The sequence below is a fragment of the Microtus pennsylvanicus genome, chromosome 7 (genome assembly GCF_037038515.1).
Source record: "Microtus pennsylvanicus isolate mMicPen1 chromosome 7, mMicPen1.hap1, whole genome shotgun sequence".
NCBI classification, from domain to species: Eukaryota; Metazoa; Chordata; class Mammalia; order Rodentia; family Cricetidae; genus Microtus; species Microtus pennsylvanicus.
The window spans coordinates 124829216-124973394 of record NC_134585.1 but is presented as its reverse complement, the minus strand read 5'-3'; the positions used below and the strand labels follow the sequence as shown (position 1 = coordinate 124973394).

The 144179-nt window shown below is 41.2% G+C and overlaps 3 protein-coding genes and 1 long non-coding RNA gene across 9 annotated transcripts; all 4 read left to right on the top strand.

The window, feature by feature from the left end:
• The first annotated feature begins 6136 nt into the window (after positions 1-6136).
• Positions 6137-42022, top strand: LOC142853505 (uncharacterized). 2 transcript variants are annotated; one of them, XM_075978687.1, is made up of 5 exons: positions 6213-6278; positions 12122-12230; positions 33452-33578; positions 33769-33829; positions 34936-42022. In XM_075978687.1, exons 3-5 carry the CDS (start codon positions 33545-33547, stop codon positions 36395-36397), a joined length of 1557 nt encoding a protein of 518 aa, XP_075834802.1. In that variant the 5' UTR covers positions 6213-6278; positions 12122-12230; positions 33452-33544; the 3' UTR covers positions 36398-42022. The 2 variants fall into 2 exon arrangements, with proteins under 2 accessions (XP_075834801.1, XP_075834802.1); XM_075978686.1 differs by lacking the exon at positions 12122-12230 and having other exon boundaries at positions 6137-6278.
• Positions 42023-56863: 14841 nt separating this feature from the next.
• Cd5l (CD5 molecule like) lies at positions 56864-68576 on the top strand. Its single transcript, XM_075978694.1, has 6 exons — positions 56864-57020; positions 59693-59728; positions 63970-64293; positions 65337-65654; positions 66216-66536; positions 67727-68576. The coding sequence occupies exons 1-6, from the start codon at positions 56993-56995 to the stop codon at positions 67750-67752; spliced, it is 1053 nt and encodes a 350-aa protein (XP_075834809.1). The 5' UTR covers positions 56864-56992; the 3' UTR covers positions 67753-68576.
• A 4445-nt stretch (positions 68577-73021) lies between these two features.
• Positions 73022-87983, top strand: LOC142853507 (Fc receptor-like protein 1). Of its 5 annotated transcripts, XM_075978691.1 has the most exons (11): positions 73022-73121; positions 76379-76399; positions 78658-78945; positions 79749-80036; positions 80193-80471; positions 80951-81064; positions 81988-82012; positions 84697-84779; positions 84966-85037; positions 85746-85777; positions 86901-87983. In XM_075978691.1, the coding sequence occupies exons 1-11, from the start codon at positions 73091-73093 to the stop codon at positions 86970-86972; spliced, it is 1305 nt and encodes a 434-aa protein (XP_075834806.1). In that variant the 5' UTR covers positions 73022-73090; the 3' UTR covers positions 86973-87983. The 5 variants fall into 5 exon arrangements, 4 of the variants coding, with proteins under 4 accessions (XP_075834806.1, XP_075834805.1, XP_075834808.1 ...); XR_012911215.1 differs by lacking the exons at positions 73022-73121; positions 76379-76399 and adding an exon at positions 76449-76586 and having other exon boundaries at positions 85502-85777; positions 86901-86967; XM_075978690.1 differs by lacking the exons at positions 73022-73121; positions 76379-76399 and adding an exon at positions 76449-76586.
• A 16967-nt stretch (positions 87984-104950) lies between these two features.
• LOC142853499 (uncharacterized) lies at positions 104951-120075 on the top strand. The gene is made up of 3 exons (XR_012911214.1): positions 104951-105040; positions 111454-113675; positions 114368-120075. It is a non-coding gene; the product is annotated as an uncharacterized LOC142853499 (long non-coding RNA).
• Positions 120076-144179: the final 24104 nt, after the last annotated feature.

Sequence of the window (144179 nt, the reverse complement as noted above, 5' to 3'; positions counted from 1 at the left end):
GGCCAAGGCAGTTCCTTTATTAGCCAATGACCTTCCTCCATCAGATTGGGATTAAAGGTGTAAGCCCCCACCACACAGTCACAATTTAATTTTTCAAATACCAAAGAAGTGATCTAGAAAATAAACATGTTAGGAATTAGAAAGGGAGAACACTGTACAAAAAGGTTAGAAATGGGGGTGGAGTGGGAAGACAGACTCCAGAAAGAAGAAGAAAGAAGAAAAGGCAGGGTCCAGTGCACTGTAACAGCAACCCTAGTCATAAGCTGGTTGAGCATGAGCTGGGAGCAGATATGACAGATGGCAGTCTGCACTTGCAGAGAACAAGCCAGGAAGCTTGTTAAAGTTCTGGTTCATAGTTCATCCATACTGTCTACTTCCGCTCCTTCCCTCGATTCCCTCAGTGACAGACTTTGACCTGGAAGTGAGAGTCAAATAAACCTCTTCCTCCTCTAAGCTGTTTCTGGTGTGGTTTATCACAGACATACTTTCTTGAAGATCATCTTACATCAGAAGCTCCACAAGTCTCCACATACTCCTGCATCGTTGACTGCTTGAATTTTATCATTGGGTCTGTCTGACAGGTATGAGAGGGCCCAGCAGGCATCGGCCAGCACGTCAGTGTCACTGACAAACAGCAGCCACGGAAGGACATTCAGACAGGGAGAAACCTAGAAAAGAAAAGATGATTAGAAACTAAACAGAAACAAACTGAAATAAGATTAAGACTCTAAAGAAGCCTATCAGGCAGACACTTGATGAGTTACAGAGTGGTTTACACTTCAAGCGTTTGAAGGTCATTTTGATCTCTGGCAATGTGGCCAGAACTTAATCAGTTTTCTGAGCTGAGGTAGTCAGAACCCAATGAAAATGATTTCAGGAAGAAAAATGCTATGTATTAATCCTTAAATTAGAATTCTTTGTTACAGTACACACTTATAGAAAATAAAGAAAGTAAAGGAACTTTCAAAGATACTACAGCAGAGAAATTCTGTTACAGAACTCTGTTATCAACAAAAACCGCTATAGTTCTAAGAGTGATATAGAGCTTCATACTGGGTGTTAGAAATTACCCTATATTAAAACAAAAACTACCAAAAGCATTGTCTCTACAGACAAATACAATTTATTTTTTAAAAAAGATTTTATTTATTTATTTGTTATGTATACAGTGTTCTGCCTGCATGTATGCTTGCAGAGCAGAAGAGGGCACCACATCTCATTACAGATGGTTGTAAACTACCCTGTGGTTGCTGGTAATTGAACTCAGGACCTCTGCAAGAGCAGGCAGTGCTCTTAAACACTAAGCCATCTCTTCAGTCCCCAAACACATTTTCTAACACTCTAAAAATTTTAACCAAAAATCGTCTTTCTATAAACATTAATATTGGTTACTATATTACTTTAAGAGCATTTTGTTTCCTAATAATTTCCAACAAGCAAACAATTGTTTACCTTAGCAAATTTTGGAGGGAGACTCTTCCCTTTACAGAGATTAGATAAAGCTCATACTGCATTCTGAGTCATGTTCAAGCAGTTTGCTTTTAAAATGATCTTCCTGCCTCTGGTGTCCAGATTGCTGGCAGTAAAAGAATACACTACCACAGATAGCTTGAAAATAATTTTTATGGTCTACATCTCCTGTCCCTATCATGGCCAAGGAGGCCAGAAGATGGTGTCAGAGCCCCTGGTACTAGAGTTACAGATAGTAGTGAACTTCTATATGTACTAGGAATAGAATCTGGACGCTCTGACAGAATCTTCAGTGCTCTTAACAGGCAAGGTATTTTCTATCCTAAGTTTTTTATTTTTGATTTTACTGTCCAAGGCAGCCTAGTCAGGCTCAGATACCTGATACTAATTAAAAAGTAAAAATTTTCTATTTGGGAAAATAAGTCTCAGGCAGGGATGAGCTCCCTAACTGTTTATCCAATACAACATGATCAGCCAATTATTCATATATGCACAATCAACAAAAATGGATTCTTCAGTTTGTATTCATGTGTTTCAGCATTCTTATTCACCCAAACTTAACAAGGAAGAAATTGGAAGGGATTGGGAAAGAAGGGAATGAAGAGATAAAAGGGGAAAGTGATGCAATATCTTTTAATTATCATTTTATGGTATTGTATGGAGTCTGCTACTTGGTTCCTGGCCACCCGGCTAGCTTAGACCAAAAATAATTATACAAAACTGTATTAATTAAATCACTGCTTGACTCATTAGCTCTAGCTTTTTATTGGCTAGCTCTTACATGTTAATTTAACCCATTTCTATTAATCTGTGTATTGCTACGTGACTGTGGCTTAGCAGCTAGATTCCAACCAGTGTCTCTGTATCTGGCAGCTCCATGTATTCTCCTAACTCTGCCTTCCTCCTCCCATGCTATAGATCAAGCCAGTTTTCTTCATTCATTAACAAATAAAATCAACACATAGAAAGAACCTCCCTCACCATTATGGAAATGTTTTAAATAAAAAGAGGGACTAGAGAGATGACTCAGCAATTAAGAGCACTGGGTGTTGTTACAGATTCCAAGGTTCCATTCCCAGAACCTACATGGTAGCTAGCCATTTGCTGTAACTCCAGTCTCAGGCATCTCCTGCCTTCTTCTGGCCTCTGTAGGTACTGTGCACAGATATATGCTGGCCAAACACCCATACAACTATTTATTTTTTAAAGTTAGAAAAGGAAAGAATAGAATTCTCTACAGTGATGTCACAGTCCTGAGACAGCAGCCAGGGCTAGATAAAATGAACTCCTGATTTGCATGGAAACAGTTGTGGTCTTCTGCTGAGGCAGCCTGTTCAGAGGTGGAAGCAGCTTTATTCTGAGGTTAATAGAGTTCATCATAACCGTCCATTTAAGGGCAGAGCACACAGTGCTGTTAAGTGGCCTTTCCTTGAAGTATTTTGTATTTATGTTCTCTATCTTTTGTATCTCTGAGAATTGTGGCATTGGTACAGTTATCTTTTAGATCAAACATCAAGATTGACAGGTCACATAGGCTCCAAAGCAATCTTCTTTCACTGTGTGGTTTACCTGATTTTCAGTTAAGACCTCGTTGTTGTAAATTTAAAAAGTGTCACAAAAAGAGCTCACAAAGAGGGATTTTTTTTAGTAGGGTAAAGGGAATGTGAAAAGGTGGGGAGACCAGTCTTTAGGTAAAGGAACAGCAGAAGAGAAGAGAGAGACAGAGATATGGGGGGAAGAGACAGAGACAGGCAAAGAAGTAGAAAGAGAAAGAGAAAAGGGGAGAAAGGTAGAAATGGAGGGAGAGGGAGAGGGAAAGAGAGGAAGTGGGCAAGGCCCACCTTTGATGTGCACAGGAGGTGATCTTAGTGACTGAAGCTGAGGACATATCTTGTCACCACCCCAAGGGCAGACCAGTACAGATGCCTGAATACTAACACTTGTGGTACAAGATAAACATGTCAGAGGCATTTCTTTCCATCATTATTATAATTTATATGTTTCTACATGACTTTGAAGTGAGAATGTCCCTAAACATCTCCACTTTTATATTGTCATCATATTCAGAAATGCATTTGTTAACTGAACCTGCTTAGGAATAGACAGAATTCCACACAAATGTGTAGACTCCCTTAGTAAAATCTACATGCTTCCTTCATTGTTTTGGAAATAACTCCCATGCTTTCCCTACCTCCTGCAGGTAACAATTTTTCTTATTTCTTCTGTCTTGACTGTTGTGATGCTAATATTTGAAGTCAAATTGACTACATCTGGAATTAAATAAAACCCAATGGGTATACCAATGAGGGATTTTTCTAGAGGTTTTAAAATTAAAGACCTGTATTTAATCTGGGTCATTTGAAGTGATATCCATGTTCAGATACTTGGTTGCTGTGCACACCTCTAACCCCAGCACTCAGGAGGCTAAAGCAGTCAGATTTTCTGAGTTTGAGACCAGCCTTATCTACAGATGAATTCCAGGGCTACACAGAAAAACCCTGTCTCAAAAACACGAAAAAAGAAAAAAAAACAATCAAACAAAGAATAAGATCTGCCTTAAATCTGGATCACACTTTCTGGTGTCACCTACATGTATAAGGAATATTTGTTGTGTTCGGCGGTCACACAATAATGGTGGGATAGACCCTCAAAATCTATTAAACCAGAAGCAAGCTTTATTCCAGAAAAAGAAAAAAAAACCACCACAGGCACACAAAGCTTGTCACCTATACCTGTGATCACAGCCAGAGGCCGGCTTCTGAAACTGTGGCCCTCGGGGCTGGTTTGGAGCCTCTTCCTACAGTAAAATCTAGCACCAGGTGTGTGTCAAAGGGCTTTTACAACCTTGAGGTCAGGCTTAAAGTCACTTTACACTGTTAGTTTTACAACTGTTATTTATAGAGCATTAGAATGCTAACTTAGAGTGTTTGTGAAAGTTAGTGGCTGGCACAGCCACTTTTCACTGCACCTGAGAGAATGTAAGCAGAGAGTAGATTTATATAAGGGGACAGTTAAAAATTAGAATACAAGCAGAGTGTCCCATAGAGGCAAAAGCTAGAAGCTAACCTTTTTTTTTTTTTTCCGGTACCTGCCTAGCTGAAAAGCTGGGAGGCAGGAAATGACTGTTAAAAGTTTACCTCTGCACAGAGTAGCTGCCAGGAAGCCTGCTCTTAAGGCAGAAAGTGTTTGTTAGAGGTTAACAGTGGCTGGCAGCTCTCTCTCTCTCTCTCTCTCTCTGTCCTCTCTCTGTTCTCTCTCTCTCTCTCTCTCTCTCTCTCTCTCTCTCTCTCTCTCTCTCTCTCTCTCTCAAAATGTGTTTTAGCTTACAACTTTATATTTTTGCACTTCTGGACTGGACCCTTAATTTCTATAACTTATTCCTCTACTTTTTATTACTGAAGAAGGAAGCTCTCTCTTTGTCTACTTGCCCTGGCTCTGGCTACCAAGCTCATTTCTTTACCAGCATCAGAGCCTACTTCCTTGAAATTTTGGTATATACTGAAGACCAGCTGAGATATCCAGCCTTATGAACTTAACAACTACTAGACTCTTCAAATTTCTATGTTTGGCAGATATTTTTTGGATTACCGAGACCACAGCTTGTAAGACCTTCTAATAAATCTAATTTCTATATACATGGAGAGATTCATTCTACCAGTGCTATTCATGGAGACAACTTTGAATAATGCTGCTGTGGGTTTTTTCACCTGCCCATTGAGGAAGATGTGATGGCATTAGTGCTCATGAACACTTTTTTCCTGTCTCATATTCTCTAAGTAGTCAACTTTCCCTGGAGACTACTCTTTATTTTTATCCATTTGACAACAGTTTGTTCTGAATTTCATGAATGAAACTCCAAAGGAATGGAACCATCATGCTGCTTTCTGGTGGGAGAAAGACTTATCTGTTTTTAATCTGTGATCTAGTTCTTACTTTTCTTTCCTGGTTATCTCAAGTCCCTGTGACATCCAGGTAAAATTTATTTTCACTTCACCTGACCTCAGTGTCACATAACAAATATCTCCTTTTGTATCTTTAAATCTCCCTTTGGCTGATAATATTCTTGGCATCCTTCCACTGTGAGACAGGAACATAGTATATTACAGTGGCCTGCACAAGCTAGCTAGCCACATTGTGTCAAGGAGAAGAACGGGCAGTGCCTGTGGAGAGCTGGAAGACAGCAGGGTCTGCTATTGGAGCCAGGGGCTAGTGCTATGGAAACACATCTCCGCTGATCTAGAAAAAGTCTTTGGGATGAAAGGCAGGGCCAGGAACCACTGAGCTGTGTCTTTAATTTTCATTTTTTTAATTTTTATTTCATTAGTTAAGTAATTATTGTTTTTCAAGACAGGATTTCTCTGTAGCTTTGGAGCCTTTCCTGGAACTAGCTTTTGCAGATTTATTTATTTATTTTTTAATTTAGTTTTAGTTTTACGAGGCAGGGTTTCTCTGCACCTTTGGAGCCTGTCCTGAAAAAGGGCAGGCTGGTTTAGAACTCAAGGGGATTCGCTTACCTCCTCTTCCCAAGGGCTGGGACTAAAGGCCTGCGCCGCCACCATCACCACCCGGCTGAGCTGTGCCTTTAAGCACAGAATAACTCTATGGGAGGTGCTCTTGTCACTCAGGACTCACTAGCCAATCAGGCCCTCCAGATGACCTGCCAGTCAGAAGTTGTGCGGGATCCTTCCGGCAGTGGCCACTTTCAAGCGTGACTTTGAAGAGAATTCGGCGTCAGTGGTTTTGTGTGTTCTACCGTGAGTGCAGGGAACAGAGCAGGGAGCATGGACAAGCTGGAAAATCATGACATGGTGAGCTTGGGGTTATCCTCAGACCGGGAGAAGCGGCTAGTTGAGCCCTGGGAGACAGCGTGGTGCATCCTCCTCTAAGCTGGGTGGGAGCCGGTGACCAGATGCAGAGTTAATCATGTTTCTGCCTGGTCCTGCTGGTCCTCCATGCCCCAGCAGGGTCTGTGTGATCCTGTGTGATTCTGCATGATCTTTGAAATTCCTGAGCTGGCTGGCAGCCTCTGAGTAACTTATTATCCTTATCTGCTCAGAGATTTGGGAGTGGGACTGTGCTTTGAAATACCCTTGTTGTTGACGTCACTGTAAAATGTGGGCTCCTTTAGTGCTTATATTGTCGCAATGGAACATAGATTTGCCAAAGTCAGATAGCTCTGTTCCCTCTAGTATCTTCCAGAAGTTCTTCACTTGGAACATTTAATATTTAGGTTTAGGATCCATCTGGAGTTAATTGTGTGGAGCTTGTAAACAGTATTTTCTGTATAGAGTAGCACTCCACTGCTGAACTGTAGAAGAGTAGAATTGATGGTAATAGAATTTCCAGTTCTTAGGAGACATTAAGTCACAAAATAGAATTTCGGTAAGGGAGAGCTGCATCCCAAATACCCCAAAGGCAATGGTATTCTAACCTGTTAGAGATTAGTATGATAAAATATAAAAGTTTGTTTCCCAGGATTAACCAGCTACATTCCCATCACAAAGGAGACAAGCCTGATTTACAACCAGCACAAATGCCCATCTGTCCATTAAAAACTGAGTTCTAAATGCTGCTTAAGGGGCCATTACAGGATCACAACTAACATTAAGTCCTGTTGTGCCATAAACGTATATTTATTCTATAATTAATTTCCAGTCTTTTTGAAAAGTGTTTTTGAGTCAAGGTCTCCTAATTTGATTGAGATATGCTTGAACCCTGTCTGTAGCCCCACAAGGCATTGTCCTTGACTAAACACTCTAAACCTTGGATTACATGTCTGCTGCACCACACAGTTCTAAAATTGTGTTTGAGTCACATAGTGGACTGTCCATTGCAGAATAGGGAAAGGATTTGTGTGTGGAGCATGGCTTCTCCCTTCAGACCAGAAGAGGAGGAACATTGTTCTGTGTTCACTGTAGGGGGAAACAGACTAGATAATGGCTAGGTCACAGACTGCTCTGCAGGGGTCTCCATTATAAAGAAGGACTGATGGGGCTTGGTGAGTGACTTTCTTTGTAATTTCCCTGCAGGTATTAATTCCTTCCATGTGAATGAAGACAGACAGAATTGGTGGATGTACAATTTAGGGAGGATAGCTTGAACTACTAAGTATTCCATTTCCAATTAGAGAACTCTCCTATGCAGATATGTACAATCTTAGTTGACATTGTTAAGTTAGCTGAAAGGTTTGAGAAACAGGCAATTGACTGTAACACCATCACATCACAACACTCAGTAGCTAACATTTTACATGGAACAAAGTCATACAGTCTCTTATTAATGGCATTCTCTCTATCATGGAAGTGACTACTCCATTTCAAATTTAGTATAGATAAGTGTTCTATTTTTTTTTATCATTTTAAAGCATCAATTATTGGTATCATTTTTAACATTCATTTTCTTTAGATGAATTACTGCTATATTTTCAATGTTTCCTAGTTTAAGAATTTCATTCCATTCTTTCTTAAGTGCTGTTTATTTATTTATATCTGTTTAGAGCAGGGTTTCTTTTTTTTAAAATTTATTTATTAAAGATTTCTGTCTCTTCCCCACCACCGCCTTCCATTTTCCTCCCCCTCCCCCAATTAAGCCCCCCCCCCCCAAGCCCGAAAAGCAATCAGGGTTCCCTGTCCTGTGGGAAGTCCAAGGAACCCCCACATCCATCCAGGTCTAGTAAGTTGAGCATCCAAACTGCCTAGGCTCCCACAAAGCCAGTGCGTGCAGTAGGATCAGAAACCCACTGCCATTGTTCTTGAGTTCTCAGTAGTCCTCATTGTCCGCTATGTTCAGAGAGTCTGGTTTTATCCCAGGCTTTTCCAGACCCAGGCCAGCTGGCCTTGGTGAGTTCCCAGTAGAACATCCCCATTGTCTCAGTGTGTGGGTGCACCCCTTGCGGTCCTGAGTTCCTTGCTTGTGCTCTCTCTCCTTCTAGAGCAGGGTTTCTTAACCTTGTTGGTCACAGCTTCCTTTGGGGGATCAAATGATCCTATCACAGGACTGGACCAAGACCATCAGAAAGCACGGATATTTTGTATTATAATTGATAACAGTAACAAAAATATAGTTATGAAGTAGTAGTGAAAATAATTTTATATTTGGGGGTTCAACACATCAGGAGGAACTGTTTTAAATGGTCACAACATTAGGAAGATTGAGAGCAACTGGTTTATATCTGTGTCTCCTGTAGCTCAGGCTTGCCTCACACTATGTAATTGAGAATTGCTTTGAACACCTAATCCTGCCTCTGCTACCCAGTGCTAGAAAGATAGTCCTGCAACTCCAACCAGGCTGGACCTTGACTGGTCTGTGGGAAGGAGAAATAGATCAGTGAATGAGTACCCTCCAACTTCTCTAGATTTTATTGTGAATTTACAAGTGAATTAGGACCGGTGTAAGAATTTAGTTCACTGACCAACCGTAAAGCAAGCATAGTTACAAGGGAAAAAGGGATGGGCAAGAAAGAGTGTGAAAGATTTCCTGCTGGGGCAGTAGTTGTCATTAGCAATGACTAGTGACACACCATAAACCCTGCATTCAAGAATCTATATAAAAACATAATTAAACCAAATTACTGTAGTTGCAGTAGTTCAAGCAAAGTAGAAGAACTGGGTAAAAGGGTGTGGTCCTGCCTAACATGACTGTATACCCTGAGAGAAATGATGTGAGTTGTACTTGGTGTGCTCTAATACAGATCCCTAGTCTCTGGAGCACATGACCATGAAGCTTGTTTGAACGTTTTAACCGTATTCTTTTGATATTGTAATTACATTATTTTCACTCTGTCTCTAGCTTCCAACTGTTCTCATGGACCCTTTATTGTGTTCTAATCCATGGCCTCTTTTTGTTTAACAATCACTGCTTGAATGTGACCTGGGTTTGGTTACAAGACCTCCCAGCTGTGAAGTAAAGGGTTGACTACACTGGACATTGAGTGTGTAATAGAATATGTACACATAGGACCATGTGCCTTGGAGGAAGAACAGGAATTGCTCTGGGAAAATGGAAGATTTTAGTAAACTATAAATTAGGGTCTTGTCTCACCATAATGTGGAAGGAAACCTGGAGGGGTTTTGCTCTCTGAGACATTTGATCTTTGTTCACCCAGTAGGTTAACTGCTAATGTCTTGAAGCCCAACTGGGCAGTCCTAGCTAATGAAGGACTCTACTTGGCAGTCAGTATCACCATAGGAGGTAGCTTACAGGTTCTTTCCAGGATTCTCTTGTTCTGCTGAATGGAGATGTGAGGAGGACCACAAAGCCATGCAATGGTAAATGTAGGGGCCACTGTCCGCAGACCAGAAAGAGCAGGTTGGCTGAGCTATTAGCTGCTTGGAAAGGAACGGACCATGATCCAGACAGGTTCTGTTAGTTTGTGTGGTGATCTGGGTAGTGGCCCTTGGCCTCTGAGCTTTGTTGAGTGTGGATTCCCTGGGGGAGGGGGAGACTGCCATACTGGTGTGGGAGATTATGAGCTTATAATATTGTTGCCTCATGCTATGTAATTAAAAATTTCTTTAAACACTCAATCCTGCCTCTGCTGCCCAGTGCTGGGTAGATAGTTCTGAAACTCCTTCAGGACAGGGCCTTGACTGGTTTGTGAGAAGGAAAAATAGACCAGCTAGTGAGTGACCTCCAGTATCTCAGTCTTTTAAGTGCTTGCTTATAAATGAAGAGGGATCTGTGCAAGAACTGAGTACATAGGTCAAGCTTGAAGCTGGTATATTCACTGTGCAGAAAGTGAGAGACAGAACAGTGGTTGAGAACTCTCCTACTTCAACAGTAGTTGAGATTAGCAATGCTTAGCTATTTACTAATTACCTAATTAGGAATTCAGTAATCAATTTTAGATGCTCCATAAATGTCCTGGTGGCCATTTCTTGTTGTCCACAGGCCAGGGCAATCAAGAATCTAAATAAAGAACTGACCTCATAAAACCAAATTGCTATAGTTACAGTAGTTCAACCAAAATAGATCTGAGTGAAATGTAGACTGTCTAACAGGACTGTTATTTTACTGGTTTTAAATATATATATATATATCCGGAGATGAAAGGTTTGAGAAGTCTTTGATGTGCTCTAATATTAATCTCTAGTTTCTGAAGCACATGGCCATGAATCCTGTTTCAACTTTTCAAAATATTATTTTGAGATTGTAACTATATCATATCCGCATTCTCTTTCCTGTCCCCACGCTTTACCATGACCCCTTATTATCTTCTAATTCATGGCCTATTTTTCTTTAACAACGGTTGTAAATGTGACCCATGTTTGGCTGCAGGATTTCCCAGGTATGACATGATAGGTTGGCTGCACTGCACATTGAGTGTGTAATAGAAGGTGTATTCAAAGGACCCTGTGCTTTGGATGAGGAATGGGATATGTGCTAGGAAAGTGGATGACTGTCTACTAAAATACAAACTTTCTGGTCTAGAACCCTGTCTACTGGGCTGGAAGGGCAGAATAGGAATTACTGCGCTGTCTGGTGATCTCTGATCACCCATTAGGGGAGCTGAAAATATTCTGAGGCCCAGCAGAATTGGCCTTAGCCAATGAGGGACTCTGGACATCTTAGCAAGCAGGTAGGTTGCAGGTTCTTTCAAGGATTCTTTTCTACTTTTGTTGTAATGAATTGTAAGGAAGACCACAAGCTATGCCATGGTGCATGTAGGGTGTTCAGAGCTGTAATTTCTGCTGGGATTTGGATGGACCATGAGCCATACTGTGGTTCTGTTGCTCTATGTAATGACCTGTGCAGTGCCCCTTGTCTTCTGAGCCTCCCCGTGTATGGATTTCCCGGGGAGAGGGAGACTCTGCAGCCCTGGCATGGTAGGATATTGTGCTTGTAATCTCACTGTCCAGTGTACATACAGAGCCATGCTCTTGGTGTACAGTGGAAAGAAAAATTTGAAAACTGATAATCTGGTTTCTAGAAGTTCTGAATATTGCAGTCTACTTTCAAGTTTGTCTGATAAATGTCTCAAATGGTTTAAAAGCTGGTAGAACTATGGTGATGTTGATTGTCTTTTAGCAATACATGATTAAAATGCTTCTAACTTTCTGCTACCACCAGCTGCAATGGTGTAATTCAGTGATGTTTAGTTCCATGGGACAAAGGGAGTTTCTGTGCTACAGAGGTTTCTTAGGTTTTTATGGTGTTGGGCAGGTAGATAGAGCAGAATCTATTCTTGCACTACAATCCATTTGACAGGAAGCAGAAGTTATTCTATATTGTTTTGGGATTGGGCTTCAGTGTGTCTGGGTTTACCTGAAAACACAAGGAGGACTAAGGGCTGCATAACCTTAGCAGTAGATCATCTCTTTTTGCAGAGAGGGCTCTAGAGCATGAGGCCTCTCTGGAAGAAATAACAGTAGCTGGAAGGTCAGAAACAACAGTTTAAGGGTCACATTGAAGTAATTTTGTGAAAATTGTGAAGACTTTATTTAATTTCCATACATATAGAATCATAGGTAGCTGGGTAACATTGGTCAGGATCACACGTTTCCTGACTGTTTCGTTTGGTCTTTTGATTAATAGCTGACTATATTTTCCTGCCTTTGCTCTTGGCTTTTTCTCTCCATCCTCTTTATTCTTTCCCAAATATCATACACATTCTTGATTGATCAGCTTTGTGGTAATGTTTTCCCTGAGACAGGGTTTCTCTGTAGCTTTGGAGCCTGTCCTGGAACTCACGGTGTCGACAAGACTAGCTTCAAACTCACAGAGATCCTGCTGTCTCTGCCTCCTGAGTGCTGGGATTAAAGGTATGTACCCCCTCCACCCAGAAAGAAGTCATATTATGTCAATCTGTGTCCTATTTTTTGATAATCCCAGTGATTACTCTGTGTGCTTCCAATATGAATGTAGCTTTGTAATAGCTTTCCTGTTATAAATTGTTGGGAATTGTCATTGCACTGTATTCATTTATGGTGCAAACTTACCATACACGTCATCTTAATTTTGATGCATCATGTTTCCAAAGATCATTTATTTACTTCTTTATTTATTTAGGTTTTGTTGCTCTTGTTCTTAATCTGTGAGAGACTTTTGGTTTATTGGAAAAAAGGTATTATGGATGTTGACAGGTGGCTCAGCACATATTTATCTTGGAGCTGACCTGAGTTCATACCTACACTCAAGTTGTGAGGCTCATAACTCTAGCATTTTAGATCCAGGGCATCTGAACCCCTTTTTTGTATGTTACTTGTATATATATGGAAGATATTCTCACTCATTGCCAAGCATATGCAAAAAATAGCAATAAACTTGTTTTCAAAAGTGCTTGTGACTTATAAAGCAATTAGAGTAAAACAAGTTGCTTTAGGTGTTCACTGATTCTTTAAAAATCTGTTATCTTGCATTTTGTTTTAAAATGTTTTCATTTCCTCCCTCTGATTGCGGACTTACAGGCAATCAGCAATCAGGGGAAGCAAAATGGTGTCTAAGTGATCCTAACAGACATCCTTTTCTTTACTCTAAGAAAATGAGGTTTTTTTAGTAGTCAAAACTATTTTCTATGAAGGTAAGACATGAGAAGGTGTCAAGTGAATCTCTTCAGTTTTGGTGGAACAGCCCTCCTCACCCAAGCCATTTTTTATTTTTGGTAAAAGATAAAGAACAGAAGTGTACAGGATGAGGGCTGGTCACTGATTTCTTAGAGTTTGATTTTGATTAGAATCTTGTAGTTTTTATTTAAAGGAGCATAATATGTGTTTGTGTCTTTGTTTGTCAGTGTTATCAATCTATGTTGTTAATTTTCTTCATTGTTATCTTAAGTATATTGTTTATTTTCTAGAAAATAATGGTCTCACCAATTTCTTATTCAAATTTCTCATGTTATGAGTTCCTTGAGTTTTTGTTTGTTTGGAAAGTTTCTGTGGAGAGACAGTTTTAGTTTTATCTTCTTTATCTTAAACATTTTCTTCTTTCCATTTCCTGGCATATCTATCTTTGTGTTTTTGCTGCTTAAGTTATTGATATAATAGTACATTGCCTTTGGATCTTGAAATCTTCTTGCATATTAGCCTCAGCTATCAGCATGATATTGCTTAGAGTGATCTCAGAAAATACCAATTGAGAGTATGCCTAGATAAGAATATCTGATTAAGGTATCTGAGATTGTGTTGATTTTGATTGATATAGGAAGGCTCTTCCACTGAGTTGGCAATATCTCTGAGCACAAAGCTCTGAGCACAAGACAGTGCCAAAACAAGAGGGAAAGTCAGAAAACAATGATTCCACATGTTTTGCCTTTAGTTATCAGCTTGGGTATCTATCCTAAGCTCTCATAAGGAGGAACTGTGAAATAGGGTTAACAACCAAATAAACATGTTCATTACCTGAGTTGCTTTTGATTGCATAATTTAATAACAGCAACAGAAGAAAGTTGAAACAAAAATGGGATTCAAAGGGAATTTTCTTGCTGCAAAGGACCTGGAAATGTTGACTCTTATAAAAATGCTGAAGAGATCAGAAAACTGGACAAAGAGCTTAATCAGCTGTTTTTGTAGGACATAAACGAAGGGAATGTTGAGAGTAATGGCAGACAGTGGAGGTCAAGGTCATAGGATTTTAGTGGGCATTAGACTTTTCAGGGAACCATGGAGTTGGCCTGACCTAACTGCCTTGAAAGACATGTGTCATAGGATTTTCAGGTTAAAGCCCATGGTTCCTGGGTCACAATATACCTCCCAGTTCCTGACAGACTGTTGCATTCCCTCAGGCAGTGAAGCATTCAGGCTAATTTGTGCTTCTTTGTACAATTCCTTAGAAGTTAAGGACCAGGACATTTGAACTTAGACATTAATTGTGTGTATGCTGTATAGCTTGCAAACTTTATTATATCCTGGTATAGACAGAGGTTGTTTAGTCATTTCCCCACTATCCAGACCCATAATAATTATACAGAACTTATATTAATTATAAGGCTGCATATCCAATGGCTTAGGCTTCTTATTTAATAACTTTTACATCTTAAATTAACCCAATTCATCTGTGTATTGCCACATAGCTGTGGCCTACCAGTAAGGTTCCATCCAGCATCTGTCTCCTTCAGTGGCTACATGGCATCTCCCTGACTTTGCCTTCTTTTCACCTCTATCTCTGCTTGGAATTCTCACCTTTTTTTTTATTCTGTGCTACCATAGGCCCAAAGTGGTTTCTTTATTAACCAATGGGAATAAAACATATTCACAGCATACAGAGGGGAATTTTGTCTACATAAAAAGAAAGGTTTTAACTTTGATATAGCAAGATTACATATAACAAAACCATATCAAGAAGAATTATAGTTACAATATTTAGTCCATTTACATTTGGCAAATTAAGAAAAATACTCTACCATGTATTCTATTTTTGTGAGTCTAAGGTTTTATATCTAATCTATCTTTTATAATAATAAAATGGTCCTTCTTTAATTCCACCAAAGACTCTAGAAGAATATATATTACTTAACTAATTATAAGCACTTCCAAAACTCTAGAATTGACAAAGACATCTTGCTGCCTGGACAGTCACCCAAAGTTCTTCTGTAACATTAGGGCATCCATCTTCAGTCTAGAGGCCCATAGTGTCTGGTAGACTTTTCAATGAAGCAGAAAATTTCAAAGACAGTTCCACTTATATTGGCAGTTTCTCAGTCATTTTTTTTCTGTGTCTTGCAGATTGTCTAGGAGACTCTTTCATGAAGCAGGAACTGTCTCACCTTTTTTAGGCAACTTTATCAGTCATTTTCTGTAGGTCCTGCATGTTCAGTTTATACAACATACCATCAAGCAATCCAGTCAAGAGCAGTTTCTTGCCCAAATGGCTAGCCTAGTCACATTGAAGGCAAATTCCATAATAAGTTCCTTCAATGCCCATCAACCCCTCTGAAATAATTGGTGCTACCAGAAGGAGACATGTCTCACTGTCATGAAGAGGCATAAATTTTAAAAACATTTAAAATGCCATATTCTATATGTCTTTGAAAGATTTGAAGAATACCTATCCATATGAAATATATCTCTGTACATCTAGAAAACCTAACTAACATGGCTACAAGTTTAACTATTATAAATGGCTATCTATTAATTTGTATTTTTTAACTATACATGAACTGAACAAGTATAATACCTTAAACAAGAGCAGAGATTCATTTAACAAAATTGACCTTAAATTTATATCAATAGACTTCCACTGTTTCTCTGATCGTTCAGGTTTTTATCCCTGATAACTGACTCCCAATTTTTATTGATAAAGATTAATTAGTTAATGTTTCATCTGACCCCCTAAAAATATGCTTAATAAACAGAAAGGGGTAATTAAGACACCTAGATATAGATTGCATAGTAGTTTTTTAACTTTAATTTTTAATGCTAATGAAAAGGAAATGGCAGCTGTGGAGAAAGTTAAAAGCTGTAACCTTTCATTTTTTATTTAGGCAAAAGGGGAAATGTTGTACAACATTAATTGAAGGTGTGTTACATTTATTTATGCTGTAGAATATTTGTTTAATGATGCAAGAGTGTGTTGCATTCTTTTATGTTGCATTTTTTAATTCTGTGAAGCTGTGTTACTTTGCCTGCCTAAAACAACTGATTGGTCTAACAAAGATCTGAATGGTCAATAGCTAGGGAATAGAAGGAAAGGTTGGGATGCCAGACAGAGAAAATAAATAAAAGGAGAAAGAGAGAAGGATTGAGGACCAAGAAAGAAGGAGGAGAATGTCAGAGACCAGCCACCCAGCTTCACAGTTAGCCACAGAGTAAGAAGTAAAGAAAGGTATATAGAATAAAGGTAAAATCCCAAAGGCAAAGGTAGATAGAATAATTTAAAATAAGAAAAGCTGGCTAGAACCAAGCTAAGGCTGGGCATTCATAGGTAAGGATAATCCTTCATGTGATTTATTTGGGAGCTGGGTGGTGGGCTCCCAAAAGAACAAAACAGTAAAAACCTAACTACAGGATGGATCATCTATGGCTGTGTGCCCAAGACTGATACAACAGAATCCTGAGGTAGATCTATTCCCAATTTTCTAAGGAACTGCCATTTTGATTTCCATAGTAGCTATATAAGTTTGTAAATGTTTTTTCCCCATAGATAACCAGAGTGTTACAGCTAAAGTGCTGCTCAGCTCATACCAGTTTATATTTTAAGAGTTTTTGGTGACTTGAAATTATTAGGCCTGTTCATATCCCAATATCTGAGTGGGGAGTCTCAGAACAACCTTCTACTCTAGATTCAAAGGATCTGACACCCTCTTTTCTTATATGTCACCTGTATATACATGGAAGACATTCTTTCTCACAAATAAACATATACAAAATGTGGGGATAAACTTCTTTTCAAAAATCGTTGTGGTTCATAAAACAATTAGAGCAAAACAAGTTGCTTTAGGTATATAATACAAATCAAACACTGTTTCTTTAAAAGTTTGTTATCTTGCATTTGGTTTGAAAAAGTTTTTATTTCCTCACTCTGATGCAGACTTACAGGCAATATTCAGTCACAGGAAACAAAATTGTTCCTAAGTGATATTAATCAATATAATTTTCTTTTTATAAGAGAAGGGATCCTTTTAGTAATCAAAACTCTATAAAGTTAAAACATTAGAAAGTCTTATGCAAATTTCTCCAATTTTGGTGGAATTGCTTTTCTTACCCAATATATTTTCTATTATCAGCAAAGGAGAGAACTAGAGTACACAGGATGACTGCTGGCCAGTGGTTTCTTGTTATTTAATTTTGGTTAGTATCTTGTGATTCTTGTTTAAGGAACTATAATATGTATGTGTAGGCCTCTCTTTGTGTCTTATTTTGCCTATGATACCATCTATATTGTTGTTTTTATTAAGTATCATCTAAATTTATTGGTTTCTCTAATAAATTATAGATCTTCATCATTCTTTTCCAGAAAATTTACTATATTATGAGGTCCCTGAGCATTTCTTGGTTTAGGAAGTTTTTGTGGAGAAACAGTTTTAGTTTTCTCTTTTTGATCTTAGAGGCTTACTTTTCCTCATTTCTTGGCCTATCTGTGTTTTCTAGTTCTTCATGTTTGATATGGTTAATATATTGTTTTTGTGTTTAAAAGATCATCTCTACCTTAATTAGCTACAGCTGTCAACATGATCTCGTCTGAGAGAACATCAGTTGAGGCTTTGCCCATATCAAAATTGCTACTTACTATGTTTGGGAAAAATGTGTTGATTGATGATTCATGTGGGAAGGCTCTTCTCTTCCATTGATGGTTTCAATACCCTAAGAAAGTGGGACTGAGAGGGATAAGAAGGCTAGCTGAACAAGAGAGAGTGACTAAGCAAGAGTGAAAACCAGTAAATATTTTTCCTTAGTGTCTCTTGCCTTCATTTTGTAACTTGAATTTCTATCCTAAGCTTCCACAGTTGTGGGTTGTGATCTGGAAATATCAGTCAAAGAACCTTGTAGTAATAGGGGCGGCAGCGGGGCTATGTCCCCAAAACCCCAAGCCACCTGCCCTGCCCGGCTAGCTTTACCCGAAATAATTACACGGACACTGTATTCTTTTAAACACTGCTCTGGCCCGTTTCTAATCATCTGTGTAGCGCCCCTAGGTGCGCTTACCGGGAAGATTCTAGCCTAAGTCCATCCTGGGTCGGAGCTGGGGCATGGTGTGCGTCTTCCCTGGAGCAGGTAGCATGGCGTCTCTCCTGCGTCTGCTCCGGAGAGCAGAGCTGTGGAGTCTGACCTCACTTCCTCTTCCTCCCGGCATTCTGTTCTGTTTACTCCACCCACCTAAGGGTGGGCCTATCCAATGGGCCTAGCAGTTTCTTTATTGCTTAGAGCCAATGAAATCAACAGATTGATATATGACACTCCCACATCACTTCCCCTTTTTCTGTTTAAACAAAAAAAGGAAGGCTTTAACCTTAACATAGCAAAATTACATATAACAAAACAGTTATCAAGTAAAAATTACATCAGAAACATTCATACATATAACAAAATTGACCGTAAATCTCTATCAATAAAGCAAAATCTATACTAATGCAAATTATTCATATCTATATCATATCCCCCTTTAAATGTAAAAGAACATTTATAAACAATATTTTGGGAACATGGGCGCAGTTTTTTCTCTCCAAACTGCTTCCTGCTGAATGGGGGCATCGTTAATTAGGTCTTTCATGGTATAACCTGTGTGCTAGTTTCATCTCAGTTGGCAGTTGAGCAAAGCAATTTTCTGAAGATGTTCACAGCAACCCTTCAGGAGGACGTGGTCCATCATACCAAATCAGAATAGAAGAAATGAACAGGGTCTCATCCTCTGTGAAAACAAAATAAGAAACTCTTTTCCAAAGTATCATATCCTTAGATCCAAATTCTGAAATCGTAATACCCTTATATCCATTCTGGTTTAGCTTGGCAGCCCATATAATGAAATGTCTCTCTGTACTTAGCTCCTTCACAGTCAAAAATTTTAAAGAAAACACAATGTACATAATCCAGACTCTCTGTGAATTTTCCATTTTTTACGTGGCTTATGTTTCTTTATATCTATAACTATCTGTACTCTGTCTCTTTAAAGACTTTACTCTTTTTTTTTTAAAGCATCAACTTTATTCTCTATATTCTTTTTCTTCTCTCTCTCTCTCAAGCCTACGTACATTCATCCAACAGTGTGACTCATTTAGTGGTCTGAATCTGTCCTATTGTGAATCTGCAATTTTTTACTATCCAGGAGCACTTTTGATTTGTGCCTTTAAATCACTAGGCGCTTAAGAAGCTAAGCTGTGACAGTCCTAAGTTAACTCTTTGCTTTTTGAGCGTATATCTGTAGACCAGGCTGTCTTTGAACTCTCAGAGATCCGCCTGTCTCTGCCTCCCAGGCATTGGGATTAAAGGCGTGTGCTACTACACCTTGAACTCACAGAGATCTGTTTATCTCTGCCTTCTAAGCACTGGGATTAAAGGCGTGTGCTACCACACCTTGAAGTCACAGAAGTTTGCTTTAAGAATTTTAACTTTTAGTCTGCATATATTTTTAACACTGTAAATCATTTAAAATTTTTCTTTGTCTTTGAATCTCTTTACTGTATCTCTCTCTGTTTTTCTGACCACAAGAGCCTTTAATTTACCAAGCAATATCAGTAGGACTGAAGGCATGGCTTTGCCAGCTAGATCCAGTCCATTCCTTAACTTTCCAGCCTCATGGCCTTTCAAGGTCCCTGCCAGCCAGCGAGCTACAACAGACAACACTCAAGTCCTCTCTTGGTAGCCGGCCCTCCTGCCTCAAACAGTCAGTGTTTGCCCTGGCAGGATGGCCCAGAAAGCCGGCATTTTTAAACACGCAGCTTTTTTCCTGCTACGGCTGAAAACCGAAAAGCATGTGTTCAGCTTTTCATCAACACCGTTTAAATGTTTCGTGGCAGGACCTCTTAATGAGCTGCAGGCTTTGCAGCTGAAGCTGAGTCAGGAAGCCTCTCTTAGATGAGGCGCTTGCTTGCCTCTAGCAAGCAGAGTAGACCCGAGAAATTGCCACAAGAAACATGCTTCACTCTATTCTTTTCCAAGCTTTCTCAGGCTTTCTGTGGACTCAGTTAGCCACACGTCTGGGCGTCATCTGTCTAGGGGCGCTACACAGATGATTAGAAATGGGCCAGAGCAGTGTTTAAAAGAATACAGTGTCCGTGTAATTATTTCGGGGCATAAGCTAGCCGGGCAGGGCAGGCGGCTGGGGTGTTTGGGGACGCAGCCCCGCCGCCGCCCCATATTACTACAGAACCTGTTTATTACCTCACATGCTTTTATTTAGATAATTCAATAACAGCAAGAAATGAAAAAATTAGGTCGAAATGTGATACACCAAAAGTGATTTTGTTGCTGGGTAGAATGTGGGAACGTTGTCTTTTGGAGGAATGTGGAGGATATTAGGACTTTAGGTGGCAAAAGGCATAGAAAACTGTACAGAGCTTAATTAACTATTCCTGTAGGACTAGGAATATGGGGGTGTTGAGAGTAATGCACACAGTGGAGCTTGAGTTTATAGGATTTCAGTGGGAAATAGACTTCATGAAAAATTTACCTATGGATCATTTGTATAATATTTTCTTCCCAAATCATTCCAATTTTCTCCATTCCCTGAGAAGTTGTGTAAGGGAAAATTAAAAAGTAATTGGGTGATTTCTTGGACAAAGCATTGATTCTGTTGGGTGTTTATTACTGATGATTTATTTAGGTCTACAGTAGAAAAAATGAGTGGTGTGGATAGAAATGAAAAGTCTGTTTTGTGGAGAAAAACAACACTAGGAAGATTCAAAGTCCTGATGTGAAAAAGAGGACAAAATTTCAAGAAGCTTAGAACCATTAAAGAGAAGGCCCTTCTTATTATTTGAAGCCTAGGAAGGTAACTTAGGGAAAGATTTTATCTATCTAAGTCTTCAATTTCTCAAAAGAATATGCAACTTGATTCCTAATCTGAGAAAGCAACTTCATGCAGAAGCTGCTGGAACTTTGAACCAAGCATGGTAGCATGCATAACAACTTAGAAGCCAAATTGTGTGTGTTGGGGGGGGGGGGTGTGGAACCCATGTTGATTTTTTTTTTCTGGAAAAAAGAAAAAAGCAAAATTTATAGGTCATATATTTTCCTCTTTAATTTCAGTTCAGCACTGTTGCATCCATCTATTTTGGCAGTCAGGAAACCACTGAGGAGATTGAGACTTTATTGCATGAAGCTGTGAAGATGAAAAAAGAGATGTATTTTTAGATGATAGGATGTTGAGATACCCAAGCTATGAGATATCTGCCATGGAGAACTACATACAGATAGTACTATCTAAGCTCTTTGAAAATGAATTCCTACCTGTCGGGTGAAGAGCTAAAGGGTTTGTTGTTTGCCCAACTGAGTTTTAGTGTTACCATGAACCAATCTTCCCTCACTGTGTCCACATTTCTCTCTCTCTCTCTCTCTTCAAAATTTATTCTTCTTGTAAACAGAGACTGCTTATTCATTTCCCGGGCACCCAGACCTGAATAATCAAACAGAAACAATATTAATTACACCACTGTTTGGCCTACTAGCTCAGGCTTCTTATTAACTCGCTCTTTCATCTTAACCCATGTCTATTAATCTCTGTGTCGCCATGAGACTGTGGCCTACTGTTAAGGTTCTGGGGTGTCTTTCTGCTTTGGCAGCTACATGGCATCTCTTGTATTCTTCTTATTCTCTCTCTATATATATCTCTTCCAACCTGGCTATATTCTGCCTTGCCATAGGCCAAAGCAGCTTTATTCATTACTCAATAAAAGCAACACTTATACAGAAGGACATCACACATCACTTTTCTTATAATATATCCCAACTGCAGTTTTTCTGCTCTCCATTCCTTTCAGTCCTCTCCACAACTCCCTTCTCCACCAGATCCACTCAGTCTTCATTTCCCTTCAGAATAGAACAGATATCCCAGAGATATCAATAAAGCCATACATAGCAAATTGAAATTAGACTAGGCACATATCAAAGGCTGCATGGGTCAATCTAGTAGGAGAAAAACGGTTCCAGGAGCAGGCAAAAGAGTCAGAGACATTCCCACTCCCACTGTTAGGAGTTGCACAAAAACAGCAAGCTACAAATGATAACATATATATAGAGGACTTGGTGCAAACTCCTACAGGCTCCATGATTGCTATTTCAGCCTCTGTGAGCTCCTAAGAGCCCTACTTAGTTGATTCTGTGGCCTGTGTTCTCCTGTGTCATTTTAGTTGGGAAAGATTTTGACAATTTTTTTTTGACATTTTTTCTGTGCCTTTGGAGTGAGATTCTTCTTTATTTCCTGTTATTCTTAGGATTGGTCTTTTCCTAGTGTTTCAGATTTCTTGGATGTTATGTTTCAGGAAATTTTAGGTTTAACATTTTCTTTGATCAACATGTCCATTTCTTTGATCATGCTTTTAAAGTCTGAAATTCTCTGATCAATGTCTTGTATTCTTTTAGTGAAGCATGCCTCTGTAGGTCTTATTTGATTACTTAGATTTTCATTTTCATAATTACTTCGTTCATATTTTTTAATTATTCCTATTTCTATTTTAAGGTCTTGAACAGATTCATTCATTTCTGTCAACTGTTTCTTCATTTACTTTTTGGCTTTCTTTAAGATATTCATTAATATTCTCCAATACTTCATTTATCCTTTCTCTGCTTTTTTTTAAGGGATTCATTTACTTCTTCTTTAAGAACTTCTGTCATCTTCATAAAGTTAGTCTTAACTTAATTGTACTTCAGCTGTGTTGGTATATTCAGGACCTGCAGTAGTAGGATAGCTGGAATCTGGTAGTGACTTATTGCTCTGGCTGTTGTTGATTGTGTTTTTATGTTGGTGTCCAAGTATCTGGGGTTGAGGAATTTGTGGATCTAGTTACCATTTTCTCAGTTTGTCTTTGTTGCGTGGGTGTTTTGTTTCTTGGTTTCTATTTGCTTTCTAATTTTCTGCTTTATGTGTCCTATGGTTGAATAGGTGCTCTCATCCCAAGCTAGGGCTGGAAATCTTACAGACGGTGTGGCCTTTTCTCCAGCAGGGAGTGTCTGCCCATGTTTGGGCCTGAAAGAGGAGGAGAGGGTAGGGAATTTGGAGATAGTGTTGAGGATGACTGAGGGAATAAGGAATGTCAGTTGGAAGGTAGCCTACGTAGACTTCTTGCAGATAATGTGTGGGTCTCCACACAAGTTGAAGGCTACAACACAGAGAAGAGGAGGGAAGTGGGACTGGGGATAGTGAAGTGGGATTATTAAAAGAATGGAGGAGGTGCATAGACAAGAATCCTATGTTAATTTCTTGTGACTTCCATAGGTTCTGGTCCAGCAGAGAGTCTTTACCTCAGTTTCCCTACCTGTTTTTTTGGCTGATGTGGCCTGCACTTGAGCAGAGACTATGCATCTGATTTAGGGGTGTGTACATGGTTTGGGGGGTAGCAGCTGTAGTGTTTCTGGAAGAGTGTGTCTGTGGGAATGTAGAGAGTATGGAAATTTCATGGGCTTGTGATCTGCCTATCTGTTCTTCTGACTGGTGTGACATACACATGAGTCTATCTAAGTTGGGAGCTGTAACACAGTCGTATTCTTGCTTTTTAAAATGGGAATATGTCCTGTGCCATTATATGTTGTAAATCTTTAGATTATTTTTATTTTACAATATGTGACATTCAAGAGATTGTCTTAAATGTCAGAAGAGACTTTGGACATTTGTGATGTTTGGGCTGCTACAGATTATAAGGATCATTGAACTTAGACTAAATGCATTTTATTTTTATTTGTATTTATTCTTCTCTCATTCTATATATCCTGATTCAATTCTCCCCTTCCTCTACTCATTCCAGTCCATCCCCCACCAAATCCCCATTGTCCCAGCTCCATTGCTTCCTTTTCCCTTCAAAAAAAGAGTGGACCTCCGAGGGATATCAGCCAAATAAATTATAGCAAGGTGTAATAAGACTAGGCACAAACTCTTATTTCAAGGCTAGACAAGGCAATGCAATAGGAAAAGGGTCCTAAGAACAGACAAAAGAGTCAGAGATGCCATGACTCCTACAGTTAGGAGTTTCACAAACACCCAAGCAAAACTATAGCATGTATGCAGAGGACCTGGCACAGAGCCTTGAAGACTCTGTGATTGCTACATCAGTTTTCTTTGAGTCACTATATGCCCTACGTAGTTGATTGTGTGGGCCGTGTTCTCCTGATTTCCTCAACCACTGAATGCTACAGTCCTCACATCCTCCTTCTACAAGATCCCTACAGCTCAAGCTTATGTTTGGGTAAGGATCTCGGATGGGCTTCCATCAGCCCCTGGAAGAAGCCTCTTTAATAACAAGTAGTCCAGGTACCAACCTATGATTATAGCAGGAAATAGTTAAGAATCATTTTATTGATATCTTTTCTTGGTCAGCTGTTATTTGGTTCTGTTCTCTGAGCCATTCAAGTTCTGGTTCCTGGCCATCTAGGCAGTGTCAGTTATGGGCTTCCTCTCACAGCCTGGGCTTCAAGTTAGACCAGTCATCTATTGGCCACTAAGAAAGCTCTGAGTCACCAGTGCCCCAGCGTATCTTGCAGGTAGTACAAGTGTGGGTTGAATGTTTTGTGGTTGGCTTGGTGTCCAGTTCCACTGAAAACTTTATGTGGTTACAGAAGATGGTTAGTTCAGCCTCCATATTCTTGATTACTAGGAACAGTCACTAGAGTCACCTTTATAGGTTCTATAATGTTTTCACTACACTGTTTCCACATGCCCTGTTAAAAGCTCCTTTATTCCAGCCATCTCTCCCTGTCATCTCCCCATCTGTCCCTTCCTCGCTTACCTGATTCTTCCTCTTCCCATCCCCTCTGCTTCCAGTATACCTACAAGATCTATTCTATTTCTGCTTACCATGGAGATCCATGCATCTCCCCTAGAGCTGTTGTTACTTAGCCTCTCTGTGTCTGTGGATTGTACTGTGATTAACTGCTAATATCCACCTATAAGTGAGTAAATATCATATTTTTCTATGTGATTCTGGGTTTACTCACCTAGGATATTAAAGAATTCAAGAAACTAGACAACAACAAAGCAAATCATCCAACTATAATGGGGAATACCTCTAAAAAGAATTCTCAGTAAAAGAATCTAAAGTGACTGAGAAACACTTGAAGACATGTTCAACAACTTTAGCCATCAGGAAAATGAATATCAAAACTACTTTGAGATTTTATCTTACACCTGTAGGATTTGTTAAGCTCCATAATACAAGGGACAGCTAATGCTGGCAAGGATATGTGGCAAGGACATGTACAAGTGCAAACTTGTACAGCCAATGTGGAAATCAACATGCAGTCCTCAGGAAGTTGTAAGTCAATTCACCTCAAGACCCAGCTATACCACTCTTGGACATATATCCAAAAGTTCCTACCACAAGGACATTTGCTCAACTGTGTTCAGAGTGGCGTGGTTCATAAAAGATATAGACTGCTGTATCTGGGAGAGATTGTGTTGATGATTCACGTGGGAAGGCTCCTCCAATGAGGGTGGCAATATCCCTAAGAAAGTGGGCTTGAGCTACAAAAGGGAGCTATCTTAGCATGAATGAAAGAGTGACTAGGCAAGAGAGAAAGCCAGAAAACAATCTTTGTCCATGGATTTTTGCATTCAACTATTAACTTGATTTTCTATCCTAAGCTCTGAAAATGATGAAGTCAGATTACCCCACTCATTGTCTGAGCTGGTTTTGGTTAGAGGATTTAATCAGAGCAACATAAATGCAAGTTAGGACAAAGAAATGGAAAACCAAAAGTAATATTGTTGCTAGGCAGAACCTGGGAATGATGCCTCTTGAAAGAGTGTAGAAGATATCTAGATTTTAGGTGGTGAAAAAATATAGCAAGTAGTACACAGAACTAAATTGGCTGTTCTTATAGGACCAGGAAGATGGAAATGTTAAGAGAAATGCCAGAAAGTAGAGATTGACATCATAGTATTTCAGTTGGAAATGATAGATTCCATAACAGATTAAGTTAGAGGTCATTTGTGTGATATTTTGGCTCCAAAATCTTTCTTTTTCTGTCTATTACCTGGAAATTTAGTAAAGCATAATTAAAAAAATAATGGGCTGATTCATTAAATGAAATATTGGATCTGTTAGATGGTTATTACTGATGATTCATTCAGGTCTACAGTAAAAAGAAAACAAGTGGGGCTGAAATAAATGAAAATGAAAAGGTAGTTTCAGGTAGCAACCAATTACTAGAACAAGCAGGGATTTTCAAGGAGTTTATTACTATTATAGAGAAGGCCCTTGCCATAGAATGGAAGTCTAGCAAGGTGCTTCAGGAGTAAGACTCCATCCACATAAACCTTCAATTTATGTAAGGAGTAAGCAAAGTGATTCCTCATCCTAGGAAGCAATTTCATACAAAACCTGCTATGCCTTTGGTCCAAGTGTGTTAGTGTCTGTCAATTAAGAAGTTAAACTTTTCAGGACCACTCATCATGTGCTGGTCCTGGAAACAAGAAAGAATCAAAATTTAAGGTACTGGGTTTTTAGTTTGTGGTTACAACTCAGCATTGTTTGTTTGTTTTTTTAAATATTTATTTATTATGTATACAATATTCTGTCTGTGTGTATGTCTGTAGGCCAGAAGAGGGCACCAGACCTCTTTACAGATGGTTGTGAGCCACTATGTGGTTGCTGGGAATTGAACTCAGGACCTTTGGAAGAGCAGGCAATGCTCTTAACCACTGAGCCATCTCTCCAGCCCCCACAACTCAGCATTGTTACTGGCATCCATGTTTGGCAGAATCAGAAACCCAGTGAAGAGATTGTGAGAGTTCATGCCATGAAGCTGTGAGGATGAAACCTGTTGTTGTTTTTACTCTTTTGGAGGCCTGTCACCCAGATCTCAAAAAAATGACATACACTGAGGCATATTATTATTATAAATTTCTGGTCTTAGGTTGTCTTGTTTCTAGCCAGCTTTTCTAAACTAATTGTCCCATCTACCTTTTGCCTCTGGGCTTTTTTCTTTCTCTATTCTGTATAAATTTTTTTTTTACTTCTTACTCTGTGGCTTGCTGTGTAGCTGAGTGGCTGGCCCATGCTTCCTTCTCCTTTTCTTGGTCATACTTCCTTTTTCCCTCCAAGATTTTTCCTCCCATTTATTATCTCTTCCTGCCAGCCCTTTTTATTCTCCCTACTGAGCTATTGACTGTTCATTAGGCCAAACAGGTATTTTAGACCAGCCCAGTATAGCAGCTTCACAGAATTAAACAAATGCAACGTAGAAGAATGTAACACATATTTGTATCATTGAAACAATTGTTTTACAACATAAACAAATATAACACATCTTACAATACTATTCCACAACAGCCAGGGTTTTATTTTGACACAGCCTAGGTAGTATTTTGATACCACAAGAAGTTGAGATCCCTGAACTCTAAAACATCTTCTATGGAGAACTAACTGAACATAGGGAGTGGAAGTAACCACAGAGATGTGTGAGACGATGCAGGGTAGAGCCATCTGAGCCCTTTGAAACTGAAGCTCTATACACCTGAGAAAGAGCTACAGGGTTTGATATTTGTCCTGCTATGCTTCAGTCTTGCCTTGGTTCAGTCTTCCCTCACTATGTCTCCATTTCTCTATTTTGGAGTGTAAATGGTATTCTATACCAGTGTATGTTGGAAAGATGTAACTTGTTTTCTGATTTTTACAAGATGTTACTTTCTGTGGGACAATGGTCTTGTACCTCGTAAAGATTTGTCACTGCTATTGGTTTAATAAAATGCTGATTGACCAGTAACTAGGCAGGAAGGATATGTGGGGTGACCAGAATAGGAGAATTCTGGGAAGAGGAAAGGCTAAGTCTGCAGTCATCACTCAGACATAGAGGAAACAAGATGAAAATGCCTCATTGATAAAAGGTTGACCAACACAGACAAGAATTATGTACTAATGTAAGATGCAAGAATTAGTTAATAAGAAACCTGAGCTTTGCTGGGTGGTGGTGGTGCATGCCTTTAATCCCAGCACTTGGGAGGCAGAGGCAGGCAGATCTCTGTGAGTTCGAGCCCAGCCTGGTCTACAAGAGCTAGTTCCAGTTCCAGGACAGGCTCCAAAACCACAGAGAAACCCTGTCTCGAAAAGCCAAAAAAAAAAAAAAAAAAGAAAAGAAAAAGAAAGAAAGAAAGAAAGAAAGAAAGAAAAAGAAACCTGAGCTAATAGGTCAACCAGTTTATAAGTAATGTAGACCTCTGTGTGTTTCTTTGGGACTGAATGACTGTGGGACTGGGCTGGAGAGAAACCTCTGTCAACAAATCACTGTCAAGAGAGTGTCTTGAGCATCAGAAGAGACTGAACATTTAAACAGTATAGGGGCTATTGCAGACTATGAGTATCTTGAAGTGACTAAATTAATTTTCTTCATGGATGACCAGGAGCCTATAGTAACCCAGGTCAGAATGTAATTGATTGAATGAAAAACATCCCAGATAGAAGATGTATGTTAACATGCACCTCTTCTTGGTAACTTTCATTTGATTGCTTGTGAAACCATTAGTAGGAGGAGCCTTTCTGGATGAAAACCCTCATTGGGACTGTGATATGATGTAGTAAAGAGGGCTGCTTATTTGTTCCCAGGTGCTCAGCCCCAAATTAATCACACAGAAATTATTAATTAAATCACAGCTTGTCCCCTTAGCTCTAGCTTCTTATTGACTAGCTCTTACAATTTTAATTTAACCCATTTCTATTAACCTGTGTATTGCTACATGCCTGTGACTTACCGGGTTAAGTTCCCAGCATCTGTCTCTGGCGGGGCTACATAACTTCTGACTCTGCATTCTTCCTCCCAGCATTCAGTTTAGTTTTCCCCCACCTACCTAAGTTCTGCCCTATAGCTCTGCGATAGGCTCAAAACAGTTTGTTTATTAAACAATGATAATCACAGTATACAGAGGGGAATCCCACATCACCTCCCAATTCTTCAACTCCATCAGAGACTCCAGAAGGCTATAATATTACCTAAGTAAACAGGAAGTATATTGTAAGCAACTTCCAAAACTCTAGAAATGACAAAGACATCTTGTTGCCTGGACAGTCACCCAAAGTTTTTCTGTGTTGTTGGGGCATCCAATCTTCAGCCCACAGGCCCATAGTATCCAGCAGACTTTTCCATAAAGTAGGAAATTTGAAGACCTGTTCTGCCTTGCAATGGAAAAGTCCATCAGTTGCTTTTTTCTGTGTCCCGCAGAATGTCTGGCAGACTCTTTCATGAATCAGGAACCCTGAAGAATCATCTCACCTTTAGACAAAATCAGCAATCATTTCTCTGTGAGTCCTTCCTGTCTAGTTCCTCAAGCAGTCCTTCCTAGAGCAGTTTCTTGCCCAAATAGCTAACAAACTCCATAAGGAGCCTCTTCGATGCCTGTCTTCCTTTTGAAGTAGATTGGTGCTGCCAGTAGCAGATATGTCTCATTGTCATGAAAAGTCTTAACCTCTTAAAACATTTTAAATGTCATATTCTGAAAGTCTTTGAAACATTTGAAGAATCTATCTATCTGAAATACATTTCTGTACATCTAGAAAATCTAACTAACATGCTACAAACTTGACTATTACTATTATAGGTGACTCTATTTACCTATATTTTATTTATACATTACATTTTTATTTTTTTCTTTCTTTCCTTCTTTCTTTCCTTATTTATTTTGGTTTTTCGAGACAGGGTTTCTCTGTGGTTTTGGAGCCTGTCCTGGAACTAGCTCTTGTAGACCAGGCTGGTATCGAACTCACAGAGATCCACATGCCTCTGCCTCCCAAGTGCTGGGATTAAAGGCGTGCACCACCACCGCCCGGCTACATTACATTTTTAAATGAGCTGCACAAATACAATACCTTAATCAAGAGCAGAGATACATATAATAAAATTGAACTTAAATTAGTATCAATAAGCCAAGATCCATACCAATGCAAATCTCTATAGCATATCCCCTTTTAAATGTAAACAAACATTTATGAACAGTATTTGGGAATATGGGCATAGTTCTCTCCAAATTGCTTCCTGCTCTTTATTTGGTGAAATAATTTTTCGGGGGTGTTCACATTGACTTTTTGGGTGGTCTTGATTCATCAAACTATATTAGTCTGGAGGGATTCCACAGGTTCTCATCCTCTGTGGGGAAAAAAGGAGAACCTCTTTTCCAAAGCAACAAATCCTTAGACCCAAATTCTGAAGACATGATACCTGTAAAGTATATATGTTGGTTACTTAACTCCTTTACAGTCAAAAAATTCAAAGAAAACACAATAATATACATAATCCAGAGACTCTGTATATAGTCCATGCTTATGTGGCTTATTTGTTTTTATTCTATTACTTTTTAATATTTATTTTATTATCTTTACTCCTTTAATTTATGATTGTCTATACTCTGTCTCTTTACAGACTTTGTTTCACTTTTATAAACCATTTACTTCTTTTTATAACTTTCTATATTTTTCTTCTCTCTCCCAAGCCTATGTACATTTTTTAAACACACTGTGTCTCATTTAGAGGTCTTTTATGTATGAATCTGTCCTATTGTGAATCTGTAATTCTTTACTGTTTAAGAGTGCTTCTTAAAATGCTAAGCACTTCTTATGGACTTAAGCTGTGCCATTGGTAGAACAAATGCAGCCTGCCTGCTTGCTTTACCCAGTCTGACATGGCAAAGGCATGTTTACTGCCTCTTAGAGTCATGTACATTGCCCCATTGTCAGACATACAGGGGATCTAAGTTGCCATTAGCAATCTGCTCACAGATCCCATAGCTGGTCCTCCAGAAAGTCAGAGTTCACGGTGGCAGCACAGCCCAGAAATCTGGCATTTCAAAATGGTGCAGGTTTTTTTCTGCTACCTCTAAATCAGAAAAACCTCTCTTAAAGGAGCCGCAGCATGTCACCAGTAAGCAAAGCCCATTTGGGGAAACAAATGTGGCTAAACTTCATTTTTTTAGTGTCTAGAATTCCTTTCCAAGCTCTCTAAGATTTTAAATGGATTTTAGTTGGCCACGTGGTCAACAGTTTATTGTGGGAAGCTGCTTGTTAGTTCCCAGCTGCTCAGCTCCAAAATAATCACACAGAAACTGTATTAACCAAATCACTGCTTAGCCCATTAGCACTAGCTTCTTACTGGCTAACTCTTACATATTAATTTAACCAATTTCTATTAATCTGTGTATTGCCATGTGGCTGTGGCTTACCAGGTAAAGTTCTCAGCATCTGTCTCTGGCGGGGCTCCATGACTTCTCTCTGACTCCGCCTTCTTTCTCCCAGCATTCAGTTTAGTTTTCCCCATCTACCCTTAGGTTTGCTATAAGCCCAAAGCAGTTTCTTTATTAACCAATGATAATCACAGCATACAGAAGGGAATCCCACAATATGAGTTTCTATTGCCTCAATACATTTCCTGATCTTTGTGCCTACCATGTTGTGGTTGAAACTAATTAGTCAGCTTTTTTCTTTTGCTGTCATAACTTCCCCACCATCATAAACTCTATCACTTCTATAAGGGCATTTTTTACATGCTGTTTAAGGGCGTCAATCACTTTCATAAAGTCATTTTTTTTCTACTTCTTCTTGATTAAGGTGTTCATGTCCTCCTGTTGTGAGGTCACTAGGTTCTGGTGGTTTCATGTTGCTTTTCAGATTGTTGGGTGAATTCTTGCATTGGCGCCTGGCCATCTCTTCCTCCGAATGCTCCCCTATGGATCTTCTTTTACAGGATCAGGTCTCCTTGCCTACTGATGTACCTTCCCAGTGATGGCATTCCCCAGTGATGGCTCTCCTGGTGCTCCAGTGATGTCTCTCCTGGTGCTGAGATCAGATCTCCGTGCTGGTTGGGTAGCTTATAAACAAAGCGCCTACCTTGCTTGCTGCAGGCAGGCTATTGAAACAAAGGAGCTCCCGCCTGCCTGGTTGCCCTCAGGATTCGGCCTCAGCACTCAGACAGACAGGCTGAGCTGGGTGATGTTATGTGCCCCAATGATGGCTCTCCTGGTGCCGAGATCAGATCTCCATGCTGGTTGAGTAGCTCATAAACAAAGCGCCTACCTTGCTTGCTGCAGGCAGGGAATTGAAACAAAAAAAAAAGCCATAAACTCTATCACTAAATCACACAAGATTCAGTAGAATTAACTGCTATTTGGTGCTAAGGTGGTTTAATATCCTACTGTTTTCATTTTTGTTTATTTTGAAGACAAGGTTTGTTGGTGTAGATCTAGCTGTCCTGAAAGTAGCTATATATACCAGGCTGACTTCAAACTCAGAGAACCTCTGACTCTGACTCTCAAGTGCTGGGATTAAAGGTGGGCCAGCATTCCTTGCTTTTTTTGTTTTTATATTGTTGTATGATGGTTTTGTTTCTATCAAGCATATGCTGTTGTATTGAGCTTCACCATACCTTGAACTTTAAAATTTGACAGAGGGTATTATTATGTTTCCCAGAATGGCATGTATTCATGACATTAATACTGCCTGTGCCTTTTGAGTCATTGGATTGCAGGTGCATAACCTTCTTCCTGCCTGTTTTGTTTTGAATTTTTATTTTAAAAAGAGTATTTTACCTGTATGCATGGATATGCACCATGTGAGTACCTGGTTCTTACCTTGATCAAAAGATGGTACTAGAAATTCTGAACTTGAAATAATAGATAGCTATGATCCCCCATGTAAGTCCATAAAACCATCTATATGCAATACCAGGAGGACTCTTTACTGTTGAGCCATCTTTCCTGCTCTGTGTTGATTATTTGTAATCAGCATATTAATTGCTATTGTTTTTATTTTTCTATTTATAATTTTTTAAACATACAGTGCCTTTTAGTAAAATCCTATTTACATTGCGGTTAAAATTGAGGCACTTCAGATTTCTGGTAGATGAATAAAGAGTTGAAGTGAATGCATAACTCTTTGTAGAAACTTCAGCAAACCTATGAGTTGTTTCTATCTTTTATGTTTTTTTGATTGATTTTCTTCATGTGAAACAGATATTTGATATGTATTTCTTGCTGTCCTAGAAGTGATTGCATAGGCTAGGCTGGTATTCAACTCAGAGGCAGATATATATACATGCCTCTGCCTTCTGAGTGCAAGCATTAGAGGCATAATTCAATGCATCCAGCTTTTTCGTCTTATTTTTCTTTTTTGTAGTTAGGAATTAATCTTTCATACAGTTTCTCTTATCTGTACTCTGTACTTTTGATTTGTTTACATATCTTTCATTGTTGGTTAGTAGGCATTTCTCTTGTAAGGTGATATCCCATTCAAAGGGTCAGAAATGACAGAGGTGAGCCTCTTATTCATTTTGCTTCTAAAGTGACTTGGTGATTAAATTATGATGTCTGTGCCATGGAATAAGTATGGGGAGCACCAGAATTATATGACCATACTGTCAAAGAAGTATACATTTACAGTGTTGTCAAAATCATGCTTTTGGTTGTACACATGTATGGCATATTTTAGAATGCAGTGACCTATGATGATGTGCATGTCGACTTCAATTGGGAAGAATGGACTTTGCTGGATCCTTCCCAGAAGAATCTCTACAAAGATGTGATGGTGGAGACCTACAGAAACCTCACTACTATAGGTAAGGCAGAATTATCTTTCATATTTCAAATAAGGGGATGGCTGTTCAATGGTTAATGGGGTTCTTTTGTAATATAATTGAGAAAGAAGAATGGGATAAATAAATCCAACATGGTTGTAAGGTTTGCTTCAAATGGTAGCTATTTTTTTTTTACAATTTTTAATATATAACACCTGGCACTATATTTTAGGATACAGTTGGGAAGACCATAATATTGAAGAACATTGTCAAAGTTCTAGAAGACATAAAAGGTAATTTTCATTTATAAATATACAAATATACCTCTGAAGAATTGTAATGCATCCTATATGTTTTAAACAAAAGCAGCAGTGTAAATAATAACATGCATTGATGATTATTAAATTCTCACAAAATCATATACCTTAATTTCAGATAGGTGAACTTCATTTGCAAGTCATTCTTTTAAGAAAGAAGTGAAGGAAAAAATGTCTTAACCTATATTACCATTTGAATCATAATACAATGAGAATTATATTGTAAAATTGTCTGTTTATTTCATATTATTCATATTATAAAACATATACATGTTGAAAAGATGATAAGTATATCGCTAAAACCCTTTATTACACTAATAGTCCATAGAAAAGGTAGTTTAACCCATATACTTGTGACTGTGTTAAGTTTAGTGAGGGGGCAGTTAGAGTCATGAATCAAGGGGCAGCTGTTGTGAAGAGGCCTTAATCCAGATGCCACAAATCTAGGAGGACAGAAAGTGTGAACTCAATGTGGAAACCTTGTGTTTGTTATTCTTCCTTTACTAGGAATATCATATGTTACTCTGGATACAAGCCACATGAGCATAGGGATGTGAAAAGATATAACATACCTTTCTCTCAGAACAAATAGAAGATGTGTAGCAGTCTCCATGTTGAGTATACTTGTTGAATTTGATGTAAAAGTATACAAGTAATTAGTTTTCTAGTCTCATTGTTAATATGTCAACAATCTCACATTTCAGAAAAGCGCCATGAGTACTAGGACTGTATAAATATTTCTGTTTGTCCTCGCTCACTTAGCAAATGTAGTATCACTCACAGTATAGGAAACATTATGAATGCAATAAGAGTGGTAAAGCTCTGAGTTTTTCAGTTCTCATACAGAAAAAAAGATTCTGTAAATGTGAATCATGTAATAAAGGCTGTTATCAGTTATCTTCAAAGATGAAAAGCAAGCCTTAATAAAGGGGAAAAACAAAATTGTAAACATGGTGATAAAACCTTAACATATAATTCCTCTTTAAAATAGAACTAAATTGTAAAATTAATTCATACAGATAAAAATATTCAACAATGTATTAAATGTAGTAATGCTTTCACATGTACCATTATCATTGTAGGCATGAAAAAAGTCAAACTGGAGAGAAAAGTTCTGTATATACTCAATGTGTTAAAACCTTTGCATGTGACAGTCATCATCACAAGCATGAAACAACACATACTAGATTAAAACCCTATGAAGGAAATGAGTGTGGTAAAGCCTTTTCACATCACAGTCATCTTCAAATGCATAAAAAAACATACACTGGAGAGAAACCCTATGAATGTAATCAGTGTGGTAAAGCCTTTCAATGCCACAGTCATCTACAAAGGCATGAAATAAGCCATACTGGAGAGAAACCCTATGAATGTAATCAGTGTGGTAAAGCCTTTCAATGCCACAGTCATCTACAAAGGCATGAAATAAGCCATACTGGAGAGAAACCCTATGAATGTAATCAGTGTGGTAAAGCCTTTGCACGTCACAGTAATCTACAAAGTCATGAAAGAACCCATACTGGAGAGAAACCCCATGAATGTAATCAGTGTGGTAAAGCCTTTGCATGTCACAGTTATCTCCGAAAACATGAAAGAACCCATACTGGAGAGAAACCCCATGAATGTAATCAGTGTGGTAAAGCCTTTGCACGTCACAGTAATCTACAAAGTCATGAGAGAACCCATAATGGAGAGAAACCCTATGAATGTAATCAGTGTGGTAAAGCCTTTGCATGTCACAGTTATCTCCGAAAGCATGAAAGAACCCATACTGGAGAGAAACTCTATGAATGTAATCAGTGTGATAAAGCCTTTGCATGTCACAGTTATCTCCGAAAGCATGAAAGAACCCATACTGGAGAGAAACCCTATGAATGTAATCAGTGTGGTAAAACCTTTGCACGTCACAGTAATCTACAAAGGCATGAAAGAAGCCATACTGGAGAGAGGCCCTATGAATGTAATCAGTGTGGTAAAGCCTTTGCATGTCATAGTGATCTACAAAGTCATGAAAGAACCCATACTGGAGAGAAACCCCATGAATGTAATCAGTGTGGTAAAGCCTTTGCATGTCACATTTATCTCCGAAAACATGAAAGAACCCATACTGGAGAGAAACCCTATGAATGTAATCAGTGTGGTAAAGCCTTTGCACGTCACAGTAATCTACAAAGGCATGAAAGAAGCCATACTGGAGAGAGGCCCTATGAATGTAATCAGTGTGGTAAAGCCTTTGCATGTCATAGTAATCTACAAAGTCATGAAAGAACCCATACTGGAGAGAAACCCTATGAATGTAATCAGTGTGGTAAAGCCTTTGCATGTCACAGTAATCTACAAAGTCATGAGAGAACCCATACTGGAGAGAAACCCTATGAATGTAATCAGTGTGGTAAAGCCTTTGCATGTCACAGTTATCTCCGAAAGCATGAAAGAACCCATACTGGAGAGAAACCCTATGAAAGTAAGCAGTGTGGTAAAGTATTTGCATGTATGAATAATCTAAATCATGAGAAAAAATCATACTGCAGAGAAACCCTATAAATGTATTCAGTGTGATAAAATTTTGTGCTTTATATAGGAGTAAAATTTTTGTGCGCAACAATCTTTTAAAAATCTTTGCATATTGCAATAGACATTGACTACTTGAAATAAAAAAGAGGACTTCTTATTATAAAGTATTTGGTCAGATCTTATCCAAAATATTTATAATCAGCTACACAGTGATTTGGTATTCCCCTCTGTATGCTGTGAATGTATTTTGTTACCATTGTTTAATTAAAAAGCTGCTTTGGGTATATGTCACAGCAAAATAGAGCAAGGCAGGAATTCCAAACAGAGATAGAGGAGAAAAAAAAGTCAAGTCTGACTCCATGTATCTGCTGAAGGAGACAGATGTCCTGGAATCTTGCTGGTAAATCACAAGTCTTGTGGTAAAATATAAAATATTAGGAATGGGTTAATTTAACATGTCAGAGTTAGTTAATAAGAATCCTAAGCTAATAAGCCAAGCAGTGTTTTAATTGATATAGTTTCTGTGTGATTATTTCGGGTCTGGGAAGCCAGGAATGAACAAGAATCTTCTGCCTACAGCACAGGACTATTTTCTTCTGTAGAAATAAATTTGACAGTGTTAACAATCTTTTCAAGCATTATGATGTCATTTTTATACTGTTTGTACTTACAAACTCATGGTAAAATGAATTTATGAATTTATGAAGCCCTATGTGTAGGGTAAATGGGCCAGCCAAAGAAACACATCCTGACCCTGAAACCACAGCCAGTTAAACACATGATTCTGACTCTGAAACTGGAGACAAAGAAATACATCCTGACTCTAAAACCAAGACAAAGAAATACACTTTGTTCCTGAATCCAGAGCCAAGGAAAGAAATACCTGACCCTGAAACCAGACTTAAAAGACTATAAAAAGCCAGTGAAAGAACACACTTTAACCCTGAAATAAGAGCCAAAGAAACACACTACATTTGACCAACTGAGCACAAAACCAGCTGGATCTACCAGCTCAAGATCTACCAACCCCTGAGCATGAAATCCAGCCAATCTCTGCATTGTTCAAGATCAGGGATTGACATCTAACCAATTCCCACCCTGATAATCTTCTCCCTGGGAATACTCTGTGACTAAGAAGTCCTATATAAGTTCTGTACATGTTCAGTTGGTTTCTGCCCTGGTAGAGGCAACCCCTCTCCTGGATTCTTCCCTTCCAAATAAATTTCTTGAATGAGTTTTGGTTGAAGATATTTCACTGGAGTGATAAGAAAGTTTGTAGTGGATTGGAACAGAGAAGCTTTGGTCACCTCTGCTGGCAAACTCCCTTAAAGGAGCAGTGCAGAAGCAGCAACTCTTCACCAGCAACTGCCACATTTCTGCAAGTTTCCCATTAACTCCAGTGAAGCAGAGAAGTAACAATGTAGGCTGAAACCGAGAAAAAATTGACATCTCTGTCAGGAATCTCCCTAGTGGGGTGGAACAGAAAAGCATTGGACATCTCTGCTAGGAAACTCCCTTAGGGAAGTGAGCAGAACAGCCATGAACATCTCTGCTTTGAAGCTCTCTTAGCAGAATGAAGCAATGCCCAGCTGTGATGGCTCTTTTGGAGAGGAGCAGTATTGCCACATCTGCATGGAGAACATTAGCCTCACGTATAGCCAGACTTCCCAATAGCCAATATTTGTCAGGGACCATCTTTGACAAGTATACCACTTACCAGGGTAGGGGCCTGGGGATTAGAAAAATAAGAGAATGAAGACACAAGTGAAAATAATAAAGCAGAAGCATAGGATAGTACTGGCAGGGAGTTCCAGTGAATACTGTAAATCTGCCTGCATTTAATTTCCCATTATGTTTATACCCCAATACAATGGGGGGGGGAAGAAGACAAAAGACTGCTTTAACACAATGCCAAGGACAACTAGAACAGTTACTTGCTTCAATACTTTGATCCATCAAGTCCTTAATTATTGAGAAAAACATTCTGTTATTCAGGCAGTGAACCGACCCTAGACAAGGATCCTAAAGGCAATCATTCCCTAGGCCAAACATCTTAATTCAAAAGAAGGAGCAGAAGTATGTTTGAATTCTCTCACCTTTGCTCAAGGGGGAGTGGATTTACCTGCCTGGGCCCTCTTAAAGTCCAAAACACAAAACAGCCACACCTTAGGTCAGGGTGTGTAGCCACACCTGTTAACAACTTTGCCACCCTGAAACTCTGACTTTCAGACAAGGTGGAAATAGGCTCATGGTTTGGGGCCTCTACAAGGATACCTTTTCTTGTCATAGCTGTAGGTATCCAGTACACTTTCCTTTCACAACTGTAGGTATGGCCTGACTTCTAACAATCAGGCTACCATTTTCTTCAGAGCCCTAGGTATCAGGCTACCTTCCCTCCACAGCTTCAGTTATAGCCAGACTTCTCAACAGTCAGGATTCCTTTCTCCTTATAGCTGTAGGTATCCAGTATACTTTCCCTTCACAGCTCTAGGTATGTTCTGACAGGACAGTGAGGGTACCTTTCGCTTCAGATCTATAACTATTCAGAATGCCCGCGAGGGGTGCACCCACACACTGAGACAATGGGGATGTTCTATCAGGAACTCACCAAGGCCAGCTGGCCTGGGTCTTAAAAAGCCTGGGATAAAACCAGACTCGCAGACTCGACCAGACAATGAGGACTACTGAAAACTCAAGAACAATGGCAATGGGTTTTTGATCCTACTGCATGTACTGGCTTTGGGGGAGCCTAGGCAGTTTGGATGCTCACCTTACTAGACCTGGATGGAGGTGGGTGGTCCTTGGACTTCCCACAGGGCAAGGAACTCTGATTGCTCTTCGAGCTGATGATGGAGGGGGACTTGATTGGGGGAGGGGGAGGGTAATGGGAGGCAGTGGCGGGGAAGAGACAAAAATCTTTAATAAATAAATAAATAAAAAATAAAAAAATGACAAAAAAAGCTATTCAGAATGCCTTTTCTCCACAGTTTCAGACATAGCCTGACTTAATAACAGTCAGGGTAGCTTTTCTATCAGCTGTAGATAGCCAGGATTGTAGTGGGAGACTGTTCAGGAAGTTTCTGGAGCCATCTAGACCCAAATATTCACACAAAAAATATATTAGTTACAACACTGTTTTGTAACACCCGATTTTGTGTTACACCCTTGGTACAGTTTGCGTGCCACTGTACCAAACGCGAGTCGGGCAAGAGCCTGGAGATTGAAAAGAACACACACACAGAGACCAGGGTCATTTGAAAGAAGATCAGCCGAATGCCATTTATTCATAATTGGGGGAGTCCTTATCTACCTAACTGCTGTACAAGGATCTCCACCCAGGCAGGTGGGAAATTACCCTGTTAACAATGGAGACAATGCTCTGCAGCTAATCACCAGGTGGGGCAGGGAGAGCACAGAAACACACAGGAAGCTTAGTTAGCTGATTATAAACTGTTCCCGCGAATGCACCCCAGGAATAAGGGCAGACCAGGGCCCTACACTGTTTGGTCTGTTAGCTCAAGATTCTTATTGACTAATTCTTACATCTTAAATTAACCCATTTCTATTAATCTCACCACAGGCTGTGGCTTATCAGTAATGTTCTGTTCTGGCATCCTTCTGCTTGAACAACTACATCTCTTTTACTCCACCTATTCTCTCTCTCTCTCTCTCTCTCTCTCTCTCTCTCTCTCTCTCTCTTTCTCTCTCTCTCCCTCTCTCCCTCTCTTCCAGCCTGGATATATTCTGCCCTGCTGTAGGCCAAAGCAACTTTTTTATTTACCAATGGTAACAAATCATGTTCACAGCATACAGAGGGGAATCCCACATCACAAGATACAAGATACCTTCTCTTCACAACTGTAGGTATAGCCTGACTTCTGACAATCAGTGTTGTAGGGAGGTTGCTTGTTTGGTTCCCAGCCACCTGGCTAGCTTAAATCTGAAATAACCACACAAACACTGTATAAATTAAATCACTGCTTGGCCCATTAGCTCTGGCTTCTTATTGGCTAAGTCTTACGTATTAATTTAACCCATTTCTATTAATCTGTGTATGGCCATGTGGCTGTGACTTACTGGGTAAAATTCCAAGCATCTGTCTTCAGCATCTCCATGGCATCTCTCTTACTCTGCCCTTCCTCCCAGCATTGAGTTCAGTTTTCCCTCCCTGCCGACCTAAGTTCTGCCCTATCAACAAGCCAAGGCAGTTTCGTTATTCATTAATGGTAATCACAGCACACAGAGGGGAATCCCACATCAGATCAGGGTATCTTTCTCCACACAGCTGTAAATACTCAGACTACCTTCCTTTCATAGCTGTAGGTATAGTCTGACTTCTGACAGTCAGGATAACTCTTGCTGTAACACTTGCACTATGAATTTAAACAATAATGCAACCCTTTTAGATTTTATATTTCTCTTCAATTGAATGGAATCAGGTGTAAAACTTTATTGATTTATATTTGTTCCTTTTCTGTTGCTGTGATATAATGTCTAGGTCAACTTATAAAAATTAATTTGGCCTTTGGCTCCAGCGGGATACAGGATCACCATGAAAGTGACATGGCAGCTGGGCAGTGGTGGTGCACACTTTTGATCCCACACTCAGGAGGCAGAGGCAGGTGGGTCTCTGTGAGTTTGAGGCCAGCCTGGTCTATAAAGCTAGTTCTAGGACAGACTTCAAAGCTACAGAGAAACACTTTCTCAAAAAAGAAAGAAAGAGTTATGGCTACAACTGTCTAACATGACAGCTAAAGCAGGAAGCTACAAACTCAAATCCTTGACCTACAGCATGAAGCAGAGAGTGTAAACTAGAAAAGCCTACCCCAATGACTTATTTCCTCCAGCAGGACAGCATTTCATAAGTCTTCCCAAATGATTCCATCAATTTAGAAGGGTTCATTTCTCAGACTTCAAGCCTTCCTGATTGCTTCATGGTGAAAAAAAAAACCTCTGTAAGCCATTAGGTGCCTTAACACCTATATTATAGAAATGAATTCTTACATGAGAAAAACTTTCAGGAGTGAAAGTATGTTTAAAGAGTTGTTTTGATTGTGATTATGTGATATTAGTGTACTTTGTGTGGGTATGTGAATGTGTATGCTTGTTTCTGATATATTAGATCCTAGGATTTTATTGCAGAAATTACAGGAAGTTGTCAAAAAAATCAGACCTTGGTCCAGGTAGCAAACATTTCTTAACTGCCCAGCCATGTTTCTAGTGCTCTAAATATTTTAAAGACTGTTTGTATCAATTAAAAGACAGAAATAGGAATAAACTCTTTTAGAAAACACTTTCTGAAAATGATTTTGTAAAGGCTTTAGACATTACAGTTGTCTTCAGCTTCAAGAAAAAAATAATGATCCATTTATTTTTCATCATAGCCTTGAAGGAAGTAAATTATTTACCATGCTCACTGAAGACTGATAGTAGAGATCACTGCATTGTGGTTTCTACTTTGAAACATTTGAGGTAGATACTAAAGTGTGCTCCATGTGTGACAAATCCATTTAGTGAAGTTTATTTTGTGGTCCTTATTTTTCTTCTGTGGCTTTTGTTAATCTGTTGTGTTTTTACTTAGTGATAGGTATTTTCCTACTATAATGTGTAGAATAGTAACCCCATCATCTAATTGATTCTTTTTTTTTATCTAAATACCAGGCAGTGTGTGATCATACTTTTTTGTTTTTTGTTTTTTGTTTTTTTCGAGACAGGGTTTCTCTGTGGTTTTGGAGCCTGTCCTGAAACTATTTCTTGTAGACCAGGCTGGTCTCGAACTCACAGAGATCCGCCTGCCTCTGCCTCCTGAGTGCTGGGATGCATCATACTTTTCAAGTAAGAGTATATATGAAATGGTGGTGGGTTGTTGCTCCTGGTTTTGTTTTTCATATTTCCACAAAATCTCAAATTCCCTTGAGATTTTCTTGTTTGTTATTCAGTTTTGCTTAGATGTTAGTAATGATTCAGGGATACATTTGAACTCTTGATCCTCATGAGTCTACCTCCTTAGTACAAGTCTAAGGGTAGATGAAGTACTCACAAGATTTGCTCTTTAGTCAACACAATTTAGCAATGTTAACGTTAAAAATGCTTAATAGAAGAGAATATAAGAAACATTAATGATCTCGTGTGTGTACTCAAAACAGTATTTTCATTTATCTGGTAGAGATGTAATAAAGTAGGATAATGAACATTCAACTGTGTATCTCATACCATAGCTTGATGTTTTATATGTGTGTTATAAATATATATTAGAATATATATACATAATACTGATGTTCCATGCTTCCCTGCTCCCAATTAGTTAACCATTTTATCTTGAAGAATTGCCTTCTAAGGAAATTATCCAGAGATGTCAGATAATGTAATGGCACTAAGATTTATTTTGTAACAAAGATTTACGATGTGTGTGCAATGTGGGTTTTTAGGACCAATGCAGATATTTGGAGACCAGAAGACCACTTTGCAGTTTCTACTTTTGGTCCTCTTAATATGATGATCAAGGTCAGTTTTCTATCCTTGCACACCACAGACCTTTCCCATGGAGCCATTTCCCTGGTCCTCAAATAAGATTATAAGGAATATTATAATAGTAAACTATTGTCCTCTTTTCAGATTGTAAACAAGGACAGATGAACACTGTATAATTTGAATAAATATCCTCTTTGCATAGGAAAATATTTATCAGATCAAACATCTTTTTAACTTGTTTATTCTGGGGACTAAACATTTGATTATAACACTTTCTCAAAAACCACAGCTGAATTCCAAATAATTGTCTCATTCATTAAAATTGGTTGCTGATAAGCCTGATGACCTGTGTTCTATCTCTGGGTGATCCATCTTGCTCCTACAAGATTTTTCTTTTATTTCTAAACTTGGGTAGAGGCATATGCACACTCCTACACACATAAATAATTTTTAATCCTGAATAAGTGCAATTGAGACCAATTGCAGTCAAATGAATCCCTAGGTTTTATCACTAAAACTCACATAGGGGAAGAAAATAATAGACACCTGTGAGTTGCCCAGGTGTATATACACAAACACTGTTCAAACATTTTTACATGGATAAAGTTAATAAAGCAGACAATGACCCAATTATTGAGCACGTATTAAATGATTGCACATTTCAATTAATAGAATTTCAAGAAATTTACTCTTCATCAGAACAATGATGGCCCCTTTTAAATCATACTTTATTTTTCATTCTCTGATTCATTGATAGGTCATTTAAAAACATATACCACAACTGGATTTAGAGGTGCATGGCTATAATCCTAGCACTTTCAGGATTGTTTTGGGCCAGTCTCTGAGTCTGTGGCCATCTTGGCGCCCATAGTGAATTCTATTGCAGCTATGGCTCTGTGGACATACCCTATGTCAAAAATACAATCTTTTTTTTTTTTTTTTTTTGATTTTTCAAGACAGGGTTTCTCGGTAGCTTTTTGGTTCCTGTTCTGGAACTAGCTCTTGTAGACCAGGCTGGCCTCGAACTCACACAGATCCACCTGCCTCTGCCTCCCTAGTGCTGGGATTCCAAAAATACAATCTTATCTCAAATTTTGGAACTTTTCCTAATATAATCTTGCTGGACTCTGCATGGTTTTAACAAAAGCTTTTGTAATCTTACATCAAGAGAACTGTGTTAACAATGAAACTGAGAAACAATATGGAGAGGTAAAGAAATCCATTAAATACTTTGACAACCATCAAGAGGAGAATTTCCTCACCTTCAAGTAATAGGAAACAGAAGGAATAGTAGCTCATCTTCATCTTCAACATTACTATGACCTGGAGAGTTGGCTCAGTAGTGCTGCTCCTCTTAAATACCGAAGTTTAATTCCTGGCACCTATATCTGATTCTTCAGAATGACTTGTATTTCGCAGTCTTGGAGATCTGGTGCATTCATCTGGCCTCCTACGGAACCAGATATGCAAATGGTGGCAAGACATCTATGTATATGATTACATATTGTTAAAAAGGGTTTTCTTCATGTGTCTATTACCTTAGAAAAGAATAAAATTTAATTTAATTGTATAAGTTTTGCCAGTGAGTATACCAATGGCATGCCAGGAACCAGTAGTGACTAGAAGATGCTGTCTGATCCCCTGTGACTGGAGTTCCTGACAATTGTAAGCTGTCTTTTGGGTGCTGGGAATCAAAAGTCAGGCCCTGCGGGTGAGCAGCCAGTGTTTTAAGTGCTGAGCCTTCTATTCAGTCCCATGAACATGTCATTAATAGCAATAAGGTGTGATTGGTTGATCTAAGTAACAGATGACTCCCATCAAATGCAGCCTTCCTGTCTTAAGGTCTAGTGTCTTCCAACTATGAGCAATATTGTTTTTCTTTATCTTTGTATTATAATTCATCAAGAGACTAGAGCACAGTACTGTCTTTATTCTACAGATGGTTGAAACCCAGGCTCATGGAGATCGGTGGAATTTTAATATTAATTAAGTGTAACTGCTCATCTTACTCATCCCATCATTCTAACGAATGATTAAATGGAGTTAAAGCCAACTAAGTCAATCAAGGTGGCACAGATGTGTAACCATGATACTTAGAAATTGGAGGCAGGAATTTTAAGATTTCAAAGTCATCCAAAATGAGAATAGTCAGTAGGGTATGGTGGAAGGCCCATTGAACCCAGGGAGCCTGTGCTCCTGGACAGTATCCATAGTCTTTCCTGAAGCCCTAGAACTTCAGGGCTGTGGCACCAGCAAATGTTAGCTGAGGTATTTGCCAATCTGAGTTTTTTATTCTTGATAATGTTTGCTGTCCAAGTCAGCCTAGGTCACTTAAGGGTCAGAATCATGTTGCTCAATAAAGATTACAATTCTCCTACAATTGGGTGAATTAGCCTCAGGCAGGGATGAGATCCCTACTTGTGTATCTGAAACAACATGTTCAATTCTGAAACCATAACACAAAACCAACAGAAATGGACCCAGCAGGTTTTATTAATATAGTTGCACATCCTTATTCATGCAGACTTAAGGAACGAATTAGAAGGGAAAATTTTGGGAATACATTTTAAATAAAAATGCAGCTTGCGAGGTAGCTTAGCAATTAAGAACACTGGGTGTTGTTGCAGAGGGCACAGGTTACATTGCCAAAAACTATGGTTGCTATCCATCTCCTGCAACTCCAGTTCCAAGGGATCTGATTCACTTATCTGGCTTCTGCAGGTACTGCACAGAGACACCTGTGGGTAAACACCCATATACATAAAATAAAACGTAAAAAGTGAGATTCTGTACAGTAATGTCACAGACTTGAAATAAACACCAGTCAGGGCAGTTCATCAAAGAAGCATCTGTGGCCTTTCTCTGAGCCAGCTTGCTTGGAGGCAAAAGAAGGATTATTCTGAGGTTAGAATGGCTCAGAATAGCTGTTGACTTAAGAACAATCACAGTGTGGATAGGTGACTTTCCCATAACATTGTTTTAATTTGTGTTGTATGTCCTTTGTATGTGTGAGGATTGTAGCATCAATACATCTTAAATGTATCTTTTAGATCATATATTAAGATCTATTTATCTTTTAAATCATACATGTGATATATTTTATTTTGATCATAATGCATAATCTAAAAGGTAGTTTTGTTCTGTAAATCTCCATCTGCCTAAGTGGCTAGACTTGCATTCTCATGTCCCTATTTACACTGTTCAATGTATAACCTCAGGCCTGAACCTAAAAAAAGACTTAAGGATGACAGCATATGTGGAATGCAAAATCTGGACCAGGTGGTCTCCTCTTTTAGCATTAACCACCATGAATGCATACTGTTATTAACGGGATTTATGTCTATTAAACTTTAAGTATGTGAATGATTTATCACTGGGAAGACATATTAATTCTAGAATAGCAGTACCTCCAGCATTGTAGAAAAATGTTTCTGAGAAAAACATTTCTTTGTTGGATTATGTAGCCTTGATCCCACACCATTGCTCCCCAGAGCAATGACCTTGTTGTCCTTGTAATTAAACTAAATTCTTAGATGAAAGAACACAATGACCACTGAGCTCTAAAATTAAAAATTTAAGACATGTAGTCAACTGTCCATTACAGTAACAGGAAAAGGATTTGTATGTGGAGCATGGCTTCCACTTTCAGACCAGAATAGGAGGAATAGTTTATTGCATACAGTGTAGGTAGGCAAACAACTGCTGGAGTCACCATTATGAAATAGGACCTGATTGTGACAAAATCACACGGATCCTGTCACAATCAGGTCCTATTTCATATGTTAATCTGTCATGAGAATGAAGGCAGGCTAGATTTGGGCTGTATAATTCGGGAAGGTTAGCTTGAGTCAATAAATATTGACTTTCTAACAAGGGAACTCTCCTATGCTTATATGTTCAATCCTGCCTGTCATGATTCTATCCATTAGCTGTAGCTGTGTGTTTCAGGTCACAGGTCTCAGCAGCTGACATTGCACATAGGGGCATGGTGAAGTAATGCCTTTTTAATGTCAGTCTCTCTACCAGGGAAGGTTTTTCTCTTGTTCAAAGTCAGCATAACTGTGTTTTTAAAAAATTATGTTTTTTAAAAAGATAATTGCTATTTTCACTTTTTAAATTTTATTTACTTTAAATGCATCACTGCTCTAATCTATTTGTTTCTATTCCCTATTTTTCCAGGTTATTAAGAATTTCTTTACATTTTTCTCAAATGCTGTTGATTATTTATTTCTGTCTCCTGTAGCTTAGGCTTATCTCACACTACATATTTGAGAACTGCTTTGAACACCTAATCCTGCTCCTGCTGCCCAGAAAGCAAGTCCTGCAATTGCTTCAAGACTGGGCCTTAACTGCTCAGTGAGAAGGTGTCCTCCAACTTCTCTGGATTTTATTGTGAACTTGAAAGTAATGAGGGACCCATGTAAGAATTGAGTTCACTGACAAACTGTAAAGCAGGTGTAGGCCCAGCACAGAAAGGGATGGGCAAGAAGGAAGATGAAAGTTTTCCCCCTTTCGACCGTAGCTTACATTAGAAATAAGCAGTGAGGTAATCAATTTTAGATGATTATTAAATCTCCTGACTAGCCATTTCTTGCATCCACAGAGCAAGGAATCAAGAATCTGGATAAAGAACAGAACTTATCATGAAACCAAATTAAAATAGCTATACTAGTTTGACCAAAATAGAACTGAATAAAATGGCATGCCCCTGCCTAAAAGAACTGTTATTTTACATATTTAATGTACAGCCCGAGATGAAATGTGTGACTAATATTTTGTGCTCTCTAATATAAATCCCTAGTCTCTGGAGCACATGATCATAAAGCCTTTTTAGGAATAATTTTTTAGAGTAATTTTGTGGATTATAGTTACATCATTTCCATCATCTCTTTCTTGCCTCTAAGCCCTTCCATAGATACTTCATTGTTTTCTAATTCATGGCCTCATTTTGATTTAACAAGACTTACTGTTTGAATGTGACCTATGTTTGGCTTCAGGACTCCTGAGCTCTGAGGGAAAGGGTTGGTTACACTGGTCAGTGACTCTATAATAGAATACATACACAAGAGACCCTGTATCTTGGAAGAGGAAGAGGAGACTGGAAGACTTTCTACTAAAATACAAATTTACGAGATTATGGCCCTGTCTTTCCCTAGGGTGGAATGGCAAAGCTGGGAAGGGCTGTGCTGACTTAGTCCTGTAGGGGAGCTGCTACTGTCTTGCAGCCCAGCTGGGTAATACTAGCTATTAAGGGACTCCGGGCAAGCCTAGCAATCAGGAGTACCAGTGAGAAGTAGATTATGAGCCATGATGGAGCCAATAGGGAGCCATAAGTGTTGTTTTTTTTTTTACCCTAAATTGTCTAATTTCTACCTCCAGTTCTTATCCCACCTCCCTCTGAAGAGATAACACTAACTACCATTGTGGGATTGGGGCAATGACTGATCTGGTTTCTTCTAGCTGATTTTAGGGTATCAGGTGACAGTATTGTGATACCCTTCCAGAGAGACTCTTGTAAAGACCAAACTCTCAGATGTAGACAGAAAAGGAATTCCTTTACTGTTGTCTGGGAAGACAGGCTTTAATGTTCCTGCACAAACTAAGATCATTTGGAAAACAGTAGTTTCCAGTAAGCAGCTGTTATCAAAGATTTTGTAGTGATGAGCTGAGAAAGAGGAGGATGTCAAAAGTTTGTGTTAGCCTCTCGCAATAACATAAACCAGATGAAACCCTATAAAACAGTTTGACTATCTCTAAAATATCTCAGGATATAAGGCTTCAGCATCAATGTCACATGCATCTTAGTCCATATAGACGTATATTACCATTTGTAGAGAGCTATTACCCCACACTACACAGGTATGCTTCCAGTGTGCAGGTCAACTCCTGGGGTTTCCTTGTTCTTGTTCTCTCTGCAGTTTGTTTTCACATGGACAGTTAGAGGAAAGAGGATACTTTAGTAAGGAGAGGTACAGAGGAGTGTAGGTGTGTCAGGTTGTAGCCTACCTCTAAGAGGGCAAAACGGGGCTGAAGAGCAGGCTAGAGATCTTTTATGGGTCATTAACATAACACCCACCTCTTCAAATTCTTATGACTCAAGTGATGCTCTATTGAGTAAATGAATTCTGAGAATAAGGGCTTCCAGGCATTCTCTGTTGCCATCTTTCATATATTCATAATACCTGGACCCTTCTCCTGTATAAATCCCTATTCTCCTACCTCAGTTATTTTCATTTATAGTTGGATGGAAATCGCATTACCAAACTTATTTTATACCACTGCTTACAACTTACTGATATTTGTCAAGTGATAAAGATTAGTATTAAGATATTAATATTAAATAAAAATTTTAGCCAATTATTATTTATAACAGTTATTAATATATAGTTAAATTATTAATGTTGACCAAGTTAAGGATAAATACTGTATGAATGAACAAAAGGATACAACAGAATTACAAATAAGAGAGTCCCTTAAAATTCTTATGTTTAGATACACATGATGGTGCATGCCTGTGATCCCAGAACTTGGAAAGCTGAGGGAGAAGGATTGCCACAAATATGAGATGAGCTTGGACTATTGCAGTGATTTCCAGGTAATCCTGGATCACAATACAGCAACATAAGAATCTTTGTTTATATGCTAGGATTAAGACTTTATTATGATACTTAGGTCTCGAAAAAAATGTTATTAGTAGGCAGATAGGAAGATAGTGGACATAGGTAATGCAGGAAGGAAAAGAAGCCCTGAACTTGCATTCTGCATGAAACCTCGTGTCAACAGATAGTTGGGAATTTCAGTGCAATTAATATCTGCTGTGATGGTTGTCTACATAGAGACACTATTCCCTTTTATAGTGATAGTTCAAAAAGGGATCAAATAACAATGAACCATGATAAAATCCTAAGTATTAATAACTTTTAAGTATGGCCTTTCTCTTTCCCAAGTCAAATCTTCAAGTTTATAGATATGTCACAAGAAACCCCATTTATGGTAAAAATGAAAATAAACCTGTTTTAACTGCCTTCTACAAACTGGGTGGTTATTACAGTCCTAACCAAACACCTCCAGAAAGTTACCCTAGAATCTCTTTTATTAAAAAAAAAAGCAGGAAAAGAGTCTCTTAACAAACTTTTGAACTATAACTCGAGAACAACCAAAACTGTCCAATGGCTTCAGCTAAAACATCTAAAGGAGGCTTCCTTGAGACCCACATCCATACTCTTGGTTGTGTCTTATTCTTTCCCCTAGATTCCCTTTTTTTATTAAATAAATGCATAAATCTATGTTAAAATTTACTCTTAATTACCTCCAACTCTACGTCACAGTTGTTTGTCCCCCAATACTTTCCTGTGGTAAACTTAAGAATCCCATTTCAATCCCTGAGTAGAATTTGTAGAAAGAATTCCTCAGGCGCCATGAAGACGGAAGCACTGATCTTTATAAACTCATCTCTGACTGTCCTCCATCTTCAGTCAGGAAGAGCTCCCCGCAGGGAGTTAGGATGAATGCAGCATTTTAGTAAGCTGCTTCCACCAGTCTTGAGAATGTGTAGAATGCCCAGGTCTCTTCTCCCTCTTCCTCCCTTTACTAGATGACTTCAGCCTTTCTGAGCAGTACAGTAGTCAGCATGCTCCAGTAAATAAAAGGGTTGGCCTAAAGGACTCTCTCCTGCTTGGAACATGCGCAGCAGGGATGCTGCAGGCACCAAGGGGGTGGGGCCTCTGGGAAAATAAGCAGTCTTGGTCACACAGTCAAAGTAAACCATCCCCTCTCTAGTGAGGAAGACTGGGATTTCCCAGCGCGCCATTCCCACGGCAGACAAAAATGCCAGGACAGAACTGTGAGTGTGACTGCAGAGGGACCGCATTTCTCCATCATGACCTTGTCCTCCAGTGATGGCCAGTCATGGTGGGGATAGTGCCTCTTTCCTCTTTTCTCATGAGAGTCTGTGTCCATCGCAAGGCCTAGGTTTGGAGCAGAGATGTCCGGGTAAGCTTCTATGGGAGACTGAGGACTTACTAGCACTAGGAAGTGGCTGGCCTCCCCTCTTGTTGCTACTCTGAGGAGTCACAGAAACTACTTGTTACTGTTGAATTCCCATTGAAAAGAGGAACAGGAATGTGGGTTAATCAAGATCAAATTACATAAACATTCATTATCTAAAGGAAAGCAGAAATGAAAAACTGATCACCCTAGCAAAAAGCAGGGCAAATCCTAGCCAGCAAAACTGCCCCCAAAAGGGCTGTCATAGCTCTTGTTCACAACACCATGGCTGGAATGTGGCTAAAGCAGAGTGGATTGGGGTTTCCTGATCAGCAAAGCCAGGCTCTTAGCCTCTCAGCTACAATGCTTCATTTTAGGGGCAGTTCCCAGAGAGTCCAGAAAAGCTCAGGAGAGCCCAGTGGGGACATAAAAACTCTGGGGCAAGTTTTGGGGTCAGTAGTGGGTGTGACCTAGGCAATCAGGCTAACAGGCTTCTCCTGTGGATGCCACTCTTGACTGCCATCTCCTATCTGCCTCACTCGTGTACCTGCAGGAAAGGGGACCACTATGGCCTTGTTGTGACCCCAGGGGAGGCCACAGCCTCCGTGTCCTTGTATTTCTCAGCTGTCGCAGTGCCCCAGACTGACAGGGTCACTGCTGGGGTTTAAATCCTTGGGTCTCATTCCTGTAAATGATTAGAATGGTTTTTGGTTGGTTTAGTTTTTTTCAATAACAGACTTATATTTAATGATAAGAAGCAAAACAAAAATGTTCACTGGAGCTGGAAATAATCACCTTGAGTGAGGCAATACAGACCCTGAAAGACAGAAGCTGCATGGTGTGTGTGTGTGTGTGTGTGTGTGTGTGTGTGTGTGTGTGTGTGTGTTTAAATTGGAGCGCCTTCAAAAACAGGAAACCACAGCATGGCAGTGTGTATTTTAAGGGAAAGAGAATAGAATGTAAGTGATCTGAATGTACAAAGGTGAATAGTGAAATAGGAAGGATTTGGGAGGCAGAGCTGAGGAAGGAATATGGTAATGACTTACTAACACTGAAGACCTTTGAAAATGCATAAGGAAATCAAGATGTTTCCTAAAATACATACATATATAACAGGGGTTTAAATGAAGTTAGGCTATAATGGGAGAAAAATAACTCCTCCAGACAATCAAAGCCTATCAAACAAAAACTCAGTGACAGGTATGGGTTAATTCTTTTTAAGTTTTTAGTCAGTGGATTCCCATAGGCAGCTCTTCCCAAACATTATAGGCTGTTACCACTGGTCTTGATTACTTTCCAGAATTTAATAGAAAGACCTCATTCTGAAGATATCATATACTTGAGCCATAGGATACAGAAATCAAACTTTTTCCCTTCTAACTAGGTTTCATAGTGCTGGAAGTTTCTAAGCACATTACTGGGGGAGAAAAGTCAGTACTGGACTCAGCTAGCTACTTTAACCATGTGCTTGAAAAATGTGCTGGGTACCAACTCTTAGGGGCATAACCAAGCACTTCTAATTGGATTTAAGGCCTGTTCCACACAACAGAGCTCTTGTCTGGGAGATTTAGTTAGGCCGAGAATGCACAGTTATGTAGATCATAGGCCCTAGGGGAGCACCTAATAGTATTATTTTGGTAAGTGGGTTTCTATTGCTGTGATAAAATACCACAACCAAAAGCAGCTGGTGGAGGAAAGTGTTTATTTCAGCTGTAAGTTCCACATTACAGTCCATAATCGAGGGAAGTCAGGGCAGGAACCAGGTCAGGAGCTGAAATGGAGGCCATGGTGGAGTGTTACTTGCTAGCTCCTTATCACTTGCTCAGCCTACTTTCTTATAGAGCCCAGGATCACCCATCCAGAGCTGCACCCTTTCTTGGAATGGGTCCACTCAATCAAGGAAATGCAAATGGGGCATTTTCTCACTTGAGCTCCACTCTGATAAAATGCCTCTAGCCTGTGTCAAGTTGGCATAAAAAATCAGCAAGCACAGCAGACATAGTAAAAACTGCCTCCTGAGTTCTTACCCATAGATAATGAACCAACCCCCCTGGAGCTTCTTTTAGCAATCGATGCTAATTAATACAGAGATTCACAGCTGGTCAACAACATACAGAGAAAAAAAAAGACTGTGTAGTGTTCTGCTCTAAATGTGACATCTATGGTATACCCAATCAATAACCCCAGCCCTCAGGGGTTATTATGGCATAGGTATCAAGAAAGATTTGAACTCAGATCCTCTGGAAGAGCAGCTAGTGCTCATAACTGCTGAGCCATCTCTCCAGTCCATGTTTCAGTGGCTAGCAGCATATATTGTTCTTCCAGAGGATCCAAGTTCAATCCCCGTACCCATATCATGTGCCTCACAGCTGTCTATCACCAGCTCCAAAGGGATCCTTGCTTCTACAGGCAAGACACATTCATATGCACATGCCCAACCTTCCGCCAATAACAAAAATAAATATAAATAAATAAACAGACAAACAGGTTCATAACTATACAGTCATAAGGTGTCATTTGGGGAGGGGGATAATGATTGAAGAGCCTGTGACAGTTTCTGCGATGAAATATGTTTGCTGGATATGACAGGAATGTTGCAGACATAAACTCCCAGCATCCATGACAGCCTGGCTGTACAGCATCAAACCAGCTGAAATCTCATTGTGGATGGAGGAGGGGCTCATGAAGTCCTGAGCCCAGCTGAGGAGCTATTGCAATTCCTGGCTAACGGGAGAGGGAAATTCAGTTTTAGTCAGGAATATGTTCTCTGAGAGATTCCAATAGACGATCCTGCACCCGTGATGTACAGACAGCACTAGGTGGATTCAGTGGGCTCAGAAAGAGAGCACAGGAATTTTAGAGGTAAAAGTGGTTGGGGGAATAAGAGAGGAAGGAATTGGGGAGAGGCTTGATTAAAGCATATTATGGGCATGGATGAAATTCTCCAGTGATGGAAAAGAATGTAAGTAATAGAGGGCTTATTAGTAGGTCATTTGATTGTGGTATGAACACAGACACCTATTTTCAGTTGTTTTTCTCATAAGTTTTAAAAAAAAAAGCTTCGCTAGCCTGTCTGTAATCCCAGCACTCAAAAGCTGAACCAGGAGAATTATCACAAGTCTTGTTTGCACTCTAAGCTCCAAACTAGCCTGGCTGTAGAGTGAGACATGGTCTAACAATAAAATTTAAAAAACAAACAAACAAAAGAAACAGAAAATGAAGCATGGCTCAGCACAGTGGCTGCTCTTGCGGAGGACCCAGGTTTGGTTCCCAGGATCCACAAGGAGGTCCACAGCCATCTGTGACTTTAGTTCTAGGAAATCCAGTGTCCTCTTTCGGCCTCCTGGAACACCAGCCCATGTGGTATCCGTACATTCGTAAATGCTGGCAAATACTCAGTCTTATAAAAGAGAAATAAATATTTTAAATAAAATAGTTTCAAGACTTCGAGTTTCTACAAGCTCCCAGCCCAGCACAGCCTTGCAGATTTATGGTAAACATCCACTCATTTTGTCCTCCACTCTAAACACTACACCTTCTGTTCACATCTCTTTCCTTTGAACTAGGTCAGTGGTCCAGTGAGCTCTCCTTCTCTCACCCCCCCACCCTCCCTTCCTCTTCTTCCTTTTATCCCTTTCTCTCTCTACTGTCTCCCTCCCCTCCTCCCCTCCCCCCTCTCTTTTGAGACAGTCTCTGGAATGCTAGGATCACAGGCATGGGCCACAAAGTTCCATCCCAGTGTTCTATTAATGGGTTCTCCCTTCCAGTTTCTCCATGCTGAAACCAGAACACATGCTCTACAACACTGTTGTGGGAATTTTTACTGGAGAGACATGAACTGATGTCTTACCCCAGTCAACAGTTCAAAGCAATAGTCCCACCCACATCCAACCCCAAGAGAGCTGTATCACTGAAAAGTCACGTTCCAGCATGATTGCCACATCTACAGCTGTGTGGCCTCGCTCCCTGTTGCAGTTAACTTTCCATCTCCTATAAAAACTCCTACCTGCAGAGCCCATTTGCAGCTGGGACAGAACTGCCTCCACTTGGAGGGGCAACACGGGAGGAGGTGGTGGTTGTGGCCTCAGGTGAGGCCCTAACTATCATCCCTCTCCGCCTCTCTTAGGGAATGTGTACAGGCCAGTCTTGTTAAAGGCCCCTTGTGGGTCATTCCGGCTGCTCTGATTAGAATGGTAATGAGCTGCTGTGCTTGAGCAAAGAGTTCCGCAACAAATGCAAAGTACCGTTAATAGAGGCCTGTGTCCTACAAAATAGAATGTGACTGCTCCCCACATCCGGCCACCTCAGCTGCCTACCTGTTGCTCCATGAATGGACAACTGTACTTTTGTTTGCACGTGCTCAGCCCAGCTTTTCTCTTCCCAACACCCCACTCACTCACTTCTCAAGCCCTGATCAAGTGATGCCTACTTTAAATTTCCCCAAGGAGAAGTAGTCATTTCCTACGTTGTGTCCCCAAAGTTCTTCTACTTCCCTCTCTTACAACAGATGGTTTTGTGCTATTGTAGTTATTAGACTTACTCCTTTGGTATTACAAACCAGCCTTTATTCACCTAGTCACTCACTCCAGTCAACAAATTATCTGGCACTCACAGCTGCTGAAAACTGTTTTTGAAGAAAATTAATATTAGGATATGGGCCTGTTCCTTTAGACCAGACCCGAATGACACCTTGCAGCACTCTGGGGCAGAGTTAAGAAAATGTGTGCTGTGACTGACAGCTCTCCGTGCTCTTTGTCACACATGCTGTGTTGAACAATACCATGTGATGTGGAACTTCCTGCCACTCCTAAAAGGTTGTAAAATATTAGACCTTTCCTTTGTTCTCGGGATTGACCTGATACTCCTCACAGGGATTTTCTCAGGAGGTGCTCTGAAGACTCCTTTGGTCTCCTCCCACAATACCCTCTCCCTGTGTCCCCTCAATCTCACTCACAATGAAATTCTTCTCTGAGTGTTAAAGGGAAACCAGTCTTTTCGCTTTCAAGCCCTGTCATGTTTAGCTCTCCAAATTATACTTGCTAATGGTCTCCCTTCCACCTCAAGGCCCCATTATGGCCCCACAGTCTTCTCTTTTCTAGTAAACTTCATATCTGAAGGGAACCCTGAATTATGTGTTAGTCTCCCATCCTGAGCTGCCTCATGGTATTATCTTTTTATTATATTTAAAACAAATAAACAGAGAAATTCAGCATTAAGCCTAAATCCTATGATAATCCAAGTCTCATGCCAAGTGAGCTAAGACAGCCCATCACCAGGGAATAGTGACTGTGTTAGAAAGAGAGAAGGCTGCAACAGTGCATGAAGCTGCGTGCCCACGACATGGGTCTGATGGCTCTTGAAAGACAGGCGTGCTGAACAACAAAGATGGCAGAGGGCTGAGGAGCTGGAGGGATTTGTGGCTCAATTTGTTTCCATCATAATTTAGACTGAGGGCCTCCTGAGTTTGGGAAAGGCTATCTGTTCATCACTATAGGGACCTGTGACCATTCAAGTTCTTAAGGTGGGCACAACCAGCAAAGTATTAGGCCTTCTTCTTTTCAGCACTTGGGAAGCTGGTTGAAGGCAGGAAAGCCACCCTACCAGCAGAGATAAATACCCAATCATGATCACGGATGAGATATTCACATATATTCTTGCCCTCTAGGCCCTGTGTTCTCTGGGTGCTTCATTTGGAAATCAAGTCACTCAAATTGACGTACTTGCCCCACAGACCTCACCTTTGGAGGCCAATTATGGTCTAGACTTCTAATGAAAGAGGACCATACTTGGGTACCTACCTTCCCTTATGAGAACTCATTTACACAGAAGTGAAAATGAAGCAAATGAGAAAAAAGGTTGAACGAGGCTTTTGGGACAATGAAGACAGGACAATAAGAGCCTCCCCCACGCCCTTTTCTGGATCTTGGCCACTCTCGGTCACCTCCCTTCCTGTAGGCATGCTGAACTCAGCACATCTATCTCTATCATCCCTGAGCTCAGCATATCTGTCTTCCAGCCCCCTGGGCCCACTGGCTCTGGGCCATCTGATAAAACTCCCGTTGCACGCAGGACTTGTCCCTCTTCCTTCCCCTAGCATTCAAACCCAACTTTGCTGCCCGAGACCTAGATCCAGCCTCACACAGCACACCGGCTTCAGCTGCCTGGCTCATGGCTCTCCTGTTAAATTTGATGCTTGGTGAGTGTCTCTGCTCCTGTTTGTCTAGACTTCATGCTTTCTGGAAACTTCACCAGGAGGGTAGTCTCTGATCCTGACTCAGGTATCTTTCAAGAATAGCTTTCTGTAGATGGTAACTTGCTCTAAAGCGTAGAAAACCCCCAAATCCATATTTGAAGTTTGCCTTAATTGCCAGGTTTTTGCCTATTCCCCTGTATTTACACGTCTTACGTGCATTTCCTTGTGCACACATTTCCCTAAATGGACTATAACTAAGGGAGAAGACTAGATGGTGGGTAACAATCAGGCAGAGCAAGGGGAAAGTCATGGGGATTTTCTTGAGTTGTTCAGACTTACCCGTTGGGAGTATTTTCTTTCCGTACCTCAGTTCTTTTAAAAAGTATTTATTTAAGAAAAAGAAACAAAGAAAGCAGAGCTGCAGGATAATCATTCTTCATTTGTTAGTCTAGTGTCCTCTGAGTGTGTCTCACAGTTCTCTAATTTTCCCATGGTTAGTCTAGATCAGGTGTTCTGAACCTTTGGGTCTCAACCCCTTTCAGGGTTGAACAACCCCTTCATAGGAGTCACCTAAGACCATCGGAAAACACAGATATTTACAATATGATTCACAACAATAGCAAAATTATAGTTATGAAGTAGCAGCAAAACTAATTTTATGATTGGGGTACCACAACATGAGGAGATGCATTAAAGGGTCACAGCATCAGGAAGGTTGGGAACCACTGGTCTAGACACTAGATAATCTGGAGTTTTGGTGTGCAAAGAAATACTCTGTTTAGTCATGGCTCTTAACTGAATTTGTGGTTACCATACTTCTCTGAAACTTTGCTCTCTGATCCATGAAGTAAAGATAAAGTTAGTCCCCAGAATTTTTTAAGAGGCTTTTGTGTGTTGTATGTAAGTTTAACAGAGGAAAACCTTGTGTTGTTGGCCGCCTTATTTTGAAACTGTTTGTTTCATTGACCTGAAGCTGGCCAATTAGTCTAAGCTGGTTGGTCAATGAGCACTGGGGAGTCTCCCGTCTCTGTCTATCCCCTGCTAGCACTACAAATTCATATCCTGCTAGAAGCCCTTTGATAATGTAATTAATATGTGATATTGAATGATGTCTACTGATCTGCTATCCTAACAAGTCACATCCATTTTTAGTGTCTTGATTACTGAGAACATCACCAAAGCCCACACTGTTCTTTCCGTTTCGTATGTCCAGCAAAGTGTCCCGACCATATCTTAAACATTTTTACATCCCAGCAGAAATCTACAACTAGTCTTGCCTCCAAGGCTCACCTACAGTCTCACCTCCTTCACAAAGACCTTCAGATCTATGACACCTGCTCCTGTAAATGGTGCTCAGAAAGTCCAAGCCCTTTATTGGCTATACCACTTCTGTTCCTGGGTATCAGCTGGCAACATTCACTTTCCTCTCATATCCTCCTGTTTTGTGTGAGAAGTTATGCAATGCACAGATATCATAAAACTGAGTCCTAGACAGTTGGATTATACAAGGCCTCCATCTGAAAGTGGGCTCACTGTGAAGATGAAGAATAAGAGACTCCTCCAGGCATGGGGCACACACATTTAATCCCAGCACTGAGGAGGCCGATCTCTGAGTTCAAGGCCAGCCTAGTCTACAAAATGAGGTCTAGGACAGCCAGGGCTACAGAGAAACCCTGTCTTGAAAAATAAACAAAAAGAAAAAAGAAAAAGAAAGGAAGGAAAGAAGAGAGCTATTTGCTTTGAAAACCCTGGACTGGTCCAAATATATTTGTTGTTCAGGAAAATCCTATAACATATGTGGTGGGCAAATTACATAATTGAAAATGCTTAGCTTCAGGGGCAACTGAGGGTTACAGGACTTCGCAGTGTGAAGAAGCTGACAGGAGAGTCCAAGCATGCACAGACTAGAAAGTCGCTCATATTCCAAAGGTGTGCTGGAATTTGGGGATTCTTAAAAAGCTGGCCTGGCCTGCTGATTAAAATTAAGCTTTGATGAATCACAGTTTACAAGCTGCGAGTGATTTTTATAATGTTAAATGGTGGAGGGAAATCAAAATAAAAATATCATTTCACAATGCATAAAAATTATTTGAAATTTAAAATTATGTCCATAAACAAAGGTTTCCAGGGAATCAGGCAATGCTTCTCTACATCACTGGGGCAGAGCTGAGCAGGTGTAACAGAGCATGCAGCCTCCCAAATCTAAACTTTTACTATTGGCTCCATACAAAGGAGTTTGCCTACTCCCATCTAAATGCAGTGCCAGCAAACATAGCTGATCGTGCCTTGCCCATGTTATATCATTGCCTTCCCCACCAGTGACTGCTTGGTGGCCTCCAGTGCTCTTTTCTGTGAACCAACATGCTACATCACCACACTCACACTTGAGGCAGCTACAGTCAATCAGTGTAAATAGCAGAAGTGGATACTGCCAGGCCCAATGCCTGAGTGGAGTTATAGTCAAAAGCAAAGGACAGTCAAGTCAGCTGGTTTGCTGGTTTGACCTCTGTGGTTCCCATGGTTTCCTTTGAGGCTGGTGCCAGGAGAAGAAGGCCATGACAGGGATGCCCTTGGAGGCTGTATCTCCCATGTTCCCTTAAGAAGTTTGGCAAGGGTGATTTAAACAAAGACTTAGAAATTTACTCTCTGACCTTACTTCCCTTTGCTTTCTTTAGCCATCTCAACCATTTTTGTTGAATCCTGCCTCTCAGGTAAGGATTTTTTTTTTTTTTGTCTATCTGGGTTTGGGTAGTTTGTTTTGTTCGTTTATTTGTTTGTTTGTTGCATTCTCAAGAAAGAAACCTCTAGGTTTAGGACTGAAGAAAATCTGTAGCTTCCTAGACTGTGAAGAGATTGAAACCACTTTTATAGTGTGTACGCCAACCAATTGGCCTTGTGTGGATGGGTTTCCACCTCCAGAGACTCCTAGATGGGTCAGGGTGATTTTCCTGCCAGGAGTCCTCTGTGGCCAGAGCAATCTATGCTACATCTAAACAGGATACATAGGTCTTCACATCAGGCCCTTTGTGGCTTTGCCCAAGAGAGAGATTCCTTTTTTTCTCCTTCAGCCTTATCTACAGCTTTGAAGAAGCAATGCTTCCCCTATGCCCAGGAAAGGGGAGCCCAGAGGTCAGCCCCCATTAGCTGCCTCCTCGAGGAGCCTGCACAGTGGTGAGAGTGACGGTGCCGAGGACGGGGAATTACAGACGATGCTTTCAGTCTCTTTTACACTACCACTCTATGTTCTCTTTTGCTGGATGATGGAAGCGTGACCAGAGACAGATCTGTTGTAATAGGAACGGCGGGGCTGTGTCCCGCCACCCGGCCACCCGCACGGCTAGCTTTACCCTAAATAATTACACGGAAACTGTATTCTTTTAAACACTACCTGGCCCATTAGTTCCAGCCTCTTATTGGCTAGTTCTTACATATTGATCTAACCCATTTCTAATAATTTGTGTAGCCCACGAGGTGGCTTACCAGGGAAGATCTTAACCTGCATCTGTGTCTGGTGGGAGAATCATGGCTACTCTCTGACTCAGCTTCTTTCTCCCAGCCTTCTGTTCTGTTTACTCCACCTACCTAAGGGTTGGCCTATCAAATGGGCCTAGGCAGTTTCTTTATTAATTAACCAATGAAAGCAACAGATTAGAAAGAAATCACTCCCACATCACAGATCCACACGTTATTATAGTGAGACCCTCTGCCACACAGATGCATCTTGATGTGTTAGGGTGCTGCTTCTGGGTTCCCATCCTGGTGATGAGATTACTGATCTTTTTATCTTAGCCTCCGTGGTTGTCACCAACACGGTACTACCTGGTCTCATTGCAGTCTCCTCACACCAAGGATGTTGCTCCCCACAAACCCTATCTTCTGTCTTTCAAGACCACTGTTAGGACACTACCAAGATTGCAGTTGCCCTCCCTGTCTCTTTTCTCAAGCTGAATTTCCTCAACTCGATTATCTCCAGTCAATTCCTTTCCATCCATCCTTGCTGACATCTTGCTTTATGTCATGTGTTCTGGAAACTGCTCTCTACTCCATAAAAATAAGTAAATATAAAAATTCATTAGAACAAGACTTTTATAGTCCAAAATAAAATAAGTTAGCCAATGCTGATCCTGATAGCAACTTTTTCCTGCTCTGCAAAATAATGCCAACGCAGACTCTAATCTTAGATCTAATGACCCAGAAATTGCTTCCACATGACACTCTTGGTTTATATCTGTACCAAGATTCATAAACTTCTTCTTCCACCATGTTCCCTGAGGTGCTGATATAGATATCTTATTCAATGGCCACTTATTCTCAGTACCTTGGCCAGCTATGATCCTCTTTATTAACTGATGCCCATTGCAGAGAGAAGATTCTCTGGTCAAAATTGAAGAAAGCACTAATATACGTGTACAAATACAAATATTTAGAAAACAGTCTGACAACATGTCCATTTAGTAAGACAAAAGCAGTAAGTTACCCCCCATGACCTATGACCTCCCAGTCATGAACTTTTGATAGGGCTTATAGTACCAAGTATGAATTCTCTCTTGTGGAGCAGGCTTCAAGTTCAGTCCAAAAGCAGTTGATTACCCCATCACTTTCTTGCCACTGTATTGCACCAATTAGTGAGCTCGCATGTTTTAACTGCAAAGTCAATTTACAGAAGGCAAAATTCACTAATAGGTATACCACTGGTGACTTTTCTTCCCCCTGCAGCCTGCATAGCAATTTTGATGCTACAAAAGCGAACAGGGAGGAAATTTTCAGGTCAGTTCCAGCTTGATTTCTCTGCATCCTACAACCATATGATGCATCTTCAGCAACAGTACCTTAACATCTATTTATGGTCAGCAACCAAGAACAATGACAGTAGTCTGTGTTGTTTATGGAGCCTCTGGGCCTCCCTAGCCAACAACTCACAAGGAAGTATCTCAGGCTGAACACTGAGATTTTCATGTCTTCTAGTGGGAAGCATTATGCACCCACATAGGGTACCTGTGTTCAAATTCATTCTTTCAAAACAATTGCTTTTTAATTATCCTACAAAGTGTTGGGTTTCCATAACAGGTCTTCATAGATCCTTGCTTTTGGCTAAGTTACCCCACACTTTCCTCTCCTCTGTCTTCAAGCCCCTAATCCTATTTAAACTTTAACCTCTAGGATTATTATAATACCTTTAGTCTATCCTGCTAGCTCCCTCATTCCGTAAGACCTCTTCCTCTTCCCCTCTCATGGGTCTTTCTTGCTTTCTTCATAAACACTCCAAATTAAACATACAAACCTAAACATTTCGTGTTAGGATCCACATAAGAGAGAGAACCTGTGCTGTTCATCATTCTGGGTCTGAATGACTCAGTACAAGATCTTCCAGATCCATCCATTTCCCAGAAGATTTCATAATTCCATTTTATTATTAATTTTTATTAATTTATTATTTTATTAATTTATTATTATTTTTATTAATTAAGGCAAGTAAGTTTCCACTGTGTATATGTGCCATATTTTCATTCTCCATTTTTCTGTTGATAGACATCTAGGCTAATTCCACTTCCTGTCTTTTCTTAGTTTTTAATGGTTACATTTTAACTTGTAGGCTTAGTTTCAATTCATAATACTGCTTTTCCCACAAAAAAATTTAAATGAACCAGTAAACAAAACATAATTTTCCAAATAAAGCTTAAAAGTAGGCAGACCAAACTGGTCTTAGTCAACTGCTGTTCCTGAGTTGACTCCAAGTTTGGGGAGTTTGCGCAAGGTTGAAAGAGAGTAGAAGGTGGGAAATCCAATCTTTGGGAATCAGACTATGACCATGTAGACATTCACAGTGACTTTTCCTAAGGTGTCAGTCTCAGATCCAGCTACAGAACACCAGACCAAATGTGGTCTCTTCTACTACATTTGACCTCTCAGTTGACTTTGTCATTAATTGAAGATGTTATTAATTCAGCCCTCTGTTGTACTACTTGGAGGCTACCGTGATTTGGCAAGATTGTTTGGAACTGGAATAAAAATCTCTCAAAGGGAATAAATCCCAACTTGTCCCTCATCCTTTTTTGAGTTCCCAAAGCAATACTGGAAGCATGGAATTTCTCAATACATATGTATTATCTGAAAGGCTTGTCGTCAATTTCCCTAACTCCCTTCTCTTCCCTACTTCCTAGTGGGAAGGATAAAATTTATGTTTTTTTTCCCATACACAGAGTTTTAGTAAGAAAATACAACTAAATCCTTGATTCCTCAGAACCTATAGAGAGGCTCCAAAGAACCTCTCTTTTTCCCATAGACCTCTAGTTGAAGCACTGACTCTCCCCTTGCTAATTTCTTCTGAGCTAGGTTTCTGGACAGGATTGGTGTTATAGGAAACAGCAGGAGAGCGAAAGAGAAAGAAGGAGGGGGGTAGAAGGGGAAGTGGAATACGGAGGGAAAGGGCGAGAGGTGAGACAAGAACAAAGAGAAGAAAATGTGTTGCTACTATCTCAATCTGGCTACCACAAGAGAAAGTATGAAAACTGAAAGAACTGAACAATATCATCCTTACGCTTTGTTCTGGACTAGGGCCCACAGTAAGAGCCACTACTTCTATGAGGAGAGCTTTCCTTCTCTATGAAATTGAGGGTAGACATTTACTGGTCCTCTCATTCCGACCACTAGAGGGTCTAAAATCTCTGCCAAGTCTTCAGCCAGCTTCTTTGTCTCAATTGTGGATCTGATAAGGATATCAGTATGTCTGTGTGTTTTGAAATGGCATTTCTGGGTTGCATACAATTAAGAGCAAAAACACATCCTGAAGTTCCTTTACCTCTCCTGTTCTGACTCCACCTCCCCCCCCCCCCCCCCCCCGCGCGCGCCCCGCTGTCTGTCAAAGGTATATGGGCCCCAGAATGACTACGTATGCCTCTAGGCACACATTTGCTTCTCTGAGGCCTCCAGCTAGTATGTCATCTCTTTGTAGAGTCTCCATCCAAAGTTCGGCTGGTAGGAGGCGCTCACCGCTGCGAAGGGCGAGTGGAGGTAGAACGCAATGGCCAGTGGGGGACCGTGTGTGATGATGGCTGGGACTGGAATGACTTGGTAGTGGTATGCCGGGAGCTGAATTGTGGAGCAGCCAAGAGAACCCAAAGTGGAGCATCATATAGGCCACCAGCACCAGAAGATCAAAAAGTTCTTATTCAAGACGTCAACTGCACTGGGATCGAAGATACATTGTCTCAGTGTGAGCAAAATGAGGACGTTTATAACTGCCCACATTCGGAAGATGCTGGAGCACGGTGTGTGAGTAAGTATGGGAGGCTCAAGGACCATCTTCCAGTAGTCTATACCACACGAGGCCATTCTATTAGTCATTGTTTTCTGTCCTGACTTTCTCACGGTGCTGCAATGAAAGATGGCAACGTCACCTCTACATTTCACACTTTCTTGACTGAAATGTGTATATAATAAGAGCCACAAATGTTGCCCACATTGTTTCTTTCACAGTTTCCAGTTAGATATGATGTTCAATTTCTCTTATTTATATACATGCAAACAAATCTACACAGATCTGTCAGCACCTGAACATGTGTTTGATGTCTGTGTCTGCAGCTGAATGGAGTTATGGAAGAGCTCATGGGATTTAATATGTGCTCTTGCGAACATTGTGGTTCTTAATTGGGGAGACAGGAGATACTGGTAGGAAGACAAAGCAATCACACAGACAGACGGACACGGGCATATAAATATGCAACCAACGCAGTTGCCCAGATAAATGGACACATTATGTGACCGTTCACTGTTCTACACAATTAGCTCTCTATGAATTAACAGTGTGTGTGTACTTTCTGCAAAGACTGTGAATCGCTGCAAGCAAGGCTGACTCTGTCCCCTTCTTTTGTCTCCCCACAGGATTCATCATTAAGGAAAAGATGCCTTAATGAAAACCTTTAGGAAAGTCGGGGTTTAAGAGCATTAGTCTAGGACCTTTGATTTATGACAACATTGAGCCAAAAATATTTTCACATTTAATGTTAATATTTGTGTTTATTAATGCTTAAATCTATAGATTAACATTAGATCTGTAGCTCTTAACTTTCTTTTATGAGGAAAAATAATTTGAATATGGAAGTCATTTGAAAAACTATAATGCTACAGAAATGATTATGATTTATTTAGGGACTGAGAAACCATCCCTTCATTCCCTTAGACACCGTCCACTATGTGGTGCTTACTACTCTAATTGCCTTGTACTGGCCACCAAGAACTGAGCCCATGTAACCAGACTCCATTTTCTGAGAAGACCAATTTCTAACATGGAACAGACATTGCTTATCCCTTTCTTTCCAGACCCAGACAGCGATGTGCGACTAGTAGGTGGCCCGGGGCGCTGCCAGGGCCGAGTGGAGGTGCTACACCAGGAACAGTGGAGCACTGTGTGCAAGGCAGGCTGGAACTTACGGGCTGCAAAGGTGGTGTGCAGACAGCTGGGATGTGGGCGGGCGCTACTGACCCACAGGTGCTGCAACAAGATGACTCAGGGCAAAGGGCCCATCTGGATGAGACAGGTGTCATGTTCTGGACAAGAAGCAAACCTTCAGGACTGCCCTTTAAGGCCTTTGGAGAACAATTGTACCCATGATGAGGACACGTGGATGGAATGTGAAGGTAATGGAAGATGATGATCCTGCCTTCAGAGATTAGTTTTATTCATAAATGCGGTTAAATGGAAACCCAGGTAAATGATATTTACAAAGCTACTCATCCACTAAAGGTCATTGTAAATTTTTATTTTTGTGTAGATTGCCAATTTTCTTAAGAATGACTGCCTTTGTAGAGGGAAACAAAATTGTACATTATGCAATCATACTATGAGCTATGATATGGAATTCTGTAAATAGGAATATCTGCTGTGCCCTTTGGTTTATAATAATCACTAGAAAATTCCTTATACATGGTATGTGTAAATAAACAATATATATTTATGAATACAATATATAGGTATTCTGTTTTAAAAATGAAGTGAAAACATTCTAGTTAGGGAAACAGACTTGGCCACAGGAACTGGAAATAAATGGAAGGAGATTTAGGGAAGGAGATGTTGTCATCAATACACACATAGAGAGCTTCAAACTTATTGGTGAGGTTTTGGTGACTATGTACATAATCTTATTTTTTCTCTTTTCCTTTCATCTCTTTTATGTTATCACCTTCCTCCGTCACCTGCAGATCCCTTTCAGTTGAGACTGGTTGGAGGAGACAACCCCTGTGCTGGGAGGTTGGAAGTGCTGCACAAGGGTACATGGGGCTCTGTCTGTGATGATAGCTGGGGAGAAGAGGAGGACCAAGTGGTATGCAAGCAACTGGGCTGTGGGAAGCCCCTCTCTCTATCCTTCAAAGCCCGAAAAAGCTACAGACCTGGTGCAGGCCGCATCTGGCTGGATGATGTGGTTTGCTCAGGGAAGGAGAAGTCTCTGGAGTCCTGCCAGCACAGGCTGTGGGGGTATCATGACTGTACCCACAAGGAAGATGTGGCAGTGATGTGCTCAGGTAAGTCCTAGTGCCCTACTAAGGTGCACTCTAGTGGTCAGGGTAATTCCATCCGGGTAGTCATCAGCCTGCTCTGAGCACACCTCCAGGGTTAGGAGTTCTGTTTTACTTTGGAGTGGGGGAGAGGTTGGTGTTGGGCAAGGAGAAATATCTTTAAAATACAATTATTGAATATAAGAATAATAGGAGTCGGTCAATATCCTTATATTAAACATGAAAAAAGTCAAGAAAATAGTTTGCCAAACCATGAAAATGACTTTAAAATCACACAGCAGAACTAAATGGATTAATCTTTGCTTTCTGTCCCAGGTTAGTTCCCTATAGGTGACCCCAACCTTCAAGCCCTACATTTGAACTAACTGTAGGAGGTGACTTGACCTCACTCTGTTATGTTTCCTGAACCCTGTTTCCAGTGTGTATGTAGGAGAGCTGGGTGGCTGGCAGAAAGCTCTTTTGACAATGCCTGTGGGCATCTTGCCAGAAAGTACAGGATCCCAGTCTTCAACCATTGGCCTCTACGAAGGGTAGAAGGAGAGGAAATTCAAGTGTAGCCCCTGACTAACTGAAGGGCTGTAGCCCAGCTGTGGAATCAGGATGGGGAGGTGGCTGTGTGGAGCTTTTTGCTTTAAGTAATTAGCTTTGAAGTCAGATGTACTCCAGGCATGAATACAGTCAACCATATTTTCCCTGCATTCTGCATCTCTGGATTCCAGAAGTATCTGAAAAACAAAACTACACCTGTACTGAACACACCGATTTACCTTATTGTTATTCCTTTAATAAGGCAGCCTGACAGCTATGTATATCGCAGTTGTATTGCTTCTGCTGTTATAAGTAACCTAGACATGATTTAAAGCACATAGAAGGGTATGACCGGGTTATTTGCAAATTTTTGTGTACTTCATGGGAGACTATCCCACCTGTGGATTTTGGCATCCTTGGGGAAGCTGGCATCCATTGTCTGTCGATGCAGAAGAAGGCCTGTGCTGTTTGTGACTCACAGGGGACATAACTATTGTACCTTTGGAGTACAGCTTCAGTTTGTGACCATATCATTGTGGGCTATGCATGTGGATTATCTTTTTCCTTTTCTGGCCCTCGATCTGCTCCCTTGGCCAGTTTAGCTTGAGGAGAACAAATCTTTCTAGGCCTAATTTCATTCTCGCTGCATTTTCCTCTTCTCATTACAGAAAGCACCCCGGAATTTGATGTGTAACCTTGATCCTTGCCTGACCTGGATCCCTGCTGCTTGCTCACTTGGGCCCTGATTCTCCAAGTGATTATAACTGGCCATGGGCTTTAGCCACCCCTCCCTGAGCCCTTGAGAGAGTGGACAACATACTCATATCTTGATCTCAGGGATGCACACCCCATAATCACCTCAAGATAAGAACTGCTGAGCTCCCTGGCTGAAGAAGTGTTTCCAGTTGCTCTATGCCTTCTATTCTCTTCCCAGCCTACCTGCAACTCTTGGACCTCACATGTGACGAAGGCACGGCCTGTCTATAATAACATCGAGACTATGACAACAAAAGGAGGGTTTAAAGGGAATTATGGGTAGACAGCATTTTAGGGGTATGGAGAAAGACTTTTTTAAGGCTTTGCAAATTTTAGAACAAGTGAAGTGATCATAGCAACAACACTGCACTGCTCCTCCATCTCTCAGGAGGTCGCAGAGTGCTTTCCTGTAGCACTTGGGTGTTTCTCACTGAGTTCTAGGTATCTACCCAAAACTCTTACATTTGAAGTTTGGTGTCTGATGCGACCAGTATCCTGAAGCAGGGCCTTTGGGACCTAACTGCATCACACGGTCTGGTCCCTCAGCCCTTATGAATGAATTAAGCCCTGATGAGGCCACTGGGAGGTGATAGAAACTTCAGGAGTTGGGACCTAGTAGAGGAAGAAGGTCACTGGGGCATGCCTTTGGAAGGGGCCATTTTGTTCACAGTTTGATCCCCTTCCTGTGTTCAAGGGTTGATTCTGTATCTTAGCTTTTGTGAATTACGCTGCAATAAACATGAGTGTGTGGGTATTTCCTGATATGCTGATTTATTTTCTTGGATTTATGCCCAAGAGTCAGTTGCATTTTTATGCACATGGCCGTCTCATCCCTGTGGAGAGATCATCATAAACTCTTTGAGCAGTGCAGCCCTGTGCTCGTAGACCCCGTTGGTAGCTCCTGCTGTCTCAAGGGTTAATTCGCACTTTCCAGGGATCGGGAACTGTGACACAAAGTAGATTGACTTCTCTGGGTGAGTGGACCTGGGAATGGACATTTCTCACATATGACAGAGACACCTTCCATTGAGACACAGAAGTAACTGCAAAACTCATGCTCAGACAGAAACACACATGAGGCCAGATCGTGGGATCCAGTGGCATTCCTGACTTTCTGTAACAAACTGCTATGTATTCATAGTCATTTTAAACACTCAGTTATCTGGTATTGGTTTTAGTACTTCTAACCAAGAACTTAACCAGTTTAGTCATTTCGTATTAACGAAGAGATGATCCACCTGAGGCTGGCCAGATAAGTCAGTTGTCAGCAATGCAGACATTGTCGCTGAATTTATACAACAAAGTTCACAGATACAATAACATGAGGACAAGAGCTATAACAGGAGTACCACTCTGAGGTGTTGACCGTGAGTGCCCTGGTTAGCCTGCTGAATGCTTAAAAGCTAATATTCACAAATATGAGAAAACATAACAGTATTTGCTTTTGGAGGTTTGGGTTACATTATTCATGATGATTTTCCTAGTTTGATTCATTTTCTGCTAATCTCATAATTTATTTTTAATAGCTAAATAATATTCCATTGTGTATTTGTACCACAGTTTTGTTAGTCACCAGCTGACAAATGTCTATACTGCTAACAGTTTCTGGTGATTTTGAATAAAGCAGCAATGAACTTGGTGATCAAGTATCTCTAGAGAAGGCTGTAGAGGCCATAGAGGCTGTAGAGGCCTTTGGGTAAATGACCAAGACTAGTTTAGCTGGATCTTGGGGTAGCTCTATTCCCAGTTTCCTGAGGAAACGTCCACTGATCTCCATAGTGACTGTACAAGTTTTCCCTCCTACCAGCAGTGGATAAGTGTTCTCTTTTCCCCATATCTTCACCAGCATGGACTGTCTTTTGTTTTATTGATCTCGGTCATTCTGATTGGTATAAGACAAAATTTCAAAGTAGTTTTGATTTACATTTCCCTGGTGACGAAGGGTGGTGAACATTTATTTAAGTATTTCTCAGCCATTTGTGTTTCATCCTTGGAGAATTCTTTACTTAGTTCTGTGCCCCATTGTTTTTAAATGGGTTGTTCGATTTCTTTATGTCCAGTACCTTTAGTTCTTTATTCATTTCAGATACTAACCTTTTATTGGATGCCTAATTGATAAAGATCTTTTCCCATCCTGTGGCCTGTAGCTTTGTCTGAACAATGATGTCCTTGCCATACAAAAGCTCAACTTCATGAGGTCCCATTTATTAATTGTTGATCTTCTGAAGAGGTATCGGGTCTTGTCAAACGCCTCTTCTGCATCTAATGAGATGATCATGCAGTTTTGTCTTTCCATCTCTTTATATAGTGGGTGACATTTATCGGTTTATATACGTTGAACCATAACTGCATCTCTAAGATAGGAAGAGACAATGAAAGAGGGAAAACATGTAAAAATCTTACAAACACATGACAAATACTCAGCCAGCTTACTCAGGCATCTTCAGTGAGGAGGAAGCTGGTGCGTCTGAATGACTGAACTGAGAATGGACTTCTGGTAGGAATGTAAATCACTTGTGGAAATAACTTGCAGTTTCTTTAAAAGTTAATTATCTCCAGACTCAACAATTCTATTCAAATACTTATACATGAATGTTTACAGCAATTTTGATCATAAGGCAATGAATGAATCTCAGAAATATCAAGTTAAGGAAAACAATTTAGAAACAACAAATATTATGTATTTTCAATTTTAGGAAGCCACAGAATTAATGTAAAGTAAAAGAATACAGATTAACAATTACACAGGCTTGGGGTTCCTGAGAAGGGGTAGGCACGCACACACATACACACACACACACACACATGCACGCACGCACATGCACACACCCCACAGCTGGTCTGACTCCAAGACACTGAACCTCCTATGGAATTTATAATACTATGAAAAGTGAAAGGCTGAATGAAACCTGGAACCAGCCAAGTGGGGCCCTTGCCTCCAGGAAAGAGATTCTACACATTACTAACCATAACAGGTAAAACTCAAGCCTAGACAAGAATGGGTCGACCGGGACTGCTTAGATGTGCACGTCACTGGCCCTCTATTTAAACCTCAATGCCATTTTGAGCCCTAAGGATGAAGTAGGGAGGTCACTGTATCTCTTGTCCCTCTTAATATGGCCACATTGAATAAAAACCCTTTTTCCTGGTTTTCTGGTACTTATTTGGCCGTATTAAGTCACTTATTGAGTGTGAGTAGCTGCACCTGACTAGTAAGTTTTAATCAGGAAGGGGCCAAAACAAGCCCCTGTCCCTAAAACACTGACAGACAATGGAATAGGGGCTCTCTGACTGAACCTGGCCTTGCAGACTTACCTACAACCCTCTAGGAAGGAAAGAGTTCCTGCTGCAAAGGAATAAAGACTTGATTTATTCTGGAGTGAATAAGAGCAACCATGGCCCAGAAACACGGGTTCAGGTTTTTCTTTTTTTCCCAAATACAGCTTCCAAAGAAGTATCAAGTTCATTAACTTTTTGTAGTAACAGAAGAAAATCAGTCATAAAGTAACACACTTTTCAAATACATCACTAGGTATATCAAGTAAGTGGGTTATAGCAGAGCAGGAGGGCCTGACAGAATTATTAGACATTTGGAAAATAGGCATTCCCAAAGGATTTATACAATAGTGACAAAAGAGGTTAGTTCATGTATAGAGAAGAGTAATTATTAATGGAGACAAAGATGCCTAAGCTAATCTGACCCTAGACTGGGCAATATTCCAACCTCTCCACACCACTGAAGTTGTAGTCAGTCAACTAGCCTTTACAGACACAATTTCTTTCCAGAATTTTCCTTCCATGGGCTACAGACTGTGACAGCTGGGTGTCAACTGTGACACACACACACATACACTACACTCAGTATTCTACAACCATTACTATGGTTGTATTTATAACAGTTTATTTTTGTGAAAAATCATTACACTCTGTACTTATAATGAACCCATTATTGTTCGTACTAATGGTACTCCAATGAGCAGATTTTTTTAATGTCTTTAACTCTATGGGGCAGTGTGAAAATATATTTTAATCTGAAGAAATCTAAGGGCACTGGAGTAGAACACACAAGAAAAGAGATCTGAAACAGTTTCAAAACTCCCCACTCCCAGACTTCCGGTTTCTGCATTTCAAGGGCTGGGGCTTTTGTATTGGTCCTTAAGGGTTAAATGTGGCAGATATCTTCATGTGGGTTTCCCAAGCCATACCACAGTTTCTGGCACAACTGTCTGGTGCCCAGCGATTTCCCTGAAAAATTGAGTGTATCCACCTCCGCTGACTTCTTTCCCTAGCCCTTTTCTTTAGATGTGCTTGATGCCCAGACCTAGATGGACTTCTCAATCTTTCTAATAACCCAGCCTTTGTGGATTGCCTAACTATCCTTAATGGTAGATGATTAAAGATTCAAGAAATATTGAGAAATAAAATAGTTTATTCCCTGCTAATCCACAATGTGAATCCCATGCAAGCTTTGGGTAACAAAGAAATGTGACACAAATGCTAAAGAAAGCCACACCCCTAACTGGGGTGAAGAGAGGAATTGTGACCCAGGACCATCAGATCAAGGTGAACTCTTCCAGTGCACAGAGACCACTGGGTGTGTACTCGCTGCCTGTATTGTATTGCAAACATTTCCCGGCATATAACTTTCTATACCTTTTTGAAAAGTGTTTCATGTTCATTTATTGGGACAGTGAAATTTTAAAATGGGAGAGGTATCTATATGAATAGCTGAACCCCATATAAATCAGCATATGTAACTGTGAGCACCAGCCATTACCTGGGAACAGTCCCTGAATCTGACAGTCAAGTGTGGGACCACAGGCAAAGCTTTGAAGAAAGAAGGTGTATTTGAGAAGACACTTAAGTCGACATCCTTACCAAAGATGAAGATGTGCTGTGTGAAACTCTGCAGACTAAAGTTCAGTGAGACTCATCAAAACCAGAGCCCTCTCCTGGAAACTCCCAAGATATGTGAGTTCTTAAAGAAAAGACACCCTCATCTCCCAGTGCACAAAATCTCCAAATCATGAAGCTGAACCAAACCATACAAAGAAGCAACTTTGTTTTTTTAGCTTCAATGGAGGAGGAAATCAAGATTAACCTCCTCTGTATGTCTATTTCTGTAAACTCGTGCTGAAGGTTAACTTCCGATCCTGACTTCCTCAAACCTCAGAGAAGCTGTCAGCTGTTGACTCCCATGTGAATAGCTTGGTTTTGCTTTCTTTTCTTCTTTTGGTACAAGGCACCTTCAAGTTACCATCCCCATCTTGGCCCTCATGCTGCCTTGGCTCCTGCTGTTGATTTGTGGTGAGTTGGACAACTGAGAATGGGGTCTGGGAATCTCACTTCTTGAAAACGTGTCGAGAATTATAGGACTAAGCTTCTGCCTGGGGATGGTTGTGTTGTCTCTCTCTGTCTCTCTCTCTCTCTTATACACATATAGGTGTGTACGCACACACACAATATAGGCAACAAATTGGTCTCTCGGTTCCTTTTCTTCTATCAACACTATTTCTTTTTCGGTGTCAAACTTTAGTATTTCTCATCGCCCCCTCCTCATTCCAGCTAAGCTTCTCTGGTGTCGTCTATCTAAATAGAAAGATTATTTTTCCATTGTTAGTAGGTTTGCTCCTGACATTCCCACAGCTTAGGGTGGGTGCTCTTTCACCATCTTTCTCCACTGCACGATCAGACAACACATTCCCAAGTGCCCCGACTGCCTGAGCAGACAAGCGGTACTCTACACAGAGGCTTGCCCGACTGCTTACCACCGTGGAATGTAGAAACCAAGACATACATGTTCTTCACCTCTGCTGGGAACCTCATATACACATCTACAACCCTGTTTTTCCACTCATGAGAACCATTATTTCAAATCTTCTCATTTCTCCTCAAACTTTTGGTGCCATTTTATAACTTATTAACACTTTATTCAAGAAGTAAAAACAGCAAGAAGAAAAGTCTCCGTATTTCTACTGCCATGTCTACCAGCTGCCTACATGTCTTCTTCGGCCGTGAGTACATCTTGTCTCAAAGACAGGAGTCTCTGCTTACTAATGCAAGGCCCTCCTCCTGCACTCAAGCTTGTCCTCTCCACTCAGATGTTTCTGCGTTCCAGCTTATTCCTATCAATGTACCTCTTTGCTTCGATTTTTTTTTCTCGTTCATGCACCATTTCTCTCTCCCTTCACCCTACTCTCCGTGACTATTTCACTTCCCTGATCCTTTTTCTTTTAAAACTTTATTTTTAGTCAGACTGGCCTTAAGATGTTGTCCAAAGCAAAACCAAAACAGAGACCGTCTCTGTCTCATCAAAGATCTCTTCACACTCTCAGTCTTATCTCATGAGCTCCTCTCTCGTGCTTGACCCGGTCTTTTTTCAATTGTTTTGGGTCTCTTTTCATGAACTCACTTTAATCAAACTTTTGTCTCTACCACTCCTTGAAAACTGTTCTTTCTAGCATCATCCACCATTTCCACATTGCCTCACCCGGAGGTCATTTCCATTTCCTATTTCCTTGGCCTCTCAGGGGAAGATACAGTCAGTCACTCTCTCTTTCAGGACACTTCACTTGGTCTCCAGAAGGCCATGTTCCTGTTTCATTTCTGCTTCACATCCTTCACATCTACTCTTCTTAGTTCCTCTGCTGAATTGAATCTGTCCTCAACTTATTGACAGCTTTAAAGTGGAGACGTAGACTTCATCTGTAGTTTCTTCTCCAAATTTATACATCTTTTTCAACTGATGGTGCCAAGTTGTCTAACTTAAGCTTATCTCACCAGATTTGACTTATTCTTTAAATAGAAGCCAATGGTTGCTCGGGTGTCTACCAGACATCCTAACTGGCTTTTTTGACTTCTACATCTGTTACCACTACACGAAATTTATCCATTTTTCCCGTAACTCTTCTGTTTCAATAAATGTCATCACCATTTTTCCAGTCACTCTGGCCAAAAATTGAGAAATAGTATTTAACCTCTCTTGCCTTCTCTCCATCTTCTTCCCTCTCTTCCTCTCTCTATCCCTCCCCATCTTTCTTTCTCTCTCCCTCCCTCTCATTTCCACTCTCCTCATGGTTGCTGCTCTGTGCCAGCAGCATTCTGAGTGTCCAGATTGTCTGAAACTTTAATACAAACTTATTTCCTCTGCTTTGCTTTTCATTTGAGCACTCTCTGAAACAATGTTCTGTTTTTATGAAAATCTTTTACATTAAAGTGTAATTCTATCACTTCCTCTTATTGTCTTTTCTCTACCCTCACACATTAATAACCTTTTTTGTTATTGTTGTTTCATATATGTACATAAATACATAACTACAACCTGTTGAGTCAAGTGTGGCTTACAATTCCAGGGCTGCTCACTTTGTACTGGACTTAGGGCCTCGTCCCTGGAAGGGGATATCCCTCCACATGCACTCGACAGTCATTATTTGCCTGAATTTCTTCGTCTAGGAGTGGGAACCCATGACATGTCCCCTGTGTGTGTTAGCATGTGCTTTTGTTGTCATTGTTCTGGTCTTCTAAAGGCAGCCATAATTCCACAGCGAACTTTCTGGTCCTCTGCTCTTTCGCTCTTTTTGCCTCCTCTTCCGCATTGCTCTCTAAGTCTTAGGTACCAGAGTTGTCTCCCACTATAGTGTAGATTCCTTGGCAGTCAAGTATTCAAAAGTATTTCTTTACGAACAAATATATAAATATTATTTTCTACTAGCTCCCTCTGATCACTTGCTAGTACCTGAGGGACTAATTGTTCAAATAAGCATTTAATCAAATAGGCATTTCGAACTAAGCATAATTAAAAACAATAATTATGAAAAATCTTGATTAGATCTTAAAGAAATGCTGGCATTATCCTCCCTGCTCCGGCCACACGCGCTTGTCTCCACAAATCACCTTCTCAGTGTCACTATAAAGAGAGCTGGCAGAGGAGACACACGCTTCCCAGGACCTCAGGGCCTCCGAGAGCAAAAAAGAATACCTGTATCTCTACTTTTTAGTGACAAAATCCAAGTTTTCTCCAGAATTTCTCCTTCTTGACCAATTATATCACAAAAGGAGAGAATATTTGAGGGACTCTAACTCTCCTCTGAACCTAGAACTCCTCTGATGGGAAGTTGGTGCCCGCAGGGTCTCATGCCTTGAGATTGAGACCTTTATCCCTCTTATTTGACTTTGTTACATCTGGCAGCAGGTCCAGAGGTGACACTTGAGATCTTTAAGAGGAGGAGAAAGAAGAGAATAGGGTAGAGGAACACACTGACAGGCAGTTACAAGCGAGACTCCATCCCTTCATCACAGGGACAAGGGCTACTGAAAATTACCTTATGATCATAAAAAGGACTTTTGTCTTTTCTGGATGATTAGAATATGGGGAAAGAAACAGAAAAAAAAAGGAATTGGGACTGAGGAGGTATAGAAGATGGCAAAAGAAGGGGGAAGAAGAGGGAGTTGTGGGGAAGGCACAAGGAAGGAGAGGGCACTGTGGGGAGAGCCCTTTGGAGAAGCTTAACTGTGTGTCTGTGCATCTTGCTGCTTGGTTAAGCCTGTACTGGTTTCTTTTCCAGCTCCACTCTGTGAACCTGATGGTGAGTTGTGCTTCCCAGTCTTCCTCACAGTCTAGGGAGTGCCTTGTCATCGCAATCAGCATACAAGGCTTGTGGATGACTGAACAGCCCATGCCTGAACAGCACACAAACTTCAGAGACTTCTGGATGGAGGCTGTGACCTGTATCCACCCAACAGGGGAGCTTGTCTGGAGCCACCTCAGCACAAGTAGGGAAATAAGATCACACATAGGTGGCAGAAAGCATCAGGGATTTACATTACTCTGTTCTTCAGAGGCCCTAGGTCCTCACCGTGCTCTTCAGCTGGGGATGCACTTCCCGTGGCTGAGAACAGAGTCGCAGAGCACAGCACTACACTTAGTCACCCAGCCAGGGCAAGGTCCAACAGGACTGTTGCCTCCTGCTATTTTAAGCAGTGCTCTGTAGTTGTAGCTTTTTGTTCTCTCTCTCTCTCTCTCTCTCTCTCTCTCTCTCTCTCTCTCTCTCTCTCTCTCTCTCTCTCTCCCTCCCCTCTCTCTCTCCCTCCCTCCCTCCCTCCCTCGGTATATGCAAATTTAATTGATTTTCTTACCAGAAGGAACTTTCTCTTGTGAAGTTTATGCAAATCTACCGGGTATAAACTGATCTCTTGCACACAAACTATTAATCACGAGGTTAAAAAAAGATTGTCTGATGCACCCAGGAGCACAGGGTCAGAGATGCCCCATGGTCAAGGGGATCAAAAGACTCTGGTCTTCTGGGTCACTCAGTGATATCCAAATTTAACTCATTCGTGTTAATGCTATGTGTGCTGTGTGCTTGGTTTCCCCTTTCCCTTTAAGCTCAGGCACTCAATCACAGCCTAAAGAGAAATACAAACCCACATCAAGGGCAAGGAAATCATCGGTTTACATGTGTTTAAGGAATTCTCTGGTGTTGAGAATGATCTGAAACAAGCTGGGAACCACAAAGCAGAACTTCTTGCAGTGAGTTTCTAGCTTCTTGCTCCTTGTTTTTCTGGCCCAGTCTACCTAACATCTTTCTTCTCAGCTCAGTTTCAAATGCTGCGGAGTTTATCAGTCCTATGAAAACCACAGATGTCCACAAAGAGAAGATGCAGGTATTTCATACTCAGGGCAGGTGCTTACTGTAACTGAGGCCTAAAAGGATTATGCAAAAAGGCTTCTTGTAGGAAGGATTGAGTTCATAGACACTGAACTAGGTATCACCAGGGACCCAGAGGACCCAGAAGACTTTCATCTGGTGAAGAGAGAAAAAAAGTTTCTCTTATGAAAACTATAAAAACTTCCCAAACTGAGAGGCTCTAAGGGTTAACAAATGCCCAAAGAGACTAAGGCATTTCCTGAGCTGATGGGACAGTGAAGAGGAGGAGCGAAGAGAGAAGCTTCAACCATCTTTACATAGTCAGAAAGGAGCCCCTAACACTCCAAAGCATGTATCTCTAGACTTCAGGCATAGAGTAAGTTTTCATCTCATCTCATGGATTCCACAGAGGTCTTTATAGAAGTCCTGAACCAAGGGATCTGGGCTGTATGGATGATGTAGTCAGGGAATTTCTAGGCACGTGCACTCACTTTTCTCCATCAGGAACTGCAACAGGAAGCTCAGAGAAGAGTCAACAGAGAACTGAGCCCCCCTTGTTGTTTCTATGGTGTTGCCTTCATAATAACCAGGTCCCCTGTTGTGTATTGGAATGTAATTTCATTGGTCTGAAATATCAGGGAAAGGGGAACCCTTTTTTCTTATCAATATGATTTATAACAAAGGTAAAAAAAATGAGGTGAGTTTGAACTCAACGGTAGAACTCAGTCTATATAATGGTATGCTGCTTTGATTCCCAGTATTATCAAAATAGAAGAAAAAGAGAAGATGGAGAAGGAGGAGGAGGAGAAGCAGGAAGAAGAGGAGAAAGAGGAGGAGGAGGAGAAGGGGGAGAACAACAGGAGGAGGAGGAGAAAGACGGGAAGGAAAGAGGGGAGGGAGGAAAGACAGGGAAAGGAGAAAGGAGGGACAGAGACAGTTTTCTAGAACTTCAAGCTTCACCATATCCAGTTGTCTTCAATATACCAGTTCTGGCATAACTTTAAAAATTATGCCAGAAACTTAAAAAATAAGTTAATGAGATGCCATCACACAGTCTTAGACAGGTTCCCAGCAAAGAGAAACTCATGGCTATGAGGGAGGTGATGGGAGATGTTGTATGTTCTTCTGACTGAGAACACAAAAGATGCCTAATCATGAATATTACTCTGGAGTTTATGTGTATATCTTCTCTCTAGTGATGTTTCCATACCCTGTGCTAGAAGTCAGTCCTTCCCCTCCTATAGAGGGCTATTCCATGACCCTGACCTGCAAGATCCAGCTCCTTGCACAGAGACCAGATAGCCAGTTCCGCTTCTGCTTCTATAGTGATGGCAAGTTACTTGGGTCAGGCTGCAGCAGCTCCCCAAAGTTTCAGTTCCCTGCCATATGGAGGAAAAACCCAAAGGTTTACCAGTGCATGGCAGAAGAAACAATTTACAAGAAAAGAGGAAAGTGGAGCCTGCCAATCAAGATACCCGTGCAGAGTGAGTATCTGAGCTTGCTCTTCCAGAGTCGGAGCTGGGTAAAAGATAGCAGAACAGGTTGTTTTACATGCTCCTGAGAAGGTAGACATTGGGAGGAACTACTAGCTGCCCTGGTGAAGTAGGAAGAAAAGGTTTCTGGTAGAAGTGTATAGAATAGGTTATTGGAAAAGGGTTTATGGGAGACACTACAATAGAAAAATCATGTTTTATTATCCTGCATCATGTGATTCCTTGTCAGTGTTGATCATCAAAAACAAATGTCCAGTACCTACAGAAGGTTGAGTAGTCTCAAACTTGCTAAAGCTTCAACACTGATAGAAACAAAATGTAAAAAACCTTGAACAGTTCACACAAAGCAGAGCCTACTCTAGTACTTTGTACTTGTGGTGTAACTGACCTCTAGTGCTGCAGGGGGTAATGACAGTCACACACTTACAAATGGAAATTGGATAAGAGAAGTTAAGTTATTTGATTGATACGCAGCAAATAAGGGTTTGAAAGACTTCACAGCCCAGCAGTTTGGTTTATAACTTGAACTTGAAATCACTAAAGGGTAGTAGAAATTATGTTATCCTAGGGTGGAAGATGACATCACATTCTCTACAGTAGAGTGCTTTTTCTTACCCTGTGACTATCAGCCTAATCTAAGATGATTCTAAGTAAGCAGAACACCAGCCCCAATGTAAGCTATTAAAATAAATCATTGACTTTGCCAGCAGCCTTTGCTTTCAGGACCACCGCACCTACTCCTCTCAGAAAAGCCCCCTACACAGGGTCCTCTTCATTATCTTGTGTTCCCACAGGAATCCCTGTCTCTGATGTGAGCTTGGAGACACGGCCCACTGGGGGATGGGTGATGGAGGGAAACAAACTGGTTCTCATCTGCTCAGTTGTTAACGCCACTGGAAACATAACGTATCTCTGGTACAGAGGGGCCCTGGGTTCAAACCTGGAAACAAAGACACAGCATTCACTGTCAGCAGAGTTTGAGATCACTGAAGTGAAGAGAAGAGATGCTGAGCAGTATTACTGTGCAGCTGACAATGGCTACGGCCCTGTTCTCAGCGAGCTGGTGAGCATCACTGTCCGAGGTACGTGACATAGCTACCTCATCTCAACCAGCAAGTCTCACTCCCCTGAGTGGCCTTTTGCAACTTTAGTGGGGTTGAGCCTCTAGAGAACAGGCAGAAATTATGGGTCTGCTGTATCATCAAGGCGCCTTTCTCTAACTGTCCACTGTTAATCAGTTCCAGTGTCACGCCCTGTCCTTACCTCTGGGGACTCTGGAATGCAGGCTGCGCTGGGGGACCTGGTGGAGCTTCACTGTGAAGCCCTGAGAGGCTCTCCCCCAATCTTCTACCAGTTCTATCACGAGAATGTCATTCTGGGGAACAGCTCAGCTCCCTCTGGAGGAGGAGCATCCTTCAACTTGTCCCTGACTGCAGAAAATTCTGGAAACTACTACTGTGAGGCCAACAATGGCCAGGGTGCCCAACGCAGTGAGGTGGTGACTCTCAACATACCAGGTACTGGTTAGGCTTTGGGAATCTTAAGGTCAGTGTCTCTTCCCAGCATGCTAGGAGAGCTTCAGTGTTTCCAGGGGTCTGTTGTCTGGGGCAGGGCTTCTGTATGTGACGCTGTCATGGGTGATGTATGTGAGAGGGGCGGGACTTCTGTAAACAATGCCGTCACAGCTGATGAACACGAAAGGGGCAGGGCTTCTGTACATGATGTTGTCATGAGTGGGGAACACAAGAGGGGCATGGCTTCAATATGCAATGCTGTCATAGTGATATACATGAGAGGGCTTCTGTGCATGACGCTGTCATGGAAAATGAACAGGAGAGGTGTGGAGGATAAAGTTGGAGTGCCTATCTTCTTTCATCAGTGTGGGAAGCAGGGGTTTTCTAGATAAACAAAGACACCTTCCTCCCATGAGGAGCAGACCTTGAATGTAATCCATATACAAGATGTCTGCTTTCCAAACCTTACCTTCTCTCCTCAGTGCCCATTGAGTCTGGAAGCAATCTTACCTCAGGAATCACTGCGTGGCTGCTTGGCTGTCTTGGCCTCATCACCATGGCCCTAATATTTTGCTACTGGATCAAGAGAAAAATAGGTTAGTAACTTAATATATTCATATTTTGCTACTGTAGCCTTTAGTTTCCTGAAACAGACGGCACTTGTGGCCCGCATACTGCAGTAAGCGCGTGCCCTAGCTACCTTGCCTCTGTCTTCTCGAAAACTTTCAAAACTGGCTTAAGCACCACTTTTAAGAAAGTTCTTTAATTTCGCCAGCTGATACCTTGCTCTTCTGTGATTTAAATTTTATATAAAACATAACAACTTTTTAAACTAGAGAGAAGGAGCACTTGGTTTTGACGTCAGTGCCGTCTCTTACCCAACAATGCTGTTGCGAGTTTCTCTTCCTCCCTGAAACACAAGTCACATCCCTAGGGGTTCTGGTCATTCCTGGATCTTTCTCACCTTTTGGGTGAAATGTTCTTTTTCTCCTGAAAGTCTCACCTAGTAACATAGCCAACAATTGCTTTCAATTCTGAATTTTAGGTTATTTACCTCCCAAGTTTATCACTACCCACAATTTCACAGATATCTACGCCTCACTTTGGTCTTCTACTCTTCACTGAGCAAGTTGAAGATGGCCAATAGAGGACAATGTGAGGCAATGCAAATCTCACTTGAATTTCAAGCTTTTCCAACATCTTTGGACACCTTTTCCCAGCTATGACTTGGCCATGGCAGCACCTGACTCTGGGACTCTGGGCAGGATAAGAGTCACCAGGGTTGTTGCAAAATCCAAAGCAAAGCATGTAACAGGTGGCAAGTTCCAACTCCTGTTACTTAGTGGCTTTGGGAACTTGTTGACTTCCAGCTTTGGGAAGTTTACTTAACTCTTCTGGACCTTAATGGCCTGAGTTGTGACATAAAGACTCTATAAGTGTCTGCCAGGTGTCCGCTGGGGCCACAGTACCATCCCCACTGGGCCCCACTGATACATGCTCTCGTTTTCCTCCCTTGCAGGAAGACAGTCGGATGATCCACTCAGGTGAGGGCCCTGCTTTCTCTATGTGCTCATGATGCTGAAAACTTACTTTTAAAAACTTAATTCTTTTCTTTTTTAAGATTATAGCATAATTACATCATTTTCCCCTTCTCTTTCCTTCCTCCAAACACTCCCATATACTCCTCCCTGCTCTTTTTCAAACTCATGGTATCCTTTTTCTTTTGATTGTTGTTATATAGATATATGTGCATGTATATACATATATGTACATGTACATATGTATGTATTTTTAAACCTAAATACAACATGTTCAGTCTGTATATTGCCTGTATGCTTGTTTCCAGGGCCAACCATTTGGTATTAGATAGCCAGTTGGTATGCTACTCCCCAGGGAAGAGTGTATCTCCCACTGTTAGCATTGCTTAGCTGCCTCTGTAGTTCCTCATGTACAGTCTTTCCCTGTCCACTTCAGTGTGTCTATTTTTGTCTCTTTGTTTAGACAGCCATGTTAGTGAGACTTTATGGGTGTAGCTTCTAACATTCCTGGAAGACACTCTCACAGCAAACTTTCTGACCCTCTTGGCTCTCACAAACTTCCCACCCCCACGTCTACAACGTCCCTGAGCCTTTGGTGCAGGAGTGTTTTATAGACGTGTCCGTTGGGAATAAACTCCACAGCTCTATGTTTTGATTGTTTGTGGTTTTCTGTAGTGGACTCTGTTTGCAAAGAGAAGGTTCTTTATTGAGGGATTAACTTATTTGCAAGTATAAGGACAAATATTTCAAACACAGTTAGGAATTATGCTGATTTAATACAGGGGTGGTTGCATGTGCTGCTCTAAGATTGATGACTTCACTGCCCTGAGTACTGCTAACCACTTCTGGGCCCTAGATCATCATGTCTTACTGGTTGTGGTTCATAGGTATCATAGCTGAATAGGACTGTTGGTTGCTTCCCTCCCTAGGAAACTTGCATGGTGTCCTCTCTCATGGGCTGTTTTCCTGTTGAACTGCAACTAAAGCTCACTCTTGAGTTCCCCCATTGGCAACTTTGAGCATTAATTTGCTATTTCTCTTTCACTAATTACTTTCAATTATTTCCCCATTTTCTCTATTGCTTCCTTCCAATGCCTCTGCAGTTCCCTTCTTTTGATTTCTTTTGGCCCTGCCACTGGTTTATTCATGCAGTCAGCTTGCTTATAGCAGAGGTTTGACTAAATGGAAAGACCCTGAGACTCGAAAGCAGTTTAGGACAGGTAAGGTATATACGCTGCATATCTCTGAAACGCGAGACAGAGAGCAATAAACACACTGGAAATATTGTGGGTGACATTTTCTAGAAGCTGAGAGGAGGAAAACATTTCTAAAATGCTTTCCAGCTGCAGACTTAGCTCGTGTATTTCCACACCAACAACAAACACTTTCCACATCTCCAGTGTGCATGTGAATGACCGTTTTCTTTTGTTCCTTCCTCAAGTTGCTTGTTCTGGCCAAGTGTCTATTTTCACTGAGATGAATCACTATTTTTTTCCTTAGTGCCCTGCTCTGTTCCAATGGACTAGCAGTTAGACTCCCTGATAAGCAGACAGAGAAGGAGAGGGACCATGACTTGGTAATAAAAAGGTTGAACTTCCAAGACACTGGCTTCTTCCTCACCCTCTTGACCTGGGGACAAAAAAGCCTTGCAACTGCAAACAAAGACCCTGTGGGATTTCTCCCCTGCCAGTAGCTCCTGCTGATATACTGACTCAAGTTCAAGGTTTTATCAGGACACACTTACACAACAGCTGTCGTCCAATCAGACAGCCAGTCTTTCTTCAACCAACCAACCCAGATAAGGGGAGGATGAATCTTCAATGACTTACAAAAAAAATTAATAATAATCAGCCCTCAAAGAGAAACTGGACTTCAAATTTTCAAGCCACCCCTCGGCTTTGCTGAGGGTCTTTCTCTGTCTCTGCTGTATGTGTGTACTTTCTCACCCCTAGTAAGGTCTTTCTTCCTCTGTGAACTCTGTATCCCGCTGTCCGCAGTGCTCAGTTTCTCTGTGTCTGCTGTATTGTGTCTTCTCATCCCTAGTAAAGTGTTTCTTCCTCTGTGAACTCTGTATCCCGCTGTCCGCAGTGCTCAGTTTCTCTGTGTCTGCTGTATTGTGTCTTCTCATCCCTAGTAAAGTGTTTCTTCCTCTGTGAACTCTGTATCCCGCCGTCCGCAGTGCTCAGTTTCTCTGTGCCTGCTGTATTGTGTCTTCTCATCCCCAGTAAAGTGTTTCTTCCTCTGTGAACTCTGTCTTCCGCCGTCCGCAGTGCTCAGTTTCTCTGTGTCTGCTGTATTGTGTCTTCTCATCCCTAGTAAAGTGTTTCTTCCTCTGTGAACTCTGTCTTCCGCCGTCTGCAGTGCTCACAGTTGCACTCAAGGTTTTGTTCTGCCTTTGAATTCTTTAACTGGCAGGGAAAATGAACCCAATCAAGATCCCTAGATGGTAACAGCTCTGTGTGTGGGCGATGTCATAGTGAACCTGAGCCAGGGAACATATGCACTGGGGCAGCACACGGAGCCCCATTCTGCCCATGAATGAGGCTTTAGCTTATACCACACAGCTGTCCCTTCCAGCTGCTAATTTTTCCGCGAATTAGTATCCTGTACAGAACCTTTGCCTTCACAGTTTACAATCTTAGACTGTAACACCCAGAACATCTGGGCTGCCATGTGTTTTGTGCTTACAGGAGCCCTCCTATGCCTGTGCTCCAAGAATCCAGCTACCTCAACTCACCTGGCCCAGAGCAGATACAGTCTGTGTATGAGAACGGTGAGGCTTCCCAAGGACCTGAGGCAACACGGCACAGGCTGCTTGCCAAAGCCGATTCTGCTGCCTCCTAATCCTTCCACAAACAGATGATTCACCTGCCTTTGAGTTGTGATAGGAGGTGGGTGTGGAGTAAGTGACAGAACAGGAAGAAAGGGCTGCCTCCACGTGTCTCCCTTCTCATTTCAGTGAATGTTATACGAGGTGATGAAATTTACTCACTGGTGTACCATATCCAACAGGAGCTAGAACCAGCAGCAGGTGAGACATGGCATGGGATAACTTTTTCCCGAACTTTTGTCTGTCCCAGAACCAAGAAGACAGCCAGTGGCTCTGCTTGGCAATGTGGCGGTGTGTGTCCTTAGAGCTGACCATAGGGGTCACTGACCTTTGTCTTGAAGCTGTCACGTAGAGCCCGTTGCTGTCCTTACTGCATGTTTCACGTGGCCCATTTTTTTTTATTTGCCACAGTTTTTTTTAACATTTTTTTTATTGATAAAAGAAGAATAAAGAAAAAAAAAACAAATTTCCCCCTCCTCCCAGCCTCCCCTTTCCCTCCCCCTCCTCCCACTCTTCTCCCCCTCCTCCCACTCTTCTCCCCCTCCTCCCACCCCTCTCCCCTTCCCCATGACAGCCAAAGATGTCAGCTTCTGCCAAGTGAGCCTCCACGGCCCCTGCAGCGCTTCGCCATGGCTGCCACTCTTGTTCCATCCTATGTATGGTAGGCCGGGAAAAGGAGAGAGGTATCCAGTGTCTCTAGTGCCAGAAGGGCCTGCGTACCCACCCACCCAGGCTCCTGTTCTTCTGTGGACACTAAGAATCGTTCATGCGATAAAAAGGAAGACAGGAAATAACACTGGAGCTCAGTCCATGGAAAACAGGCTTGAGAAAAAGAAAGTTTTACTAAGGGGAGGTTGTAAAAGCCTAAATACAAGGGGAACCTCATAGTCCTTGTTCATTCCTCCCCAGCCCAGCGCACGAAGACACATGGGGCAAGTAAGGTAAGCAGGGTCTTTACTGTTCTCTCTGTGCTTTCTCTGTTCCCTCTGGAGACTATTGTACGATTTTTACACAGTATTGCTGCTTAGGAGGAGGAAAATAAATACCAGGGTCCCTTATTTACCAACACAGTAGAGATAAAAAGCATTTAGTTATAGCAATGAAGAATCGCTACTTGAGGGAGTTTTGGAGGATTATGGGTATATTTCCTTGAGCAATGTGCTGATGTATTGCTCAGTCTTGGTTTATACTTATTTTAAAAGTTCTATTTATTTGAAAAATTCTATCCTGAAATACTGTTGAACTGTACAGCCATCAACTAGTGTATATAGCTAGCAATATGGAGTGAACTAAGTTAATACTGAATAATACTAACTAAAACTAATGTTGTCTCGTGACACATGCATGACACCATTCTAACAGCACAAAAATGATTTGTATTATGAAAAATTCTTAATTTATAAATCAAATTATAATTTATAATTCTTAATTTTATAAAAATTCTTAATTATCACATAATTATAATGGATAATTGAAGATATTCATGATGGGGGCTGGAGAGAGGGCCTCACTGCTCTTACAGAGGACGAGGATTCAGTTCCCAGCACCCACATTGGGCGGCTTACAACCACCTGCCTCTCCACACTCAGAAAATTTGATGCAGTTCTCTGTTCCCCATGGGCACATACCCACACACAGACAACACATACATGCACAATTTTAAAAAATTCTAAAATCCATCCATGGTGCTACATAAGTACTTTCTGGATTGCAGGTATTTTGACTTTGTTCCAACAAGTATCACAGGTACTTTCGCAGTTTCGTCCTGTCTAAAGGTAGTCTTGGGGCAGAGCCCAACTCCTTGGAAAACTGAGAGTATTTTCAGTTTAGTCTATTCATTCTAATGTCTTTGAGAAATGACCGCTCATAAGATTGTCCAGCGGGAGAACTTCTAGAAGCTTCAGGAGTGACAGGCTCCTCTCACCACACTGACAGAAGGCCTCTGGCTTCCAAGACGCTCCTTTTAAACTGTTGTAGCTGCATATGACAAAATGCATCCAGGCTGACTGGGAAGAGGCCCAGCGGAAGACTTGTTCTTTGTTTTCTCTTCTTTGGTCCTTCCAGGTCTTCTCTGAAATCTATTCTAAGCCAAGGAAGGAAGACATTACAGATATGGACTATGAAGACACTATATAAAACTGTGTGAACAGCATCTATGCAGGCTGTGAGAAAGCCAAAGGCCTGGTGTGCACTTGGAGGATACTGAGGAAGGATAACTTGCCAGCACAGCTTCCCCACAGGCTTCCTTTCGTGAGATGGTTCCTTCACCAGTGTGAAGTTGGTACAAGTCCTGAAGAAACAACCCGGGAAAACTGACTTAGACGCGGAAGCTGGAAGGATCTGCTGTTGGCATCTGCTTGTTGCCCATCTGGGGCATGACAGATCGCACGCTACTCTTTATTTACAAGAGGAAAGTGGTGTGGTGAAAGCCACTGGGATCTTGGAGCAGAGGGACTTAGTGTTCACAAAGCCAGCATCAATGACTGTGCAGGTCTGTTGTGGAGAGAGAGCTGTGCTTCCCTATGCACATGTCCTGTCTACACTTAAACACCTGAGTCAATGGACTCTGAGTTATGGCATCAATTTAGAATTAAAGCACAGTTGGAAAAAATTTACCGTGACTACACCTAACCTCAGCGACATATTTGGGGTAGATAGGCTAGTCTAAATCCTCTCATGATTTTATAATAGTCATTGAAAGTTTCACCAAGTTCTAAGTTTTGAACTTTGTACATCATTTAGACTAAACTTTATGAATATATTTAAATACAGTGCTTCTCTTTGAATTGTCAAACTTTTTGAATCTAATCATTTGGCTCAAAGTCTGTTTTAATTTTAAAACAATTACACATTAAAACAATTTAGAAATAAAGTTAAAAGGAAAGTCTTTGCTATGAGATACCACAAATGGCGACCACTGTGAAAACATATCCTGTATTTCTTCAGATGGTTTCTACTTGTGCACAAACACTTGCATATAAATAGATAATCAAAAGTATAGCTACTCAAGCAACTGAAACATGCCCAGATATGTGTGTTTCTATCATACTATTTCAAAAGACCATGGAATATTCTGTCATGTGTTTATATCATAATAGATGCATTTTTCCTTTTACATAGTAATAAATCTACATAACCTAAAACTGATTATTTTAATTTTTTAATCATTTTAACTTTTTTTTAAGACCGGGCCTTGCTACGTAGACCAAATGTGCCTGGAATTTGAGATTCTCCTTCTTCAGTCTGGAATTTGAGATTCTCCTTCTTCAGTCTGGAATGTGAGATTCTCCTTCTTCAGTCTGGAATTTGAGATTCTCCTTCTTCAGTCTGGAATGTGAGATTCTCCTTCTTCAGTCTGGAATGTGAGATTCTCCTTCTTCAGTCTGGAATGTGAGATTCTCCTTCTTCAGTCTGGAATTTGAGATTCTCCTTCTTCAGTCTGGAATGTGAGATTCTCCTTCTTCAGTCTGGAATTTGAGATTCTCCTTCTTCAGTCTGGAATTTGAGATTCTCCTTCTTCAGTCTGGAATGTGAGATTCTCCTTCTTCAGGCGTGTACCACCATGCTCTACTCATCTTACAGTTTTAGATGTATGGTCTAGGGACGTCAGCTCCTCTCACATTTAGTTTTAGATGTATGGTCTAGGGACGTCAGCTCCTCTCACATTTTAATACCCTCCGCCACTGAAGGATTCAGGTAACAACTGCACTGGGAGAAAGCTGCCTCTGACACTAGTCTAGCAGACATTCTTTCTTTGAGCTCAAGGATGGCTCAGGAGGTCGTGGGAATTCTCCCAAAGAACAGGGCATTCCCATGTTATTTGTTATCCAGGGCTGCCCCTTCATACCTGGGGGCAGCTGCTTGATTTCCCCTGGCCACAGATCTTCCCATTTTTATATCCTGAGCAAAGAATTACAGAAACTTGGATGAGAAGGACAGCATCTAAAAGTTTGAGAACTTTTCTGTGAATGTCTAATAGGGGTGGGAAGCCCAGTGGTATTTAAAAGACCTCTTTCCCTCCAGATAGCTGCATGGACATGTAGAATTAGGAAGGCATATGTAGGATCTGTATAGACATTACCTTTCTTTTACTGGAATAACTCAGAAGCTCTAGTGAAAGCAAAGTAAATTGGGCACTAGAATTCTGGTCCTCAAGGCAAGGACACCTAAACTCATAACCACAGTGTAACTAAATATCTCATTCCATCCTTGAAGAAAGAGCTCCCCTCAGTGTACAATATTAAATTGGGATTCTTTGGAGGCTGAGTATTTCAGTCAGGATGGGCAGCTATCTACTAGGAGGACCTCTTCACAGGAATGGAGGGGTTTCCCATATCCTTCTGGAAAACATGTGGAAGAATTTAAATTTTGACAAGCCTTACACATCAGGACCTTCCAACATAAGGGCTTGGTATTTAGTAAAGGAATTTGATATCACAGATTCTCCTTAGAGTTGAAAATACCTCAATAGCATGTGGGGTATAAACCATTAAATACTCCAGGGTAAATATTGAACTTCGCATCATCTTTCAAGATAGCCACAAACAGCATAAAATATCTTGGGGTAACTCTAACCAAGGAAGGGAAAGATCTATTTGACAAGAACTTTAAGGCATTGAAGAAAGAAATTGAAGAGGATACCAGAAAATGGAAGGATCTCCCTTGCTCTTGGATTGGGAGGATCAACATAGTAAAAATGGCAATTCTACCAAAGGCAATCTATAGATTCAATGCAATCCCCATCAAGGTCCCAACAAAATTCTTCACAGATCTTGAGAGGACAATAATCAACTTTATATGGAAAAACAAAAAACCCAGGATAGCCAAAACTATCTTATACAATAAAGGATCTTCTGGAGGCATTACCATCTCTGACTTCAAACTCTATTACAGAGCTACAGTAATGAAAACAGTGTGGTATTGGCATAAAAACAAAGAAGTCGACCAATGGAATCATAAAGAAGACCCGGATTTTAACCCACAAACCTATGAACACCTCAGTTTTGATAAAGGAGCTAAAAGCATACAATGGAAGAAAGAAAGCATCTTCAACAAATGGTGCTGGCACAACTGGATGTCAACCTGTAGAAGAATGAAAATAGAGCCATATCTATCACCATGCACTAAACTCAAGTCCAAATGGATTAAAGACCTCAATATCAATCTGAACACACTGAACCTGATAGAAGAAAAGTGGGAAGAACCCTACAACATATGGGTACAGGAGATCGCTTCCTATGTATAACCCCAGCAGCATAGACATTAAGGGAAACATTGAATAAATGGGACCTCCTGAAACTGAGAAGCTTCTGTAAAGCAAAGGACACTGCCACTAAGACAAAAAGGCAACCCACTGACTGGGGGAAGATCTTCACCAACCCCGCAACTGACAAAGGTCTGATCTCCAAAATATATAAAGAACTCAAGAAACTAGACTTTAAAATGCTAATTAACCCAATTAAAAAATGGGGCACGGAACTGAACAGAGAATTCGCAACAGAAGAAGTTCAAATGGCCAAAAGACACTTAAGATCATGCTCTACCTCCTTAGCAATCAGGGAAATGCAAATCAAAACAACTTTGAGATATCATCTTACACCTGTCAGAATGGCTAAAATCAAAAACACCAATGATAGCCTTTGCTGGAGAGGTTGCGGAGGAAGGGGTACACTCATCCATTGCTGGTGGGAATGCAAACTTGTGCAACCACTCTGGAAAGCAGTGTGGTGGTTTCTCAGGAAATTCAGGATCAACCTACCCCTGCACCCAGCAATACCACTCTTGGGAATATACCCAAGAGATACCCTATCATATGACAAAAGCATTTGTTCAACTATGTTCATAGCAGCATTATTTGTTATAGCCAGAACCTGGAAACAACCTAGATGTCCTTCAATAGAAGAATGGATGAAGAAAGTGTGGAATATATACACATTAGAGTACTACTCAGCTGTAAAAAACAATGACTTCTCGAATTTTGCATGCAAATGGATGGAAATAGAAAACACTATCCTGAGTGAGGTATCCCAGACCCAAAAAGAGGAACATGGGATGTACTCACTCATAATTGGTTTCTAGCCACAAATAATGGTCATTGAGTCTATAATCTGTGATCCTAAAGAAGCTAAATAAGAAGACGAAAGCAAAGAAAAACATATAGTTGTTATCCTGGGTATGGGCAATAGACAAGATTGCCGGGAAAAAAATTGGGAACTTGGGGGTGGGGTGGGACGGGGGTAAGGGGAGATGGGGAGAAAAAAGTAAGAAGGGGAGAATGGGGGGAACTTGGGGAAACGGGATGATTGGGAGAAAGGAAGGTTGGATAGAGGAGCAGGTAATCACATAACTTAATTAAGGGAGCCATCTTAGGGTTGGCAAGAGACTTGAACCTAGAGGGGCTCCCAGGTGCCCAGGGTGATGTCCCCAGTTAGCTCCTTGGGCAGCTGAGGATAGGGAACCTGAAATGACCCTATCCTATAGCCATATTGATGAATATCTTGCATATCACCATAGAACCTTCATCTGGTGATGGATGGAGATAGAGACAGAGACCCACACTGGAGCATCGGTCTGAGCTGAACAAGCCATGGAGGAAGCCAGTAAGCAGCACTCCTCTACGTCCGCTTCTGTCTCCAGATTCCTACCTCGATTTGAGTGTCTGCCCTGACTTTCTTTAATGAACTCTGGTGCAGGATATGTAAGCCAAATAAGCTCCAAGATGATTTGGGTCGTGGTGTTTCATCACAGCGGTAGGAAAGTAACTAACACACACACTGCGTTACTTTTTTTTCTTCTTAATTTTACTAGATATACAGAACCAATAGAATTAATTGAAAACTTTAAGGCAGAAACACCGAGCTACATATAAAAGTAAGCCTATCAGAATAACAGCGGGAAAAGAAATGACAGCACATGAAAAGCTTGCCATCCCTCTGAGCCTAACCCTGAGTAGAAGACTTTGCCATTTTCCATGAATCTGAGGCTGGATCTTTGACATGGCCAGTGCATGTCAACAACACAAGTTCACTCAGGATTTCACACACTTGGGGCTTCTTACAGTCCTGATGGAGGAAGGTCATTGGTTAAATAAAAAGAAACTGCTTGGTCCTCATTGGTTAGAAGATAGATGGGAGAAGTAAACAGAACAGAACGCTGGGAGGAAGAGGAAGTGAGCTCAGACTCTACAGCTCTCCTCTCGGGAGCAGATGCCTCAGAGAGACGCCATGCCCCGCTCCCGGGCAGACACACGCGATGAAGCTCCAACCTAGAATCTTCCCGGTAAGACCGGTGCTCATAGATTATTAGAGATGGGTTGATCGGTATATCAGAATTAGCCAGTAAGGGCTAAAGCTAAAGGGCCAAGCAGTGTTTAAATGAATACAGTTTGTGTGTTGTTATTTCGGGGCAAAAGCTAGCCGAGCAGGCAGCTGGGGTGTTGGGGACACAGCCCTGCTGCTCCTATTACTACAAAGTCCCCTCGAAACATCACATTTAGCAGCGCCCAATTTCATCAAACTACTATTTATAAACTCTTAGATTAATCCTAACACAGTAATAATGGATGATTTCAATACTGTGCTCTGACCAATAGACAGAACATTCCAACACAAAAAGAGAAAACTCTTATTAAATGGTATCTTGAGTTAAATGGAGCCCAGCATCTACACACACATGCCACCAATTTCTCTATGAACAAAGACATTAAGAAATAACAATAGAGTATTTTATGAATTCAAGAACACATCAATGGAAACACCATGATTAAGTTGGTTAGTTGGTTTCATTCCAGAAATTTAAGGATTATCAAACATTTATAAATCAATAAATGAAATAAATCACATAAATTAACACAAGGACAGAAATTCCTTTCCATTATTCCTTTACAATAGAAACTCTGAACAGATTGGGTATGTGGGGAACTGACCTCAACATAATAAGTGTTATATAAGAAAAAGCTGTTTCCAACATCATGAAAAATGAACAAACACATTCACAGAATTTTCATTAAGATCAAGAACAAGACAAAGACGACCTTCCTTCACTCCTATTTAATAGTCCTTCAAGTCTTAGCTAGAGAAATAAGACAAAGAGATAAAGAAGATATAAACAGAAAAAAACAAAGTTAAAGTATTCTTATTTGAAGATGCTATGATTCTACACATACAGAAAAGCACCTGAGTCTCCATCAGAAAATTCTTAGAAGCCAGCAGTCTCCCTATACACTCACAACAGACACACTGAGAAAGTGAGAGAGAAGCTAGCAAAACACCACCATTCCAACAGCTTCAAAAGCACCTTGAAATAAATCTAACCAAAAAAGTGAAAGGCCTTCAGAGTGAAAATTTTAAAACACTGAAGAAAAACTGAGTAGAACACCTGAATATGGAAAATTTCCCATGCTTATGGTCTAGAAGAATTAGTATTATGAAAACAATCATTCTTCAAAAGTAGCATACGGATTCAATACAGTCCTCATCAAAATTCTAGCTTTATTTCTAACAAAATTAGAAAAAAACAAATTTAATATTCAAATGGATTCTTAAAAAATCCAGAATAGCCGAAAATTATGAGTAATAATGATAGCTACTATTACATAGTGACTAGACTACCTTTAATGATTTCAAGTTATATTACGCAGTCATGTTAACAAAACCAGTGCGGTATTGACAGAGAAACAAACATATAGATCAATGGAAAACAGAGAACCCAGTTATAAACCCACACAGTTCCAGTCATCTAATTCTTGACAAGGATGTCAAAAATACACCTCGAACACAAGAGGAACACTCCTCCACTGCTTGTGCACTTTGGAAATCAATATGGTGATTTCTCAGAAAATTGTGAATTGATCCACCTCAAGACCCAGCTATACCACTCCTGGGTATATACCCAAAGAACACTCCACCATGCCACAAGGACACTTGTACAACTAAGTTTATTGTAACTTTATTCATAATAGTTAGAAACTGGAAACAACCTAGATGCCTCACAACTGAAGAATGGATAAAGAAAATGTAGTATACAATGGAGGATTACTCAGCTGTTAAAAACAATGACATAGGAAATTTGCTGGCAAATGGATGAAACTAGAAAAGATCATCCTGAGTGAGGTGACCCAGACCCAGAAAGACAAACATGGCATATACTCACTCATAAGTGAATATTAGCCATAAAGGTCCATGCTACAACTTACAGACCCAGAGAAGCTAAGTAACGAGGATGACTAGGGGGTGCATAAAGCTCACCATGAAGGGGAAATAGAATGGACATTGCCAGTCAATGGGGGAGGAACCTGAAAGGGGAAATGAAGATGGGAACAAGAGGGATCAGGAGAAAGGAGGCTAGAGGAAGAGACAACTGGAATCTGGGGGGCATCTCTGGGATGGGCTAGACTCCCAGGAATATATGAGGGTGACCCTAACTAAGGTAACCCTAGCCTGAAATGGCCATCTCCTATAACCAGGCAAGACTTCCAGTGGAGGGTCTGGGACAAGAACCCAACCACAAACCCTTCAACCTACAATTTGTACTGACTACAAGGTGTGCTTGGGTAAAGATAGCACAGAATTGTGGGAGCGACTAACTGATGACTGGCATAGCTGGATCTGTACCCTGAGAAGGAGCTTCCCACTGAGGGCCAGGACCCAGAAGTGTGATACCCCAGAGACCTAGGATAGAACCAAGCATGAATATCAAAAGTGTCAATAAGATGACTCCTAATGATATTCTGATACTCATAGATGGGTGCCTAGCTCAACTGTCATTACAGAGGCTTCACTCAGAAACGAGTAGAAACAGGTGCAGAGACTCACAGTCAAACCCTAGACGAAGCTTGGGGAATCCTGATGAAGAGAAGGAAGAAGGGTTGTAAGAGTCAGTGGTGTCATGAAAATTCACAGAACCAACTAACCTGGGCTCATAAGGGCTCACAGACACTGAACCGACAGCCAGAGAACATGCATGGGACTGACCTAGCCCCTTTGCATATATGCAACAGTTGTGTAATTTGGTCTTTGTGTGGGACTCCTAGCAGTGAGAGTAGAGGATGTCTCTGATTCTGTTGCTTGATTTTGGGACCCATTCTTCCTGCCGGGCTGTCTGGTCCAAACTTGGTGGAGGAGGTAGTGCCTAATCTTACTGAAGTTTGATATATCATAGCTAGCTGATACCCATGGGAGGCCTGCCTGTATCTAAAGAGAAACAGTGAAAGAGGAGTGGATGGGGGGAGCTGGGAAGAAGGGAGAAAGGGGAAGCTTTCTCCCTCAAAGAAAATATAACTTCTTTAAGATATAGTGCTGGAAAAACTGGACATCTTCATGTAGAAAAACAAAATTAGTACCTATATCTCAATAATTCTAAATGGATCAAAGGTCTTGATGTAAGAGCATAAACATTGAAACTTTTAAATTAAATGGAAACTAGAGGTGTAGACAAAGGCTTTTTTGGTAGGAGTCCAGTTGCTTAAGAAGTAAGAACAAAATTTGACAAGTGGGGTCTCATGAAATCTAAAATCTTCTCTGCAGTAAAGAAAACAATCATGTCAAGTGACTAGAAATACATCTCCCAAGAAAACGCCACTAAAAAAGTGTTTCCTATGTGTGTTACTCGGCTGCTTCTGAGCCTGCGACCTGCCTTACTGTGGCTGATACGGCCAGTGTCACTCCACTGGAGAACAGCGATTCTTCCTTTTCCTAGGAGCTATCGTTTGTGAATGGCTACTTGTCTACTGGTGAAACGCTGTGCTCACGCCCCCTTCTCCCTGTTGGGGTCCTGTCTGGCTCGAGTTTGCACAGGTCTTGTGCATTCTTTCAGTTTCCGCAAGTGCATAGGCATCAACTCTGTGGTGTCTTGGAAATGCCCTTTCCTTAAAATAGTTAACCACCTCTGGCTCCTATAGTATTTATTCTTTCTCTTCTTCATAGAGCCAGGCCTTATGGAAAGGGGTGTGATAAAAATATCCCATTTAGGGCTGAGAGTTTCAAAGGTTCTCACTCTCTGCATGTTGTTCGGTTGTAGGTCTTTGTGTTAATTGCTATCTACAGCAAGCTTCTCTGATTAGAATTCAGCAAAGCACTGATCTAGGGTAAAGCAATCATTAGAAGTCATTTTATTGTCATACTCATTTAGCAGAACAGTAGTATCAGGTTTTTGGCCTCATTAGCATGTAGTAATATGGGCGGCGGCAGGGTTGCGTCCCCAAACACCCCAGCCGCCTGCCCGGCTAGCTTTATGCCCCGAAATAATTACACAGACACTGTATTCATTTAATCACTGCTTGGCCCTTAGCTCTAGCCCTTACTGGCTAATTCTGATATCCCAATCAACCCATCTCTACTAATCTGTGAACACCGGTCTTACCGGGAAGATTCTAGTTCAGAGCTTCATCACGTGTGTCTGCCCAGGAGCCCGGAGCATGGCATCTCTCCTGAGGCGTCTGCTCTGGAGAAGGGAGCTGTGGAGTCTGACCTCACTTCCTCTTCCTCCCAGTGTTCTGTTCTGTTTACTCCACCCACCTAAGGGTGGGCCTATCCAATGGGCCTAGCAGTTTTCTTTATTGCTTAGCCAATGAAATCAACAGATTGATATATGACACTCCCACATCACTTCCCCTTTTTCTGTTTAAACAAAAAAAAGGAAGGCTTTAACCTTAACATAGCAAAATTACATATAACAAAAGTTATCAAGTAAAAATTACATCAGAAACATTTATACATGTAACAAAATTGACCGTAAATCTCTATCAATACAAATTATTCATACCTATATCATTTCCCCCTTTAAATGTAAAAGAACATTTATAAACTATATTTGGGAACATGGGCGCAGTTTTTTCTCTCCAAACTGCTTCCTGCTGAATGGGGGCGTCGTTAATTAGGTCTTTCATGGTATAACCTGTGTGCTAGTTTCATCTCAGTTGGCAGTTGAGCAAAGCAATTTTCTGAAGATGATCACAGCAACCCTTCAGGAGGACGTGGTCCATCATACCAAATCGGAATAGAAGAAATCCATAGAGTCTCATCCTCTGTGAAAACAAAAGAAGAATCTCTTTTCCAAAGTATCATATCCTTAGATCCAAATTCTGAAATCATACCCTCATAATATCCGTTCTGGTTCCACTTGGCAGCCCATATAATGAAATGTCTCTCTGTACTTAGCTCCTTCACAGTCAAAAATTTTAAAGAAAACACAATGTACATAATCCAGACTCTCTGTGAATTTTCCATTTTTACGTAGCTTATTTTTCTTTATTTCTTTTAATCTCTTAACTATCTGTACTCTGTCTCTTTAAAGACTTTACCTTTTTTTTTTAACCATTAACTTTATTCTCTATATTCCTTTTCTTCTCTCTCTCTCAAGCCTACGTACATTCATCCAACAGTGTGACTCATTTAGTGGTCTGAATCTGTCCTATTGTGAATCTGCAATTTTTTACTATCCAGGAGCACTTTTGATTTGCGCCTTTAAATCACTAGGCGCTTAAGAATCTAAGCTGTGACATTCCTAGGTTAACTTTTTGCTTTTTGAGCGTATATCTGTAGACCAGGCTGTCTTTGAACTCTCAGAGATCCACCTGTCTCTGCCTCCCAGGCATTGGGATTAAAGGTGTTTGCTATTACACCTTGAACTCACAGAGATCTGTTTGTCTCTGCCTTCTAGGCACTGGGATTAAAGGCGTGTGCTACCACACCTTGAAGTCACAGAGGTTTACTTTAAGAATTTTAACTTTTAATCTGCATATATTTTTAACACACAGTAAACCATTTAGAAATTTTCTTTGTCTTTGAATCTCTCTTTACTGTATATCTCTCTTTTTCTGACCACATGAGTCCTTAATTTACCAAGCAATATCAGTAGGACTAAAGCTGTGGCTTTGCCAGCTAGATCCAGTCCATTCCTTAGCTTTCCAGCCTCCTGGCTGAGGTATTGGCTGCAAGGTCCCTGCCAGCCAGCGAGCTACAACAGACAACACTCAAGTCCTCTCTCTGTAGCCGGCCCTCCTGCCTCAAACAGTCAGAGTTTGCCCTGGCAGGATGGCCCAGAAAGCCGGCATTTTTAAATGGCGCAGCTTTTTTCCTGCTACGGCTGAAAACCGAAAAGCATGCGTTCAGCTTTTCGTCAACACCATTTAAGTGTTTCGTGGCAGGACCTCTTAATGAGCTGCAGGCTTTGCAGCTAAAGCTGAGTCAGGAAGCCTCTCTTAGATGAGGCGCTTGCTTGCCTCTGGCAAGCAGAGTAGACCCGAGAAATTGCCATAAGAAACATGCTTTACTCTATTCTTTTCCAAGCTTTCTCAGACTTTCTGTGGACTCAGTTAGCCACACGTCTGGGCGTCATCTGTTATAATATGGGCGGCGGCAGGGCTATGTCCCCAAAACCCCAGCCGCCTGCCCGGCTCGGCTAGCTTATGCCCCGAAATAATTACACAGACACTGTATTCATTTAATCACTGCTTGGCCCTTAGCTCTAGCCCTTACTGGCTAATTCTGATATCCCAATCAACCCATCTCTACTAATCTGTGAACACCGGTCTTACCGGGAAGATTCTAGTTCAGAGCTTCATCACGTGTGTCTGCCCAGGAGCCCGGAGCATGGCATCTCTCCTGAGGCGTCTGCTCTGGAGAAGGGAGCTGTGGAGTCTGACCTCACTTCCTCTTCCTCCCAGTGTTCTGTTCTGTTTACTCCACCCACCTAAGGGTGGGCCTATCCAATGGGCCTAGCAGTTTTCTTTATTGCTTAGCCAATGAAATCAACAGATTGATATATGACACTCCCACATCATTAGCAGTATCAGGTATGACTTCCAGCTCCAAGAGTGGGCCTTAAACCCACTCAAAAAGTAGTTAGTTGCTCCCCTAACATTTGCATCTAATAAATATCATAATAATTATTATATATTATCAATATATTATTATTTCCAGGACTGAATATACCTTGTGAAAAAATTCTGAGCATATTAAATTCCAAATAAGCTAAGACCCTAAATCAAAATAATCTAAATCTCTGGTTTCTTATTCTTGATAATCTCAGATCAGAAGTGCTCCGGATATGGATAAAGCCAAAGCTGTATGAACAATCAGGGTCTCCACAACCCATAGAAGAAATAGACTCACCCACAAAGGAAAACTAGCTAAAGTCTTTGTCTAATGTCAGCAGGATGCCAGTTGGCGCCAGTTGGCTTGGACCCCTTTCAAGTCAATTGTGGAACACTTAACAGTGCAAGGTTAATATTGACAGTGGGTGTTCCCTGACATGGAGGTGGGTGAGAACCAGGTTGTGACTTTCTTCTTCACTGAATCTATTCAAAGCATCTTTGATTTCACTTCCTCATTAAGGGATCTTCTTTCCACACACAGTGAGAGACCTCTTACGTGGTGCTGAACAAACAGAGCAGCGGTGTAGCTTCTGAGGGTGCTAATATTTGCCCTTGCTAGCTCATCTCCTGGGGAGTATTTTCACCATGCTTTGCTCCAGTTAGAAAATCTACTCCATCACTTTCGTGAAATGAAACTGGGGTGTATGTTTCTGTGTTCAAGGAGTATAGTGAGTGTCAGTTCTTTCCAATATGCTCCTCTCCAATAGCCTAATGCTTATGCCCTTTTGAAATCTGTAGCTTTATTAGACACGCTTATTATAAGGACATGGACAAGACCTGCTTGACCTTCTGGTATAACTCTATTTTTAATGTCTCTTAGTAATTCCTTGAGCCAAGAGGATGCTGTGTGAATTCAAGTGTCTTACTTTTACATTTGCTCCTTGGACTTGAGTGTGGGGTAGAATCTGGGGTGTTGATACTCTGTTGGCACACAACAAATTTTATAGCCCCAAAATATTATCTCAATCACCAGTTCCCACAAAAGTAAAGAGACTTTGGTGGATCCTATGTGCTCCAACTGTTCCAACTGTGACTGCCTGAGACCGAGGTTCCAGTGCCCCTGGACCTTGGTTGAGCAGCTTCACACCCTCAGAGATTCTTGTGGCTGTTCCTGGACAACAGCTCCGAGGCAAATGTTGCTGCATTTCTCCACATTTGTCAAGACCACCACAGATATTTAGAGACTTCCTAAGATTCCTATGGCTTTTTTGTAGGAACAGCTAGCAACCTTTGAGCAAACACATCATAACCTGATGTCATCCTCTAAGATGACAAACCATATCCCTTAAGACTGCAAAGCTCAGAAGTTAAGTTTACAAAGCCCAATATCATCTATTCAGTCTCAAAAATGTCACACCGTTTTACTAAAACCCGTCTGAGAACCGGGGGGCCTGATCACACCAATAGCCTTTCTGTGTAAAGACGTGGCTCCTGTGTGCTCACTCTTTGTATTTATCCTACGTGTAATTCTATGTGCCAATTGTTTGTGTCTCTGAGAATTTGCTTTCTAATTCTAAACTCCCCCCTGTTCCAGGAAAGTCCAGCCTGCAGACCCCAGCTTGTATCAAGAGGGAAGGGTAGGCTGCTTCATTATTTTTAGCTCCAAATTTTAAAACCAGAAAAGTCACTTTGCTCAGCTCAGTAGGAAATAAGTTCTGGGGGAAAGAGATAAGAGCGCTTTACATTTTGCTCCACAAAGACAGATTTGTGCTCTACCTTGCAGAAAGGAATCTGCTTAGTATACAGTGTTAGCAGTTTCTTTAGTCCGAGTTAACCATACCTCCAGCCCCACCTCCAGAGTCCAGATGGTGCTTGAGGAATGTAAGCTTCAACTACTTTGAGGATATCCAGACCCAGCAACACAGAAAGACCGGAACAGGGAGAAATGCAAGAAGGAGAATGGATCTCAGGGTACAGGGCTGGCCACTTGGGCAAGATAAGCTCTGAAATGCTTAGCTGCCTTCACTTCCCTTTTGCTAGCCACAGATGAGACATATTTTTCATGCATTTCACAGATGAAGTGTTTTCAGTATTTCTTACATCACCAGCTCTCTGAACAGAGGGAAAAACACAACCTAAAGGTTTGATTTCTTCTCCACCCATGGAAGTTTATGGCGACAGGCAGCATGAGGTCTGGTGTTTCCATCGCAAAAGAGAGTACAGATTAGAGCACAAAGAAAGCAAGCTCAACACGAGCCTTTCACTGACTTATTTGTGCAAATTACAGGTGATAGTTTGATTAGAATTATCAGATTTAATAAGCAAAGATACATCACTTGGCTTTACATTTGAACTTCAGTAACCAATTACGTTTTTAGCACAAGTATACTGCAAATATTATATGGGATGTAGTTACAGTAAGAATTACCTGTTCTATAAAATTTAAATGTAGCTAGACACTGACCGTTCTATTTGGAAGCTCCATTTTCAATATCAGGCCCTCTGCTAGGTGCTAGGCTATGATGTAAATAAGACAGGGCCTCTGCTTAACCAAACTGGGAGTAGAAGATGTGTTAATCTGGGTTTAGGTAGACAGTAAGATTCAGAATGCTATCTCCTAAGTGTCTCTCTCCAACCACACCTGTTTTCTATATGTCATCAGCAAGGACATTAAAACCCACCCTGGGCAAAAAGTCACTCTACAGTGGATTTCTGTAATGCAGAATCTACTGACTGTGAATGTCATACTGAACCAGCAACTTATGGGTCATTATTTTCAGTTGCTCAGTCTTCACTTTGTATATATAGCACGGGAATTTTGAGGGAAGGATGGCTGATTATTTGTTCTGGACAAAATGGGTGTAGTTCCTCAGTCCTTCTATGAAATTAGAAAGAAAAATCTTTTTTAAGGTACAGTTGATAGAGGAGGCACTGATAAAACAAAGAAAGAATTTTTATTCAAGTTCAGCTTGTGGGCTAGTGAGTTTATTTGGGTTACTTGTAGGAGCTTGGGTCATCAAAGGCAGATAACGCCCAAGAAGTTTTTTTGTTAATTTATAGACTGTTGTACCACTGCTGTGTTTTACTCTGGTTGATTGTTTACATCTTATGTAACTTTATGGAGGGGAGGGGCTTTGGAAGGAGCTCCTGAAGACTGGTGAGCCCTATGAGCCTCATGAAATGCACCTTCTCTCCAGTAGGGGATGCTACTAGACCCAGTTTCATGAGGGTTCCTGAGGGTGATCACAACTACTCTAATTCAAGATGGAAATTTTCAGGTCCACCCTGAAGGGCACCAATAAACAAGAATGTATTCCATAATGCAACCCAAGGGAAACTACCCAAAGTAATGTGATAGTGATCTTTTGTTCTCCTGCCCCAAAGTGTCAATTTTTTGTCTTCTTTGCCCCTTTCATTTTTCTTTTACAAAACATTCATTTACATAGCCAACAAGTTGGGCAGGGCAGGATATAGTCATTTGTCTGATGCTGTGAGTGCCAAAGCCTGCCACAGGATAAAGTGGTATTCATGCTGGGTAGCTTGAATGTGGATGGGAAAGATCTACCTTCACAGAAAACTGGGCAATATTAGTGATGAGATCTGTTAAGTAAAACAATTCAAACAACTAAATAATTATAGTCATAGCAGTGGGGGCTACATTTATATTGAAAAAATTGGCTCCTCTATAGAAAAGACTAGAATGGTTCTATGGTGCTGGACTTAACTGAGATATATTTGCATGAACTTACAATTTTTAGTATCAGTTCTGTTGTGACATATGCCATAGTAAAAAAAACTATGCCTTAGTAAAAAGTCACACAAGAAAATCAAGAGTTTATTGTAAAACAAAATTGGAACACAGAACTCAAATATTTCATCAGAAATACACACATGCACACACCCTCATACATATCCAAGACAGAGACCTAATAAACCACCAGTGCAGTTTATGGATAATGGATTCAAGAATTAGCAAATGTGGGTCTTTACCTTGCAAAGGACCTCAAGTTTTTCTGTATGAGCATCAGGAGGACCACAGTTTTGGAGTTACTTTAAGGTCAATACCACAAACAGCTGACAAGTGCAACTTAGAGAGGAAGGGCTCATCTTGGGTTATAATCCCATGGGACTGAAAACCTGGTGGTGGGAGTGAGGCATCATACTGCGTCAGTATCCTAGAAACAGAGATGAGTCCTGGTTCAGCTGGTCCTCAGTTTGTTTAATTGGCGTTCTAGTAGCCCAGCCTCTGGAATGGTGAGGCTCACATTCAAGATGGGTTTATACCAGTAACTGTTCTCTGAAAGCACCATATCAGTAAGCCTAGATGTGTGTCTCCTAGGTGATTGTAAATCCAGTCTAGTTGACAATTAAGAATGAAGCTGAACCATCACAATCACAGGGGGTGGCTTGAAGCCAAAAGGGGAGTATCAGATAAGGTACATTCAAAATAAACTGAAATAGATGGTAGACCTCAAAGGTGTGTGTGTGTGTGTGTGTGTGTGTGTGTGTGTGTGTGTGTGTGTAAGCTTCCATACATGTTTATATTTTGTGTGTTGTCTTTTTTTGGCTGGGTGTTTTCTGTGTTCTTTCTTCCGTTTTTTTCTTTATTTCCCTTCCTTCCCTCCTCCCTCCCTCTCTCTTTCCCTTTTCTCTCTCTCCCTCTCTTTTGGTGTTTTGAGACAAGGTTTCTCTGTGTAGCTCTGGATGTCCTGAAACTCGCTATGTAGAACAAACCGGCCTCAAACACACAAAGAACCTGCCTTTGCTTCCTGTGTGCTGGGATGAAAGGTGTGCCTCTTAAAAAAGAGAAAGATCCAGTTCCTATAATGAGGTTCTTCATGATGCTGATAACCCTGGACTTCAACAAACAGCCTGTAGTTAGTTCATGATAAAGAAAGAAAGCAATTGGTGAAAACAGTCCATAGTCTTTGAATAAGCATACAGGCAAAATTTAAAATTTTCAGAGCCACTTACTTAAAGCAAAAAGATTATGTGTGTGTTAGGTTATTAAATGGCAGAGGAATATCTCTAGGATCTGATCTAAGAAGTCTAAAACTGTTCTCATAGAAACATGTTCACCACCATGTCAGAGACTCTATATGAAGATCCTATAGTTTCCCACAGTACATCTCTTTGAATTTATTGGTTGTGAATATATATATATATATATTGAATGGTATATATTTTAAATTTTGATTTGTAAATTCTTGACACTTCAAATAGCCTTTTCAACATCTTCAAAAAGTCCTGAGAGAAAGGAAAGAATGAAGGAAGGAAGTCCCAACCATTATTAAGCATTTCTAAATAACTATTACTTAAAATTTTTGTCTCAGAGTTAGGTGGGAAGAGAAGTGGGGAGTGGATCTTGGAAGAGTTGGGGCAGGGTGAATATGATCAAAGCACATTGAACAAAATTCAGATAACTATTTAAAAGTTTTAAATAAAATAATATAAAACTTCTAATATAATGTGTCTGGAATAAATGCAACCAGACACGCACACACACACACACACACACACACACACACACACACACACACACACAGTCAGAGCTTTCCTTAATAAATTGGTCCAAGCCAGTCCAAAGCCAGTTGGAGAATTGTTTTCAAAGGCAGGAGACAGGCTAGGATGTGACCAGGACCTTGACAGTGGGTAAGATGGGGAAGGGATGGAGTCGAGTTAGGTCTAAAAGTGGCATTGTCGGTTTGGATGTCGCTGATGGACACGGCGTTTGTGGGGACTGGATGTGGACACCCACAGTTCAGAAGGCTCTGAGTGGGGGTTGCCCAGCCGCACTTTCCCCAGCCATGGATTGATGCATGAGCTCCCCAGAAAGGAACCGGGTGCATTAAGTGTCCTTGTCCTCCTGACTGCAGGTAACCCCGGGGATTTTGGAATCTCTGTGGAGTCAGGGGGAGCCTCCTGGGGCTCTGCTGTTGCCAGCTGAGGGCATGGACTGGGGTGGGGTGGGACCGCAGCGGCTCCCCCAGGGGAAGGAGCTGGGATTCGATGCTGATGACAGGGATGGGCAAGATTGGGTTCAGAGAGGAGGTCATTCAGCTAAAGCAGACCCTCCTCACACAGGCTGCAGGCGCTGCAGCAGAGATGAAGTCAGAAAGTAGGAGAGACCCACAAGGTAGAAAAGAAAACTTGTGGACCATAGGGTGCTATGGGCCCCTCTAAATCTCAAAGCCGGGCCACAGCCCAATCCAGCCTGACTCCAGGCCGCCAGGGGGCGCCTGACTCACTTGGGCGGGCGGGAACCAGAGCAAGGTTTTCATCTCCTGGACAGCAATCAGCTGACAGACGCTGGCTGAACAGGACTCTTATCAGAACCCAGCCAGGCTGCACACCCGGACTCCAGCAAGGGGGGAGGGACCCCGACTGGCAGGCAAGTCCGATGGGGCGGGCGCACCTGCGGAGCCTCTGCAGCAGGAAGGCAAAGCAGAGGTCATGTGTGCAGCTGCACAGACTCCTCTGCGGGGACAAGGAGGGAAAAGGGAGTGCAGGGTGTTACCACCACCTCCTCCTCCTCCTTCTCATCCTCTCTCCCTTTTTCCCTTCCTCCTTCCTTCCCTCTTTTCCTCCCTCCTCTCTTTTTTCTCTTCTTCCTCCATCCTTTCTTCCTCCTTCCCCTCCCCTGGGGTGCCCAGTCTCCCTCGGACCCCAACCAGGCCAGCGGGCGGGTCTAGCCTCCTCCCATCAGTCGCCAGGTAAAGGAGTGGGGTTGCCTTGCGAATGAGGTGGCTTGGGGAGAAGATGGGGTGTATAAGGCGGGGTTAGGGGGTTGGTTGTATCCCAAGGAGAGAGGGAAGCTGTGTCATCCAACGAAACCAGAACCCGGGATCCTCGCGCCCTGCTGCCCTCCCCTGACTGAGCAGGGGGCGGGCAGTTGTGGGTGGACAGGACTTCCCCTAGCCAGCAGCCAAGGGGCGGGTGGGGCCCAGTATGACAACTCTTGAGAGTGACGTCATGGAGGCTACCGTCTGCGGACAGCGGGAGCAGGTCTCTCAACTCTAGGGGTGCCCGGTGGGTTCCACAGCTGCTCTATAGCCTGGCTCAGACCAGAGACCTGTCTCAGGGGAGCATGGGGTCGGATCATCTGAGAAATGATGGCAGGAAGCTTGTTTGGTATCCTTCAAAGCCCCGGTTCATTCCTCCAAATACCCACTCCTCTTCAGGGACTGGTTCCTCACTCACCTCAGCCACATGGGTGGCTCTCCCACCTGGCCCTTACTCTCTGGGTCTCAACCACAAATTCTGTTTTGGAAGTGTGTTTGGGGGTGGGGGATTCAGAAAGAGAACAGAGAAGTTCCCTTACATAGACCCAGGAGACAGAAGACTTCAGGGTCTCTGTCACATCCTTCATGACACTTGGCCCTTCTTACAACTCCAGCTCAGGCAATTCAGGCCCACACCCCTCCTCTTCAGTGTCTGTGGGGACAGCAGAGGACAGGATGGGCTACAAAGAATACCCAGATTTAAGGTTGGTCTTCTGACCTCAAGTGATCTGGATTTAAGGTGGGTCTTCCTACCTCGATCTAATTAATCAGATGTAGTGAAGTTGACAACCTAGAATCGCAGTTGGGTTGTCTGCATAGCATTTGGTATCCTTTCATTGGGGAGTCATCTGCACCAGCTGGTATAACTAGGGGTGCCTGCACAGACACTGAACGGCCCCCTGGCACCTGTTGGCACAGTTTACACTGTCACGGTTCCATTGCAGATAAAAGAACCCACCTCAAGTGGTTTTGGGAAGAAGGTTTATTGTTATAGTTGTTGTTTAATTTGTATTTTTATTATTTTTAATTATGTAGGAGTGGGTGCCCACATGTGAGTGCCCCCAGAAAGGGAAACAGCTCCCCCAGAACTAAAGTTACAGGTGGTTGTGAGCCTCCCAACAGGAGGACTTGGAACCAAATGTGGGTCCTCTACAGTAATAATACCTGCTCTTAACCGCCGGGTCATCTCCCGTCCAAGAACAAAATCTTTGTAAAATATTCAGCACCTCACAAAACCACCAACTGGAGATGTAGGCTGTTGTCTGAACTCCTGAAGCTTAAGGTAAATATAGTAATGTTATTTCAGGAAAAAAAATACTTTTAAGAATGGAGAGACAAGGTTGAAACAAAATTAAAAGTAATTCTGCACATCTAAGTTTGAATCGTGAAAGCCAGTATAAACTCATGGTAAACTCTGCGTTTTGAATGAATGTTTTCCAAGGTCTGCCCTCCCCCCTGAAAATAACTGCCCCTAGCAGCCATGAGCCACGCCAAGATCTGGTCTGTAAATACTATTTCCTGCTCATGGGAGTCAGGCAGTGAGATGCAAACTGCAGAAACTCTAGAGAACAAATGACTATCACTACAATTAAGTGGAGAGAGGAAGAAGAGACAGAGGAAGAAGGGATGGGGTAGGGAGAGGAAAGAAAGATACAGCCGATTTGGTTGGGTTGGGCTCCGTTTAGTGAGTTTGTAGGAAAAGAGCAAACTCTGAACTGGAAAGATTGCCGAGTAGTTAGAACACTGGCTGCTCTTGCAGAGGACCTGGGTTTAGTTCCCGGTACCCACATGGCTTATTAGAACTGTTATAACCCCACTTCCAGAAGTACCCACACCCTCTTCTGATCTCCTCAAACACCAGGCACATATGTGGTACACAGATAAACAAACAGGGAAAAAGCCCATACACATTAAAAATTATGTTTTAAAAGAGAGAAGCAAAATGAAATAATGTTGGGGATGTTATCTGAGACATTATCTGCTTTACTCCTTTTTCTACAGCCCTCCTGTCTTTCAAACATATGAATGCACGCTTGTTTATAATGCTTATTGTTTCTCTAGAAAGTTTTCCAAGGGCAACAATCTTGGCCTTTGGTTTACTAAGGTATTTCAAGTGTCTGAAACTATGTATGATATGTAATGTATACTTAGTATGTATTTGAAAGAATGATCTCTTTCAGTGAGAAGATGTATAGAATCCAGTGTGAAGGAACCACATAGAAGCTGCCCTGTGTGGATGCAGCATGGTATGAATGACACTGGCAGTGTTAGAGAGACCTTGGGGAGCAGATGCACGCGTAACTGACCCCCCTTTTACTCGGTCCCTTGGAGATATTGTCTTGCAGTAACAAGAGGAAGAAAGTAAGAGGCAGATTGTCATATTCCTCTGAACCCTGAGCTGCTTCTCCTGGGAAAGCCTTGGGCAATGATTCATTTAGAACACAAGTATTTCCACCCCCTGGCTGGGTCCATTCAGAGAAGTCCACCAATATAACCCTTCCCTAACCTCCCACGTGGCTGCATCTAGTAGCCCCTGTTTGAGACTGGAGTAGATCTCCGGCTTGGCTGTGCCACCCAGGCGAAGCGAAACTGTCCCACTTCACAGTGCACCTAGCACTGCAGAATCATCTCCAGAGCATGCTGGCGTGTCTAAACCAGGATTGTTTTGTCTTCCTCTGTCAGCCGGTCACGGGGGAACTTCCAACCAGCCATAACCATCGGGAGAGAAAGAAAGAGGAAGGGATGAAAAATCATCAGAATGTGAGGCGATCGGTGTTTATTCAGTTCACTGTTGTCTTCAGGTCACTCACTCCAGAGCAGGCTCTCCTGCCCCACATTCACATAACGGTGGTGATGTCCTAGACAGTCTCGGCTTTTTGGTTAGTGGAGCAAAAACTTCCAGTACTTAATGAATAGCTCAGGTCTCTGATGCACTGTGCTCAAGCATATGGTGAATGCCATGACTCAATTCTAGTCAAGAGCATTCTCATATAAATATATATATATATATATATATATATATATATATATATATATATGAGCTCTGCCCAGTGTACATGTATATATCTGTTTGAAGGGAGTGAGTGGCTTTGCTCATGGCTCTCAACTCTAATTCTCATGTAAAGTTTGGGAGAGATTTCACACATTTTGTTTAAAACTGTGGCACCCTTAGGCCTTGTTATCCAACAACAACAACAAAAATGTATTCTAAAAGGAAGAACAAATCTAACTGAACTGTGGTTTGTTCGAGGATGCTCACACACATGGGAACTTCTTTGGCTGCTCTGTTGTTGAGTCAGAACACAGCAACCAAGAAGATACAGATGTTTCTAATACCCATAGGCTGGCAAATGTTGAGTTTCATTGTTGGTAGAACAAGAGCATTGATATCCCAATATATGTTACAAAGTTCCAGTTCACAGTACGATAACTAGTCTTGATTGCTGATTTGATTAAGTTAAAAAAAAAACAGCTAGGAGGTTAGCAAGCATACTTCGGGCCTTGTTTTCAAGGGTGTGTCCAGAGAAATTAGGGCATGGGAGTTCTGCTGTAAGAAATGCACTGCACTTATAAAAGGAAAATTTGAAGATTACTGGAGGGTTGGGACCTTTGTGCTGCTGCTGCTGTTAGCAGTTTGCCACTTCACACCTGTCCCTGGGGGCTACATCTTGCCCTGGTTCCTTTCTGCTGCCTCCTCTCTCTGCTTCCTGTCTCTCACAAGATAACTCCTCCACCTCATGTTCCTGTCTCCGTGATATTACACCCAAGTGGCCAAGTGGAGGCTTGACTCTCTGAAACATAGCCAAAGAAAATAGTTTTGAAAGACCCCAGCTTAGCTGCTGTAACGCCATTTTGCAAGGCTTTCACACAAACAAGTATAGGTTCAAGGTAAAGTTGGTACTCCTAGGCTGCCAAACAGGATATCTATGGTCAGACATCAGGCCTAGGAGGGGAACGAAAAGTTCTGGGAAAAACCACATGTACCCTAGATAGAGCCAAGTCAGCTATTCTCAGATCTTCATGTCCCCGAGGAGCTTGTCCCCAAGTGAACCCATCACCTCATCCGAACTGACCCATGGAATCCCTGTAACCATGCATGCTTCTGTCGCCCGTTTCCATATAAAAGACCCCCTGCCCAGCCTGAGCTCGCCCAAGTCTTCCAAAGAGACTCTGACACCCACAAGCACCTGTGTACTCTCAATAAAAAAAACTCTTGCCGGTGGCAGCCAGTGGTCTCGAACTGTTCCTTGGGTTTGGGGGTCTCCTCCTGAGGGAAGGTCCTCTCTGAGGGTCTTTCAGTTTTTCCTTTAAGCTGGCAGGTATCTAGTCACAATTCCATAAAAGTAACTGAAGGAAAACCCAGGGAATAAGGATTGCATGTTAATAACAATAAAAAAGAATTTACTAATTATAGCAGACAATGGATAGTTTGCTGAGGATTGAAGAACAATGGGTGAATATAATTCTATTTTGGGCTAAATAAATTGATAACAGTGCACTCCAGGTCAAGGTATGAACACAAGTTATCTGGTGACAGCTTCACTGGTTGCTTTCTTGGTAGACTGAGAGCTGAACCCAGCAGTGAAGTGGGACAGACAAAGTTGGCATAGTATACCGGATAGTTGTATGTCAACTTGACACAAGCTAGTCATCAGAGAGGAGGGAACCTCAACTGAGAAAATGTGTCCACAGATTGGGCTATAGATAGGCCAGTAGGATACTTTCTTAATTAGTGATCAGTGGAGGAGGCCTCAGTCCACCCTGGGTGGAGCCATCCCTGGGCTGGAGGCTGTGGCTTCTATAAGAAAGCAGCTGAGGAAGCCATGAGGAACAAGGCAGTAAGAAGCACCCCTCCATGGCCTCTGCATTGACACCTGCCTCCAGGTTCCTGCCCTATTTGAGTTTCTGTCCTGACTTCTTTTGATGATAAAGTGCAAGTGTAAGTCAAATAAACCCTTTCCTCCCCAACTTGCCTTTTGGTCACAGTGTTTAATCTCAGCATTAGAAGCCTTAATTAAGTCAGATCACGGCTTTCTTTCACATAATGTGGAGAAAGGATTCCAAGACTGATAGAGATGAAATTGTCCAGTTTACTCGGCATGACTAACTCACATATACCTGAACTATCTCCCAATAGGACATTCCTTTCCATACAACATTTTAGCAATAAAATTTATTAGTGAAAATATAATGATATGAGTGCTAATATTTGAAAAAGTGAAATGGAAGGAGGCAGAGCAGAAGCAAAGAAGTTGCTGCTGAAATGAAGCAGTGAGATCAAGGTGGCACCCAGAACTCTAACTGACAAAGAATTTGGATCATATGACCACATAACAAGCAGGTCATATCTTTATGAATTTGAACAAACACAAAGTCTGCCTTGTGTCTTGAAGCAGATTAATGGCTACTCCATCTTCTTTAGTGCTAGTTATAATTGTAACAGGCCCTCAGACCAATCACAGCTGACTCCAAAGTGGAAGTACCATCCAGGCCACAAAACTCAGCACATAGTACCACTGCCAAAAGGAAAACAAAGACCTAATCCATCAAAGTCCGTAGTTTTTGGGAGGTCTCTAGATGTTCTAGACTTGCTCTTTGGCTTCCATAGTTCTGCTTCTGGCTAAGTGTCCTTATTAACTGAAGTATGTCAATCCAGGATGTGGTTTTGTGCTGAAAAGATAAGAAAGGGTGGGGTTCCACTGGGATCCTGAGCACTCAGTGTAGTCTAATACTTCCTATTGACTTAACTCTATGTCTGAGTATTCTTCCCTGTCAGGTTCCCTCCACAGCATTCCTGGAAATCCTACTGAGGTCTCAGAGACCAGATCTTGAGATACCAGGAGTCTCAGAGACCCTTAGCGCAAGAAAAAGTAAAGAGGTTAGGGACTCTAGATGCACAACTTCAGATGTTCCAGGGTTCCAGGGCTCCCTTTGATCAGTTGCTGCCTAACACTTCAGAGGAATTTGACACCTTCGCCTCAAAAGGAAACAAATTTAAAAGTTACCTGATCTGTCACTTCAGAGGTGAGTCTGGTTAAGGCACCTTCTGGACACACAGAGGTCAGACATGGCTGTTGATGGATGCACTGAGATGTCACTGGATTCCCCCACCGCATTTGTTCAGGTATGAATATGTGATGGCCCACCCCTAGTTGTCTTTACTGTGTCTTTCTTTGCCTCTTCGCTCCTGCTTTTAGTCCTGAGGTTCACCCATTCTGTAGAGAGGTGGGGGGGGGGGCAGACCTTTCATCCAGGGACCCCTGCAATCTAAGCAGAAAGCATACAGGAAAGGAGAAACAGTTCCCTGAGGTTCATGCCCCCTCTGCTCACAACCTGCTCTGAGCAGAGCCAGAGCAGGGGAAAAGAGGAAGTGCCACTCCTTCCTCTCATGATTCATGTCACCTTTTTAACAAATGATCTATATCACTGAAAATCTAAAACCCACCCTGCTCTGAAAAAGTAGAAAAATCACCCCTGGGGTCTGGGTTGGGGGTGGGCAGTAATCACTGCTGGACACTGCAGCCCAGATAGAATGGATTTCTCTTTCTGTCCAGCACAGACTAAGGAGACTTTTGACAATTTCTGATAGGTCCTTTTTAGAAGAATTAAAAACAGCTGCTAAAAAGAATTCCTGGGAGGAGCTAGTTAAAAGAGAGAGCTTCAACCATACCACAAGGATGTGTGCTCAACTATGTTCATAGCAGCATTGTTTGGCATAGCCAGAACCTGGAAACAACCTAAATGCCTTTTGACTGAAGAATGGATAAAAAATGAGGTCCATTTATACAATGGAGTACTACACAGCAGAAAAAATAATGATATCTTAAAATTTGCAGGCAAATGAATGGATCTAGAAAGCATCATATTGAGTGAGGTAACCCAGACTCAGAAAGACAAATATGTACAGATTCATATCATATATCATAAGTGGTGCTTAGACATAAAGCAAAGTAAACTGATGCAAATAAATCAGGAAAAACAGGTTACAAATCAGAAAATTTGAGTAAAGTCTCATGGTACTGTATTTATGCCAGATAATTCAGAATTGACTTTATTATTTATCAGTTACAAGATACAATCAGGAATAGGAATCATCCCGTATATATTACAAACATCCAATCCCATATGGGTCTGCCAGGTTCTCTAGCACAAGGTAATGCAGAAGTCAATCAATTATTGATTGTAAATGTGCTAAAGGTCTCAGAATTTCATTAAAAACATCATGTCAGTAGCAAAGGCTTTTAAAAAAGATTTTTCCATCATATGACAACAAGCCAAGAAAATTATAAGGAATTTTCCTACTTGTTCTTTGTACAACCAAACACCATTACTTGCAGAAAGTAACCCGAAGGGTATTCAAAGGAATGAAATCTGGCAGATGGATGTGTTCATTTTGTTGAATTTGAAAAACTAAAATATGTACACCACACCATTGATACATATTCATGTTTTCAGTGGGCGACTGCTTTGAGTCTGGAAGAGGCTAATTTGGTAATCACACATTTGCTAGAAGCTATGGTCATGGTCATCATGGATATTTCTGTGCAAATAAAGACAGGCAATGGTCCAGCATATGTATCTAAGAAAATGAAATGAAACAGTTTTTCGCTTGTTATAATATAAAGCATATTACCGGTATACCACACAACCCTACAGACCAGGCAATTATAGAAAGATCAAATCAAACTCCAAAGGATGTATTAAATAAACAGAAAGGGATGATAAATACACCCAGAAATATATTGAATAATGCTTTATTAACTTTGAATTTTCTAAATGTTAATAAGAAAGGAACAACAGCTGCAGAGAGACATTGGATAGTAAAAAGAACTACACAATTAAATCAGCCAATATACTGACCTCAGAATGGAAACCAGGTCATGTGTTACATTTGTTTGCATAGAAGAAGAAAAAATATGGATACCATCAAAATTGATAAAGATTCAATTTGAACAAGAGACACCTCTTAATTAGAAGAGATAATAGTTCATTAAGCACCATGGCCATTTAATCTAAACTAACCTATAAGACTAACAAATGGTTTTTATTTGATCAGATATAACTTGCCAAAGGAAAATCACCCAAAATTAGGGTTGGGAAGGGTTTTGTTTCTGTCTTTTCAGGAGAATAAAGGTATCCAGATAAATAATTTGAAGACTACTGGACAAATGAGACATCTAAAGAAAAAGGATGAATCATCCAGAAAAAAAAATGTGCCAAGAAAAAGCATCAATCAATCTATTGGTATGTCTTATTTCCAACAGGATAAAACTTCATAAATCTTCCCAAATGTTTGCTTCTGCTGTTCTCTACAGAGTTATAATGCAAATGGTCTTTTTATAGTCCCAGTCTAGTTAAAGATTAAAGATGACTTTGGAGTTGGAGTGTGGCTCTCTTTCTCTAAACCCAAGCATGCTTATTAAAGTAAAATCCAAAATCTCTGTCTCATTTCAAAAGAGCCGTGGGATATGAGACAGAAGAAAAACAAATATGTAAGGGCTATTTTATTGCCACTAATCTCACAATCCTTTGGTTTTATATTGACCCTTTAACAGCTTTCTTAAGGTATAATATATATATATAAACTCTTGTCATGATATTAATGGTCATATAGAATATTAACTTATTCTAGAAAAAGGTTTCCTCTACCTTCCTGTACATGATTTCAGGTTTGAGTCTGTAGAAGTCTGTAGAAGGCTCATTCATTTTCTGCCTGCCCTGACCCAAATAATCACTATATTAATTACATCAGTGTTTGGCCTGTTAGCTCAGGATTCTTATTAACTAACTCTTACTTTTTAAATTAATCCATTTCTATTATCCTGTATATCTCCATGAGGCTGTGGCTTAGAGTAAGGTTCTGGAGAGGGTCTTTCTCCTTTGGCAACCACACAGCATCTCCCTGACTCTGCCTACTGTCTATGTATCTCTTCCAGCCTGAATATATTCTGCCCTGCTATAGGCCAAATCGGCTTTATTAATCTGCCAATAAAAGCAACACATATACAGAAGGACATCCCACATCATGAGTCTCTATCCATTTTCTGCAATGAACCATGAGCACACCTACCAACAATCTTTGAAGTCTCCAAAACAAGATGGTACACCACCGTGATCATTCCTCCAGGACGATGATAATGCCACTAAGCCGAAAGACTGAGGAGATGATAACCAGCAGCCTATAATCCACCTTGGCCCTTGCTCACTGATGCTTACTTTAGGTGTTTGGTTGTATTGAAATAAGGAAAACTGTGGGATTTTTATCTTCTGAGATAGAAATAGAGTTTACAATTCTGTGCATGCCCTGCAGCTGGGCCCATGAGTTGCCAGGAGCAAAGGAATTTCAGTTGCAAAAATTGGGGTTTGAAACAGAAGCTTCCTGGATATGCATGAATGAACACAAATATATAGAAAGAAAGCCGCTCCCAAGGAATACACAGTAGTAAAATGGAATTAAATGGCCATAAAATTATATGTCTGGAAATTACTTTTAAAAGATTCTGGTCACCAATGACTAGCCCATCCTAAGACTCATACCATAAAAGGGAGCCCATCCCTGACGCCACAGGGATGGCCAGGACCCGGAGGCTGGATATCCCAGAGGCAGTGCATAGAACCAAACATGCTAGGAAAAAAAGTCAATGAAATGATTCCTTTTCTTTTTTTGCTTTCAAGTCTGTTTTATCTTTTTTTATGACTTTATAAATAATACCATTCAAATTTTCCACTTCCTCCCCTCCTCCCACTTCCCTCCCGCTCCTACTTACCCTTCCCTCCTCTCCCTCCAGTCCCAAGAGAGAGAAGGGTACCCTGCCCTGTGGGAAGTCCAAGGCCCTCCCCATTCCATCCAGGCTTAGGAAGGTGTGCCTCCAAATAGACGAGGATCCCAAGAAGTCAGTACATGCAGTAGAGACAAATCCCAGTGCCATTATCGTTGGTTTCTCAGTCTGCCTCAATTGTCAGCTACATTCAGAGAGTCCAGTTTGATGCCATGCTCATTCAGTCCCAGTCCAGCTGGCTTTGGTTAGCTCCCATTAGATCACGCACACTGTCTCAGTGGGTGGACCAACCAACCCCTTGCGGTCCTGACTTCCTTGGACATATTCTCCCTCCTTCTGCTCTTCAACTGGAACTTGGGAGCTCAGTCCAGTGCTCCAATGTGAGTCTCTGTCTATCTTCACGTGTTGCCGGACAAAGGTTCTATGGTGATAGTCAAGATAGTCATCAGTCTGACTACAGGACAAGGCCAGTTCAGGTACCCTCTCCTCCCTGTGGACACCTGGAAGCCCTCTAGAGCCAAGCCTCTTACCAATCCAAAAATGGCTTCCTTAATTAAGATATCTTCTTCCCTGCTTTCATATCTGTCCTTCCTCCATCTCAACCATCCCATTCCCCCAAGCTCTCTCCAACCCTCCCCTTCTCCTTTCTCTTTCCCCTCTTCCCTTCCCCCCACTCCACCCCCACCCACATGCTCCCAACTTTTGCCTGGCAATCTTGTCTACTTCCAATTTCCAGGAGGATCTATATATGTTTTTCTTTGGGTTCACCTTATTACTTAGCTTCTCTAGGATCACAAACTATACCCTCAATGTTTTTTGTTTATGACTAGAATCCACTAATGACTGAATACATACCATATTCATATTTTTGGGTCTGGGTTATCTCACTCAGGATAGTGTTTTCTATCTCCATTTATTTTCATGCAAATTTCAAGATGTCATTGTTTTTTAACACTGAGTAGTACTCTAATGCGTACATATTCCCCACTTTCTTTATCCATTCTTCCATTGAGGGGCATCTAGCTTGTTTCCAGGTTCTGACTATCACAAATAATGCTGCTATGAACATAGTTGAACAAATGTTTTTGTAGTATGATTGGGCATCTCTTGGGTATATTCCCAAGAGTGGTATTGCTGGGTGCAGGGGTAGGTTGATCCCGAATTTCCTGAGAAACCGCCACACTGCTTTCCAAAGCGGTTGCACAAGTTTGCATTCCCACCAGCAATGGATGAGTGTACCCCTTCCTCCACAAACTCTCCAGCAAAGGCTATCATTGGTGTTTTTGATTTTAGCCATTCTGACAGGTATAAGATGATATCTCAAAGTTGTTTTGATTTGCATTTCCCTGATTGCTAAGGCGGTAGAGCATGATCTTAAGTGTCTTTTGGCCATTTGAACTTCTTCTGTTGAGAATTCTCTGTTCAGTTCCGTGCCCCATTTTTTAATTGGGTTAATTAGCATTTTAAAGTCTAGTTTCTTGAGTTCTTTATATATTTTGGAGATCAGACCTTTGTCAGTTGTGGGGTTGGTGAAGATCTTCTCCCAGTCAGTGGGTTGCCTTTGTGTCTTAGTGACAGTGTCCTTTGCTTTACAGAAGCTTCTCAGTTTCAGGAGGTCCCATTTATTCAATGTTTCCCTTATTGTCTGTGATGCTGGGGTTATATGTAGGAAGTGGTCTACTGTGCCCATGTATTGCAGGCTTCTTCCCACTTTCTCTTCTATCAGGTTCAGTGTGGTCAGATTTATATTGAGGTCCTTAATCCATTTGGACTTGAGTTTTGTGCATGGTGATAGAGATGGATCTATTTTCATTCTTCTATGGGTTGAAATCCAGTTATGCCAGCACCATTTGTTAAAGATGCTTGGGTCTTCAATTCGATTCCATTGGTCAACGTCTCTGTTTTTATGCCAATATAAGGCTGTTTTCATTACGGTAGCTCTTTAATGTCAGGGATGGTAATGCCTCTGGAAGTTCCTTTATTGTATAGGATTGTATTGGCTATCCTGGGTTTTTTGTTTTTCCATATTAAGTTGATAAGTGTTCTCTCAAGATCTGTAAAGAATTTTGTTGGGATTTTGATGGGGATTGCATTGAATCTATAGATCGCCTTTGGTAGGATTGCCATTTTTACTATGTTAATCCTACTAATCCAAGAGAATAGGAGATCTGTCCATTTTCTGGTATTCTCTTCACTTTCTTTCTTCAAAGACTTAAAGTTCTTGTCAAATAACTTTTCTTTTACTTCCTTAGTTAATGTTACTCCACGATACTTTATGCTATTTGTGGCTATCGTGAAAGGTGGTGTTTCTCTGATTTCCCTCTCTGCTTCTTTATCCTTTCTGTATAGAAGGGCTACTGTTTTTTTTTTTTGTTCGGTTGATCTTGTATCCTGCCACATCACTGAAGGTATCTATCAGCTATAGAAGTTCTCTGGTAGAGTAATTGGGGGTCACTTATATACACTATCATATCATCTGCAAATAACTCAAGTCTGACTTCTTCCTTTCCAATTCGAATCCCTTGATCTCCTTATGTTGTCTTATTGCTATTGCTAGAACTTCAAGCACTATATTAAAGAGATATGGAGAGAGTGGACAGCCTTGTCTTGTTCCTGAATTCAGTGGAATCACTTTGAGTTTCTCTCCATTTAATTTGATGTTAGCTGTCGGCTTGCTGTATATTGCTTTTATTATATTTAGGTATGACTTTTGTATTCCTAATCTCTCCAAGACCTTTAACATAAAGGGATGTTGAATTTTGTCAAATGCTGTTTTGGCATCTAATGAAATGCTCATATGGCTTTTTCTTTCAGTTTATTTATATGATGGATTACACTGATAAATTTTTGTATGTTGAACCAGCCCTGCATCTCTGGGATGAAGCCTACTTATTCATAATAGATGATTTTTGATGTGTTCTTGGATTCAGTTTGCCAGTATTTTATTGAAAGTTTTTGCATCGATGTTCATGAGTGAGATTGATCTGTAATTCTCTTTCTTGGTTGAGTCTTGGTTGAGTGGTTTGGGTATCAGGGTAACTGTAGCTTCATAAAAAGAGTTTGGCAATGACTCTTCTGTTTCTATTATGTGTAACACATTAAGGAGTATATGTATTTAATCCATTTGGACTTGAGTTTTGTGCATGGTGACAGATATCAACATCAATGTAAATCCAACCACACTGAACCTGATAGAGGAGAAAGTGGAAAGTAACCTTCAATGGATGGGCACAGCAGACCACTTCCTATGTATAACCCCAGTAGCATAGACAATAAGAGCATCAATAAATAAATGGGATCTCCTGAAACTGAGAAGCTTCTGTCAAGCAAAGGACACAGTCAATAAGACAAAATGGAAGCCTACTGAATGGGAAAAATTCTTCACCAACCCAATATCAGACAAAAGACTGATCTCCAAAATATACAAAAAAACTCAAGAAATTAGATATTAAAATTCTAAATAGCCCAATTAAAAAGTGGTGTACTGAACTAAACAGAGAATTCTCATCAGAAAAATTTCAAATGGCTAAAAGATACTTAAGGACATGTTCTTTGACCTTAGCTATCAGGGAAATGCAAATCAAAACAACCTTGAGATACCATCTTACACCTGTTAGAATGACTAAGATCAAAAAAACTAATGAAAACTTATGCTGGAGAGGTTGTGGAGCAAGGGGAACACTCATCCATTGCTGGTGGGAATGCAAACTTGTGCAACCACTTTGGAAATCAGTGTGGCGGTTTCTCTGAAAACTGGGAATCAACCTACCTCAGGATCCAGCAATTCCACTCTTGGGAATATATCCAAAAGATGCTCAATCATACTACAAGAGCATTTGTTCAACTATGTTCATAGCAGCATTATTTGTAATAGCCAGAACCTGGAAACAACCTAGATGCCCCTCAATGGAAGAATGGATAAAGAAAGTGTGGTACATCTACACATTAGAATACTACTCAGCAGTAAAACATAATGACATGAATTTTGCATGCAAATGGGCGGAATTAGAAAACATCATCCTGAGTGAGGTAACCCAGACCCCCAAAAAAGAATATGGTATGTACTCACTCATAAGTGGATACCAGTCATAAACAAAGGGCAACATGCCTATAATTCAGGATCCTAGAGGAACTAAGTAATAAAATGAACCCCCCCAAAAAACATATATAGACCCACCTGGAAATTGGAATCAGACAAAAAATTTGGGAGCAGTGGGGCAGGGAGTAGAGGGGTGGAGAAGGGAGGTAGAGGAGAACTTGAGGGAATGGGATGATCAAGATAGAGGAAGGACATATATGAGAGCAAGGAAAGAGATATCTTGATTTGAGGGAGGCATTATGGAGTTAGCAAAAAACCTGGCTCTAGAAAAATTCCCAAGAACCCACAGGGATGAACCCAGCTAAGACCCTAAGCAATAGAGGAGAGGGTTTTTGAACTGACCTTACCCTGTAGTCAGACTGGTGATTATCTTAAATATCACCATAGAACCTTCATTCAACAACAGATGGGAACAGAGGCAACGACCCACATCGGTGCACTGGTCTGAGCTCCCAAAATCCAGTTGAAGAGTGGAGGGAGTGAGAGTATGAGCAAGAAATTCAAGACCATGAGGGGTTCATTCACTGAGACAGTTTGCTTGAGCTAATGGTAGCTCACCAACTCCAACTGGACTGGGAGTGAACCAGTGTGGGAACAACCAAGCACCTCTGAAGGGGGTTAACAGCTGGGGTAGACTAAGGGGCCACTGATAGTGACATTGGGATGTGTCCTTGTTCATATATCAGCTTCATGGGAGCCTATTCTCTTTGGATGTAAACCTTTCTCAACTTAAATATAGTAGGGAGGGCCTTGGATTTTCCACAGGGCAGGGTGCATGGCACTCCCTTAAGGTTAGAGGGGTAAGGGGGAGGGTCTGTTGAGGGAGAGAGAGGGGACTGGGAGGAGGAAAGGGAGGGGGAATTTGGATTGGTATTCTTTAAAATAATAAAAAAGAAAAAATAAATAAATAATATAGAACTCTTTTTTATTTTTTTAACTTTCTTTTTTTTAATTGATTAATTTATTTATTAAGGATTTCTGCCTCCTCCTCCCAACCGCCTCCCATTTCCCTCCCCCTCCCCCGATCAAGTCACCCTCCCTCATCTGCTCGAAGAGCAATCAGGGTTCCCTGCCCTGTGGGAAGTCCAAGGACCACCCACCTCCATCCAGGTCTAGTAAGGTGAGCATCCAAACGGCCTAGGCCCCCACAAAGCCAGTACGTGCAGTAGGATCAAAACCCAGTGCCATTGTTCTTGACTTCTCAGTAGTCCTCATTGTCTGCTATGTTCAGCGAGTCCGGTTTTATCCCAGGCTTTTTCAGACCAGGGCCAGCTGGTCTTGATGAGTTCCCGATAGAACATCCCCATTGTCTCAGTGTGTGGGTGCCCCCCTCACGGTCCTGAGTTCCTTGCTTGTGCTCTCTCTCCTTCTGCTCCTGATTTGGACCTTGAGATTTCTGTCCGGTGCTCCAGTGTGGGTCTCTGTCTCTGTCTCCTTTCATCGCCTGATGAAGGTTAATATTCAGGAGGCCTCATTGAATAAATGGGACCTCCTGAGACTGAGAAGCTTCTGTAAAGCAAAGGACACTGTCACTAAGACAAAAAGGCAACCCACTGACTGGGAGAAGATCGTCACCAACCCCACAACTGACTCCAAAATATATAAAGAACTCAAGAAACTAGACCGTAAAAGGCTAATCAACCCAATTATAAAATGGGGCACTGAGCTGAACAGAGAATTCTCAACAGAAGAAGTTCAAATGGCCAAAAGACACTTAAGGTCGTGCTCTACCTCCTTAGCAATCAGGGAAATGCAAATCAAAACAACTTTGAGATATCATCTTACACCTGTCAGAATGGCTAAAATCAAAAACACCAATGATAGCCTTTGCTGGAGAGGTTGTGGAGAAAGGGGTACACTCATCCATTGCTGGTGGGAATGCAAACTTGTGCAACCACTTTGGAAAGCAGTGTGGCGGTTTCTCAGGAAATTTGGGATCAACCTACCCCTGGATCCAGCAATACCACTCTTGGGCATATACCCAAGAGATGCCCTATCATACAACAAAAGTATATGCTCTACTATGTTCATAGCAGCATTGTTTGTTATAGCCAGAACCTGGAAACAACCTAGATGCCCTTCAATGGAAGAATGGATGAAGAAAGTATGGAATATATACATATGAGAGTACTACTCAGCAGTAAAAAACAAGGACTTCTTGAATTTTGCATGCAAGTGGATGGAAATAGAAAACACTATCCTGAGAGAGGTAAGCCAGACCCAAAAAGAGGAACATGGGATGTACTCACTCATATTTGGTTTCTAGCCATAAATAAAGGACATTGAGCTTATAATTCATTTTCCTAGAGAAGCTAAATAAGAAGGAGAACCCAAGAACTCTTTTTTTTTTTTTAAGGAGTATTGGTATTAGCTCTTCTTGGAAGTTCTGTTAGAATTCTGCACTAAAACCATCTGATCCTGGGCTGTTTTTGGTTGGGAGGTTTTTGATGACAGCTTCTATTTCCTCATGACTTATAGGTCTATTTAAATTGTTCACCTGGTCTTGATTTAATTATGGTATATGGTACTTATCTTAAAAATGTCCATTTGTTTCATATTTTCCAATTTTGCGGCATATAGGCTTTTGTAGTAAGACCTAATGAATCTCTGAATTTCCTCAGTGTCTGTGGTTATGTCCCCCTTTTCATTTGTAATCTTGTTAACTTTCGTGTTCTCTCTCTGCCTTTTGATTCATTTGGATAAAGGTTTGTCAATCTTGTTGATTTTCTCAAAGAACCAGCTCTTTGTTTCATTGACTCTTTGGATTGTTTTCTTTGTTTCTATTTTGTTGATTTCAGCCCTCAGTTTGATTATTTCCTGTCTTCTATTCCTCCTGGGTGAGTCTGCTTCTTTTTTTTTTCTAGAGCTTTCAGGTGTGCTGTTAAATCTTTAATGTGAGCTTTCTCGGTTTTCTTTATGTGGGCACTTAGTACTATAAACTTTCTTCTTAGCACTGATTTCATAGTGTCCCATAAGTTTGGGTATGTTGTGTCTTTATTTTCATTTAATTCAAGGAAGACTTTAATTTCTTTTTTTATTTCTTCCTTGACCCAGGGGTGGTTTAGTAGCTGACTGTTCAGTTTCCATGAGTTTGGAGGATTTCTGGCAGTGAAATTGTTAAATTCAAACTTTACTTCATGGTGATCTGATAAGACAAAGGTGGTTACTCCAATTTTTTTGTATCTGTGAATGTTTGCTTTCTTACCGAGTATGTGATCAATTTTCAAGAAGGTTCCATGAGATGCTGAGAAGAAGGTATATCCTTTCCTATTTGGGTCGAATGTTCTATAGATGTCTGTTAAGTCCATTTGATTCATTACATCTGTTAGTTCTCTTATTTCTCTGTTAAGTTTCTGTCTGGTTGCCCTGTCCTTTGGTGAAAAAGGACTGTTGAAATCTCCTACTATTAGTTTTTTGATTTGATGTGGGATTTGAGTTCTAGTAATGTTTCTTTTACATAAGTGGGTGCTTTTATATTAGGGGCATAGATATTCAGGATTGAGACTTCATCTTGATGAATTGTTCCTGTTATGATATAAAGTGTCCATCTCCATCTCTTCTGATTGATTTTAGTTTGAAATAAATTTTGTTAGATATTAGGATAGCCACACCTGCTTGTTTCTTAGGTCTGTTTGATTGGAAAACCTTTCCCCAACCCTTTACTCTGAGGTAGTGTCTGCCTTTGAGGTTGAGGTGTGTTTCTTATAAACAGCAGAATGTTGGTTCCTAGTTTTGTATCCATTCTCTTAACCGGTGCCTTTTTATAGGTGAATTGAGTCCATTGATATTAAGCAATATTAATGACCAGTGGTTGTTAATTTCAGTTATTTTTTTGGTGGTAGTATTTGTGTGTTTTCCTTCTTTGAGTTGTGCTGCTGGAGGGTTGTCAGATGTCTGTGCTATTGTGGGTGTTGTTGGCTTCCTTGGGTTGAGGCTTTCCTTCTAATATTTTCTGTAAGGCTAGGTTTGTGGATAAGTATTGTTTAAATTTGTTTTTGTCATGGAATATCTTGTTTCCTCCGTTGATGGTGAAAGAAAGCTTTGCTGAGTATAGTAGTCTGGGCTTGCATTCATGGTCTCTTAGTGTCTGCAGCACATCTATCCAAGACCTTCTGGCTTTCATGTTTTCCATTTAGAAGTCAGATGTAATTCTGATAGGTTTATCTTCATATGTTGACATTTTTCCTTTGCAGCTCTTAATATTCTTTCTTTATTCTGTGTGCTTTGTGTTTTGATTATTACATAGAGAGGGGATTTTTTTTATTCAGTCTATTTGGTGTTCTGTATGCTTCTTGTACCTTCAGGAATATTTAGGCTGGGAAAGTTTTCTTCTATAATTTTGTTGAATATATTTTCTGGGCCTTTGAGATGTAATTCTTTTCCTTTTTCTACCTCTATTATTCTTAGGTTTGGTCTTTTCATGGTGTCCCAGATTTTCTGGATGTTTTGGATTAAGAATTTGTTGGATTTTCTGGGTTTTTTTTTTTGATCAGTGAGTCTATTTCCTCTATAGTATCTTCACTGCCTGAGATTCTTTCTTCTATCTCTTGTATTCTTTCTGTTGGTAATACTTGTCTTTGTAGTTCCTGTTCGTTTACCCATATTTTCCATATCCAGCCATCCCTTACTTTGTGTTTTCTTTATTACTTCCATTTCGGTCTTCCAGTCTTGAATTGTTTCCTTTGCCTGTTTGATTGCTTTTTCTTGGGTATCTTTGAGGGATTTATTGATTTCTTCTAACTTTTTGTTTGTCTTCTCTTCCATTTCTTTAAGGGAGTTTTTCACTTCCTGTTTAAGGGTCTCCATCATTTTCATAATGTTACATTTAAAGTTGATTTCTTCTACTTCTTCTGGGTTAGGATTTGTCAAGTCTTCCTGTTGCGTGTCACTGGATTCTGGTGTTATGTTGTTTTTCAGGATGTTGGAGGAATTCTTGCATTGGCTCCTGCCCATCTCTTCCTTCCCAGCAGAGTCTTGGCATCTTGGTCCAATCTTTGCTGTGGCTGATTGTGTACTTGAGAGTTTTTCTTGGTCTGCCCTCCCTTAGGTCCCCTCAGCACTCCAGCTGGTTCTCAGATCCCCTCCACCCTGAAGCAGGCTGTGCTCTCAGCATGGGAGCAGGACCTCTTGCCGGGCTCCAAGGACCTCACAGACAAAACGGGCGGGCTTTTGAGGTCAGGGTGGGATAGTACAATGCGGGGAGAGGGGGGATCCAAGCACCTCGAAGATGAAAAGGCCTTCTTGGGGGGCAGGGTGGAATGGGGTAAAGAAAGCCAGCAGCCGGGAACACACCCCACTGGACAGCCAGAAAAGCTTAGGAAGTTGGAGGGGGTCTGGACTCAGTTCCCTGGGACCATCCGGCTGCGTGGCCACTCACTCACCTCTCCAGATCCCCTCAGCATGGGAACAGGGCCTCTTGCCGGACTCCAAGGACCTCTCAAACAAAAAGGCGGGCTTGGGGGTCAGGGTGAGATCAATGAAATGGTTCCTAACAATATTCTGCTAGACTGATAGATTGATGCCTAACCCAATTATCATCAGAGAGGCTTCACTTAGCAACTGATGGAAATAAATGCAAAGACCCACAACATTAGGCAGACCTTGGGGAATCCTGCAGAGGAAGGATTGTAGGAGCCAGAGGGGTCAAGGTCACCACAAGAAAACCCACAGAATCGATTAACTTGGGCTCACAGAGACTGAACCAACAACCTGGGAGCCTGCAAGGAACTGACCTAGGCCCTCCACACATATGTTACAGTTGTGTAGCTTGGTCTTCTTGTAGGACTCCTAACAGAGGGAGCAGGGGCTGTCTCTGACTCTGTTGACTGCTTTTAGGGCCCTTTCCTCCTACTTGATTGCTTTGTCCATCCTTAACAGAAGAGGAGGCTCTTAATCTCACTGAGCTTCATATGCTGTGGCTGGTTGACTTCCATGAGCGGCCTGCCCTTTTCTGAAGAAAAATGGAGAAGGAGTGGATGGGGGTAGTGAAGAGGGGAGGGGAGACTAGGAGGAGAGGGAGGAGAGACTGTGGCAGGGATATAAAAACAAAAAAAAATGCAAAACAAAACAAAAAGGTTTTGGCCTTTGGAAAACAGGGAGAACTTTGAAGATCAGACTCTATGCCACAGGAAGGGACACTAGGGATAGATTTACTATCAAACCAATTCCCCAGGACCCCAGACCCTTGGGTCCTAACAATCTCCTACCCGTGCCAAGGCACCAACCCCAACTCTCCCCTCCAAAGCATTTAATGTGGCCAGGGTCCCACCTCCCAATGTCCAGAAGGCTGAGGAATCCCCATCCCTATTTTCTACTCTTGACAGGTCTATTGCTTATTAACTATTCCCAGCCAGCAATCAGCCAGCTTGGACCCGCAGCCCATACTTCATAGGGATAGGAACTAACCAGTCTGTTGATTGACTGACAAAATTCATTGTGACTAGGGACAGCCCAAATTAACGATAAAAGGTGGTAAAACTTGTCTAATATCCAAAAACCTTCAACCTAGGCACTTCCCCTTGTTCTGATGCCTGCTCGCCTGCCTCATGGGTTAACTCATCCTGATAACAGCAAAGTTACCAGGCCCCTGAGACTACTTGGTGGGTGTGTATTAATGACTTGAAGAAACACGTCTCTTCTGGGGTTTTCCAAACTAAGAAACCCCTCTTACGCCCCTTCGTACACATTCTGCCCCAGTAATATTGATATAATGAGGAAGAAGGGAAACTACATTTTAATGTGGACCTGGACTACAAAGGAAAATGGAGCTCTGTCTTCATCCTACTCCTGATTGGAACCAGCTATCCGGCTCAACAGCCATGGGCACATCAGCCTTCATCATGGGCAATGGCAGACAGGTTGGTCAGGACCTACAAGTATTAAAAGTTCCCATTTATATTTCATAGTTAAAACAACAGCTAGATTCCCTGAAGAAATGATCCTGCAAAATCAGAGAGGCTTAGATTTACTTGTCATGAGACAATAAGGACTATATATGAGGGAACCTGTTGTTTCTATGCTCATTAATTGGGAGTAATTTTTTTTAAAAAAAAAAATCTTGCTGGAGCCGGGCGGCAGTGGTGCACGCTTTTAATCCCAGCACTCGGGAGGCAGAGGCAGGTGGATCTCTGTGAGTTCAAGGCCAGCCTGGTCTACAAGAGCTAGTTCCAGGACAGGAACCAAAAGCTACGGAGAAACCCTGTCTCAAAAAAATCCAAAAACAAACAAACAAAAAAAAATCTTGCTGTAGTTGGAGGAAACCTCAAAGAGAGAGATAGAGATAGAGAGAGAGAGAGAGAGAGAAAGAGAGAGAGAGAGAGAGAGAAATCAAAAGCTCATCTTGAGAAAAAAAATTGGGGCTACAGGATCCTGAATACCCAGTGTAGTCTCTGGCTGGCCAATAAAGACTTCCTTTTGGCTTAAACCTGTGTCTGAGTAGTTTTCTCTGGTGGATCCCCACAACACAATGCTCATCAGGCCTCACTGTAGACAACTGACTTCACTCTGATTCATTTGTGAAGACAGATTTAGTGCAGAACATCGGGAGGAAGACAAGAGAGTTCAGCACCAAACTGAGGAGCAAAGGGAGCTAGCAAATGGCAACCAGCTTTACCGCACCTGTTGCTGTTGATCATTCTCTCAGATCAAAGAGCTGCTGTAGCTGTCATCCACCTAAAACAGAAACTCAGAAGAACAAATCACCCAGCTTCCTGGAGGCCCACAGGGATGCAATACATTACATCGAGCCTGCTCCTCAGTCTTGAGGGGGTCTTTTCAGTGGAAGAGATGCTGCATGCAGAGGCCTTGACTTATTAAGCAAGAAATCACTCTTAAAAGGAAGTGGGATTATTTTTTAATAGTTCCTTTTCATTATTTGCCACTGAATTCTTTTTAAACTGGTGTGTGTGTGTGTGTGTACATACTTTCAGTGTAATTAATAAAAACTGAAGACAGGAGAAGTGTGTCAAAGTGGAGTCTGGATTCTATATTGATTCTTCTGTCTTCTGACGGCCCTTTTCTACTTCCGATCACTATTTAAATGTTGCTTTCCCTGTGAGGGTTTCTGATCTTACCCATTTGTGTTAGCAGCTACTGCCAGCCCCTGCCAAGCCCTCTCTCTGTTTCCATATTTCTCTGAGCATGTCTCACCCTCTGACATTATTTTAGGTTGATTGTTTTACCTGAAATTAATCTCTGTGAGGACAAGGACTTTCACCCGCCTCATTCACTTACCTGTCCCCAGTGTATCCCCCAGAAGCAAATATGTGCCAGGCACTAAAGCAACAATAGCGAGTTAGGAGGCTTGCGGAAGGTAGTGAGTGTAAGCAGCTAATGAGTTGACTCTTTTATATAAACTCATATATTGGTGTTATCCCATTCATATTTTGTAAGACAATAAATGTTTATTGAATACTTAGTATATAAAACACAAATTGGTGAGGAAAAGAAAGATCTATCCTCAGATCTTTCCAAAGTCACGTGGTAGAAGAGATAATCATGTGCAGAGACAACATCCATACAGTGTGGAAGCAAAGCCAGCCTGTGTATCATTACATGTCCAACAGATGATCACAGAGATCTTGGGGCTTCCCCAAACACCATCTGTTGTCCCCAGGCTAGAGGGACACCAGGCTTCTTCGATACCACATGCCACCATCTTCAGGCTCCCAAAGTCTCTGAAAAAGCAGAGACAGTATAGGAAGTGGTTCAGAAGGCTGTGGGGCCAGCCCCAAATGTGCATTCGTTCCTCTTATATTCCATCAGCCAGGACTCCACTGCGTGTCCCTGCCTAGTCCAGAGGTAGGAGATGATCTAGTTACGAAGCGAAGGCTGCAGGTCTGGACAGCATTACTACTACATTTAATGAAGGGAATGTTATTTCAGGGATGCATCACACAGAGAAAGTGTTCACATGTGGAACTAGGAAAATCTAAATTCAAATTCAGGACACACTGAACTATGTGAATCTAGTGGTTATTCAAGCTCTCTGAACTACATTCCAGCTCTGACAAATCTGGATTGCCGACGAATTTGATTAACTTGAATTCAGAGACTTGTACAGAATATATGCGATCTTAAGTGCAAGACACGGAACATAGAAACATTTAAATACAATAATTAGGAAGAAGATCAGGGAGAAGACAAAAGGGACAGAGATAATAAAGGTGGGCTAGAAACGGCAGTGGAAACCTTTGAAGAAAAATAGATTCTATGTAGACGCATGAGGGAGCAAGCGTGTTCAGGAAATCATAAGAATTTCAGCAGTGCATTTGCATAATAAAATTAGTTTTCCTGGAAATCACTCAGTTCAGAAAAGATCAGAAACAGAGAGTCTGAGGGGTTGTGCTCAGGAGCTGTGTCTTGGAAATACAGGGAGCCGCCAGCCTCTTAAAGCTCCACAGTCGGCTCACTGTACAGAAGGCCTGATGGGGGACTGTAGAGAGGGGACTCAAGCTAGCAGTGATAGGGAGGGTTGGCTGCTGTCACTGCCCTCGAGGTTAGGGGAACAAGGCCAGATCCACAGACTTGCTAGAGGAGAGGGTGTGATGGTCAATTCAGAGAAAATCACTGATGATTAGAGGTAAAGGAGGAAGTCCAGGATGACTGTCAGATATGTATTTTGGGCAGCCAGGGAACAATGATGCCTCAGACGGACAAAGAGAACCCGACAGCCTTTTGGCCACTTTACAGTCTTCTACAATTGCTCTTCCTGTTACTAATGTCTAATGCTCTAAATATGTCCCAAGACATTTTCTAGAATCTTCGAGGTTCTCATCAGCTATCTTTCCCTGTAGACCGTCACTTTGTGACCTAATACTTTCCTTTCTTTTTAAAAGGATCATGTGTACTTTTGCCACTCTTGGCTGTCACTATCAAATCAAGCCCCAGTTTATTTGTGTGACCTTTGCAATCTTTGCAGGTTGTAGATAGACTTCACGGCCTCTTTGTGCAAATCATCCTTCAGTTCATAGCAGCTCCAGCCCAGATTCTTGCTGGAGGGTTAATTAGGTTGCTAAACAGCAAAGCACTGCCTGAGGTAATATGTAAGGACACTCCCCACCCAAATGTTAATTCAGAAGCCACAGAAAGAGGAACCTCATGATAAATATAGCATCCATCTTTATGCAAAAGTACATTGGTTCATCGGACTTCCCAGAGGCATGGAAAAATAACACCCCAAGTATTTACATGAGCTGTGGGGAAGACGAAAGCCTGAAAGCCTCAAGTCAGTGGCTTCTATTTTTTTCTGGCTTAAATATTAGCATTTCCATTAAAAAAGAAGTCAGTTCATCTGCAAAGGGTTTTTTTCCTAATAACACAACTATTCAAAAAGCCAGAGTTCTACCCAGAAAGCTGCCCAGAAACTTCAAAAAAGAGAATAAAATGACCTGCAAAACTGGCTGGTAAAGATGAAAGGACAAGATTCCTGTTCCTAACTCAAAACAAAACAAAAAGCAGAAGCATCAGAATATAACCTGAGTGTGGAAATTGCTGCTCGCCTTTGTATTCTCCAACTCTAACACCACCTCTCGGGGCAAGAGCATCTAGTTTATGAGTAGAAGCAGCAAAATGAGACGATTCCTATAGCTTGTAAACATATGCACAATTTTTCTTATTTTAACAATGAAAACACTACATTTTTAAAAATATGCATTTCATTTGTTAACAATGTATATATTCTTGTACTTACTAATGAATAAGAAAGGACTGGTGGATAAAACAAAATACCTTCCTTTTCCTTTCCTCCTAAATTATCAGCATAACTGATTAGGTAACATAAGGAATGGGCAGTTTCACAGAAAAGGGTAAGAAAATGTTTCTTCATGGCAGCACTCTCTCAGAAGAGTATTGCCTTCTGTATGAACAGAAAGCAAATTCCATTTCCAGAGGGAAGCGCAACTTCTTGGGGCTATCAGTCATCTGTGTGATATACCGACTTTCAACTTGCCTTGAATCCCTCGACCACCATGTAAGGTGGACTAGTCTGGACATCTGTATTCACAGGGTGTTTGATTAGTTCTGTTCTCAGTGAAGTGATGACATATCAGAAACAAGCTACTTACAGAATGGAGGATCTATCTTTTCAGTTCACAATCTTGGGGATACAATTCACTGTGGCCTGGAAGGCATGGCAGTGGGAGGAGCTCCCGGTAGTACCTGGTCTGGAGCTCATTGTAGATCAGCCTGGTCTCCAGCTCGCAGAGATCTCCCTGCCTCTGCCTCCAGAGTGCTGGGATTAAAGGTGTGTGGTCTCCAGCTCGCAGATATCTCCCTGCCTCTGCTTTCCTTCTTCCTGCAGATCCTCTCAGACCTCCCTTCCAGGTCATTCCCATTCCTTTGTGTCAATCACCAAACTGGGAATCAGGTGGGCGGTTTTCACCCTCCTTCCTGTCCTCCATTATAATCTCTCGTTTCACCCCCAACCTATAGCACCCTGGATACAGGGGCCTCTCCTCAAACCCTACTTTCATTCCCCGGGAACTTCACCAAACCTCAGTGCAGATCCAGCTTTTCTCCTTTGTATGAACTCTCTCTATCCTCTCTTCTAGCCATTGCCATTCCTTTGTGTCAACCTCCAGTACCTAGAAACCCTTCCTACATGGGTCGCCCAGAGACCACACTGGGCTGGAACTCAGGTAGATGATTCACACTATCTGTCCTGTCCTCCATTATAGCCTATCTCATTCTCATCTTCAGCCCTGTAACAACATGCTTGCAGGTGCCCCACCAACCACCTCAACTCATTCTCTGGAAATTCCAACTCTTGGAACAAACCCAGGGTCCTTTAGCCCATTCACCTTATCTTTTCAGATTATTCTGTCTTACTGCAGCCTACTTGCAGGACCCCTTCTCCACCACACCTACACTCCTGAGGGACCCTGCCTCTAGATGTGAACAGGACCCCCTTAGGGTCTTTCTCAATCCCATCTCAGGGTATGCTTCTAGGCCCTCACCACTCCTCTCTGCCATCCACTGATCTACAGAAGCACTCTAAACCAGAGATTCCATATCCACCACACATTGCTAAGATCCAGAGAAGGCAACAGAAACAAATGAACTACCCTGCCCAGCACTCAGAAGACAAAGGCCAGCAGATCTCTGTGAGTTCAAGGCCAGTCTGGTCTACAGAGTGAATTCCAGGACATCTAGAGCTAGTAGTGAGACCTTGTCACAAACAAACAAATAAACAAAAAAACAAAAACAACACAAATAGAACACCAACATAACAAAGAGAAGACCAGATATCAACATCTAGAATCATCTCCACATCCCTACTCCAAATGCCTACTCACAGCACAAAGCACAAGCTTTAACAAGGACATTGTGCTTCCACTTCTGTGCCCAGGCCTCTGTTGAGCCTGTCATGGCTGGGTCCTTCACCACCAGAATGCAGTGTGCTATTACAGCAGGCCCTGATAAATATAACTGAAGCAATTAAGAATATTTCAAGGACCTTAAAGAGAATATCAATAAATCCTTTAATGAAGTCTGTGAAAACACAAACAGTGGTCTGAGATGAAAATAGTCCACGTCACAAAAGTAGAATTTGACGAAGAAATAGAATTAATGAAGAAAACCTAAGCTGAAATAAAACTGGAAATGAAAACTGTAGGTGCTTTGGTCCAAGCCTTATACAATGAGAGTACAGCTGACAGTCTAGCTGACACCCAAACTGCAAGGCTTTGGGAACCTGCCTTTTGAATAGCCGCTGTCATTTCTGCAGAAGCCTTGTGAAGCCATAGCTTCTCCCTTTCCAGAATGGGATTTGTCCCAAATAATCCTGGCAATGTATTAATTATTGGGCATAATTTCTTTTGGTACTGGTAACCAGGTGACATTTTTCCCACACTGTAGAGCCCTGGTGTGAAAGTCTTCACTCAGTCAAAGAAACTTTGTTCTCACAGTCAAATCTACATAAAGTTAGTACCCCACAATTTTTCTTTATGGCAGAACATCTGGCAAGGAATGAAGCCTTGAAAACAGACCACATAAGAACTTCGAAAGACAGGTACTGAGCAGGAGAGACATGCTGTCTGACCTCCCTGATAAGCAGAACCAGGTGGCAGCCAACTCGGGAGAGTGTAACCTGCTGCTGGCCTTTGCTCTACCCTAACAAGCTAGTAATATCCTGTACTTACCTTCACCTCAGTTTCATCTGACAAAAGATCTTGGTCTAGGGAATTAACTGCTTGTGCCTTCACCCCTAGAGATACAGGAAAAAGCTTAGATCACTAAACCAGCCCCAGAGAAAGGAGTTCCTTCTCACCTGGGTGCCAGTGGATACTCCTTTTCCTTCAGCTGCTCAGGCTAGTTGCCGTGGCTACCACAAAGGCTGTGTTCAGCTGCTGAGGGAACAGCCGTGCTTAGAGAGTGCACAGCACTGCAGTGTTTTTCTTCCCTTTTTCTCTACATTAATCAATTACAAACTTGTAGGTTAACTAACCTCACAAATGTAGTTAACACACAAACTCCCTCTCTCTTAGAAATAATAGCCCTTTCGTTAACCCCTTCTTAGATATGCCTGGGCAGGTCACAGTCACACTCCCTCTGAGACATAAGTAGGACAACTGGAGCCTGCTTTGTCAGGCTTATCTTTCTTGTTGGCCCTAAAAAATGCATGCCTGGTATCCTTGTTACCATCACAAAGAATTGCTAATTGTGTCTGTGTGGCTATTGTTGGTCCAGACTCCAACTCCCAGCCTGCCAAGCGCTGACTCCTCCCACAGTGTAGTTAGAGGGCTGCCCAGAGAAGGAACACGTTTTTTGGATTTGCATGTGCGTTCCCTCTGCCTTCCCCTTGCCATGCCCCCAGCCACTCAGGACCGCCATCTATTAAACACAGGCATTTAATTTGGCTTATTCTGGTCTGATTGGAATTCTTTGCACCAGCAGAGAGGCTCTGTTAGAAAATATTCTTGGCAGACGCAGCACAGAGATCGGCGCAGATGCACATTTTTTGATGGTCCAAGCTTGAAACAGTGAAGCCCACACTGAGAGCAGATAGTCCCACTACAACTAAATCAAGTAGGTTTTTTGGTGGCTGGCCTGCAGAGTGGTAAGTCTTTTGTTGGCGAGGTCCCTGGCAAACGGGGAGACTGATCCTGTCCCTGAAGACCCTCCTGAGTGGTGAGAGTGTTCTTGACCAGCGGCAGGAACCAGGAAACGGAGCAGGGGCATACTCCAACCCCCTTGACTTCCCGGTCAGTCTGCGGGGGCTGCTCCCCTCTGCTGGGGCTGCTCCTCCTCTGCTGAGACCACTCTCTCCCTGGCCCATCCCAGCTTGTGCCCAGGGGCTTCCTTCCTTCTCCCTCCCTTCCGCGGGGCCGCGGAATCACCCAGTTCAGCCTGTTTGGGTGCTGGGTCAGGTGCTCGGAGCAGAGGACAGTGGGAGTTTCTATGTTTTGGTGGCTGGCCTGCAGAGTGGTAGACCTTTTGTTGGCAAGGTCCCTGGTGAACGGGAAGCTTGGTCCTGTTCCTGAAGACCCTTCTGAGTGGTGAGAGGGATCTTGGCCCTTGGCGGGAGCCAGAAAATGAAGCAGAAGCATTTTGTAAGCAGGGGGGGGGGGGTTGGCCAGCAGGGAAATCTGATCCTGTTTTAGAAGACCCATTAGATAGCATTGGTAGGAGGAGATGGGCAGGTACCAAGGCAAGATTCACCCAACAATCTGAAAAACAACATGAAAACACCAGAACCCAATGATCTTACAACAGAATGACTTGAACACCCTAACACAGAAGAAGTGGGGAAAAATGACTTTATGAAAGTAATAGAGTCCCTTAAACAACATGTAAAAAAATGCCCTTATAGAAATGGATGAGAAGTATGAGAAAAAGTTTGAAGAAATGAGTAAATACATAAATGATACCCTGGGAAACCAAGAAAAAAACGATCAAACAGGTAATAGAAACAGTTCAAGAATTGAAAACTGAAATGGAAGCAAGGAAGAAAACACAAACTCAGGACTGGCTGGATATGGAAAATCTAGGTCAACGAGAAAAGACTACAGAAACAAGCATACTCAATAGAATACAAGAGATAGAAGAAAGAATCTCAGATTCTGAGGACACCACGGAGAAAATAAACGCACTGATCAAAGAAAACAGCAAAGCCAACAAATTCTCATCACAAAACATTCAGGAAATATGGGACAGAATAAAAAACCAAACCTAAGAATAATAGGAATAGAAGGAGGAGAAGAGTCACAGCTCAAAGGCCCAGAAAATATTTTTAACAAAATTATGGAAGAAAACTTTCCCACCATAAAGAAAGATATTCCGTTGAATATTCAAGAAGCATACAGAACACCAAACAGACTGGATCAAAGAAAAACATCCGCTCACCATATAATAATCAAAAAACAAAATATACAGGTTAAAGAAAGAATATTAAGAGCTGCAAAGGAAAAAGGCCAAGGAACTTATAATGGTAAACCGATCAGACTTACACTTGACTTCTCTATGGAAACCATGAAAGCCAGAAGGTCCTGGATAGAGGTACTGCAGAAAGTAAGAGACAAGGAATACAAAACCAAATGACTATACCCAGCCAAGCTGTTGTTCACTATCAATGGAGAAAAAAAGACATTCCAAGATAAGAACAAATTTAAACAATACGTAGCCACAAATCCACCCCTACAGAAAGTAATAGAAGGAAAATCACAACCCAGGGAATCCAAAATTGCCAACACTGCCTACAATAACTCAGGCATCTAGTGACCCTTCACCAGCACAACTCAAAGAAGGGAGACACACAAACTCTACTACCAAAAACAATAAGAATATCCGGTGTAAACAACCACTGGTCATTAATATCACTTAATATTAATGGAATCAATTCACCTATAAAAAGGCACAGGCTAAGAGATTAGATACGAAAACAGGATCCAACATTCTACTGTTTACAAGAAACACATCTCAACCACAAAGACAGGCATCTACTCAGAGTAAAGGGTTGGGAAAAGGTTTTTCAAACAAATGGTCCAAAAAAACAAGCAGGCATGGCCGTACTAATTTCTAACAAAACTGACTTCAAACAAAAATCAATCAGAAGAGATCAAGATGGACATTTTATACTCATAACAGGAACAATTCATCAGGATGAAGTCTCAATCCTGAATATCTATGCCCCTAATATAAAAGCACCCACTTATGTAGAAGAAATATTACTAAAACTCAAGACAGACATCAAAACAGACACTAATAGTAGGAGACTTCAACACACCTCTCTCACCAACAGACAGGTCAATCAGACAGGAACTTAATAGAGAATTAAGAGAATTATTGGAGGTAATGAAGCAAATGGACTTAACAGACATCTATAGAACACTCCACCCAAATAGGAAAGAATATACCTTCTTCTCTGCAGCTCATAGAACCTTCTCGAAAATTGACCACATACTCAGTAACAAAGGAAACCTCCACAGATACAAAAAAATCAGTGTCCACCTGTGTCTTATCAGATCACCACAGATTAAAGTTGGAAGGCAACAACAATGCTACCCTCAGAAAGCCAACAAACTCATGGAAACTGAAGAGTCAACTACTGAACCACACCTGGGTCAAGAAAGAAATAAAGAAAGAAATTAAAGTCTTTCTTGAATTTAATGAAAATAAAGAGACAACATACTCAAACTTACAGAACACGATGAAAGCAGTGCTAAGAGGAAAGTTCATAGCACTAAGTGCCCACTTAAAGAAAACAGAGAAAGCATACATTGGAGACTTAACAGCACACCTGAAAGCTCTAGAAAAAAATAGAAGCAGATGCGCCCAGGAGGGGTAGAAGACTGGAAATAATCAAACTGAGGGCTGAAATCAATAAAATAGAAACACAGAAAACAATCCAAAGAATCAATGAAACAGAAAGTTGGTTCTTTGAGAAAATCAACAAGATCGACAAACCCCTATCCAAACTAATTAAACGACAGAGAGAAAACACGCAAATAAATAAGATCAGAAATGAAAAGGGGGACATAACTACAGAAACAGAGGACATTCAGAGAATCATTAGATCTTACTACAAAAGCCTGTATGCCACAAAACTGGAAAATGCAAAAGAAATGGACATTTTTTTAAATAAGTACCATATACCAAGACCAGGTGAACAATCTAAATAGACCTGTTAGTCGCGAAGAATTAGAAGCTGTTATCAAAAACCTCCCTTCCAAGAAAAGCCCAGGCCAGATGGTTTCAATGCAGAATTCTACCAGAACTTCCAAGAAGAACTAATACCTATACTCCTTCATGTATTTCACAATATAGAAACAGAAGAGTTATTGCCAAATTACTTTTATGAAGCTACAGTCACCAAAACCTCACAAAGACTTAACCAAAAAAGAGAATTACAGGCCAATCTCACCCATGAACATCGATGCAAAAATTCTCAATAAAATACTGTCAAACTGAATCGAAGAACACATTAGAAAAATTATCCATTATGATCAAATAGACTTCATCCCAGAGATGCAGTTCTGGTTCAACATACGCAAATCTATCAATGTAATCCATTATATAAATAAACTGAAAGAAAAAATGATCATTTCATTAGATGCTGAAAAAGCATTTGACAAAATTCAACATCCCTTTATGATAAAGGTCTTGGAGAGATTAGGGATACAAGGGTCATATCTAAATATAATAAAAGCTATTTACAGCAAGCCGACAGCTAACATTAAATTAAATGGAGAGAAACTCAAAGCCATCCCACTAGAGTCAGGAACATGACAAGGATGTCCACTCTCTCCATACCTCTTCAATATAGTGCTTGAAGTTCTAGCAATAGCAATAAGACAACATAAGAGGATCAAGGGGATTCGAATTGGAAAGGAAGAAGTTAAACTTTCGTTATTTGCAGATGATATGATAGTCTACATAAGCGACCCCCAAAACTCCACCAAAGAACTTTTACAGCTGATAAACACCTTTAGTAATGTGGCAGGATATAAGATCAACTCCAAAAAAATCAGTTGCCTTCCTATACACTAAGGATAAGGAAACAGAGAGGGAAATCAGAGAAGGATCACCTTTCACGATAGCCACAAATAGCATAAAATATCTTGGGGTAAATCTGACCAAGGAACTGAAAAATCTATTTGACAAGAACTTTGAAGAAAGAAATTGAAGAGGATACCAGAAAATGGAAGGATCTCCCTTGCTCTTGGATTGGGAGGATCAACATAGTAAAAATGGCAATTCTACCAAAGGCAATCTATAGATTCAATGCAATCCCCATCAAAATCCCATCAAAATTCTTCACAGACCTTGAGAAGACAATAATCAACTTTATATGGAAAAGCAAAAAACCCAGGATAGCCAAAACAATCTTATACAATAAAGGAACTTCTGAAGGCATTACCATCCCTGACTTCAAACTCTATTACTGAGCTACAGTATTGAAAACAGCTTGGTATTGGCATAAAAACAGAGAAATCGACCAATGGAATCAAATAGAAGACTAGGACTTTAACCCACAAACCTATGAACACCTGATTTTCGATAAAAAGAGCTAAAAGTAAACAATGGAAAAAAGAGAGCATCTTCAACAAATTGTGCTGGCATAACTGGATGTCAACCTGTAGAAGAATGAAAATAGATCCATATCTATCACCATGAACAAAACTCAAGTCCAAATGGATTAAAGACCTCAATATCAGTCTGAACACACTGAACCTGATAGAAGAGAAAGTGGGAAGTACCCTTCAACAAATGGGTACAGAAGACCACTTCCTATGTATAACCCCAGCAGCACAGACATTAAGGGCATCATTGAATAAATGGGACCTCCTGAGACTGAGAAGCTTCTGTAATGCAAAGGACACTGTCACTGTGACAAAAAGGCAATCCACTGACTGGGAGAAGATCTTCACCAACCCCACAACTGACAAAGGTCTGATCTCCAAAATATATAAAGAACTCAAGAAACTAGACTGTAAAAGGGCTAATCAACCCAAATTTAAAATAGGGCACTGAGCTGAACAGAGAATTCTCAACAGAAGAAGTTCAAATGGCCAAAAGACACTTAAGGTCATGCTCAACTTCCTTAGCGATCAGGGAAATGCAAATCAAGACAACTTTGAGATACCATCTTACACCTTCAGAATGGCTAAAATCAAAAACACCAATGATAGCCTTTGCTGGAGAGGTTGTGGAAAAAGGGGTACACTCACCCATTGCTGGTGGGAATGCAAACTTGTGCAACCACTTTGGAAAGCAGTGTGGTGGTTTCTCAGGAAATTCGGGATCAGCCTACCCCTGGAGCCAGCAATACCACTCTTGGGAATATACCCAAGAGATGCTCTATCATACAACAAAAGTATATGCTCAACTATGTTCATAGCAGCATTGTTTGTAATAGCCAGTGTAGTAATAGGAGTGGTGGGGCTGTATCCCTGGCACCCAGCTGCCCACATGGCTAGCTTCTGCCCCGAAATAATTACACAGAAACTGTATTCTTTTAAACACTGCCTGGCCCATTAGTTCCAGCCTCTTATGGCTAGCTCTTACATATTGATCTAACCCATTTCTAATATTCTGTGTAGTACCACAAGGAGGCTTACCAGGAAGCATCTTAACCTGCGTCTGTCTGGAGTAGGAAAATCATGGCGACTGCCTGACTTGGCTTCTTTCTCCCAGCATTCTGTTCTGTTTACTCCGCCTACCTAATTTTCTGTCCTATTAAAGGGCCAAGGCAGTTTCTTTATTTAACCAATGAAATCAACACAAAACAGAAGACTCCCATATCAAGCCAGAACCTGGAAACAACCTAGATGCCCTTCAATGGAAGAATGGATGAAGAAAGTATGGAATGTATACATATTAGAGTACTACTCAGCAGTAAAAAAAAACAATGACTTCTTGAATTTTGCATGCAAATGGACAGAAATAGAAAACACTATCCCGAGTGAGGTAAGCCAGATCCAAAAAGAGGAACATTGGATGTACTCACTCATAACTGGTTTCTAGCCATAAACAAAGGACATTGAGCCTATAATTCATGATTCTAGAGAAGCTAAATAAGAAGGTGAACCCAAAGAAAAACATATAGTAATCCTCCTGGATATTAACCTTCATCAGGCGAGGAAATGAGACAGAGACAGAGACCCACATTGGAGCACCGGACTGAAATCCCAAGGTCCAAATCAGGAGCAGAAGGAGAGAGAGCACAAGCAAGGAAATCAGGACCGCAAAGGGTGCACCCACACACTGAGACAATGGGGATGTTCTATTGGGAACTCACCAAGGCCAGATGGACTGGGTCTGAAAAAACATGGGATAAAACCGGACTCGCTGAACATAGCAGACAATGAGGACTACTGAGAAGTCAAGAACAATGACACTGGGTTTTTATCCTACTGCACGTACTGGCTTTGTGGGGGCCTAGGCTGTTTGGATGCTCACCTTACTAGACCTGGATGGAGGTGGGAGGTCCTTGGACTTCCCACAGGGCAGGGAATCCTGACTGCTCTTTGGGCTGATGAGGGAGGGGAAGTTGATTGGAGGAGGGTGAGGGAAATGGGAGGCGGGGAGGAGGCAGAAATCTTTAATAAATAAATAAATAAATGAAAATATTCTTAACAGTTGGAGGTCCCACCAAGATGGGTCTGTTTTTTCCTGCAGGCCCAGGGCCCAAGGTCAAGCCGGATAACATCCTTCCTGTGCATACCCTCTGCCAGACTTGATAGGCTTAAGATGTTCCCCTTCTTTTGCTCTATGCTGGTAGGGTCCTCTGGGGTGACCCATTAATTTTTCAGGCTTTCATTGAAGTCTCTGCCATGCCAAAAGCCAAAATTAACAATGCTCTAAAAGCCTGCAATTCCTAGATGCGCTCTCTCTTCTCACTCCCCACTCCCCCCGCCTCTCTCTTTGCTTATTTGTGGCCAGTGCTCTTGTACCACCCCCTTCCACCTCTTTTTCTCCACTGATTTGTACCATATGGTTTGTCCTGCCCCCCAATACAGCCCTTCCATAGTCAGTAGGGCTCTGATGCCACACCCAGAGGCACAGCAGCTCTTTGCCTGTCCCAGATTCAGGATCTAAACCTGAGTCCCTTTCCATCAGCTGAAGACAGCAGAGGCCTAACTGCGCTGGGATTTTAAAGTTGGTCAGCTGACACAGGTTTCCAAAAGTACCCTATTTGTCTGTCTGTTAGAATGATGTGGCCACAATATATGTGTGACTATGTAGATTTATGTTTCTATGTGCATGTGTGCTTCCAGATTACAACAGCTCTAGAAAAAAAAAATACAAACACGTGGGTAACTGCCATTTTAACCTCACCACAATCTTTGGTAAGAGTTCCCATGCAGGCTAGTATACTACTAGCATTGGTAAACTGTAACTAATTGGATAGAATACACATCTAAATTTAGCTTACATGCCCAGTTTAAAATAACAGGTAATGGTGCCGGGTTCTCAAGTGCCTTTACAGATCTGAGATTGTGACTTTTTAACAAAAAGCTTCTAACATGTACTCCTGCAGCACCCTTTAGCTCCTCCAAGAAGACAGAGGGCCTTCCACCTCCAGGCCTTGCCTTTGGGTTTGGCATAGCCACGCACACAGCAAAAGTGGCCTTTTATCTCTCCAGCTTTCTAGATGCTTCACCTGGAAATCCATCTTCTCATCCTGCCAAGCCAGGTAGACTAAATCTTCCCCACACAGAAAAAAAAAAAACATTGGGCCTCTCATACTCAACATCTAATGGCAAGCACTGCTTCTAAGGATGGTTGGTGCAGGAGAATTGTATTCTGTCAATCATGTTTTAAATAAACACTGATTGGCCAGTAGCCAGGCAGGAAGTATAGGTGGGGCAACCAGACAGGAAGTAGAGGTGGGGCAAGAACAGGAGAATTCCGGGAAGGAGGAAGCCCATTCTTCCCCAGTCCTGCCCAGACACTGAAGAAGGAAGATTTGACCTGCCCGCCGAAAATGGTACCGAGCCATGTGGTTAACATAGATAAGAATAATGGGGTTAATATAAGTTATAAGAGCTAATACAAAGCCTAAACTAATGAGCCAATCAGTTTATGACTTATGTAGACCTTCTGTGTGATTCTTTGGGACCTAAAGACTGTGGGAACTGGGCAGGACAGAAACCCCAACAAGCAGGTCCCCATGTTACAAATGGTGTTCTCCAAAGACTAGGAGAGGATTTGGGATTGCCTGCGTAGCTAAAAGGCTGTGTCAGTTTTGCTCATTTATCCCTCCCAGCTCTGTCTAAGGGCATTTGACAACTTAAGGTACTGATCTTTATAGTCCAGAATTAACAGGTTTCCGGTGTATCTTCAGAGATTCAGAGTTCCCAGTTTTCTTTAATTGTCTCCTAAAATGTTCATACCTTTTAACCTAAAGCAATAGCCTTTTGCCATGATATAAATCTGTTCCAGTTCGCTTATAGGTTCCTGGAAACATTCTACTGCTGTATCAATCAGGTCTGGTAAAAATCTAACAGTCTCCAGAGCCTTTTGCTAACCCCAGCCAGTTTCAAGCATATTTTGAAGGTCACTCCTGCTGCCAGGGCCAAGACCAACTCACAAAGTGCTCTCCAGATAATGCCAGGCACCTGCAACAGCTCCTGGAACTTCACCATTGGTACCAACTCTCGAAATGAAGGGTATCTACTGACTACAATCTGGTTGTATATGATACACCCAAGCCTCACCTGTCCAACCAGGGCTCTTCCCTGTCCCATTCTTTCTGGAAGTTAATGCATAAGACCAGTAATAACAATATTTTTTCTCCTAGCCACCTGCCTTCTCTTCTCCCTCAAAAAAGCAGCTGCCTAAGGACTCCAGGATGACAGCAGACTGGATGCCACCCCAGTCACACCTCTCACTTAGTGTAAACCCACCAACACCCAGCTCTTCCCTCTCCCATGTCTCCCCATACCTGCAGGAAGTAGCCAGACTTGAGCCAATGCCCCTTTATCCAAAGAGAGCCTAAATGTTGGTCATAAATAGACCTCAGCTCCTTGTCACACTCCTATATCCAAAGAGTCTGGTTTATCGGCGAGAATAAACGCAGGCAAATATTAAAGAATATATACAAATTTAATGATTAAATAAAACTTACAGAACCGAGGTTCCCGCGTAGCACAGGAGGTAGGAAAGAAAGGGTGGAGCCGCCTCCCGTGCGCCCATTTATCGGTACGCATTTGCCCGAGGCAAACCCGCCCCCTAAAGGGGCTAGCTTAACCCTACATCTCCGCCTTTTGTCTAAATAAGACAGAACTAAACCAAATATAACTATAAACAATAATAACAAATGATAAATATAACAAACAATATTGAGAACAAAAGTTTTGCTAGACATTCTATCTCAAGGAGTCTAAATAATGTAGAGAGTAACTACAATTAAATAATCTTCAACTCCATCAAAGATCTAAGAAGGGAATAAATATTACTTAACAAATGAGAGATATCCAAAATGTGCAACAAATGACAGAGACAACTGACTACCTGGGCAATCACCCAAAGTCTCGTTTGCAATGTTGAGTCAACCAACTTTGGCTAAAGCCTAACATAACTGACATAACATTATCAAATGCAAGGAACTTTCTTAGAATTATCCTACCCTGTCTTGGCAAGATAAGACAATCCTGTTTCATATCTTAGTCAGTAGTTGAGGTATGGGCTTTTCTTAACCCAAAGGCCAGTTCTGCCAAGAAGACAAGCTCCCAGTGGAGTGTCTTTGGTGCTCAACATTCTCTCGGGAGTAGAGTGGTGTTGCCAGGAGTGATTGTGTCTCGTTGGCATGGAATTCTAGGTTAGATTAAAGGCCATTTTCTACAGCTCTTCAAAGAGGCTGAAGATTATACTATCTATACTAAAAAGAATCTCTATGTATCTAAAAGACCTGATTAACCTAAAAATAAATATGAAAAACATATAATTCTCAATACCTATCTAATTTGAAACTAAGAGAATAAACAACTGTGCAATATATGAAGACAATGATCTTCACCTGTAAACAATGTCATTACATATCAAATGTAAACAATGTTATAACATAAATAGTACCAGAGGTAGAAATGTACATTGTGATATGATAGATGTATCCATACAATATAAGCATACTCTTATACAAAAATAGAGGTAGGAACACTCACATTCAATATTCAATATATCAATATACAAGAAACGGTACCAATATAATTTTCTAAAAACAGTAAGTCACAAATACCAGTCATCCCATCAAACCAGTTATTCCGCCTTTTTTTTAATATACCCATAATTCCATACAATATCTCCCCATCCCCTCAACCCTAAACCAACCACTAAAAGATGTCCCTAACCCTGTGGGCAAACTCTGTTGGGAGAGGGGACGTTGTCCTCTTAGATTGCTTCTAGCTGACATGGGGGCGACGTTCTTCTTAGGGGCCCCTGTGAAAGCAAATGACGGTAAAATTCCCAAATTAACCTTTGACCTAAGAAAATTATAACTAGTCTCTGAGCGTTTTGAGAAGGTCCAGCCAGAATGTTGTCAAAAATGTGCATCATTCGAAATTGTCTCCTGCAGTTGGTACCGAAAAACAGGTCTAATATTAGGGCTTAAAAAAAATTCATGATGTCAAAAACCAGATTGAGTTGATGTTGTGGGGCCCCATCTTTATCCTGGAAACTTCAAAGATTACTGTAGGAAAATATGTTGCTTGTTATGGGAAATATAAACATTAACAACAAGGATATATACTGACATATAAAGAAAGACACAGATATGAGGAAAGGCAAAGAAAGTTTATCAAGTATAAAATTATTCTTATTCTGTCCCATTTCATGGCTCCTGACCTGAGACAGAAACTCTGAAATATCTCTTATCAACAGGCTTGGAATTGAAGAGGGACTGAGCCATAGTCCAACTCCAAAACAAGCTCT

Bases quoted from the DNA above. Each gene is read 5' to 3' on its own strand.
- LOC142853505 (XM_075978686.1), top strand. From the start codon at position 6,252: ATGGACAAGCTGGAAAATCATGACATG. The intron at 33,579-33,768 runs GTAAGGCAGAAT...ACTATATTTTAG, and splicing joins CAGAAACCTCACTACTATAG to GATACAGTTGGGAAGACCAT. The intron at 33,830-34,935 runs GTAATTTTCATT...TTATCATTGTAG, and splicing joins AGTTCTAGAAGACATAAAAG to GCATGAAAAAAGTCAAACTG.
- Cd5l (XM_075978694.1), top strand. From the start codon at position 56,993: ATGGCTCTCCTGTTAAATTTGATGCTTG. The intron at 57,021-59,692 runs GTGAGTGTCTCT...TGCTTTCTTTAG, and splicing joins CCTGTTAAATTTGATGCTTG to CCATCTCAACCATTTTTGTT. The intron at 59,729-63,969 runs GTAAGGATTTTT...ATCTCTTTGTAG, and splicing joins TGTTGAATCCTGCCTCTCAG to AGTCTCCATCCAAAGTTCGG.
- LOC142853507 (XM_075978690.1), top strand. From the start codon at position 76,475: ATGACTGAACAGCCCATGCCTGAACAGCACACAAACTTCAGAGACTTC. The intron at 80,472-80,950 runs GTACTGGTTAGG...TTCTCTCCTCAG, and splicing joins GGTGACTCTCAACATACCAG to TGCCCATTGAGTCTGGAAGC. The intron at 85,038-85,745 runs GTGAGACATGGC...ATTCCTCCCCAG, and splicing joins GGAGCTAGAACCAGCAGCAG to CCCAGCGCACGAAGACACAT.